The sequence below is a fragment of the Dysidea avara genome, chromosome 11 (genome assembly GCF_963678975.1).
Source record: "Dysidea avara chromosome 11, odDysAvar1.4, whole genome shotgun sequence".
Classification (NCBI taxonomy): domain Eukaryota; kingdom Metazoa; phylum Porifera; class Demospongiae; order Dictyoceratida; family Dysideidae; genus Dysidea; species Dysidea avara.
In genome coordinates, this window is record NC_089282.1 from 26,103,125 (window position 1) to 26,247,303 (window position 144,179).

Below are 144,179 nucleotides of genomic sequence, written 5' to 3' on the forward strand. Positions count from 1 at the left end.
CACAGGTTCCTAGTGGGATAGCACTTATATGTATAAGAGGTATTTTCAATGCAAAGACCAAGTGATAAGATTCATCTAGTAACCATAGCTATTTGAAATAAAGGCTACATTTTTGTGTGCATGCACTGTAAAAATTTAGTAGTGAATTGCTCTGCCACAATACTCACTGCTTTTTGCAGTGAACGTCACTACTTGGTGGTCAATGTAGTGACGTTCACTACAAAAGTAAAATAGCGAGTATTGTGGCAAAAATTAGTAGTGACGTTCACTACTCTTAGTAGTGATGTTCACTAGTTTGTTTTTACTGTGTGCCCCCCTCCCCCCAGGAAATTTTTGAAAATTAGGCTCTCTAAAGGTGAATTTGAGAGTGTTTTCAGCTGTTTTCAGTGGAAAATATTGGTATTTTATCAAGACACACGGCAGTGTGTCGTGCGGCCCAAGAAGCCGGCGCGCAACACCCGTGAGTATATTGACAGGAAGAAAGAAAACGCAATTTTCGCACCTCCGTAGCTCTGTGCTTCCCTGATGAAACAGGACGATTTTTGCTGTGGACATGTCCTCCAACTTCAGCACTCCACATTCCAAATTTGAGCGAAATCGCTTCAAGCGTTCCAGAGATATGCGACTTCAAAAATTGGCTTAGTTTCTTCGTTTTTATTTTCTTATTTATCTTCCTCTTGTCGCACACTTACAAAAACTGCTATAAAACGTGAACGCCATATCCGATTGCCTTGAAATTTGGCACACAGAAGGGGGGATATAAAGGCGCATCTCGGTACCAACTTTGGCTGGAATACGATAAACAGAAAGAGTTATGAGCGATTAATCACAAAATATAACACTAATATGTTGTCACGCCTACAGGGTAAACCGCTTATGGGAAGAAGCTGAAAATCGGTGGGTGAATAGGTTAACTATTGAACCTCAAACCTTGTGTGGTATGAAAGAAATCGAGCTAAAAACCAGGAAGATACAACGAAAAAACCAACAGTGTGTAACAATTACGCAATCGAGATTAGCTAATAAAAACGATTACTTGTCACGCCTACCAGAAAAACCGCTTGGGGTAATGCTTTGAAAATCACTGTACAGATGGAGTAATCATCTTAGAAAGGCTCTTCAATGGTGTAGAAGAATCAGACTTAAAGCCACGGAGTTATAACACGAAATCCAACTTGGTGTAGCAAGTACAATATCGAGATGCTCTAATAGAGCAGTCACCCTAATAGAGCAGTCACCCTGAAGAGAATTCAAGAGATCAACTAGAAACAAGTAACCTGTATAGAGATCAGCTACAAACAAGTCACCCTGTAGAGAGATCAGCTACAAACAATCCACCCTGTAGAAAGATCATCTAGAAGAAGTTACCTTGTAGGGAGTTCAACTACGGAAAGAGATAGTTCGCTAGAAGAAATCACCTTGTAGAATTCAGCTACAAAGAAACCACCATGTAAAGAGTTCAGCTGCAAACAAATCGCCCTGTAGAGAGATCAGCTAGAAGAAGTTACCTTGCAGAGAGTTCAGCTACAAAGAAACCATCATGTAGAGAGTTCAGCTGCAAACAAATCACCTGTAGAGAGTTCAGCTACAAACAAATCTCCCTGTAGAGAGATCAGCTAGAAGAAGTTTCCTCAGCTACAAACAAATCGCCCTGTAGAAAGATCAGCTAGAAGAAGTAACCTTGTAGAGAGTTCAGTTACAAAGAAACCACCATGTAGAGAGTTCAGCTACAAACTAGTGACCTTGTAGAGACATCAGCTAGTAGAAGTTACCTTGTAGAGAGTTCAGCTACAAACAATTCACCCTGTTCAGAGATCAGTTAGAAGAAGTTTTCTTGTAGAGAGTTCAGCTACAAACAAATCACCCTGTAGAAAGATCAGCTAGAAGTTACCTTGGTCCTTGAAGAGAGTTCAGTTACAAAGAAACCACCATGTAGAGAATTCAGCTACAAACTAGTGACCCTGTAGAGACATCAGCTAGAAGAAGTTATCTTGTAGAAAATTCAGCTACAAAGAAACCATTCTGTAAAGAGCTCAGCTATAAACAAATCACCTATACAGAATTCAGCTACAAACAAATCACCCTGTAGAGAGATCAGCTAGAAGAAGTTACCTTGTAGAAAATTCAACTACAAAGAAACCATTCTGTAAAGAGCTCAGCCATAGGCGGCGGAAAGGGGGGGCTTAGCCCCCCTCAGAATGATACCACGCCAAAGTTATCCTCCTTGGTGGGGCTGAAAACCGCGATAAAGTTCGAGATACTCTAATAGAGCAGTCACTCTAATAAAGCAGTCACAGTATTAGAGCAGTGTGTAGCGAGCTATGTAAGGATTTTAATGTAATTTATCAGCTATGAATGCGTAGCTGGTGAGGTGGGCAGCTACTGTCAGCTGGTTGCGACCTTTCTTTTTTTTTTTTTTGGTCTCACCATACCAAACCAGAGACTAAGTCTGGGTCAGCCCAGCCCCCCCCCCCCTCATATCAACTACTTCCTCCGCCCCTGAGCTCAGCTGCAAACAAATCACCTATACAGAATTCAGCTACAAACAAATCACCCTGTAGAGAGATCAGCTAGAAGAAGTTACGTTGTAGATAGTTCAGCTACAAACAAATCACCCTGTAGAAAGATCAGCTAGAAGAAGTCACCTTGTAGAGAGTTCAGCTACAAAGAAACCACCATGTAGAGAGTTCAGCTACAAAGAAACCATTCTGTAAAGAGCTCAGCTGCAAACAAATCACCTGTACAGAATTCAGCTACAAACAAATCACCCTGTAGAGAGATCAGCTAGAAGAAATTACCTTGTAGATAGTTCAGCTACAAACAATTCACCCTGTACAGAGCTTAGTTAGAAGAAGTTTCCTTGTAGAGAGTTCAGCTACAAGCAAATCACTCTGTAGAAAGATCAGCTAGAAGAAGTCAACTTGTAGAGAGTTCAGCTACAAAGAAACCACCATGTAGAGAGTTCAGCTGCAAACAAAAGAAAAATTCAGCCACAAACAAATTGCCCTGTAGAAAGATCAGTTAGAAGAAGTTACCTTGTAGAGAGTTCAGCTACAAAGAAACCATTCTGTAAAGAGCTCAGCTGCAAACAAATCACCTGTACAGAATTCAGCTACAAACAAATCACCCTGTAGAGAGATCAGCTAGAAGAAGTTACTTTGTAGATAGTTCAGCTACAAACAAATCACCCTGTAGATAGATCAGCTAGAAGAAATTAACTTGTAGATCGTTCAGCTACAAACAATTCACCCTGTAGAAAGAGCAGTTAGAAGAAGTCACCTTGTAGAGTGTTCAGTTACAAAGAAACTACCATGGAGAGTTCTGTAATAAATATATGTATTATATTATGATTTGTACATTTACTGATAAAATCAGAAATATTTAAAGTATTTAAAATCTGCTTCATCTTTTCTTCTTCCTGTGGTAAAGAAAAAAAGATAGGTTAAAAAGTCCCAAAGGCGGCCATAGGCCAGCTTTGGGGTATACAAATACAAAAAGAAGTGAAATCTAATCCAAAACAGCCAAGCTGTAAAAAGAGTGCGGCCCTCAAAAAGGCTATGGTGAAAAAAGATGTGAAATCCAAGGTGGTGGCCAAGAAATGGCTGTGATGGTAGGTTAATGGTAAAAATTTTAATAATGACAATTCAGGTGAATTTGGTGCCGCTTGGTCTTGGCACAAAATCTACCTGAATTGTCGTTATTAAAATTTTTACCATTAACCTACCATCACAGCCATTTCTTGGCCACCACCTTGGATTTCACATCTTTTTTCACCATAGCCTTTTTGGGGGCCGCACTCTTTTTTTACAGCTTGGCTGTTTTGGATTAGATATCATTTACTTTTCCATTGTATCAAGACTGATTGCAATATATGCACTGAGTATCATGCATAATAATTATTATGTTAATTTGTAACTACCAAGCATTATTACCTAACGGATCAGCTCCTCTTAGCCATGTTCTAGTCAGCTAAATCATGTGATATGGAAACAGGTATAGCTAAGTAGCAGTACTGTTGAACATAATGACACATTTAAAGATCAACATTAGTATGCATGCTCCTTAGCTTAGTGACACTTTGTTAGCCTTAAGCACCAAATAAAGTGTACAAGCAGAAGAAGGCAGTCAGTTAGCTAGTAGCTATTAGTCCACTATAGTAATCCTTAGCAAGGTGCATGAAGCTATACTCGCATTTATGATGATGAGCTGCTTTCTGAATTAATTTGCTGTTGTAATAGTTAGTCAACTTATTTCTAGATCTGCCAGGTTATGAAGACTGATCTAGCTAACTACAAATGCCAGCACCATAATCCACAAGTGGTGTGTTTATTTCCATAAAGAGCTCTATACCATGTACCCAAATTAATGACAATTCAACTATTGAAATAGTGTGGGCTCATGTTCATCTTGACAAGAACAATGACTTTATTGTTGGCTCCTTTCCTCCTCACTCAAGTGATACAATACTTGATGACTTGCAGTCTTCCATAGACACGATTAAGCAAAAGTATCCTCACACTCAAATCATTCTTGGAGGTGAATTTAATTGTCCAGGTATCGACTGGGAAAACAGTACACTAATAAATTCATATGTATTATGTCACTTTTGTGAAAAACTTATTGACTTATCGCACAACTACCAACTGTCTCAGTTAGTCACCTTCCCTACAAGAGCTCAAAATGTTTTAGACTTATGTTTTACTACTAATCCTAATTCTGTGATATGTGAACCACTTCCAGGCTTGAGTGACCATGACGCTGTTTTAGTATCCATCAAGATTCCTAAACGTGTAATTAAACAGCATCCCAGAACTGTTTACCTTTACAAGCTAGCTGACTGGGAAAAAATAAGAGAGGAATTATCAGACTTGTCACATGATTACTTTGAAATAAATCAAGCATCACCCCAAAGCTTAGATGAAAATTGGTCCTTCTTCTTACAAAATTTACAAGAAATAATAAACACTCATACTCCTACCAAGAAATTAAGTACAAGAATTCACCTTCCCTGGCTGTCTTCTGCTTTAAAACGACTCATACGTAAAAAGCAAAGAGTTTAGAAGAGCAAAGCGTTATTGTCGAGATAGTGATTGGAATGAATATAAATCATTACAAAAAGAGGTAGATCATAAACTAAAGTACCAACACAAATCCTACCTGACAAACCTAACTTCATCACCAGACAGTAACAAAAAGTCTTTATGGCACTACATCAAGTCACGAAAACAAGAAAACAATGGTATTAGTACATTAATAAATCCTATAAATGGTCATATCATAACCAATCCTGTGGAAAAAGCAGACACCCTCAATCAACACTTTCAGTCTGTCTTTACATAGTAACATTCCTGACAAAGGTCCATCCTTATTTCCATCTTTACCTACATTTGAGATTACCGAACAAGGAGTCTACAACTTGTTAAGTACCTGTGACACATCCAAATCCCCAGGACCTGACTCCTTACATCCATATGTACTGAAGGCCACAGCTGCTGAATTATCTCCCATTCTAACTCATATTTTCAAACAATCACTAGAATCTGGTGAAGTCCCATTACAGTGGAAGCATGCCTATGTCACCCCAATATTTAAAAAAGGTTCCAAAGCTCAACCAGGCAACTACCGTCCTATCTCACTCACCTCGGTAGTTTGTAAAACAATGGAGCATATCATCGTGAGTCAAATTATGAAGCATTTGGAGGACCACAATATCCTTTCAGACAACCAGTTTGGATTTAGATCAAAACATTCCTGTGAGACTCAACTACTCATTACTGTAAATGACATTGCAAAAGATATTGACAGGAACCTGCAAGTTGATGCTGCTATATTAGACTTTTCTAAAGCATTCGACAGAGTAGCTCATTCTAGATTTCTCTACAAATTGAATTACTATGGTATAAGAGGAACTGTCTTACAATGGCTAGAGTCCTTCCTTCATGGTCGTACCCAACAGGTTGTAGTAGAAGGCTCTAGATCTTCTACATGTCAAGTTACATCCGGTGGTTCTGTACTTGGTCATGTGTTGTTCCTGATTTACATTAACAATATTGTAACAAACATCAAGAGTGAAATTAGATTATTTGCTGACGACATTCTACTCTATAAAACTATAGCTACGCCCAATGATCACAGAATACTGCAAAATGACTTAGATTCCCTAACACAATGGGCTAGCAACTGGCTGATGGAATTTAACATTCCCAAATGTAATATTTTACAATTTACAACCCACCACAGTAAAAGCACTTTTGCATATAAAATGTCTAATATTCCATTGAATATTGTATCAGAGCACACCTATCTTGGTATCCGCCTCCATCATACACTATCGTGGGAACCTCATGTTAACTATATTTGTGGAAAGGCAAACCATCTTCTTGGATTTCTGAAAAGGAATTTATATAATGCCCCAATACAAATCAAAGAACACTTATACAAACAATTATTGTTATCTTCTATTGAATACTGCTCAGCCATCTGGGATCCTTATCACCAAACAACAGTTAGCAAATTAGAAATGATCCAACACCGAGCTGCAAGATTTGTTCTTAATAAACCATGGCACAGATCCAGTCAACAACACAGTATTACAAATATGCTTAATTACCTTCAATGGCCAATTTTAAAAAGTAGGAGAAGGAATGCTAGACTTATATTATTATTCAAGATCGTGAGAAACTTACTGGTGCTACCAAATCATTGTTTACCTCAGCCAACCCCTGTATCATATACTCATGCCAATAATCCCCTCAAATTTGCACAGCTGCAATCCAGAATTGATTTATACAAGTATTCTTTTCTGCCAAGAACAATTATTGATTGGAATAACTTGAAAGTTGACAACATTGACACAATTAACCTTGACACTTTTAAGAACATTATAGATAAGCTAAATAATTTGTGATTTGTAATGCACATTAGCGTGTTGCCCCTGGCGGGCTTTGCTAATTAAAAATAAAATAAAAGAATAGAACCAACTATACGCTTCCAGTGTATGTTCTATTAGAGTAGTTAGCTGACTGCTCTATTAGAGTATCTCGATCTTGTACACCTCCAATGCTGATCCGGGTCCTTTTTGCATAAACTTTAGCATAAATCCACTGATAATACCTTGGAAAGATGTTTATAAGGTGGTTTTATGAGTATTTGTATTATTGGTGATCATATAAGGCCACTCCAAATAAATTCTCTGTTTCCCGTCCACCGCCCGCATCTAGTTACTGCCAGCTCTAAATATTCCATTCTTCCGTATTCTTCCATTATTTTCCGGTTATTCTTGCATACTGATAGGCTCAGTAAAAGCCATCTTGAAACAGTGTCAGCTCACGTGTCAACAGTGCTGTCAAGTCAGCACAAACTTCACGTTTGTGTTGTTTTTGCAACTTACAAAGGAAGGAACAAGCTTAAGCATGCTTTTATGCAGCCTTTTTGGCTGTGTCAGGCATAATGGCTTGAAAAGCTAGCCAATCTTATAATGAAATAATGGAAATAGACCGCCCGCCCGCATGCAAATATGCCCTAGTCCAGGACGGGAAACAGAGAATTTATTTGGAGTGGCCTAATTATGTTAAGACAAAATTTCATTATAATACTCAGCATATTGATCAAGTAAAGCCTAAAAGTGAAGGGGGGGGGGGTTTCAGCCCCCAAAGCCCCTCCCCCCTGAGGTATTTACCTGATAACTCGCGTGCGAAGCGGGTGCTGGTCCAGAATCAATACGTAAACTCGTTTTCACACCCCAAGCAAGAGCTCGGGGTGTTTGATCAACTTTCGTCATAAAACGTATACTTCCTTTTAAATTGCAACCCACGTACGCACTGGAAATACCATGAACGGTAGCCGGTAGAGATGATGAGAGACACTGAGGCTGAGTAAGGTATATATTATCTATGGTTTTTCTAAGGCTAAAAAGGACACGGGTTGATTCCTTGCTCAGTTCGCCTTTAGCCTTTTCGTTTTCACAAGGAATCGATCCGTGACCTTTTTAACCGTATAAAAACAGCCTGGCTAGTCTCGTCCTCGCAGACCCATTTTCCGGGGTGGCGCTTATCGATTAGAGATTATAAGCGCCCCCTCCGAAAGGCGCTTATGGCTGCGCAGTACAGACTTTACAAAAGCAAGGCTTACCTCAAATCGTCACCTCTTGTGTAGTTATTAAACACCAATTATCACTCGCCAGAGTTGGCGATTTCTCGGACTAAAATGGTATGGGCATTTCACCAGACTCTTTCGGAGGGGGCGCTTATAATCTCTAATCGATAAGCGCCACCCCAGAGAATGGGTCTGCGAGGACGAGACTACAGCCTGGCAGTGTCTCATCAACTCTACCGGCTATCGTTCATGGCATTTCCAGTGCGTACGTGGCTTGAAATTTAAAAGGAAGTATACGTTTTATGACGAAAGTTTGTTTTTTTTATGACGAAAGCTGATTAAACACCCCGAGCTCTTGCTTGGGGTGTGAAAACGAGTTTACGTATTGATCCTGGACCAGACCCTTTTTCGGAGTAGGCGCTTATAATCTCTAATCGATAACCGCCGTGACGGCGGAGAAAAAGCGGTCTGGCCACGCGAGACTAATGACCGGGTTCTTCATCTTCTTGCCTGTAGACTTGTGGTCATGTTTGTCAGTTATTCGTGCATCCATGTGTATGCTGACCTACCAGGATTGCAAGCTAGTTAAAGTCCTCAAGCAACCGTACCCGAAACCTGTTGATCACTTCTTACAGTGCGGACATAGGCGGCGGAAATGGGGGGCTAGGGGACCAAATCCCCCCCTCGGTCTACTGAGGGGGGCTTAGCCCCCCTCAGAATGATACCAGGCCGAAGTTATCCTTCTTGGAGTGGGGCTGAAAACCGCGATAAAGATCGAAATACTCTAATAGAGCAGTCACTCTAATAAAGCAGTCACAGTATTAGAGCAGTGTGTAGCGAGCTATGTAAGGATTTTTATGTAGTTTATCAGCTATGAATGCGGAGCTGGTGAGGTGGGCAGCTATTGTCAACTGGTTGCGACCTTTCTTTTTTTTTGGTCCCACCATACCAAACCAGAGACTAAGTCTCAGCCCCCCCTCATATCAACTACTTCCTCCACCCCTGGGTGCAGACATGCATGGCATTAGGCGCGAGTCTCACTCTTTGCCAGTCTTTGGCTAGCAATCTCACGCCTAACCCTCTCTTTCAGCTTAGTTCTCACGCATGGTCTGCTTCATAATTGGCCCTGTGCTTATTTTTGTACTTTGAGCATGCAGCGACCAAAAATCCTGGAGCTGCACTTGAGTCTGGTCCACATTGCTGGTAGTGTTTGAGGTCTCACTCCTAAAATTGTTGAGAGGTTGGCATCTCTGCTTACAGACCAGATATTGTACATGTTGTTCACAATTCTGAAGCATCTTCTGTAGCTTTACTGGAACAGACTTGTCCTGAACATCACATTGAAGCAGCTAGATCTAGGAAGCAAAATAAGACAGAGTACTTACAGCTACTTGCAGAATTTGATTGTTCGAGGATTGATAACTAATACGAAATAGTTGAAATTAGTGTGCTAGGACACTATCAGTCCAGCAGTATTCAGAATTTCAAGAGTTTTGTTGATTTCAGTGAGTGGATAGCATAGTTAACAAATTTTCTATTAATTTTTTGCATGTACCTATAGGTTTAGGATTTTTTGTTTGCTTGTTAAGCCTTGTCGTGCCCACACAGATCTCTTTAAAGAGTCTGGCTGTGGTCACATGAAACCAAGGTCTCACCATATATTGTAACGTATTTACATGTTTCCTCATTTACTAATGATGGTTCTCTCTTTGTATAATACTTTTTACAGTATAGTTGATTATGTTTAGATCAGGTTTTTACCTTCTTACCAGTAACCTTATTAGTGCTATACAATTATCTGGATCTAGTCTGGGTGCGCCCACTCCTTCAAAAACCTTTTCAAATGTATGGGTGCCGCCACACTAGGTGCATGCTATTGTTGATTGATTGTGACAAATCCAAAATGTTGCTGTGTAGACAAAGACTGTACATGTAGAGCCATCTATTTATTGTTTTACTGCACATGCACATGCAGACAAAATTAATCAGCCACCGGCACAATTATATAATATCCCCCTCATTCACTCATGTGCTTTCTAGAATGCTCTTGTCCTATGCTATGGTTTGTGTCCTCTTATGGTACCATTGATCTGTGCTTATGGATCTCCAATTTGCAATTTCTGTGGATCACATGCTATCTTGCATTAGAGTATATACACATGCTCCAAAACAACTAAACGCAAGATTAGTTATCTGTTTAAATAAAATTTCAACAACAGCACAGCACGATTGTCAACCCATCCAAAATACATACCAGAACCAAGTATAATTCATCTAGTCACTTTTATTTCCATGCTTGTGGAATGCCTGGATTTGTCATTTTCTATTGATATTTTGAGAGAAAAACTTTTCAATATTATATTTTTTGGTCACTCTTTTTGATGAAATAAGTCACACTTATGTACAGGGGCGGATCCAGGGGGGGGGGGGGGGGGGGCTTTGGGGGCTGAAGCCCCCCCTTCATATTTAGGCTTTACTTGATCAATATGCTGAGTATTATAATGAAATTTTGTCTTAGCATAATTATATGATCACTAATAATACAAATACTCATAAAACCACCTTATAAACGTCTTTCCAAGGTATTACCAGTGGATTTATGCTAAAATTTATGCAACAAGGACACGAATCAGCATTGGAGGTTTACAAGATCGAGATACTCTAATAGAGCAGTCAGCTAACTACTCTAATAGAACATTCACTGGAAACATGCAGTTGGTTCTGTTATGGAATTTTTCCAAATCTGCCTGCACCTATACATGCAATGAAATGAATTGGTCTGTTTAAAGGGCTTCATTCATCTACTTGTGTATGACAATACTTAATTCAGGTTCACAATTTCCATTGAAAATGCTCTCAGATTCAATCTTGTATTGTTCAAATTTCAAAATTTTCCACTTTCAACATCATTATTTTAACATGCATCTATTCAGTGTTGTGCAATTGTGAGAGGGGTGCATCATGTACTTGGTTGTTTGTACCTACCCAAACTTTTCCATTAGCAAAATGCTTCAGAGAGCCATACCTATAATCTAAAGGCAGTATATAAAATATCTACAGGCAGAAAATATTATGAATTTTACGTGGAAATGTCTCCAAATTGCAGTGTTTTAGCATCTATTTTTCAAAATTTTCCTGGGGGGGCATGCCCCCAGACCCCCCTAGTTCCAGCATGCTTCGCATGCTGGGAAGTGTGCTTCGCTACCTCTACCCAAGAGAATAGTACCTTGAGTTAGCCCCCCCCTTTTATAAATCCTAGATCCGCCCCTGATGTATGTATCAGTCACATCTCAAAATAAATACCTACTGCACTATAATTTATGTTCTCTATGTCTACAATATAAAATAAAAATACAAAATAATTTAAATGGAAGAATCAAACTTCAATTTTTGAGCCAAACGTTCATGACGATGTTTACATAAACTTTCACAAAACTTATTAAAAACTACTTCACTATTACTCTTGATCACTTCAGTTATCACTATGGCAACCTTCTGAAAATCTGATGCATACCCAGTAGTGGTCAGTTTGCTATGTTCTTCTCTCTCAATGAACTCATTAAGGTCTATAGCAATCCCTGATATGACTGGCTCCAACTTGCAACATAAATCAAACTGATTCTCCCTCAGTGTCCTACTCCAATTAGCATCTGTTGCAAGAAAAACATTAGTTGATACTCACATAGTACCCAATTCAATAACAAGACCACCTTGTTAACAGTGGCCAGGGGTATTACATGCATTGTACACCACTTTAATTATTGCATAATATGTATTAGGAATTGAATTTCGTATGTGTCTTAATAATCTTAATACAGAAATTGGATTCACTACGTATATTATACATGCAGGGCTCAGTGTTTTATGTAAACTTCCAGAAAATGTACTTTGTTTTAAAAGAGCCTCTGTCAAGCATACAAAACAGTGCCATTTCACTAAGAAATCCAAGGGCTCTTACAAGATAAAGAATGCACTTTTAAAGTTTATGTAAATTTTAACAATGCACACAGCCATTATTAAAATTTTTTAGCATTAACATCATTGCAGCCATTTCTTGGCAGCCACTTTTGATTTCACAACTTTTTTCACCCAGGCTTTTAAGGCCGCACCATTTTTTCACAGCTTTGCTGTTTTTGTGTGGACTTCACTTCTTTTTGTACTTTATAAGGCCCCAAAACCAGCCTATAGCTGACTTTGAGGTTTGTTTTTACTCACATTTCTTCTTTTCCATGTAGATACAATGATGATTATTGAAGACAGACTTATAAATGTATTTCATTGCATGATTTAATTCAATATTTGATAATATTGTTGTAATACTCTAATAGAGTGCACATTTTTTTAGGACTTCTAATAGAATATACATAGAATGTTCTAGAACAATCTAGTACTTCTACTGGTAGATCTATGAAATTACAAATGTTTGATTATAAACAGATTTCAACTAGAAATTTCATTTATAAAGTAGAAATTAAGTGAGGGGATCAGCCAAGGTAGCAGTGGTTCAGTGGTTAAGGATGCAGGTGTTAGATATGGAAGTCCCTGGTTCGAACTCTGGTAAGTTTTTTTCGGCATTTTTTGCACACTTTTTTATCTCACAGTGACTGCTCTATTAGAGTATGTCGATCTCGTGATTTTACACTTGCTTGCTTTTTGCTTTATAACTTTGTTGCTGTAACTCTATTACTATTCAAACTATCAAAAGGCACTGCTATGATTATCAGCCTATCTACACACCTATTTTCAAGTTATTTCTATCTAATCAAAAACAGCCAAGCTGTAAAAAAGGTGCGGCCCCCAAAAAGGCCATGGTGAAAAAAGATGTGAAATCCAAGGTGGCGGCCAAGAAATGGCTGTGATGATAGGTTAATGGTTACATTTTAATAACAACAATTCAGGTGAATTTGGTGCCAAGACCAAGCGGCACAAAATTCACCTGAAATGTCGTTATTAAAATGTAACCATTAACCTACCATCACAGCCATTTCTTGGCCGCCACCTTGGATTTCACATCTTTTTTCACCATGGCCTTTTTGGGGGCCGCACCTTTTTTACAGCTTGGCTGTTTTTGATTAGATATCACTTCTTTTTGTATTTGTATACTGCAAAGCCGGCCTATGGCTGGCTTTGGGGCTTTTTTAACCCATGTGTTTTTTTCTTTACTACAGGAAGAAGAAAAGAACTAAAAGAAGAATTTTAGTACTTCAATTATTTTTGATTTTATTAGTAATTATACAAATTATATACGTATATTTATTACATGCCCATTATTCCCCACAGGATATTTTTTTTTGCAGCTGATCTCTCTACTGAGTGACGTGAAATGTAGCTGAACTATATACAGGATGGTTTCTTTGTAGCTGAACTCTCTACAAGGTAACCTCTTCTAGCTGGTCTCTCTACAGGGTATTTTGTTTCTAGCTGAACTCTCTACAGGTGATTTGTTTGCAGCTAAACTCTCTACATGGTGGTGTCTTTGTAGCCGAACTCTCTACATGATGGTTTCTTTGTAGCTGAACTCTCTATAAGGTGACTTCGTCTAGCTGAACTCTCTACAGGGTGATTTTTTTGTAGCTGAACTCTCTGCAGGGTGATTTGTTTGCAGCTGAACTCTCTACATGATGGTTTCTTTGTAGCTGAACTCTCTACAAGGTGACTTCGTCCAACTGATCTCTCTACGGGGTGATTTGTTTGCAGCTAAACTCTCTACATGATGGTTTCTTTGTAGCTGAACTCCCTACATGATGGTTTCTTTGTAGCTGAACTCTCTACAAGGTAACTTCTTCTCTACAGGGTGATTTGTTGTAGTTGAATTCTCTACAAGGTGGTTTGTATGAGGCTGAACTCTCTACATGGCGGTTTCTTTGTACCTGAACTCTCTACAAAGTGATTTGTTTGCAGCTGAACTCTCTACATGATGGTTTCTTTGTAACTGAACACTATACAAGGTGACTTCTTCTAGCTGATCTTTCTACAGGGTGAATTGTTGTAGCTGAACTATCTACAAGGTAACTTCTTCTAGCTGATCTCTATACAGGGTAATTTGTTTGTAGTTGAATTCTGTACAGGTGGTTTCTTTGTAGCTGAACTCTGTACATGATGGTTTCTTTGTAGCTGAACTTTTTACAAGGTGACTTCTTCTAGCTGAACTCTCTATGGGGTAATTTATTTGTAGCTGAACTCTCTATATGATGGTTTCTTTGTGACTGAACTCTCTACAAGGTAACTTCTTCTAGCTGATCTTTCTACTGGGTGATTTGTTTGCAGCTGAACTCTCTACATGGTGGTTTCTTTGTTGCTGAACTCTCTACAAGGTGAATTCTTCTACCTGATCTCTCTACAGGGTGATTTGTTTGTAACTGAACTCTGTACAAGTGCGTTTTTGTGGGTGATCTCACTGCAGGTTGATTTGTTTGTAGCTGAACTCACTAAAGGGTGATTTTGCTTGTAGCTGAACTCCTTGCATTGTATCTAGTTTCTAGCTGATCTCTCTACAGGGTGATTTGTTTGTAGCTGATCTCTCTACAAGTTGATTTGTATGTAGCTGATCTCTCTGCAGGTTGATTAATTTGCAGCCGATCTCTCTACAAGGTAATTTGTTTGTAGCTGAACTGTCTGTAAAGTGATTTATTTGTAGCTGATCTCTCTGTAGGTTGATTTGTTTTAGCTGAACTCTCTACAGGATGATTTACTTGTAGCTGAACTCCTTACATTGTGTCTAGTTTCTAGCTGATCTTTCTACAGGGTGATTTGTTTGTAGCTGATCTCTCTACAAGTTGATTTGTGTGTAGCTGATCTTTCTACTGGTTGATTTGTTTGTAGCCGATCTCTCTACAGGGTAATTTGTTTGTAGCTGAACTCCTTACATTGTGTCTAGTTTCTAGCTGATGTCTCTACAGGGTGATTTGTTTGTAGCTGAACTCTCTATAAGGTGATTTGTTTGCAGCTGAACTCTCTACATGGTGGTTTCTTTGTTGCTGAACTCTCTACAGGGTGTTTTGCTTGTAGCTACTCTCTACAGGGTGATTTGTTTCTAGCTTATCTCTCTACAGGTTGATTTGTGTGTAACTGATCTCTCTACAAGCTGATTTGTTTGTAGCTGAATTCTCTGCAAAGTGTTTTGTTTGTAGCTGACTTCTCTTCAGGGTGATTTGTTTCTAGCTGATCTCTCTACAGGGTGATTTTTTTTGTAGCTGACCTCTCTTCAGGGTGATTTGTTTCTAGCTGATATCTCTACAGGGTGATTTTTTGTAGCTGACCTCTCTTCAGGGTGATTTGTTTCTAGCTGATCGCTCTACAGGTTGGTTTGTTTGTAGCTGAACTCTCTACACGGTGATTTGCTTGTAGCTGAACTCCTTACATTGTGTCTAGTTTCTAGCTGATCTCTCTACAGGGTGATTTGTTTGTAGCTGATCTCTCTACAAGTTGAATTGTGTGTAGCTGATCTCTCTGCAGGTTAATTTGTTTGTAGCCGATCTCTCTACAAGGTAATTTATTTGTAGCTGAACTGTCTAAAAGGTGATTTGTTTATAGCTGATCTCTCTGCAGGTTGATTTGTTTTAGCTGAACTCTCTACAGGGTGATTTATTTGTAGCTGAACTCCTTACATTGTGTGTAGTTTCTAGCTGATCTCTCTACAGGGTGATTTGTTTGTAGTTGATCTCTCTACAAGTTGATTTGTGTGTAGCTGATCTCTCTGCAGGTTGATTTGTTTGTAGCCGATCTCTCTATAGGGTAATTTGTTTGTAGCTGAACTCTCTATAAGGTGATTTGTTTGTAGTTGATCTCTCTGCAGGTTGATTTGTTTTAGCTGAACTCTCTACAGGCTGATTTGTTTGTAGCCGATCTCTCTACAGGGTAATTTGTTTGTAGCTGAACTCTCTACATGGTGGTTTCTTTGTTGCTGAACTCTCTACAGGGTGTTTTGCTTGTAGCTGATCTCTCTACAGGGCAATTTGTTTGTAGCTGATCTCTCTACAGGGCAATTTGTTTGTAGCTGATCTCTCTACAGGGTGATTTTTTGTAGCTGACCTCTCTTCAGGGTGATTTGTTTCTAGCTGATCTCTCTACAGGGTGATTTTTTGTAGCTGACCTCTCTTCAGGGTGATTTGTTTCTAGCTGATTGCTCTACAGGTTGATTTGTTTGTAGATGAACTCTCTACAGGGTAATTTACTTGTAGCTGAACTCCTTACTTTGTGTCTAGTTTGTAGCTGATCTCTCTACAGGGTGATTTGTTTGTAGCTGAACTCCTTACATTGTGTGTAGTTTCTAGCTGATGTCTCTACAGGGTGATTTGTTTGTAGCTGATCTCTCTACAAGTTGATTTGTGTGTAGCTGATCTCTCTGCAGGTTGATTTGTTTGTAGCCGATCTCTCTACAGGTAATCTGTTTGTAGCTGAACTCTCTATAAGGTGATCTGTTTGTAGCTGATCTCTCTGCAGGTTGATTTGTTTTAGCTGAACTCTCTACAGGGTGATTGCTTGTAGCTGAACTCCTTACATTGTGTCTAGTTTCTAGCTGATGTCTCTACAGGGTGATTTTTTGTAGCTGAACTCTCTTCAGGGTGATTTGTTTCTAGCTGATCTCTCTACAGGTAGATTTGTGTTGATTTGTTGATTGCTGATCGCTCTAAAGGTTGATTTGCTGCAGCTGAACACCCTGCAAAGTGTTTTGTTTGTAGCTGATCACTCTAAAGGGTAATTTGTTTGTAGCTGAACTATCTCCACAGTGACTTGTGTATAGCTGAATTCTGTGTAACTGAATTCTCTAGAGAGTGACTTAATTGTAGCTGAATTCTCTACACAGTGCATGACTTGTTTATAGCTGAACTTTCTTCAGTGTGACTTGTAATGTTCTGAATCTCTATAGTGATATATTTGCTTAACTCTCCACATGGTGACTGTTTTCTTGCTGAACTGTCTATAAGATTAACTGTTTGCAGCTGAACTCCCTACAGAATAACTTGTGATGTAATAAAATTCTATAATGGAGTAAATAAATTAGCCGAATGCTCTATTAGGGTGACTGTTCTATTAGAGTATCTCGATCTCGCATTTGCTACACGGAGTTGGCTTTCGAATCATAACTCAGTGGTTTGTAATCCGATTCTTCTGTACTACTGCAAGGACTTTCTATGAAGATTAATCCAGCTATACACCGATTTTCAGCTCATTGCTCTAAGCGGTTTGCCTAGTAGGCGTGAAAACTAATACTTTTTTATTCATAAAAATCGATCGCGTAATTGTGACACAGGTTGGGTTTTGTGTCATATCTCCGTGGTCTTTATCTCGATTCCTTTCAAACCACCAAAAGGCACTCCTACGATGGTTACTCCATCTACATAGCAATTTTCAACTCATTCCATGAAGCGGTTTACCCTGTAGGCGTGACAACAAATCGATCTTGTTTTATGCGAATAATCGGTCATAACTCCTGAACCATTCATTGGATTTGTACCAAATTTGATGCTAGGATTCGCCTTTGGACTCCCTTTCTGTGTGCCAAATTTCAAGGCGATCGGAGTACGCGTTTGCTTGTTATAGCAATTTTTGCAAGTGTGCGAAAAGACGAAGAAGAAAAAAAAACGAAGAAAAAAAAACGAAACTTTGGCAGCTCGTATCTCGGAAATGGCTGGAGCGATTTCCTTGAAATTTGGAATGTAGACTCCCTTGGCTGGCGGGCAACTGTGTAGCAAATTTGGTTCCAATCAGATAAGTGATCACCGAGATACAAAGGTGTGAAAATGACGTTTTCGTTCTTCCTGTCAATATACTCACGGTGTGGCGCGCCGGCTTCTTGGGCCGCACGACACACTATCGTGTGTCTTGATATTCCTCAAATTCATAACAAACTTGGTACGTGAATCCACCATTACATGCTCTTCATTTGTGCCAAAGATCGTGGCAATCACGTTACATGTTTGCATTTTATAGCAATTTTTGCAAAGTGTGCGAAAAGAAATCGAAGCCCCCCCGTATGGCATAAGAAGAAAAAAACCAAGAAATTAAAACGAAACTTTGAACGCCCATATCTCGCAAATGGCTGTTGCAAATTTAATCAAATTTGCTGTGTAGCGTACCCTACCTGGGACAACAAAAATGGTGTGCTTTGGAGAAGGGGTCATGGAGCTATGCACATATGAAAAGGCTGTTTTCTTTCTTCCTGTTAATATACTCACGGTGTAGTCGCCAGCTTTCTTGGCCACACGACACACTACCGTGTGTCTTGATCTGAGTCCTAGAGAAGATTTGCTCATATTTTTATTGTGAAATAAGCACTCAAAAAATCATGTTTTTTTTGTAACATTTCCATTATGTTTAATGCATTCTACAATTAGGCTTGCACTAACACGTTGGTACAGTCAAATTTATAGAGCAGTACGTATGACATTTATTAATGAAAGCTTTAGTACTGTTTTGCATGGCTACATCTGTTTGCCATGATAATTTGTCATGTATGGCTTTTCTATTAGAGTATCTCATGCACTACAAACATTAAAAAAGTCTGAATGTATAAAATATGGCTTAAAATAAATTTATTAGTTTGTTGAAAACCTCAATAGTGACCGGTCACTACTGTACGATTGCATTAATAAGGTTTTCAGTAACAGTGCTAACTCATTAATGGAGCCACTTATTTTTGCTCCAATAGTTCACTGTAATACATATTATTATGTACAACTAACCACAAAGAGGAACACTCCCAAGTGTAGGTGCAGAACTGGAACCACCTAAAGGAAAATTCAGTACATGAATAATGCAGCTACTATGTAGAGTTCTGTGTTCAGATAAGGTTTAACGATTTCTGTAAAAAAAATAATCCTGAAAAGGCTTAGTAGGAAACTCCACAATTATGAAATATTTTTAATGTTGTTACCATTTCATACCAATCCATATGGTCACAAGTATCGCAGACCTATATAGCCAGAATGGCAGTTGGTCAAACCATTCAGAAATTTTGGCAGATTTTCAACAGGCATTATGTAAAGAGTAAGCCATAAGGCAGCAATTGCTTTCTGATCCGTTGGAGTCATAGAAAGGTACAAGGAACATGGTCAGGCCATTATCATCTGTGTTATGGATGAAAGGGTAGATACAAACATGGAGGGGTCTGAAGGCACCCCCATCAGAAAATTTTTTTTAGCTTTTTGACATTAATTCTGGAAACAAGTTTGAGTGAAACTACCAATGCAAGCTACTAGAGGAACCTATGTAGCTGACTGCTCTATTAGAGCATTATGAACCCGACCATAACCAGATTAGCTAGACCACTTTCAACAGTTCTATCCATATTCTCTACTACACAATCATGAACTTGCCAGCCTGGAGAGTTGTGGTAGCATGAGCATGCTATTAAACAAAGTTGAATTAATGTGCTGCATGTGTACAAACAACTTGTGTGATTGTTTTTGTATAATTAAAACTATTAGCAAGAGATGCCTGAAACTAGTTACTACCTGAAACATATATGAACTCACAAACTGGGTAGGGTAATCTTTAGTTTGGATTCAATAAAAGTTCCCCCCTTAAAATTTATTATTTACAGTTCTCCATGGGAAAATTTAAACCATTAATGAAGGCCATTTGTTGACATTAGCTACTGAACAATGTAATTATTGCTCATACGCAACAATGAAGTAATCACGGTGCATCTCTGCCCCCTATCAAGCATAAAGCAATTATGATAACTTACCAACTGTAGTACTCCCATAAGTATGGTGAACATCTACACTGACATGTTGAGCACCACCAACACCTGATGGTATCAAGGAGCCTGCAATACAACACAGAATGTATAAAAGAAGTATTTTAGAAGGCTTCCTATGACACAAAACACAGCTAGTTGCCCAATAATGAGGTGGTCTTACTGATGAGGTCATGAGTATTCACTTCCAATTTATTTTTTACAACTGATTTATTTGATATGGTTTCTACAGTACTGGACAGTTTTAATAGTACAGTAGATGACATCAACCCTTGTTATCTGTACCCTCGTTTATCCGAGATTGTAAATGACTATTCCAAGTATTTGAGTATAGGTTATGTTCTATTAGAGTATATCAACAGAGTTCCGTATATAAATGTATGTACTTCAGTTATCCAAACAATTCACTTATTTGAACACTGCCTGAGACACAGAGATAACCAAGGTTCTACTGTACCTAAAGAGTTAGTAGACTGTAAGTATGTATGTGTATGTAGCTGGTGCAAAGGACTGCTACGTCACTGTAAAGTGCTAATAATAATAATAATAAATAAATACACTCCCGTTCATACTAACTAAATGTATTTGTAGCTTTAAGTTTTATATATAATACATAAATAAAACAAACACCAGCCTCATGAAATAGGCTACTTATCAGTATACATTTCATGTAACAAGTTAAGGTACTACCACTAAGACTACAACATTACTAACACTTAGTATGACTGACCTGGTCTGTATCTCTTAGCTAGCATAGCACACAAGGATGCATTCATTTTCTTCTCAAGCAGTTGAATGACCTTCTTATTGCGACGATTTGGTGACATTTCCACGTCAATTATTTCATTGATTTCTCTTTTATCCACTGACACTGTCCTCCTAACTGCTTCTAAAAGTGTGTATGAGTCCACCACCCAACCTATAATGGATTACACAAATTGTATTATTTAACAAGATGTACTTTAAACTACAATACAGTGACCCCAGTGCTCTCAGGCAAGGCTAAAATTGCCCAGATAAGTGAAGCACACTCATACAATCCCAATAGAACATACACTATGCTAACAGCACATATGTACATGGTCAGTTTGTATCATAATATCATCACCAATACAATACAAACTTACCATTTATTATAGGCCTAACAGGTATGATGTATAGTTTAGTTAAGATCACAAACATGTCCAGGTGTGGGTACTTTCCTATAAAGAACATACGATAGACTCTGGTATTTGCTTATCAAACTATATCATTTGTGTAATTAACTATACTTGTTAAGCACATGTGCTTATAAATGACAGCTGGAAGCTTCTGCTGGAGATTGTTATTTGTGCCTGTTACCATACATTTTCCAAGCAATTTGAATACAACTAATTATTAAAATAATTATTTTGTTTAAGTTGAGGAAAATGGCAGCCACTAATATTACAGGCAGTGGTACTTGTTAGATACATGCCTGGTAAAAGCATTGATTGTACTGTGACATTCCTGGTTTTTTTTATGATTTTCTGCTTCCATTCTATGTAGCATCAGCTTACACCATGCAGTGATTTCCACCATATGAACACTGTAGACTATATGATTAAGTAGACATGGTCACATATTACCTGTTAAGTGCACATGGTATAACTTGGGACTAGTGCACTAGACACTTATACGTATGTATACATGAGTGACAACAACACAATTTGATGATTACGTTGCTTAACTTCATCCCAATGAGCTGGCTCAAAATCAACAATTTCTGTAAAAAGTATTTTTTAAATGATGACAAATATTCTGAACAAGTACGTACCTGGTAAAATTGTTTTGATAAATGTGGCACAGGTTTTCCTACCAACTGCCTCAGACTCCATCACTTCAAGTATGTGCTTCCAGGTTGGGTGTCGGCAATGCTTCAGATAATTTTGGAATACTGTTCTGCATAATTCAACCACTGGAGATTCGTTGTTAGTGGCTCTCATTTCCACTTCTAATCCAACTGCTATTGCACACCAATCCGGTGCTACCATGTCAACCACAAACTGGCATAACTGAAACTCCATCGGTTTCAGCTGTAACAACTCCTCTTGGATGACTAAAGCAACACCATTACAAGTGTCCACAATGTGTCAAATGAACTGGACAACTTTTATGTCTTCGAGGATTTAAAAACCTGAAGTGACGTCAATAATTACCGAGGTGCAGCTGAGGTGATTATTAACATCACCAATGGTTTTTTTTAACATCCTCGAAGACATGTATTACGAGTGTCTAAGTGTTTTAGACAATGGCATAGAAACAGTGAGTTAGTATGGAGAGTTCCCATTGTAAACACTGAGGGCATTTCAGTGAGCAAGATATGAGGTGGTGCAAGCCATGGAGCACGAATAGAGGTTTGTAAAGTCAATAAAAAGGCATTATAGATATGTGTGAATGGCAGCGAATGTGAATAGCCAGTGCCAGCATGGCTGTCTAGGTGCTTTAATATGAGGAAGGCCACAAACTGAAGTAATGGATTTTTTGATTAACCAGCTACCATGATGGTCTACTGAGCTAGCCACATAACGGTATACCTGAGTGTAATATTATAATCCTGTAACAATCGCTTCATTTCCTTTGGTGTTTACTGATGTGCTAAATACTAATTGTCCACAAGAGGCTAATTGCATAACTGTGGGCCACATTGTGCAACTATTGAGTCAGGTGTCTTACTGGTAAGACACCTGATACCAGGTTTCTTTGTAAATAAGAGACCTGCACACATCAAAGGAAACGCTGAATGCCAATACTTAAACTTTTTTCCTTATACTTGTAATATCTAGCTGCCTGTCATACAGCAGTACTGTATAATAGAATCAAGAAGGTTTGCACATTTTCATAAAAATATAATTGACCAGAAACCAGTCTCATAATACCTTCATGACACTTTGCAGTATTGTTGAGGTATGATCAAGCCCAAAAGTACCTTCACTGCAACCCAAAATGCTTCCAATAAGTTGCTACAAAATTTTAATATTTTTATTTAGTGAAATTTTCTGCTAACTGACTGACAAACTAATTTACTGATGCCTTCAGACTAGTGTAACTCAACAACAGCTAAGGTTGTGAGATTGATTTATTTCACTGCTAGATGTTGCTTCAGCCCAACAGTTGTCTTTTGGCATACATGTAACATACGCATCATGAGCTTACTTTGTCCAGGCGTCAATTTGTGGCAATGCATTATGGCTTCCATGAGGCTGTAGTTACTAGCTAATATGTTTATCATCGAAATTTTGTTTGTGCAACAAAGAAATTGCTAAAAGTGTTAATATTTTTACTTGTGCAACAAAGAAGTGTTCATATGTTTGCTTGTGTTCTATAAACCCTGTATTAAACTTACAGGCAGTTGATCTTTACTGTAGGGTATATGTGTACGTGGTGCCATAGGTTAAAATAGTTTCTGAACTCACTGTGAACAGCTTTCCTGTTATGCAGGGGCGGATTCAGGGAGGTTTAAAGTCCCTTTTGTTACTCGAGATACTCTAATAGAACAACCAAGATCGGGATATTTTAATAGAGCAGTCACAGTATTCTTCAGAGGAACATTACAGTGTAGCAAGCTACATACATAGTTACAAATAAGGAGATATAGTTGATGAGGAGCAGCTATTGTTAACAGGCAATGGTTTTTTTTCTTGTTTTTCGACTTACAGCTAGGCTGAAGTTGCAATTCCAGAGTGGATCCCCCCTTTTGAAAGAGTCTGGATCTGCCCGTTATGCTGTATGGGTGTTTCAACTTCAAACCACGAATAACGCTCAAACTTACATATCTTTATAGTCTTGACAGAGTCTTGAGTCTACTCTTTAATTTTGTTCGCGGACATTCCCTTTGACTTTGACTTAAAGGGATACACAATTTCTGATAGCCTACAACTGTTACACCACACTGTCATTATTTAATTGAAGCGGTTTGTTAGAGTTACACTTCCTTAACAATGAAATAGTGGTAATTAATACGTACATGAAATAATAAAATGTATTACTGTAATATCCAAAACAAAATTGAATAACACCATAGCTGTAATCAATACTAGCATTAAGTGCTTGTGCACCTGGTTAGTAAAATAGTTCAATAAGGCCACATAAATTTAATTATTATTTCTCATCCTCCTGCACTCGAAACAGCAATGCGAGAGGGTGGATTTTTATTTTATTTTTTACTAGCTAGATAGCTGAATTAGCTAGCTAAAATGACTCAGAATGTAGTGCCTTAGACTGCTCTAGTAAGGTACCAACTTTAAAAGGTGCTGGATGGCTGCACTAAGCCACCAGTGGTGGTAAGAAAAATGGCAGTGCGGGCGGGGATGAGAAACTAACAATTAAGTTTATGTGGCTAACAGCTTGTTAGTGTTAGTACAACAGCATTCAGACACTTGGAGAAACTTGGTACTGTTGTACGACTCTCAAATTGAAAGATACGTGCCCACGACAGACAATTTTCTTTATTGTAATGTTACATTTAGGATATTAGGATATTTGAATGTTCTATTAGAGTATATCAATATTTTACATGACTAATTCGTATAATTTCAGCATGATCTCATTCTGAGATGAGGGCTTTCTCTCAAACAACTAAGGGGAGGGTTTCAGCCTCCTAGCTTTTAGTCTATCACTTTCCACAGCCTATCCCTATGGTATCTATAATACAAACTATCAAGACACTGAGGAGTATATCTTACAATTTTCAGTCATACAGTGTACATAGTATCATACCATTATCTGATAGTTTCCTCACTACTTGATCTGAATGTCGCTGGTCATCCACTTGAGGATGACAAAGTGCAACTACTAAATCATGCCATGTACGTTGACCAGATTTCAACCATTCCTTCAACATCACTTCAAATCCTTGTTTACCCACTGGCAGTTGATCTATCACTTCTTGTGATAGTCCCAGTTTGTATGCTAGTAGTTGTAGCTTATCTTCACTAATCTGACTGATCACATGATCACTCAGTGCCTGCATGTGTGGTCTAGTATCTGTAATGTGTACACTAACAAGTTAACATGTGAGGGAGGGTGCTGGTAACCTAATGGATTGTGTTCCTCCACAGACAATTGTTCAAATCCTATTAAACAAGTATACATTAGTAATACATCAGAACAATACAGTACCATTTGTTCTACAAGAGCAGCTTGTACCAGTTCGGGATCCTTGAGAAGTGTTACCATCAAATGTATCAGGTTCTGTAAATGTGTACACACGTGTTAGATGATCAAAATTGTATGCATACTACAATTTTCCTATTGAGTGTGTATATTGAATGCACATATATAGTCACTAAAGAGATATCTAGCTTTGTACCATCAGAAAACATAATAATTGTGACCGGATTTGCAAAAAGGTATCTTTTTACACTTACCAGTAAATGATTAACTTGCTATTAGTATCAAAATGCAACCAGATATTGTAGCTACACTCATGGGAAATGTGATGAAATTATTTCTCATGATTAAAAGTTTCAAAGCTTCAAAGTTCAAAAAAGAAAAAAACTGGTCAAACTTTGAATTTGTGCACCCTTTTGCAAATCTGGTTACAATTATTGATAGTTTATTTATGACAGAGTCATTGTTATTCCCTTATCCTGACTAGTACAACAATCATGGACACTGGTAATATTATGTGTATATATGTATTACACACACACACACACACACAACATGTACGTACCAATTGTTAGAACACCCTTAATAACATTTTTAAGAGGTTTATGGGACGTGTCACTACCACTCTTGTCAGATTCTAGTGTAATAGTTGTACAAACATTTCAGCCATCACAAGCATACATTTTATACCTTGTAGTGGAGAAGTTAGTGGACGTCTCTCTCCATCATCATCATCCTCTCCTATCAGATCAAACACTCTAACTGCAAAATTTGATGGTATTGTTACCTTTAATTCTCTGGTATGATGGTCCAGTGTTTTTTTTGTAAATGAATGATATAATGATGGTTGGTAAAATGATCAATGCTGCCACTAATACTGCAGCCCCTGCATATAGAGCAGTAGTTAGTGCTGTTCCTAAACCACCTAGGAAGAAGATGATATTAACAGCAAAAACAGGTTGATGCTGTGCGACTTCTAGAAAATTCAGGCACCTTAAATATAAATTATGTATTTATTAGCTTTGCTTTTGGTTTGTAAGTTATAGTTAAAGCATTTCTGCACGTGTGTATGGATAATACAGTACAGGGGATGTGTCAAGATGCTAATACAGTACAAGATGAAGCTGAGTGGTGTATTTCCCTCAAGACACCCCCCAAGTGCTGTAATTTTCATGTCACGCAAGCATAGGAATTGGTTTAATAGTACCCAAGGTCATATTTCTCAACCAAATCACTTCAAATTTTGGTGCCCGTACACCCTTTTACCAGGAACTTTTTGTATTTTTAGACTTGCTTAGATTGCAAATTGTTTCTGGTGCATTCTCAGGTGCCTGAGAATGACATGCCCTAAGGATTTCTTTTTTGTATTTCAGATTGCTTTTGGTGCATTCTCAGATACCTATATATTTCCAGAAAGATTTTCGTATTTTAGATTGTTTCTGGTGCATTCTCAGGTACCCAAGAATGTGAGAATGTAATCTCCATAAATGAAACCTTGACAGACTACTTTTAGCACTAAAACTTTTGCCTATGTGGGTGTGGAAAGACAAACAAAACACACACATTTTTTGATGAAAACAATTTCAGGAAACCAGGCGCACACCTACAGCTGGCCTGTAGTCAGCTGAGGGCACACAACTGGTTTAATAAACATATAAGCGAGGAATACAAGATTGTGTTACCTTCAACCTTCAAATCAGCTGACATATTGACTGACACAATAGCATGATCAATCCCCATACCCCTCAGTATAGTTTGATTGTAATAAGAGTAACAGGAGTAAATCCCTTCATCACTCTCAGTGACATCTGAGATACTTAATGAATAAACAAAGTGTGTATCATTACCAGGCATTGTTTGATTGGTAAAAACAGCCTTAGTTGATATATTGGAGGGATCATCATTTCTCATCCAAGCAGCATGGGTGAAGTGTTCCAGTGATGAAGCAACAAACTTACAAGTAAACTTTACTCTGTCATGTTTGTGTAGTGTTCTGCTATCAGGGCCCTTCATGATAGTGGGCCTCTTGTAAACAGCTAAATAAATAGGATGAATTCAAAGGTACATGAAACTAGGTAACCACAACTTTACTACGAGAATAAAAACTCACTTAGGTAAGAAGTGTCAGAGGTGGGTTGTTCCAGTACCAACACAAGACAAGTTACAGCAGCTCCATTTAATGACATATTAGAATGGATCTTTAGTTCTGTAGTGAATTTACAACATGAATAATTGCCGTGAGGGCAATTCTGTTGTGGTTTAGTCACTTCAAAATCAGCTATGTCACTTTCATCATCAATAAAGGTAGCATTTCCATTGTGAGGTGTAACACTCCATATGACTGTATAATCTATTGGGTCATAATTCCCTCCAAATACACAACTAAACTCTACTACTTCTTCCTCCACTATACTCTTGTTGACACTTTTACTGACCAAAGGGACAGCATTCCCAGGAGGAAAACACTGAACATCTGTAACAATATTATCAAATACAACGGCATATGGTACTATGCTGCTAGTGGGCAGCATAAACACAACATGAACATCATTGTAGCCATCCTTGACCACCACTTTGATTTACAACCTTTAAAATTGAGGATTTTATCCTTCACAGCTTGGTTGATCTCTTCATATCACTTCCTTTTGCATTCTAAAGGTGACCCACAACCAGCTGTGAAGCTTGCTTTAAAAATATCAGGGGCGTAGCCAGGATTTTTTGAAGAGGGTTTGGATTAAAAGTGGAACGTCTTTAGGGGAAGGCCTGAGTGCTTCCCATAAACCATGTTTGAACGAAAATGATGCATACACAAAAATGTGCCCTTAGGCAGTAACATTAAAACGTGTTGTTTGTGCATCAAACTAGCTAAAACCTACACACTGCTGTATATGCAGCTGATAGAAACTATAACGGTAAAACTAACTAATCTTCTGACTTCTGGCAGACAGCAAACTAATTTCCTAGCACACAAAAGCCCTCTACACTCTGAGTCCCTTAGTTGGCAATACTTCTTTCCAGCTATACAATATCTAATCCAAAACAGCCAAGCTGTAAAAAAGAGTGCGGCTCTCAAAAAGGCTATGGTGAAAAAAGATGTGAAATCCAAGGTGGCGGCCAAGAAATGGCTGTGATGGTAGGTTAATGGTAAAAATTTTAATAACAACAATTCAGGTGAATTTTGTGCCAAGACCAAGTGGCACCAAAATTCACCTAAATTGTTGTTATTAAATTTTTTACCATTAACCTACCATCACAGCCATTTCTTGGCCGCCACCTTGGATTTCACTTTTTTTTTCACCATAGCCTTTTTGAGGGCCGCACTCTTTTTTTACAGCTTGGCTGTTTTGGATTAGATTTCACTCCTTTTTGCATTTGTATATCCCAAAGCCGGCCTATGGCCGGCTTTGGGGCTTTTTAAACCTATCTTTTTTTCTTTACCACAGGAAGAAGAAAAGATGAAGCAGATGTTAAATACTTTAAAACTTTCTAATTTTATCATTAAATGTACAAATTATATATATAATACAAATATTTATTACAGAACTCTACATGGTGGTTTCTTGTAACTGAACACTCTACAAGGTGACTTCTTCTAGCTGATTTCTCTACAGGGTGAATTGCTTGTAGCTGAACTATCTACAAGGTAACTTCTTCTAGCTGATCTCTCTACAGGGTGATTTGTTTGTAGCTGAATTCTATACAGGTGATTTGATTGCAGCTGAGCTCTTTACAGAACGGTTTCTTTGTAACTGAACTCTCTACAAGGTAACTTCTTCAAGCTGATCTCTCTACGGGGTGATTTGTTTACAGCTGAACACTCACTCTACAAGGTAACTTCTTCTAGCTGATGTCTCTACAGGGTCACTTGTTTGTAGTTGAACTCTCTACATGATGGTTTCTTTGTAGCTGAACTCTCTACAAGGTAACTTCTTCTAGATGATGTCTCTACAGGGTCACTAGTTTGTAGCCAAACTCTCTACATGGTGGTTTCTTCTTCTAACGTATCTTTCTACAGGATGATTTGTTAGTAGTTGAACTCTCTACAAGGTAACTTCTTGTAGCTGATCTCTAGATCTGTACAAGGTGAATTGTTTGTAGCTGAACTCTCTGTAAGATAACTTCTTATAGCTGATCTCTCTACAGGGTGATTTGTTTGTAGCTTATCTCTATACAGGTTACTTGTTTGTAGTTGATCTCTTGAATTCTCGTCAGGGTGACTGCTCTATTAGAGTATCTCAATCTCACAATTGCTACACCAAGTTGGCTTTCGTGTTATAACTCCGTGGCTTTAAGTCTGATTCTTCAACACCATCGAAGAGCCTTTCTAAGATGATTACTCCATCTGTACAGCGATTTTCAAAGCATTACCCCAAGCGGTTTTTCTGGTAGGCCTGGCAAGTAGTCGTTTTTTATTAGCCAAGCTTGATTGCATAATTGTTACACACTGTTGGTTTTTTCATTGTATCTTCCTGGTTTTTAGCTCGATTTCTTTCAAACCATGAAAGGTTTGAGGTTCAATAATTAACCTATTCACCCACCAATTTTCAGTTTCTTCCCATAAGCGGTTTACCTTGTAGGCGTGACAACATATTGGTGTTATTTTTCGTGAATAATTGCTAATAACTCTTTGCCTGTTTATCGTATTCCAGCCAAAGTTGGTACTGAGATGTGCCTTTATACCCCCCTTCTGTGTGCCAAATTCCAAGGCAATTGGACATGGCATTCAAGTATTATGGCAGTTTTTGTAAGTGTGCGAAAAGAGGAAGAAAAATAAGGGGGGGGGGGGGGGGGGGGGGAACGAAGAAACTAAGCCAATTTTTGAAGTCGCATATCTCGGGAATGCTTGAAGTGATTTTGCTCAAATTTGGTATGTGGAGCACTGAAGTAGCAGGCATGACCACAGCAAAAATTGTCTTGTTTCATCAAGGCAGCATAGAGCTACGGAGGTGCGAAAATTGCATTTATGTTCTTCCTGTCAATATACACACGAGTGTTGCGCGCCGGCTTCTTGGGCCACACGACACTACCATGTGTCTTGATTCTTGGCCGGTCCTCCTGTTGATGGTCAATAACTTCAGACTTGGCTTGTGCTCCAATGTGTTCGAGACATCACGTGCCCACAACATGTGAACAAACCATTCATCAGGTAAATATACATCAACAATTCACAGTTTGTGCTAACCTGAAACATGCATAACACGACTCAAGTTTTGCAGCTGCTGCCTTGTAACATGTCTCTCAAACAACCATTGAACAGTCCTTCGCCATTTCACCCGTGCCATTTCAACTATGCATCATGTGTGCAATTGATCATGCGATGCAATTGAGATAATTTACAATGGTTCAGTGATGTGACCGTCAAGAGTAGTACAGAGGAGCGCCAGTGGGCAAGTAGCTACCGGAGAGCTCCAGGGCTGTAAGATTTGGTGTGATTTTTATTTTTTTTTAATTCTCCCTCTGAAAGGGGGTTTGTCCAAACCATCTGAACCCCCCCTCCCTGCCTACGCCCTTGAATATTTACCTGTCTTACAGGCACAACAGCTAATTGGCAAATAGTGTGCTCTATAAAGGATGAGATTTGTCAAAGCCAGTATGATATTATAGAAAATATTACAGTATAAATACATACCATGGTATTGATTGTACTCTTAAAATACTGTAAGGTAATATCCTTTTGGAAAGTGTTGATGAAACATTTTAATGCAATTAGAAGGTTCTCTTTAACATTGGTAAAGGCAGGAAATAACAGGATGATGTTATGAATCAGCTGTCATCTAACTCTAGATGGTATGGTGGTATTTCTACGGTATGGTAATGGTGTCCCTAAAATACCTTCTTCTTCAATACATACTGGAATATCGCCCAGCTCATTCAACATTTTATATTTATACACTCTGATGTACTCCATTTGTTACAAATTAACAACCAGGTTCCCTTAAACTTGTCATAACTTAGACTTATCATAATAAGCTAGCTAAAGCGTCAAGCATTATGCAAACATAATAAGACAATTTTTGTACAATGATTGCATGCACCAAAACAGCAAAACATGAACACACTACACATTATAATTACATTTTATATTGAAACACATAATGTTACCTTTACTGCTTCTTGGATTTTTATTTACACTTAAGATTGAGATACTCTAATAGAGTATTCACTTACTCTAATACAGTAGTCAGGAAATGCTGATATACTCCAATAAAACAGTAACCACTTGGCTACGTTGCCTCATGATAGTCAACCAATGGACTATCTTTTTTGACTACAAATACAATTGGGGAGGCCCATGGACTGTTTGATGGAAATACAATCTTCTTATCCCTTTCAATTCTTCTAACAATTTTCTGATTACCTTTCGCTGAAAAGGTGGTGTCCATCTAATGCTCTGACGAATAGAGGTACTTGTGGTCTAAATATGGTATGTTACAGCATTTGTATGACCTAGGACACTGGTATAATGTGCATAATTCACCAACAAGGCATTAATTTGCTCCTGTTGGGAGTTACTCAGATCATCTTGGGGAGTTTTCAACAGCTTCTCAACCAAGCTCTGATAATGCTGTTCACCATTGCAGCCCTCATTTACTAGACACTGCCTCTGTATCATTCTCCAACAGCTCAACTTTGGCAATTTTAGTACCCTTGTAGATGATCTACAATGGTTCTGTTTTTAAGTTTAACACTCTCATTGGGATTCTTTTTTGCTGTGGGGTAACTATTGCCCTGGCTATCAGCACTTGAGGCTTCTTGAACAAGTGGTCTGGTTCCATTACAGATATTACATTGCACACGATCTCTACCTCACTTTCAGCTCCAATTGCAAAATTGTCCTCAACAGTTACATCAGCTACTTGCATAGCAATATGAAGTGGATCTAACGGTATAGTCTTCCTCCCTCTGGACAGTTTCCCACCTGCCTTAAGCCCCATCAGAGACAAATTAATGACAGCCAATCCCCTAACCTGCAATGGCCCATGCATATACCATCAACCCCCACTAGTTGTGTGGTTACAAGACTTGACTCGCCACATTCAACCACTTACATTTATGATCATCACTACACTCGATATATATACACTACTGAAATGTGCAATCCACTTACTGAAGTCCTCTTTGTCACTGAAATTGTCAGGGAAGATCAGTGGATATATTGACTCCTGTGTTATCATCCTTATTACGTGATTGACCATGCTGCATCTGAAAAAAGGAATAGCCAACAAAGGTTGAACAAAACATGACAGGTACTCAATCTTTACAGGTACCATTAAATGAGACATGACATGGTACCACGACGTTTAGCATAGGTGACTTGCAAAAACTTCCTGCATCAATGTTGCATACTTATATCTCTGAGTCTCGAACAGATCGAGTAACACCGACTATTCTGCCAACTACATAAGTGTGAGGTAGCTTGCAATTGTATTGTTGTGAAAGATTACATCAGTGATTATAGCAACAATGAGTAGACACACAATTCATAGTCAAAGAGGTCTATCTTATTACTACTTTTAAGTGTTAATTAATTATTGTTCTGTAGAGGCTGGTTACTGGTCAACATCTCTTTGTGAGAAAGTGCAAGCTTCCATGATCCTTAATATACAGTATTACTGTACTGTACTGTATGGCTAACAAGGGGTGTGCGATTTGTTGCATACAATTACGTGTAGGATCATACTTCTGGCAATATTCTTTCCTTTGATGATATACTGCAGTAGTTCACTAACAATGAATATACCACTTTCACACCTCACTTCAAAGGGAAGAGAAGGTGTATAAGTGGTATAATAGCACTGCTATCAGTGCTCAGGAATGCATTAATGAGAAACGGAGGTAGTATATACAAGTTATATCCCTCCTAAGGGGGATTATAACTTGTAAATACTACCTCCTATTCTCATTAATGCATTCCAAGCATTCTCAGAAATCATTTGATTTCTTTGATGAAACTGTGTGATCTCCTCTGCTTTAAGATAGCGACACTTCACAGGATTGATAGTGGGTTTTAATTTTGTTAAGTGAGCCAAAGGACTTGGGGAAGAAGATAGCTCATTGTTTACTGAATGAAGAAAGGTCACAGGTTAGTATATAAAGATCATGTTGCATTCAATATTCACGTGGCGATCTCCAGACACTGGGCGTAGCATAGTGCTTAATTGATTTGGCCATTAGTGTTAATAGTATTCACTACTTTAGTTTATTCATGGCTAGTAAAAGTAAGTACTTTAGTGCACTTGAATCGTCTTTATATTGCTGTTTTGACACCTGACGCGATGTCACACACACATAGTAACTGGATGTGGCGCTTAATTGGCTAGGGCATTATAGCGCTGTAAACACATTCACTGCTTTAGTTTATTCATGGCTAGTATAATAAGTACTTTATAGTGCACTTAAGCTTCATTATAGCTGTTCAGCTCGTATTTGTGCTTCCTGTGTTTAATTGCATACCCACAATCGAAGCGATCTGCATGCTCGTGACGATACTTATATTCGGCCTCTCAGCAGTGCCTTGTTGTTGCTCTTACGACATTATCCACAATCGGAATTCACATGGTCTCATATAAATACATTCGCAAAGCATTCCTACAGTTTCCATGCACACTTACAGGTGAGTCACCCAAGTGGAATATATTAGTTGTAACATGGGCACTTGTGATTTGCCTGAAATATACGCACGAGCACGAGGGCGCAGCCCGAGTGCGAGTGTGTATATTTCAGGCAAATCACAAGTGCCCATGTTACAACTATTACATGTAACACTTTCACACCTCAGATCAAAGGAGCCGCCCGGGCTACATTTCGTACGTAGCCCAGCTAGCCGGGCTATATACATATGAAATGTAGACCGGGCTACAACTGGGCAGTAATTATATAGACGTTGATGCCAAAATCGATTGTGGGGATCGATTAACACTCATGTGATTAGGATACACGACTTGGATTTCGCTACGAAAACCACTCAGACGGTGAGCGTTTTGTTATGCTCGCCATCCTACAAGTTGAAAAACATTGGGCTAAGGTGAAAACTAGTGCTATAGTTTATTCATCAATTGTTTCTGCACGTTTTCGAATATGGACATGCCCCCATCACAAAGCTACCACTCTGCATGGAGTAACCACTCTACAAGCATAGATCCTTTACACCCCCGGGATAGGAATCTCCGCATACTTGCTGTACTGACGTGCTGAACTATCCGCACCGTTAATTAATTGGTGTTGACTGGGAAGAGAAAAGTCTGATCCATTGTTATGTAGTGAATTTCGTGTTGTTTGATACAGTAATCTTGTCCTTTACTTCGAATAAGGCGGAAGGGTGATTGTGGATGCAAAAACAGTAACAAAACTCACTGACAGACCCAAGCGATTAAAACTTTGGCTAGCTGTAACTCTGAAACTGTTCACTCTTTGTGCGTCAAATTCAGTCCGTAAGTATAACTTGGGATAAGAAATCGAACCAGCGAAGTCATTAGTCCATATCTCCGTGTTCAAATCTTGCCGCTTGAATGGTGGCGACAAATTTTGGCTAGCTCTACCCGCCTGAAACAATGCCTTCTTAACTTACAGTTTGTTTTGTGTACTTATCCATCCTTTGTTAATCGAACTGAAGTAAACTCATCGCCCGTACTGTCCACTAAACAGAGAATTAATACGCTAAAGTCGAGTTACTGATGCATCAATTCATAGATCTCTTTGTAGAAAGGTGTCGATGGAGGTGCAGATGGAAGTGTTAAAAACAGAAGATTCCAATCCCGGGGTATAAAGGATCTATGCTACAAGCAAGCTTACCTGTCTAGGCCTTTAGTGAACTGCATAGTTTTCCCATAAACGAGTCAATAGCACTGATTAAAACATTAAACTCATGTAACGGAAATTCTCCGTTATATCTAGGATATGTCCGTTTATCATAACCGAACGTAACCAGAACGTACTAGCTGCGGACCCATAATCGAAAATTTTAGGTATGCATATATAATACATTCAGTGTCTACACTCGTATTGGCTTGGGCCATTGATCGACCTATGCAGGCTATCAGCCTAATAAGTGTTACATATTAGCTGTAACACGGGGCATTCGGGCTTTGTCTGACATGTATGCCCTCTGCCCATGTTACAACTATTACATATGCACGCCTAAACTGTCAATTACTGAAAAGTGAAGTGACCACTGTGCATTGTTTTCACCTATGTTAGTCCATAACATATGTACTGCGGTATGCTGAAAGGCACCTGTCAGACTGAAGTGACTGAAAACAAATCAAGTTCATAGCCTTAACTGTTATGAGTTATGGTACCACTCAAGTGCAACGCTGTCTCACACAAGTGTGAGCAATTAAAAAAAACTTGTTAATTAAAGGGCATAGTACCCGTTTCGCTCATGAGTATTCATCCAATTTTTTTGGGATAAATACTCACAAGCAAAACAGGTGGCATTCCCTAGTTTATAAACTAAATACTCGCTAATTGAAGAGCGGGTACCACACTCTTAATTAGCAAGTTTTCTTTAATTAAAAACTCAATTTATAAACTTGCTAATTAAAGGGCATGGCACCCATTTCACTTGCGAGTATTCATCCTATTGCCCTTTAATTAGCGAGTTTTGTAATTACTTGCACTCAGACGATGTTGCATTTGAGCAGTTTGGCATCAATCAGTCAGTCAGCAAAAGAAAATTCCACTGAATATAAATTTTATAGTAACTGCCATTTTAGGTGATACAAAAAATACTTTTGGGATGGTTAATTACATTTTTATTATTATTAAGGCTTTACAGCACACATGCTGAGGGTCTGTAGGACACCCGGACCTACAGCCTGCTAAAAGATGTTGTATACAGTGTGTTTGGAAAGGTAGTAGAAAGTATACCTAATCAATACTGCCAATCCACCATGAGGCTGGCTTCTGGTCAATACATTTTTTGTGAGAAAATGCAAGTCTTCATCATCCCTAATATACCAAGGGTTCCGGTGATAAAAAGTAGTGAAACAAGATATATGAATGATGACTTACAACATAGTCACATGGGAAGTCCTATATATACCAATGTAGGGATTTCCTACATTAGCTATGTTGTAATAGCTACCATCATTTATATGTATATCTTGTTTCACTACTTTTATTGCTGTACCTCTGCTGTAACCCTACTCCATTTTAAGTTTAATTTCACTAGCTTGTTAACTTTTTTGTTATAGTATGACATTTATAAATATGTAGCTTATTAGAATACATTGGTCTCCATTCTTCTAGATTAAGGGGCGTGGTTTCCATGTCTTGTTGTCTACAGCAAAACTGTATTGCAGCTAGACAATTAGTTGGGTGCTCACCATGCTCTGATATCTTAAGGGAATGGCAGCATGCCCTGATTACTTAAGGGTGTGGTTACAATGCAATCATTTTATACATAAGTGCAGCTACAAGTATCTACTCCCTCTGAGTAATGTAAGTAGTTTTGTGGCACTTCTCTAAGGAAAGTGTTGATACAGAAATTAATGCCTCAGTATTGTTTCCTGACCATGTAATTGAAGATAAAAGAAAAGGAAAAGTGCAGAGGGTAGACACTCATTGGAACCAGAAAAGATACACGCCACAGGAAAGTTTTTTATTGTGGCGAAAATGGAAGCTGTGCACTGCTTCATTGAGTTTCTAGCCTTGTGACCATGGTTGGTTGATTGGTTTGTCTGGCAGGCAGGCAGGCAGGCGGGCGGGCAACCAGGCAGGTCTACATCTCAGGTTTTGACAATGTTTTTAAAAATTGCCGTAATGTTTTCACTGGATTTGCAGCAAGATGCAACAGATCTTCCTTACAGGTGCTTTTCGTCGCATTTAATGTTTCTGTGATGGTTTTTAACCCTCTCACCGCCACATGGCGGTTTCGATGCCTGTAGCATCACATTCTAAATGCTCTGTAACCAGTCAAGCATTATAGTAGTCCCTGCACTTATTCTGTAGTAGGCACGCCCTTAAGTGAACGGGAACAGGGATAACCAACTCTCGTGCACTATTGCGCGGTTAGATGATGCAATCGCGTACTTTCGGAATGTCAATAACAAGCATTGTAGTCGATTTTTTGACATGATTATGGAACTACTAATAAAGAGAAACAATAAGGAGAGGGATTATATAGGTTGGAGTGGCGTATTGCTACTTTTGTACACCTCGAAACAGTGACCTCGTGCTTGTATGCGCATGTGCACTTGCTCAAATGCTGGAAAACCAGACTTAGAGATAATCGTTTCAACTGTAAACAGGTTAGTGATGTTATTATAAACAGTGCTAGCCAGTAAAGTAGTGAAATTTCACGTTTGATTTCAGATTTTCGAACTTTAAAGTTATATAATGGATTTGTGGTTGCTCTTCTGTACACAACAACTTCATAATCGAATTCCTTGTTCTACAGTGAGTAATTTTATATATAGTTTTATAGGAGTATATGGTACGGTGTGTAAGTTACAGCAGTTTAGAAACAGTAGATTGGAGCCTCTACAAATTTGGTGGTGAGGGGGTTAATTAATTAATGACAATATTCTGGCAGATGTCATTAATTGTAGGGAGGAACAGTACTATCACACTGGCTATGCATTATTGGCAGTAACATCACTTCATCCACTTCTTAACAGTCACCATTGTTTTCATTTGTTTCAAAGGCTTAACCCTCTCTGCAGCTTGGCTATATATGCCTAATTGATCATCAACAGCACTGCTTGTCATTTATGCAAAATTGTACACAGCTAAGAGATCTGCATTTTTCTAACATTGAACAAGTTATCCTAAATTCGTGTGGCAACTTATGGTATATCTAACAGACCATATCACATTAGATGATTTGCTTTCTGGCTACCCAAAATGTGAAATTGACTGTTCGAATAAAATGGCTAGCACGAACACTTGAGAAATTTTGCTGACCAGTTTCTAACTGCGTAACTGTGAAATATAGGAGCTGGAACTTTATCTACATACAAACATAATACGAAGTGAACACATGGGTGATCTTCAGTCTTTTGTATAGATCTCTGTCACATAACAATTACAAGCAAGGTCTGATAGTTTAGAATAGTTGCTTCACTGTCTGACATTTTAACAAAAGTAATATCAGGAGCGCATTGAACCCTACGTACAAGGGAAGTCAAAGGTTATTTTATTAAAATAAAGAGACACGGACATTATGACTAATGTATCCACAGGGGTATCCACTTCCATTGCAGACACACATTTATTTATTTACATACAAGGTCAAACTCCTTGCCTCACACTAAGGTGTTTGGCAATAACTACAGGCACTTCCCATACTATAAATTTGTAGGCACTTGGTGTTAAATGGCTATCAATCGAGCAGTTCCAAATGTAAATAATTGCTCTATTAGAGCAGCTGATTGCACTTGCAAGTGAAGTAAGTTGAATTTACAACAAAACCTGTGTCTGCAAAAAGCTGAATGGTTTTCAGAACCTGGTGGAATGCCCTAGAACTACACCTGGTAATTTGCCAACAAATGTTCTTCTTGGTAATTAGAACTAACATAAAAAAGCACTGCAAAATACTGTATAGTAGAAAATTTTGGCAAATTTGGTGAGTATGCACGGATTCACCAAAATTTTACTCGCCATTTTTCTAAACACTGAAAGTGTAATAGACGCTGTTCATCAGTGAGTGAATATTGTTACAGCGGTGAGTGGTTAGTCTTCCGCAAGTATCCCATTGAATACAGTATGGTTTTAGACTAATAAATCAAGCAGATGGACAATTCAGCTCGAGCGATTCAGCTTAGTGCCCATGCACATGCCTTGCCTCACTTGCCATGTGCGTTCCAGTCTTGATTACTGACTTAGCGAACTAGTGCATGTTGTTTTTATTACAGCTAGCTCTTGAGTTAGCTATTTGCATAAGAGCGCGTAGATTCGAATGAGAGGCATTGAACTGTAGTACTGCGTCCGTAGACATCGCAAAGCTTCGTTGCCAATGCTTTCAGATTAAAATTGCATGAGCAAAGTAATGTCATGCATTCGCCAAAACATTATTTGCCAATTTCTGTCAATGATCAATTCGCCAAAATTTTCTCCCCCAAAAATATTCCACTACATGGTAGCTGTCTTGAAATGTTCACCACTATACATTTCCATGGTACTTAGCAATAGTGTGATCACTTCACAGTTACGTTTAACAAACTAATAGCACCTCTGATACACTGACTGTATCAGTAGCTATATGAGCAACTATATTTACAGTTTCTCACACAAATACTTGTACACACTACCTTACCTCGTTTCTTTATATTAAGGTTAACACTGACATCAGAATCACCACAATCATTAGATCCACTAAACACATACTCTCCACCATCATCAGAATATGATGCATTACTAAAGGTTAGTGAGCTGTAATTTGTTGCTCCAATAGTATAATACTTGATCACATGATCATCAGGTAATGGAGCATGTGTCCTGTGCCAGTTACTAGTTATAGAATGATTATTAACCACTGTTAGATTAACAGATCCTTCTTCCATTATGATCTCTTCCTCATTGAAGTTCTCTCTATACAAATAAGGAACTGTACCTGTAACAAGAAATTCAGTTAGCTAATTATAGTACAGTAAAACAGATGTTGGTAAATGATGAAAACTAAACTTTAGTGAACTGAAGAGAGTTCACCAATTTGTCCACTGTTGCTACATGGGAATTATGCGAACCGTATTACGTACTTTTCATGCATACTAATATACCAAGCTCAAGTCATGTTAAAATTTCAGCAGTTATGTATGGTAACATCCTGTTAACAGGTAGCTCATAACAGGGAACTTGTCTTAGTGACCAAGGGGTCTGCAATGAGCAAAAAATTGACTACACGATTTACGGGATTTACAAAGGTTTAAGATTTACACAGAGATTTATAGTAAAGATTCACATGCTGAAAAACTTGTCAAAAACAACAAAATGAGTTTATCAAATTGTTAGCATACATACGTAGATAAGTGGAATTTACGGAAATTTGATTTAAGATTTATAGATTTTCTTCAATGGCTTATGAGATTTATGCTTTGTTGCTGATCCCTCATTAGTGATCACCTGTATAGAAAGGCCATCTCTCAAGTATAGAATAAGCAAAATACACTACAAACGAACATTTACCCACACTAATAAAGTAGTCACATTCTTTTAGAGTATCTTGCTACAATTTTATACTTGCCAGTAATTTCCTTTAGCAGATGTGATTTGTATACGTCAGAAGCCACTCCTAGGGAATACTAGATGAAGTGCTAGAAGAATAATATGAAACATAAAATGCATATTTTAGGTGAGACCCTATAGCAGTCACCTGCCTGGATATCTTGGCCCAAGGGTGACTGACTTAGACAGAATGTTACACGTTACTAGGAGAAACAAGTAAAGACAAACTGTGAAGTTAGCCTATAGTGATGTTAAGTGCTCGATGGTTAAAATAAAGCAAATGAATAAAATAATCATGAATTTATGAACACGACTCATATGACGTGATGAGGTATCTACCCATATCCTGTTATTGTTTGGTTGGCACCTAATTCCTAGAATTAGAATTGAAACCACAAGTGAAATGAAAGCCAATAACAATGTCATTCACTACTCAAACAACTGGTAATTACCACATTAAAGCAGCATACTCACAACTTGGTGAATATCAGATGATTAACACCAAAATCACATGATGCTACACATGAGTGTGTGATGATACACATGATTGTGTTGGTATCACATGTACACAGCGTATCAAATAAGATTCTCTACCATTACATCATTGCCAATGCAGACATTACTATTCAGTATATTAAAATATTTCAGATATATTTCATGGTTTACTGTAATGTGTGGATGAATATCTGGTAAAACTCTTTTCTAAAGCAGTTGGGTAGTTTTAGCTATAGCTATACCACAAAATTCCCCTCTACGGTTATGTAGTCAGACAACTGTCTCACTATTATCTCATTGTGGGTCACTCATATGAATATTGTGTGGTACACAAGGGAGATTCCCTAGATATTGATGGTTTAACCATTTTATCATGCAGAACAGGCTGAACAGCTACACTGGGAATGAAGTAATGTAAAGATCACGTTTTAAAGTGTAGCGTGCATGGTGGTATTGATTTTAAATTTCTATGAACCACATGCATAATCCTATATGCAGCCTAATAGCAAAATAATGAAGTGAGCATGTAGGTTAACCAAAGGAGATTGGTCACTTGTCATCAAACATCTCGTGATCTCATAGAAAAGTTCTGCTTATTCAACCCCGACACTTCAGTATCAATATAAAATATTCTAATGCATGAATTGATATTGATAATTTAGGGTTCTTTCAGCTGTCCAACACTTTGTGTGGCTTTTAGAATCAAGAAGTAAATGCTACACTATGCATACCTCTCATGAAGGTGACAAGGGACATCATAACAACGATGCTATTTTTTTCAGGCACCATGTTTTATTGTGTAATCATACGTATTAGTACTTCATTGGGCTATGACATGTGACCATGCAGATTAACTGAACAACAGAACCACTTACCTAAATTTATTTTTGACACATGTGCAAACTATGTGTACGCACCTGTCCTATCACGCAGGCACTGTAACATGGTCAATAAAGAGAACTGAATTTTTGCAAAAAGAGTTAAACTATTAATATTTGTTGTAGCTATACTGCCAGCAAAGGTTTGAGCAAAAATCAACTTAACACACAAGTGCACACTTCCCAGCTGGTTAATTTTATAAGTAATTTAGGTAAGCAGTTAACATCATAAAGAATTGAGGTAATAAAATAGAAGGCACTTACTCTAACAGAACACACAAGATAAACACACAGACAAATGAACAGTCACTCTTGAAATTGCTATCAAATGTGTAAACTCTGTATACTGTGAAGCAATATTAGGATGCTACGAACTTACTATGAGCAAAAAAAAATTTTATAAGCACCAGAAAGGTGTTTAAACAAAAACAGTTGTGCCACTGGTGGGATTGAACCTGCAGCCAACACTACAGTAACCGCAACAAGAGAAAAAGGCAGGAATTGAACTGTGGACCTTTGGGTTGAGAGTTCTCGCAGAGTTGTTTGTGGTTTTGACAGGAATGTAGCTTCTATACCAACACCTTCATACTGTGTAAATGATGAACAAAAGCATGTAGCAATTTGTAACAACAAACTTGGAGTTGCCAGATGATGAGTACTTGATTTTTTTAAAGTCCTGAGTTGATATGTGCTTTGGTTGCCAAGTTAGCAGTGTCATGAAGAATGTAATTCAGACAAACAGACAGACAGCTTTTCATATACAGATTGACAGGGCTATTATATACCCAGAGACGTTTGGTGGTCTGGGCAAAATACGAAGTTGAGATTCTATATTGTGCATGTGGGTGAAGTACAGGTACACTGAGTACAGTTTTAGGGTCCAGCGTCTATAAAAGCGCAATGCTTGAAATCTGTAATTAACTTGCAGTTGTTTTGCAAAAGTGTTAGATATACTGAATTACTGTAGTTACATTAATGAAATATTATGAATGTATCATAATACTAGCTATAGCTGTATCAAGTTTCCAGGGTTCCAGGAAATTCCTTGGATTTCTACACTACTTGGAAAATTGAGTCAACTTACAATCAGGGAATCACTTTATACCTAATCTTTAAGCAACGGTTTCTTACATGGTACCAACATTAATCTAGTTTAATCACACTGAACAATAATTACAGCATACGTAATTCATACACAAATACTGACTGCCATACGTATGTTTTGGTGTTAGAACTAATATTCCAAAAATTCTACCTAAGCTCAAACTAAAACAGACCACAGCCCCCTATAGTGAATAGCATTGTAGTCATTTATAGATTTGAGGTTCGTTTTGTCTTGTTATAGGGTGTTTTTTAAAATAGTTGTTTAAATACTGACTAAAGACGGGGCTAGAATAGGTAGTATAGGAACACAATTTTTTTGGCTGTGAATTTGATTCTCGTAAGAAAACATAATAAAGTATATGGACCACAGAAAAAAATAGGTGAGGATTTGGCCATTATATTCCAGTGACATGTATACATAATCCACACCAATTTTGGTTGGCCAGACCAACTTTTTGGTTGCTAATTAAACTGGTCCAAGTACCTGGGTTTCAATTTTTATTGATGTATATAGGGTACATGTATATGTTGAAATTACATCCATTGCAGTTATTATCTACATATTATCCTACTACAGTGTTCCCCTCACCATTACTCAGCATAGAGATGCTATTACCTCCTTTACGATCATCACTAAAGACTGTACAAGTATAGTTGACAACATGATCACTAGCAGTCACTAAGATATCACTACTAGTCCTGTTTAACTGGTCCACACTAGAGGTCCACTGGTAGGATGGGTGAGTGATAACATCATCAGCATGACATGTGAGCTGGACTGATTGATTATTACACAACAAATGTGAAGTGATGTTAGTTGTGATGGTCACTTTTATGTGACGGGAAGCTTGTGATGATGAGAGTGGCAATGCTATAGAAAAATGTTATAGTACAGTTCATAAGTGACCGTCATTACAGAAATGTAGTGATGGTTAATTATTATTACAGGTAAAGGAGGCCCAAGAAGCCTGCAAAGCCTGTTTTTACAAAAATTAACAATTAAATGCCAAGAACTGTGTAACTAACTACAATAATAATTATACAACAAAATCAATAACAGTCATAGCTACAACAAAGTAAGCAAGCTAGTTACCATCAAGGGAATTTAACTTGTTTAGTGTAGGTGCATTAATTTAACTAAATAATTAGGAGAGCCAAACTACTTGGTTGTAGTACCAGTTTTTGTTACTACAAACACACTACTTAAATGTGTAAGCACGATATATATTGACACCAACCAGCAAAGACTTCAACAAAATGTAGAAACAGAAACACAAAATTGCACTAAAGCAAGCCCCCCCCCCCCCCCCCCCCCCTCCCTGCAAGCTGGCTGCTATGTACCTATGCTCTAGTTGACCGTGCTAACCATACAACCTTATAAATGCAAGTCAAAAAGAAGACATGTGAAAATAAGCCAAAGGACAAAAGTTGAACCCGACCTTGACCCTAATGTCAAAGTTTGTCTGCATGTTATCTGTAAATTTTTCAGTAGTGAGTTCGATTGTGAGGTGAGCTAGGGTTGGCCCAGCTTTGCCTGGATGACCGCTTTGCTCCTTCTAATCCCAGCTCACTTCGAACTTACCAAAACTTACCTTCATACAACTAGTCTGTTTGATGCCTGAGTTGCTTGGTCAGTGTCAACAGTGGCACTGAGCACTTGGCACTTAGCTACTGACACCAACAATTGGTGTCAACAGCTTTTGGTGGTGCTTATTGACACTGATGATCGGTGTCAATAGCCAACAAAAAAAAAAAAAACGGTTGAGTACCTTGTTGGGTACTTGATCAATGTACTGACTGTTCCAGTTGTTAACAGCTCATACAGTAGGGGGTAAATAAAGCACCTATCAATTTAAGCCCCACTACCCCCCTCCCGGGCGTACATAATAGTGGTGGATTTGATTTGAATTGACGTTTAAAATTGTCCCATTAGTGGGGAATTTGACCATCCAAATTTTTGTTTACTGCTTGCTTGACTTTACAGGCTATCCACCTCCTGCAAGAATAACCTGTTTCCTTGGTGTACTGGGTAAGACACTGGATGGGAATTTGCATTTTGAAAAAGTCAAATCCCCACCTTTCCCCCACCGCTACCCAGGAGGGGGGAGGTGGGGGTAAGTGCATTAAACTTGTATCCCCTTGTTGTAGATTGATAAAAAGTAGCAGTACATATACATAGGTAAATGGCGAGACAATGATGGTAAGATTTTTGGTTTTATAATGTTCCTGCTATGAAGAGATTGAGAAGTACTAAAGCCTAGTGCCAAGACTGATATTCTGACTATTTCATACAGCCTTCCCCATAGCAGGAGCTTTACTGTCGGTTCAATAGCGAGCACGGCTTATTGAACCGACCTTCGGTTCAGTATCCACTGCCTTATAATTATGGTCTTAGTTACTGACAAGGTTACTGATGATAAATTAATGGAGTGACTTACCATCTAGGATGTGACATAACACAAGAAGAGTTAGCAGCTCGGTTGTCAACAGTTTCATGTTCGAAGTTTTGTTTGGTTCCGCTGCACATTTTCAGCCAAGGGTAGTCACTTCCATACCTTTTGTTCAGTGAAAATAATTCATAGATCGTATATTCTTCGCGTATGACTCGTGCTATGATCTTAGTCTCGCGTAGCCAGACCGCTTTTTTCCGTATATTGGGTGGGGAAAAAAGGGTCTGGTGCAACTCCAATAGCTGTTTACTTCTGAGCCGTCCCCACATTCCGGGGACGCTAATTGAATAACATTGGTCACAAAGGAGGTGCCATGACGTCAGTAAAACTATGAAGTATTCCTACACTCCTGCTCCGGTTGTGAGTCTTGTTACACGATGAGGATTAACTTTCAAGACGCTATAAAAGAGACATCGGAGCAAATTAAGATTCGTTTAAAGGATAAACAGATCTCTAGTTAACTTACTGATGTCATGGCACCTCCTTTGTGACCAATGTTATTCAATTAGCGTCCCGGGAATGTGGGGACGGCTCAGAAGTAAACAGCTATTGGAGTTGCACCAGACCCTTTTTTTCCCACCCAATATACGGAAAAAAGCGGTCTGGCCACGCGAGACTACTATGATCTATGGTCAAGTTGAAACACCAGTACTGGGATCAAGAGGGAGTGTCTATTTTACGGACCGTCGGACCGGAAGTTCCTGCTTAGCAAGCTTTTTTTTTTTTTTTTTTCCCGGGCTTGATGGACTGCCCTTGCCTACCACCCCCAGCACATAAATGGCCTGTGCTGGACAAACCGGGACTTTCTTAGTCTACGGCAAACTGAGACTCTGCCCGAATATTATTTTTTCTTTTTTTTTTTTTTTTCCCCGGGCTTGATGGACTGCCCTGCCTGAATCAGCTCCACAATTGGGGGAGTCTTAACATAGTGACCGATGGATGAGCGGGCTCCGCGGATGCATTGTATGGAGGACCGCAAGAGAGAAAAAGATAGACAGCACCTTAACCACCCCATGACAACAGAGTAATCATCACCCCACTTATTTGAAAGTTGATGAGCCAAGTGTTGATAAAAAACAGAAGCCTCATGAGCCAGACCACCAGAGGCAGACATTACCAGGGGGGTAAAAGAGGCGTGCTCCTCCTCACGAACTCTCTGAGCATACGCGCGTTTCTAAATGTTCTCGTGCCTCCGATAACAGGAGGCCAGTGATTAGGACGCATTAGAAGCAGCCAGAGGGTTGAACACCTGCACATCCACAAAACATCTTTCACTTCTTCCACCCCAAAAACCATTCATGGCGATGTCAAGACGGGCACCATCTTGGATATTGGCAGAAGCAGGGTAGTCCTGCTGTGAAACCGGCTGGAGCTCTGGTTCAACAGCTACCTGAGAGCATACTTCAGTCAACAGGGTAGCAGTTAGATCTCTGATCTCATTGTGTCGGATAGAAGGCAAGCCACCCTTGGGACAGGATAAAGCATGCTCCACTGAAAAGGAAGTCCCACATGCACAGTGAGCAGGAGTCTGCTGAGGAGACCACCCATAACGTAGTGCCACGGCATCATGAAACGCGGACTTATGTAGTGCAAAGCCATGTTCCTGTAGGGGCCGGGTGGTAAGCCAGTTGGAGGCCCCTTTGGCTGAGGCTAGATCTAAAGCGCGTTGAGAGGAGGGATCCAAGTGGGTACGCAAACTGGAAGATCTATCCGAATACTAGTTGGAAGATTTGGAATTGCGGATTGCGGACTTGCGAGATAGCTGTTCTGTTTTAACAATAGCCAAATTGGTACCCCGGTCCAGAATGAATTGTGAAAGAGGCTCAGTAATGTGACACGAGGCTGAATACTCCTCAGCTGCAATAAGATGTTGGGTTTATGATACCCAAACCACCATATCGAGGTGGAAGGGCAAATAATTTACGGATTGTATCATTTGGTGGAGAGCATCCCGTCAAAGTAGGGATAAGTACCAGCCAGATGTTGTCCTCAAGGGGTTGTAAAACCTCTGACATGTTTGGAGTAGTGCGACAAAGGTAGAGCACCCCACAAAGTGGGTCACTGCTGTTGACTCAGTTGACCCACTGACCCGAATAGTAATCCGGATCTGACCCGGTTTAATTAAAATAGAGGTGTGCCTCAAGAGCTAGATTAAAAGTCCACAAATTCCAAGTTCCATTAGCTAGACCTGCATTTTCTATACTATAGAAAGGATTGTCTGCAAGAAGCGAGTGCAAATGGCTACGTATTTTCAAGTAGGTGTGGCTCCACGTTAGTAGCTACAGCAATTAAGAATTTCCGGAAGTTAGGATACCTGCTGCAACATCTGCAGTGGGAACCCTTACAAGATAGACAAAATAGCTTCCATGCCATCACAATGTATAAAATAGTTAACTATTTAATTGACATCAATCCACCTGAAGGATGCTTACAGCTAACTAACAGTATTACCAGGGGTCATCCACTCCAATTCACACAGTTACAAGCCAATGTTGACTCTTATAAATATTCATTTTATCCTCATGCTATTAGACTCTAGAACAGCTTGCCAACTAATGCAGTAACAGTGGCATAACTAGAACTAGACTGACACCAGGGCCTAGTGCAATCGGTGGCTTAGCTAAGGCCAATGAAATTTGATTACCAGTTTCGCGTCATCGCCCGCATGCTTTTGATACACCCGCATGGAATTTCATTATTGGTATTTCAGATTGAAATACTCTAATAGAGCAGTCACTTTTACTCTAATGGAGCAATGAGCTATACTCAATGGAAAAATCACTTGTTATCATCAGTACGGATTAGTAACGTATTTTAGCTATTTAATGCAGGAGTAATCAATGTAGACTCACTTTTTTGGCAGAAATCTTCATGTTTGAGATGTGTGTTGTGCTTTTAGAAAATAATGAATAATAACCGCCCGCCCGCATCAAATTTTCAAAAATCTGAGCGAGAAACTGGTAATCAAGTTTCATTGGCCTAACCGAAAGATGATGGGGTGACACACCCCCACAGAACACTTAATTATAGTCATGACAATACAAAAAGGCTAATGATCCAATGATGGGCTAGCCAACGTATGGTGTAGTATTAGCTAATTATAACTTATCATAACCAAGTAGCTGTTTTATTACAAATTACTATCTATGTAAGTATAATGTAACCACCGCAGATTGAGCCTCATCTCGCTCTCATGTGTCTCAACTGTACTCCAATATCTATATTCGTCCATGATCAAGTAGAGCTATAGATCACTGGCAATATATTATGCGTTATAGCTATTTACGTTAGGCCAATGAAACTTGATTACCAGTTTCTCGCTCAGATTTTTGAAAATTTGATGCGGGCGGGCGGTTATTATTCATTATTTTCTAAAAGCACAACACACATCTCAAACATGAAGATTTCTGCCAAAAAAGTGAGTCTACATTGATTACTCCTGCATTAAATAGCTAAAATACGTTACTAATCCGTATAACAAGTGATTTTTCCATTGAGTATAGCTCATTGCTCCATTAGAGTAAAAGTGACTGCTCTATTAGAGTATTTCAATCTGAAATACCAATAATGAAATTCCATGCGGGTGTATCAAAAGCATGCGGGCGATGACGCGAAACTGGTAATCAAATTTCATTGGCCTAAGAAGCATTAAAGCTGTACAGTTTGTGGAATGCAGTAATGAGTTGTCAGCACACTTTGCAGTGCGACATCTAGAGTGTGCCACATCACATTTGTAGCATAAAGAATTCCTTTGATCTGAGGTGTGAAAGTGTTACATTTACTTTTGATTACTGGGTATAGTCAGCACAGCTGGTGTGCCCAGGAAAAAAAGGGAATCACAGTATTAGGTACAATTATATACTAACTAGTGTGGTGCTGGTTGTTTGTAAAACACACTAGCAATCGTAAGCTTTGGATAAATCATAAGATCAAACAGTTGAGAAGACATAAACAAAAGGCCTACAACAAGGCCAGACAAACGAATTTATCACTACACTGGACACAATTTAAATATCTTAAAAGACAAATGCAAAGAGAATGTCATAAGTCTTATAACAAGTATATGTCTGACATTATCCATGATTCATATGTAAATATATAGTAAAAAGAAAAAGTTATTTAGTTTCATAAAATCCCTACGGAAAGACTATTGTGGTGTACCCACTTTACAAAAAGATGGACTTTGGCATGATGACAACCAAGCTAAAGCTAGTATTCTAAACCAGTATTTTTCCTCAGTTTTTAGTAATGATGAACATCTCCAACCACCCCCGGATATGGGGCCTAGCCCCTATCCAGATATACCTAATATTGAGATCTGTTGTGAAGGAATCACTTGCTTACTTAATGATCTAGACCCATCAAAATCCCATGGTCCTGATGAGGTACCTGCTAGATTACTGAAATCCATGGCTGCTGAAATTTCTCCTAGCTTGAAGCTGATATTCTCTGCTTCCCTTCATCAAGGTGCCATCCCACAAATTTGGAAACAGACTATCATGACACCCTTATTTAAAAAAGGTGATAGATCTAACCCCTCAAATTATCGACCAATATCACTTACGTGTATATGCTGTAAAGTTCTGGAACATATTGTACATACAAACATCATGTCTCACTTCTCTGACCACAGTGTACTCTCTGAATCCCAATTTGGATTTCGTAAGAATTATTCAGCTGAATTACAATTAATAAAAACATCTCATGATTTTGCTTCTAGCTTAAACAACAAAGGCCAAACTGATGCTATATTACTAGATTTTAGCAAGGCTTTTGACCGAGTACCGCATCACTTACTGCTCACAAAGCTTCAACATTATGGTGTAAGTAGTAACAACTTGAACTGGATTACTGACTTTTTGGACAGCCGTACTCAGCGTGTGGTATGCGGTGGTGTCACCTTTAAACCTATACACGTAACTAGTGGCGTACCTCAGGAAAGTGTGTTGGGACCATTATTATTTTTAGCATATATTAATGATATCACCACCAATTTATCATCTTCCTGTCGTTTATTCGCTGATGACTGTATTTTGTACAGAAAGATTGATACACCGGATGATGCTAAAATACTTCAAGAAGACTTGAGAAAACTGGAAATATGGGAAGAGACCTGGGGGATGAAATTCAATATAGAGAAATGCATGATATTAACAATCACATTAAAACATAATCCTTACATTACGGGATACACCCTCCATGGCAAAAAACTGAATCCTGTTGTAAATGCTAAATACTTGGGTATCAATTTTGATAGCAAGCTTACATTCAACCATCATGTGGACACTGTTTGCCAAAAAGCTAATAACACTTTAGCATTCTTACGAAGAAATCTGAAACACTGTAACCAAAGAGTTAAGCTAGATGCCTACAAGATATTTGTTCTACCAATTTTAAACTATGCTGCGACAGTTTGGTCCCCACACATGCAATACTACATCAATAAACTAGAAGCTATTCAGAAGCGTGCTGCTCGTTTTATTGTGTCAAATTACCGCAGATTAAGTAGTATATCACATATCCTAAATTCACTAAAGTTAAAATCCATAGTGTACCACCATACAAGGCTTCATCTCTTGATGTTCTACAAGATTGTCAATCACCTAGTAGAGCTTCCTATCCCCAGTTATATTGTACATTCTACAAGATGTTTACGAGGAAACCAGGATAAATTCATCAAACCATCTGCTACTGTTGATGCATACAAATTTAGTTTTACCCAAGATCAATTACCCTATGGAATCAACTACCAATCAATGATATTTTTTCCCTAAATGATTTTGATAGTATTCTTCAATCAACACTGACACATTCAATGAAAAACAGTAATTAATAATCTAAAGACATTGTTTTTATACTCAAATTTGTGAGTTTTACAATTATAAATATATATATATATATATAAAGTGTGATATCAAGTTAGTTGTAAACTCATCATAGTTTGCATTGTCATCTCCATAATAAATACAGGCAGTTCATTCCATTCTTTGGTTGATCTTGAGTGAAATGATCGTTGATAAGATGTTGTTGATGGTGTGGGCAGGATAAAATGCTCATTGATATAGCAGAGGAATAACAATGGCACTAAGACCGAGCCTAAGACAGTCCCTTGAGGGATTCCAGATATCACATTACTAGTGCATGCCGGCCAGCATAATAAAAAGTATAATAGGCTGGAGTGCTATGGCAAACTGAGACTTAATTCCATATGAAAATAGATCAATACTTCCTAATAGAGCAGTCAGTGGAAACTGCAATAGAGCATTCAAATGGCTTCTTAGATCGATACTCTATAATAGAACAGTCACTTTATAGTGAAATACTCTAATAGAGCATTCACTGATTAAAATGTTCCAAGATAATTCTAACAAATTTTTCTAACTTAGGAACATAATAGGAAAACTGAAAGAACATAATGGGTGAAAAATTTGGGAAATTTCTGAAAACAGTTTGGGCAAAATATTTGACTCAGGTCTATTTTTGGCATAGTAATGTAGGATTGGTGACTTTTAGTCCAGTGTTATCATTTGTGTATGCTGAAGCTAGTTACATGGTCTCATGTACATGCAGCAAGTACAAGTACAATTCCACCAAAATTGTAATATTGACCTTTAACATGGGTCTATAGGTATCATGAAATAGGTCAGCAGTGTCTTTAGTCAGATGAAGAGAATATTTATTCATCAAGTGCATATCAAATTGCCTTACAAAATCATCCCAGCAAACCCATGGAGAAGAGACTCTCATGTTGCTTATTAAACTTAACCTATTATGTATTTTACTTGTCATACACAGTACAGCATTCACATTGATTAAAAGCAATCTCATGAATTAAAATATTCAACACATGTATACATGAAAAATATGTTTGTATGTTTGTGTTTAGTATGCACATAGTTCAGGATTTATTATAGTTTCTCAACTTCTCATAAAGTTCCAAATGACCTGCATGGCCATTAGCAATCTTTAAGCAGTCCATAAATTTAGCAAAATTATTATCATCTAGACGAACTAATTTGATCAATAAATATGACAGCTTGTCACTCGGAATCATTGAAGTTAAGTGAAGAGTTTCAAGATCAGTATCAGTCAAGAGTTCCCTACTAAACAGCGCAGGAGTAAGTGAAGTTCGATCCACAAGATTAAAAAAGTCTTGTGCATGGTGACGCAAAGGATCTAAGTACATATGAAATTAATACTTGTTTAAAGCATGATATTACTTACTGTCAAATCCACTAATATTTCTTACAGCAATTTCTATTTTCTCATTAGTGTGATCACGAGCACCTGCAATAGCTAAAATATGTGTACATATTATATATGTCAATTGCATTACATGCTGTAATGTTCAGTACAGAATATCTAAACGGCATACCTGTACTGAGATTATCAGTAAAGTAGTAATAATTGTGATTTATAACAGTAGTGCTAGGTTGAGAAACTGAATGTGATGTTGACATTTCATCATGAGATACAGTTGCTGTAATACATACGTACATGCTAGTACCACAGCTTATCATTCTATCTCACCTGATGAGTTATTTCGTGTTCTTTTATTTCCACAATACAGAATATGTAGGGTCTTGTACACTTCTTCTTCCTTTCCTTGTTCCTTGATCACTCGCACTAAGCACATTGTTCGGTGATCTGGCTTTGGCTGAGGATCGATGATCATTTCTATTTGTGATGGCTCCAATTTCAAATGACAGTGTACAGCCAGTCTGTCCATTACAATGACAACATCTATCAGCCAACCTGTTGTAAAATACAAGCACATACGTAGTACAATTCTGCTGTACAACACAGTGCCTTAATAAAATAAACAATGTCAAAAATGGCAGTGGATACAGCTTGGCTGTTTTTGCAAGGTTATATTAAACAGAGAAGAAACCAATTTAGCCGAACCTGACCCTAACTGAGGATTACTTGTTAAGCACAATGGTGTCTTTCACTATTTTCCAGCACAATTCTCACTTCAAACAGCCAGTATGTACAAATGTGCAGGAGTATCAGAGCTAAAGAAATATAAACCACTTGAGGTCTTTGAGCTATAAAAATACCATTCCATTTGATAACAAAAGCACTTTCCGACATAATATGTTTACCAATATTCATCAATCCTACTTGTTGTGTCTACTACAAACACAATTTAATGTACAAGTGAAATGTATACCTACCTACAGGAAAGTCACAAAACAAGGGCATACCTAGGGGGGGTTACAGGAAACCTCTTTGGATTTTACACACTACTTGGAACATTAATTTTAAGAATTAAAACTTTAGGTTTTTAGACTCTGGAATCTACCATGAACAGGACACACTTTAAACATTTATCTTAGTTAAGCAATAGTTTCTCACACAATAGCAACACTTATAGCATTGTTCTGAATAACAATTTTGGTGAAAAGATCGATATACTTTAATAAAGCAGTCAGGCAATATATACTCTAATATTACAGTCACTTAGTTGTAGTGGAAACCCCTTTTCAAAATTCCTGTATATGCCCCCTGCAAAACCAACACTCCAATATTTAGAAACATTTTAAAGATATACAAACATGATATGAAAGTTGCTTTTTGTCAGAAATATTTTCTTAATAAGGTGCTAAAAGTGGTGGGACTGACTTGTATATACACTGATGCTCATGCATATCTAATTATTTACCCATCATGTTAGTATCATCAAGTCGTGGAACTCTCTTGATTTTGTTTTGCAACAAAAGCAGCAGTAGTAGCATATTAACTTTAGGACCTAAAAGTAGAAAACATTCATGTAACCACTGTTCAAAAGAAAAACAGATATGTAGCTACATACAAGTGACTGTGAAGGGAAGGTAAGGCAGGTTATCAAATTGATAGTTTTTGATGGGAAACACAAATCTTTACTGTGCATATATACTCAGTGCTACTGTATAGGGGATTAGGTGCATAGCAAGAATGGACTGGCTGATACAATTTGCACACGCTCAGCATCCTGTATCTAGGGGAGTGGTTCCACAGGAAATAAAAATATATAGCTTCAACAATTTTAAGCAAATATTCATCTGAATGTTTTATTTGATTACATAACTACTGTATCTCCATCTCAAAAGTGGAAGGGTCAAGTAAAATAACAGTCCAAGAACTCTAGTTCCCGTAGTCCCTCTGTTTGCTATTATGCTATATGCATGTGATATTTGGTTTGTCACTCTTGAAAGCAATTAAACTTTTACACTTTGTATCCCCTATACCCTGTGAAGTGCTATTTATAAGTAATCATAGCTATATTATATTGACAAACTAGAGAATCAAATGTTGATTCTGTCTTTTAATTATACTGCTGATAGTACTGTACTTAATGATTTTATGAAATCATTCATACATTGCTCTGTGCTTTTTTCTCCAACATTTTGATTTATCTCATCATCATCTAAGATTTCTACAAAGTATCATCTAATGTCATATACATGTATATTAATACATAAAAACAAACTTGGCAAGTCTCCTTCCATCCTGGCAGCAAGAGTTAACAGCTCCTCATACCTCAGTGCATCAATTACTGCCTTCCATGTTGCATTACCCTTTTCCAAAAACTTCTCAAACATAAGTAGACATTTCTCACGGCATTGGTGTTGGTAATCTGTTTCAATAATTCTCAACTGTGTTGCTTCTACACCCAGTTCTAGTCCAATGCTATGAAAGTAAGGAGCAACTTCTTGGATTATTCTATTTAGAGCTCTCATTGATGGCTCGACAGATAACATTTCATTGTAGATCACTAACAAAACATAAAAATTTGTTTGACTCAGTTATGTACATCTCAAAGATAGCATACATAAATTATACAGTACATAGTTAGCTACTACTATTATGCATTCGCACCAGCGTTGAAACCAGGTCACTACTGCTGACCCGGATAGCAATCTGGGTTAGACCTGGAATTGACCCGGATTAATTAAAGCCGAGGCGTGTCATAACAGCTATGTTTTAGGTAATCTCAAGCAAGTGAGACTACGTTTTGAGCGTTCGATCCTATGGTTCAATTCATGTTGAGTAAATGAGTAGTTATGTGATAACTAAGCCGGTAAATTTATACATAGACTCTCTCAATAATCTACGGTTTGTGATTTAAAATCAGTCACTGGGTTTAGTTCCACGTAGCTATTGTGAGTTTACAGACAGCAATTGGGTGTGGCTTCGTGCATACCTAGTATTACAATTTCCCGATATATTAAAGTGGGTGTGGCTCACAAAAGTACTTATCCTGCTGCAAGACTAGACCACGTACAACTCGTACAATAATCGATTAGTGGGCGTGGCTCCACGTAAGCTTGCAGACAGCAACAGACACGGTTTTGTGCTACAGACTGCATTACTAATAAATGGGCGTGGCTGAGCATATGTTTGTAACACGATAAGTGGGCATGGCTCATGAAAGAGCAGCGCGACTAGTTAATAAGTTTCCATGCCGTCAAACTAACAATTTCGTTTCTCACGTGATCCAATCCGGATCAGACATGGATAATCTGTAAACCGGGTCGGACCCGGATGACCTGTGACCCGGTTGACCCGACCTGGTTTCAACGCTGATTCGCACACATTGCACTGACAAAAGTTACTACAGAAATTTAAGACCCAGAAACAATCTTATCATAATTCTGCATTCAAAGTTTCATAGACAAGACAATAAAGAAGCATGTAGAGGTATGTAGCATGGGTAACATTTTAAAACCTATGAAGGGTAATTCAAGGGAGTTTATTTCTTATAATCCGCTCGTAAACCAGCTGAGCAAGTTGATGTTGTGCTATACTTCCAAAAACCAGGTGCAATAGAGCTTTAAACAACATAGAAGTATCTTCTCAACTATTTCTTGTCTATTGTGTTTTCCCTGTAAATCCTCTTGACAAAGTCACAAGGCTTTCATTTGCACAATGCCCACTTTCAACTTGAAGGGATATACTATTTCTGGTAGTCTATGAGGCCTGCTCCATTGTTTCAGATTAGTTTAGCTTCACTTATTACATGGAAGCAATTTAACAGTTTTGCTGACATGGGTGTGCAAACATAGATAGATAGGTAGGTAGGTAGGTACACATGCACACTTTATGGGAAACAACTTGTGTGTGCCCACAGCTGGCCTTTGGCAGGCTGTGGGTGTGTACCTGATTTATTTATCTACCAACTTTAAACAGGCAGGTGTCCTACAGACCTTCAGCACTTGTGCTTACAACCTTAATAAAATTAAAATAATTATTGTTTCTCCTTGTAACAGCTGCTGTTCAATTGATATTGATAAGTCAGAGTTTTGTCAGTTGTAAGCCTTGTATAAAGTTATTGTAACTTTACAAGACTTTGTAGTAAGGTAGCACCCTGGTCATCCATTATTTACTTGAGCCAAGCTTTAATATGATAAATGCACTACAAAGTACTAAGATGTGTACATCAACATTTGCCCAAATTCGCTTACACATTACAATTTTGCAAACTGTACACTGTACTATTCAAAATATTCGAATACTAACTTTGATGTTGATTTTTAGCCCTACCACTTTGTACCTTGACTATCAGGACCGGAACATATATTGGAAACATGTCACATACTTAGGACACATCTCTACACAGTGGTGGTACCTTTCTCCTCTATTTTACGTTGCAAAACAGTAACAAATTGTCTTTCATCTAGTTCAAGGAGAAAATCCATAAGTTGTTTCCACGTACGATTGCCACTATCTAGCCATTGTCTAAACATATTAACATATCCATTTCCATCAAGAACCACATCACATTCATGCAAGCCAAACTTGGCTGCTAGTGGCATAGCTATGCGTGTCATTACATCAACTTTGCACACCACATGATCTCTGATTGCTTGTAAATGAGGTCTGTACTCTGTCATGAAATTAATATGCAATTACACACAAAGTAAACTGTTAATTAATTTACCTAGAAGATGTTGTTTTGGAATTGCAGCAGCTTGAGTCCTACTCCTTTCAGCACCTTTTGTGAAATAATAAACATAACAAAAGTTTGCTTAAACTTGGTGTGTGCCAGAACTGTGTGGAGTGAGTATAGTAGCCAGTTTGAAACAATACAGTAACTGTGAGCACCTTTGCAATACACTTTATACTCAACAACTGCAGAACTGCATAACTGGTCTCATAGGCAAGAATGCTACCCTTAAACATGTCTGAAAACAAAATGTACCAGTACTTTAATCCGACAAAGTATTCTTAAAACAACTAATACTTTTGTATACATGTGTTTTGCCATGAAAAGCTGATAATGAATTTGTTAAGATTAATTTTAATAGAATTTGTGACCTTTTGGGAAGGTAGGTTTACAAAGTTTGCAGAGAGTCGCTACACCTGTATTTCAAACCGACACCAATTAGCTTACCCAGAGTATAATATAAGGATAAATTATTGCTCAGACAAAATGGCCAATCAAATGTGAACTTGGTTGGACATTAGAAGAATTGTAGGGTCATAAGATGGAGGCATACTGTTCCCCGCAGTACGAAGCACAAGCCTTCTAGTGGGGTCTGGGGACATGCTCCCCCAGGAAATTTTTAAAAATAGAACACTCTGAGATTGAATCTGAGACTAAATTTGATGTACATATTTGTACAGATAATTAATTGCATTTGTCAATACATGTGTAAAAATTGTATTTAGTGTAATATTTTACAAATAAATAAAAGATGAAATCGAATATAGCTACTGTTTATTCTTCTAGCTAGGTACAGTATGTACATAGGTCATAATTCCATTGTTACAAAGAGCCAGATCTTGACTTACTGCTGGCACCATTTATAATTATTCACCTAGTTTTTTGCAAATTACACTTAACTACCACAAGTGGAGCACTTGTCCCGGTAGAGGCGGGCGAGCTTAGCTGGCTTCAACTTTTTATAGCAAGTTAACTTTCTTTGTCTTCTCTGACTTGGGAATCGCTGCTTGTGTTGTCCCTCTCATGTTGTAACTTGGTGCTTCTTCGTTGCTTCCATCACAACATAAAATTGCAAACCACAATTGGTAATTGAGGTAAGCACAAGGTGCAATGCTCTAGCTTACTCCTGCGCGTTGAGTCGATCCTTCAGTGGAACAAAGACTTTACGCAACAGTTGAATAGAGTTGATAAGGACAGATAACAATGGGACAATAATAACTATCAGTTATAAAGGCTAATAATAAAGAATTTTAGTTGCAAAAAATATGGTCGGCACAAATGGCCTACCAGTGGCTGCATTGGTCAGTCAATAGCCTACTTTGCTTGGAAAATAGCCGATGACCGACCGTTATATTGTACTCTGTTACCTTCCTGGAAGAGAAGCTACATGGCTTTCATTTCTCATGTATAGATACTTTTAGGATACAAAGATTGCTCATGTGGGTGTGGAAATATACAGATACAGATACAAACATACACAGACATTTTAGAGAAAATATTTTCAGTAAACCAGGTACACCCACAGCCAGCCTTCAGCCAGCTGTGGGCGCATGCATGGTTAAAAAAACTTGAAGCTTTAGCCGTTCGCATCTCACAAATGGATGGAGCAAATTTAATCAAATCTGCTAAGTGGCCTACCCTGCCTGGCAGACAGCTACAATGCAAAAACGGTGTGATTTGGAGAAGAAACCATGAAGATATGCAGGCATGAAAACCATGTTTTCTTTCTTCCTATCAATACATGGAGGATGTTACAGTACTACTGCAGGGTCTTCCCTAAAGAGCGGTATACTTTGTTCTTAATGTGGTAAACATATAGTTAACAAAATCACTTTGGTGTTGGTAACAAATTGACACTTACGACTCTAATTTATGTTTCTGGGAAAACTTTTGTAATCCATTTTAAAATATGTGACCGGATCTGTGAAAACCCGACACAATCGCGTAAGCCTAAATTTACAGTATAAAGCATTGAATACAATGGGTGAAACATTTGCGTATTATTGAAAAAGGTTAGTGAAGGAAGGGACTAACAATAAAAACCTGGATATCATCTCATTCGCCTACTCAAGAGGGGTTGGATAATCTTTGTTTCATTGCAGTAGATCCAAGGATACACAAGTTATAAGGGTTTGTTTACGTCATGTCGAAGCAATCGTACAAAATCAATTTTTCTTCATGAATTTCGCCTTTTTATGCAATGACAAAAGGCAACAGAAGGACAAACTTACCCGGTAGTGATTTCTCTGCTAATGGCGAACACAGTGTAAAAGGTTCAGCTTTGTAGGGCTGTAACTCTGAAAGTTATTGGCATATGAGACTGAAACTTTGCCAGAGGGTACACTTGGCTAAGTAGATTCTAAATATTCAATAAACAGGAATTCGAAAAATGCACGATTGTTTTGGGTTTTCACAGATCCGGTCACATATACTAAGCAATTTTTAAAAACTTCTGCCGAAGACCTTGGACCAGAAGCCCATAAGCACTGCTGCGGCGCTTATGGGCTTCTGCTTGGACATACCAATCAGAGTTGGGGCTAACGCGTTACAATTGTAACGCGTTACGTAATATATTACTTTTGAAGTAGCGAAGTAATAAAACGCGTTACATCCTTTGTAACTAGTAACTAGTAACTGATTACTAATGTCTGGAAAGAAACTACGTTACAATAGTAACTACGTTACTTCGTTAGTGAGTTACTCCGTTATGATATCGATGCGTTAATCAGTATTTGCGTTACACTAATAATGCATTACTGTAGCGCGTTACAATACAGTATAACCATTCAGTAACATACACAAATTTTGTTGAGCGATCAGCTTTTAAACCCGATTCTTATTAATGCACATCTTATTGTCTCGTGATCCAACTCGTGGCATACAGTTGCTGACTCAGCTCGTTCATGACTCAGCTCAATCAGGCGTGATTCAGCTCAATCAGGCGTGACTCAGCGATGGAGAATGATAGTGACTCTAATAGTGACTCTAGCAACCCTGGGATGATGGTGGAAGATAATTCTACACAGTTAGTACGAGATTTTGATAGTGCTAGTTCCACTGAAGTAGCGAAGGCTGGACCAAGAGTTGCTACATTTCATGGGTGGATGTACAAGCACTATTTTCACGTTGTTAGCGAAGATTCAAAGAATTTAAGGGTGCGTTGTATCTTATGTGGTGGTGGCAAGACACTTTCTTCTGCTAGAAACACAACTTCTAATTTCAAGAAACACTTGACTGCTATACATAAGAATGTTAAATTGGTTGCAAAAGAAGTAGACAAACCTGAAACTGAAAAGAGGCGGCAAAGAAGTGATACTGATGATAGTGAACCAAAGAGGCAGTGCACATTGCCAGATGTATTAGCCAGAAACTCCATCCCTGCACAGAAAATGCGAAGTTTGCTCTCTGAGTATATAATAGAGGATATGCAGCCTTTGTCAACTGTAGAGTCACCAAGTTTTCGTAAATTAATCAATAACATTTGCTCCACCCAAATTCCAGACAGAAAATCTTTCACCCTACATCTTGACAAAGTTTACGACTTGATGCTCAGTAAGATTAAGCAGATATTGGAAAAACTTGATGTTGTTTGCACTACTGTTGATGTGTGGACAGCTCATCACAGGAGCTATTTAGGGATGACTGTCCACTGGATAGATCCACAGATGTTAAAACGGCATAAAGCAGCCATAGCATGTACAAGGATGACAGGAAGACACACCTATGATGTTCTGGCATGCAAAATAGAACAAATCCATACAAGCTATAGCTTAGCTGGAAAAGTTTGTGCTACGATCACAGATAATGGATCCAACTTTGTTAAAGCTTTTACAGTGTTCTCAGATTCTGCTAATTGTACTACTGAAGAACGTGAAGACGTCGAGGAAGAAGGAGATGATGTGGCCTTTGAAAACGTTGATGAACTGCTATCAGTGGACCCAGAAGAAACTAACATTGATGATGATTTAACTCAAGTGCAGTATGACTTACCACCACACTATAGGTGTGCTGCACACACACTTAATCTGGTTGCCAGTAAAGATGTTGACAAATTCCTTTCATCTTCCACTACATCGAAGACTGTGTACCGCAACTCATTTGCTAAGAGTTCTGCCTTATGGAATAAGGCAAGTAGATCCACAGTAGCTTCAGATACTGTACAAGAAGTAACTAAGAGAAAGCTGATTGTGCCCACTGCCACAAGGTGGAACTCTTATTATGATGCAATAGTTAGAGTAACAGAGAATTCTTTAGTAGAATTAAATGAGCTCTGTACGAAATTGAAGTTGCGTTGTTTCAGTGAGCGAGAGTTTAAGTTTCTGAAGGAGTATTGTGTTGTTTTAAAACCTCTTTCAAGAGGTTTAGACATTTTGCAAGGAGAAGACAACTGTTTTTTTGGTACTGTCTTGCCAACCTTAGAAGCTATTATCAAGAAAGTGGTGGCTCTTCGACCTGATCTTTCATCAATGACCATTGGGCTTGCTGGTGCAGTAGAAGATGCCATCAGAGATCGTTTCCAGAAGGTTTTCCAAAATGATAATGCCATCATAGCAGCCATAACTTTGCCAAAGTTTAAGCTCAAGTGGGTGGAATCACAAAGCAAAAAGGATCTGTATAAGCAAATGCTCATCCAAGAAATGCGATCACATGCTACAGATGAAGTTGTGGTTGTGCAAAAATCACAGGATCAGCCAACTAAAAAGAATAAAGATGATTTCTATGACTTTAAATCAGATGAGGAATCAGAGTCACAGAGCAATGTGGAAATTGAAGCAAATGATTATTTAAATAATGCAAAGACTATTGAGAGTCTCCACAGATATCCTGTAGTAAAAAGGCTTTTCCTTTTGTACAATACGGCATTGCCTTCCAGTGCCCCAGTTGAACGACTATTCAGTCTAGGTGGATTAGTGTTAACACCAAAACGGAACCGATTGATTGATGACAGATTTGAAAAATTACTTCTCATGAGATACAACAAGGACTTTTTACATATTTAGTTTTATGTGGACAGTGCTTGTACATATGTAATTTAATTGTATTATTGTCTCACATGATTACATTGCAAATTTATTATCACTTAATTCACTTTATGTTTACTGTCTTGAAATGATATTGCTAGTAAGAAGTAACTAGTAACGTAACTACTAGTTACTTGGTAAAAAGTAACTGTAAATGTAACTGAGTTACATGAGATGAAAGTAACTAGTAACTAGTAACTGATTACTTTTTTGAAGTAACGACCCCAACTCTGATACCAATTAACAATATCTCAGGCATCTCAGGAAGATCTCAGGATACCCAACCTAACCCTTAAGATCTCAGATGTCTATGATCAAATAATTGATGTTTGGATACTTGACTCTACCACATTTACTTATATTAAAATTGACACTACAGACTATGCTATTGCGATAGCAATCATTAGCAGTTTACCTGACAGTGGTCCATCAGGTTCAACATTTTCATTGTTCTCTCCTATAACAAATGCTATAAAATCAGCAAATTCTAAATATTTCTATACCAGAAATGGTTCTTGCACCTTGTCCATCAGCCCCAATCCTCTGTAGCCATTACCATAATTATACACTATTACAACTAATCACTGACCACTTCATCATTAGAGTTGGGGAGTATGTCAACTTTCAATGTCTTTGTATTAGCTGCACCATAACTTGTTGGATGTTGTATCTGAGCTATGAATGTTACAACATAGTACATTGTACTGCACAGCACAAACTACAGTATATAAAACATACTGGTGGGTTGGACCAAAAGAGGATCTGTTTCACTTGATTCATGAGCTAATAGTAATACAACACAAAAAGTGGTCATGTATATAACATTAAGTGTTAGCATAGCATTACCCATAACATTCAGTGGTTGTTGGACATGACTAAGATGTGGAATGGAATTTAAAATGGACTTGCAAACAGACCAGCTCATACAAGCATAAAACATGGATTTTCTAAAGTACAGCATCCCAAAAACTATGCTACGTAAGGACAAAAAACGTCTCGCTCATGAACATGATTTATGAAGCGTGATCGAGCTACCATCAAACCCTGCACTTAACGCAAGTGATAAGCAAACTTGTCACCGTGATCATTATGGCATTAGCTAGTGCTATAAGTATATGTTAAAGCATAGCCGCGAGTGCTATATGAAAAATAAAGCACGAGACGCGTGGCCGAGATACTAATAAAGCATGAGGCGAAGCCAAGTGCTTTATTAGCATCGAGACCAAGCGCCAAGTGCTTTATTTTTCATATAGTATGAGCAAGGCTATGCTTTAAATGATTTATGGAACTTTCTAGTCGTGTAGCTTCACCATACACTAGGACTCGTAATTAACACGTATTGCAAGAACTATTAGCAGCCTGAATGTACACAAACTAGTTTAACAAAGTAACTCACACGTGGTTCACCATAGTTTGGCATGGTAGACGTTCATCACGTATTTTGGCACGTTTTGCTTGCAACCTACAATCGATTCTAATGTGAGTCACATGGTGAAATATTTCCGTGATATCTCCAGGACTTGTCTGTTTACATTAACAAACGTAACAGCAACGTTACCTTCTCCCACCCATCATCGAAGCATTTAAGTATGTCTATAAAAGCAATCCAGTGGTAGAACTCGTATTGGCTGGGGTGATTGATCACTCAGCGCAGCGAGGCTATCAGCCTTCACCAGTTTGGGTGATCAGTCGTACTGGCATCAGGCTATTAGCCTGCACTAGAGCATGTGGGCAACTGTGCTTTATTGTCCACAAAGAGTGCTTTATTGCAAAGAGTGCTTTATTGCAAAGAGTGCTTTATTGCAAAGAGTGCTTTATTGAATGAATAAAGCACAGTGGTTGATGAAGCACTGTTGGCCGGCTGAGAGTGTACTTTATGAAATTTAAAGTGCACTTTTTCCTTTGATCTTGCCCACGCAAAGTTCTATAATCAAGGTTAAAATCATCCTATATAAATATATAATAAGCAGAACAACATAAATTCTAATGTAGCAGCCAGCCTTTGCCAGATGGTGAACTACAATGTGGGATGACTTTAAAACCTGCCCATTACTACCCATGATCTGTTAAATTGAGAAGCAGTTATGAAATTAATTGCAGCATTAACCTGAACACAATCCAAGTAACAAAGTACATTAATATACATATTATAATACATATTACATTTAATAATTACATTGAGTACTTGGTTAATTAGTTTACCTAGAAGATCTTGTTTCGCATTAGCAGGTTGAGAAGCCCTGTTCCTTTCAGCTCCTTTGTGAAATGCAACAGTAACGATATTAACAAATAATTGGACAAGATCTTAAACCTGGTGTGTGCCAGCCAGATGACAATTATGGGGTGTATTACTATCCACGATGTTCTGTTTGCATGTGTGTGTGCACACAGGAGTGAGTTACAAACTGCATATGTGAGAGAAATGAATGCTGCATACATACAGTAGATACCGCATTAAGCAATAAGACAGGTATGGTCTAGACTGAATCTACAAGCCACTTTGAAACAACAATGGGTGTCACTGTGTGGTTACCATCTACATAAATACATTGTATTTTATAGCTGCAGTATATAGCTGTCCTCATAGGCTGCCAGGAAAAGTGTTGGCCTAAAACTTGTCTGAAAATAAACAGCACCTTTAGTACTTTGGCGAGAGAATATACAATCAACAAAGTACTTTTCTACAGGCGTTTTGCTGTGGAAAAGTGTATAATTATAATAATGAATTTGTTGATCATAAATCAATAAACAAATTATCAAATATTATCCTTGTAAGATAGTTAAGCCTGTTAGTGTAGGTAATCCAAGTCTTCAGATCCAAACCACTAAATGGATAAACCCACGGTGATTGAAATTTTAAGGTAAATAAGATCAAACACTGTTTCTGTACAAGCCAGTTCAACCACACAAACTGGAGAACAACAACCTAATCAATTATTATTATTTATAAACCAAATTCCATGTAACTATTCTATTAGAGCATACACCTGTTCTAATAGAATGCACAAAATCCATCATTTCTAATAATTGACTTTTAATCAATTGACATTTGACTCCAATGTACCCAATTTTATGTCAATATTGCAATACAAACTGATTTCATTATTGATAATACTGTGTGATCATTCTGTAGCTGATTCATAGGCAGTTTACCTGGTAGTGGCCCATCACGTTCATAATTTCCGTTAAGTATTTCTATAACAAAATGCTATAAACATACAGCAAATGTGAAATAGAATGTACCAGCATTGGCTCTTGCACTTTGTCTATCAGCCGCAATCCTCTGTAACCATTACCATAATGATACACAATTAGACAACAAATCACTGACTGCTGCATGATTAGGTTTGGGGTCATTTGATGTCCTCGGAGGCTGTGTAGCTGCACCATAACTTGCTGGATGTTGTACCTGAGCTGTCATGTTACATCATAGTACATTGTACTGCCTCAAACTATATAAAACATACTGGTGGGTTCCAAAAGAGGGACTGTTTCACTTGATTCAAGAGCTAATGATAATAAAACAAAAAAAATAATGCTACGAACATATTAAGCATGATGGGTTTTTTAGCATATACTGTAACAATGCCAACACTACTACTGTTTTAAAACATATTTTACATGTCAGATGACACGAATGTTCGAACATTTTATTAGTGAATGTTCAAAGGTAAATTCAATATTTGTCCCAGCCCTACTAAAAACTGAGTTAGATTAAGTGAAGCTGCTATACTTAAAAGTACAAAGATTTCATGTGTGACACCCCATACACTATACCTTTAATGAGAAGTGTTACAGAATTGGTTATAACTCAGGGAGTGTGTATGTTTTTGCAAAACTAAGTCAGTTGGGTGTGACTTGCTGTGTTCTGTTTTCTCTAGAGAAGCCGATCGTTAGTAGTGCAGCAGCTACATATCTTACTATTACGTAAAAGCAAGCTTGCTAATGTGATGGAAATGGAGCTTATATATGATGTGTTGTTTAGCTTCTAACATTTTGACTGTGGCTGGCTGGCATTCAGACCAAAAATGGGGTTGGGTGTTTCTAGGTTTTTTAGATTTCTTGCTAGACTTGACATCAGATACACTAAAACTCTACTGTAAAGGCATTTAACATTATGGCAGCATTTTAAGGATACCAAATTTGTTTTGGGGGATACCTACTATACAGTACCATATGATAGGAAATTGAAAAGTTGATGAATCCATACTTGATCAGCGTTGATGAATTAACTATAGATTTGATAGATCTAAACACATACTTTAGGGCACTCAAGGATGTTTGATGAATTAAAATTGACAAATTCATCAAATTCATAAATTTTCTGTCATCAAATTTGCTGTCATATGGTACTACCACTCTATAATATGCAAATTTATCATTACTCTTTTGCATATAAAACATCCATATACTTGGCCCCAAATGCGTATGTAGTGACTGAGTTGTTGGTTTAGTTACCACTCTACAGTTTACAGAACCAATCAAAACTTACAAGAAGAGTTTATGTCTTTACCAGTAGGTTCAGTACAAGACTGTGATAATATAGGTACAGACTGGTCACCTGTGTATACAAGTAGTGTATGTACGGATGTATCAGATATAATACTTATAAACACACCTTGCTCTGGAGAAGTCATAGGCCTCACAATAGGACCTATAAAGGTACACACTACACACTAACTGCAACAAACTGTACTATATTGTACCTGGGACAATTCGTTTCCTACAATATCTTCGATACACAAGAAAAACTATTAGTAGAATAATTATAATAATTATTATTATTAATCCTGTAAATGCACTTCCAATGGAGATCCCTAAGATAGCAAGTGTTCCTAATCCTCCTAGAGAAATAAGAGAATTCATGTAACACACTAACATTATTAATCCTGCTACTATACATAATATGGCTGATTGCATAGCAGTGTTAGGCTATGAAAATAGTAATGTCAAGGCTAATAGCACATCTCTGTTTCTAAACTCTCTGCATATCTCTATAACTAAACTCTGTGCATATTACTACTGGCTCATCATGTGTACATGTATAGCAGAGTACAAGTAATTTTAAGTTCTATTGAAATCATAGACAATAAAAGTAAGGATTTCTATTCTAACTAAATATTTCCTTCTACTTGTTTGTTTACTTTATTTATAAATTATAACTGGTCAACTAGCGCATGCTGCATTAAACGATGTTTCGTCTAAATGTGCACCCTAACTATCAAAGTGAAGTGGCTATGTTTTCAGCTATGTTCAGCCTGTTACACAGCATTGCAAACAAAGAACATTACATGAAAGGACTCGGCAATCAATGGTTGAGTCATTATATATACACAAAATACAGGCAATTTCTGTTTCAAAAGTAAGAAAGCCATCACATGCTATCACAAATCAACACCTTGCACATAACCTTTAAGAGCATCTGGTGGCCATGGTAATCCTTGTAGAGTCCTGCCATTTTAGTGTTGCTGTATCATGAGTACTCAAAAAGGGGTGAAGGGTGGGCAAGAGATAAGACTACAAAATGGACAAGGATAGTACGTAACTGAAGGCACCAGACCACAAAACATCAAGTCAGAGGCAGGAAATAGGCTAAAATCTCACAAAACAGGCATAGATCACAGATTCAGCTTCCCGCTTATCTGTCCAGAGTGTTTCCATCCAGAGCATTTGAAAACTCTATAGCATGTCCCTGGTGTTCACAACCAGTACAGATGTCTGGCGTGGTTATATAGCCGGCAAAAAAACAACAACAACAACAACATGTCCAAAGCAGACCCAACAAGTTGAAGGTGAGTTTGATGTGGAAATTGATAGTCTGATAGTGCAGCAACTTCATGCTGGTGTTATCTCAGTCTTGGCTCTTACACCCATATGGTTGATTTTGCTAAATCCAGTCACATACATATATAGTACCACCATACTGTGTGGCATTTAATAGCTATTGGCAAAAATACTTTGGTGAGTTGCCACGTTTGTCAAATGTACATATAATTTACATTAGCTAACGACAGCTAGAAATATATCTACTGTAGGTGGAAATTAACTTTGGCAAATTAAATGACAATTTGCCAACTTTGCCAATAATTTGTGCTGCCAAAACATAGCTTTCTAACATAATTCTGTCTTTACTGAAATGTTTATATGGAAGTTATGTATTTTTGTCTACCATGGAATCAAACTACTGCATACCAAAAATTAGTATCAAGTAGCAATTTGATTCAGCACTGCCAAGATATCGTGAAGGAAAAGTGAGGATGGTTTTTGGGTTGGATGTGTACTGTCATCAGCTTCCCTTGACTACACACACACACGACACAGTATTACTTCTGTAGATACAAACAACACCTCACTTATCCAAACTGAATGTTCTATTAGAGTGTACAGTAGGACCCAAACTTTGATTAAACTGAACAGTAGAAGTGACTGTTCTATTAGAGTATTTCAGTCTTATAAACAGTAAGTGCATGTTCTATTAGAGTATTTGAACATAGCTCTCTACAGTACACAAATGAATGGACTTAACTAATTCACTTTTGGTGATTGAACTGGCACACAGTATACAGATAATGGAGGCTCCACTGTATTTTGTCATTAGTGTACATTCTATTAGAATACACGACTGTTCTATTAGAGTAGTTGAACAAAACTCTGTATATAAATCAATAGGCTTCAGTTATCCAAGCAATTTCACTTATTTGAACACTATTGGCAAACAAAGGCGTTTGGATAACTGAGGATCTACTGTACGAGTATACTGGTGAAAATATTCTCTTAAATGTAGTACTCATATGCTGATAATGTGACAGTGTTTATAAAGCATGACAACCACCTTACACATTTTGACTACAACAACTATGGCATTACACAAGTACCTTCAACTTTCAAATCAGCTGACTTATGCTCAGACTCGATAGCATGATCAATCCCCATACTACTCAGTATAGTTTGATTGTAATAAGAATAACAGGAGTAAGTGCCTTCATCACTCTCAGTAATGTCTTCTATGATTAATGAATATATAAATGAACTGTCATTACCAGGTGATGTCTGAAGTGTAATATTAGCCTTATTTGGTAATCTAGTTGGACTACCATTTTTCCACCAAGCAGCATTGGTAAAATACTTCAGTGACGATGCAACAATGTTACAGACAAACTGTACTTTTTCATGTTTATGTAGTGTTTTGCTATCAGGTCCCTTCATGAGAGTGGGCCTCTTGTAAACAGCTAAAAAATAAAAAAAATAGATTGTAAACATAGTCTACACATAGAAGACAAGCTTACTTAGGTAAGAAGTGCTATCACTTGGTTGTTCCAATACAATTGCAAGGCATTTTACCTCAGCTTTATTTAATGACATAATAGAATAGATCTTAAGTGTAGTGATGAATCTACAACACGAATAATTGCTACTAGGGCAATCCTGTTGTGGTTTAGTCACTTCAAAGCCAGCTATGTTACTTTCATCATCAATATAGGTAGCATTTCCATTGTGAGGTGTAACACTCCATATGACTGTATCATCTATTGGGTCATAATTCCCTCTAAATATACAACTAAGCTTTACCACTTCTTCCTCCACTATACTCTTGTTGACAGTTTTACTGATCAGTGGAACAGCAGTCCCAGGAGGGAAACACTGAACATCTGTAACAAAATAAGTGTTTATTCAAGAAGAAAGTACGTATGCACTACTTATTTTTAGCAAACCCACAAGTATACGTGTTACTGTGCATACCAATCTCATATTTTTGTAAGGTAGAAACTACATGCACACACACTTATACCACACTACACACACACACACACACTACACACACTACACACACACTACACACTACACACACACACTACACACACACTACACACACACACTACACACACACACACACACTACAAACACACACACTACACACACACACTACACACACACACACACTACACACACACACACTACACGCACACACTACACACACACACTACACACACACTACACACACACACACACACTACACACACACACACTACACATACACACACACTACACACACACACACACTACACACACACCACACACACACCACACACACACCACACACACACTACACACACACACACACTACACTACACACACACACACACACACACTACACTACACTACACACACACTACAGACCACACACACACACACTACACTACACTACACACACACACACACACTACACTACACACATACACACACTACACACACACACTACACACACACACTACACACACACTACACACACACACTACACACACTACACACCACACACACACTACACATACACATTACCTGGTTTCTTTATATTAAGATTAACACTGACATCAGAATCACCACAATCATTAGATCCACCAAACACATACTCTCCACCATCATTAGAATATGATGCATTACTAAAGGTCAGTGAGCTGTAGTTTGTTCCTCCAATAGTATAGTACTTGATCACATGACCATCAGGTAATGGAGCATGTGTCCTATGCCAGTGACTAGTTATAGAATGATTATTAATTACTGTTAGATTAACAGATCCTCCTTCCATTATGATCTCCTCCTCATTGAAGTTCTCTCTATACAAGTATGGAACTGTACCTATAGAGTGTGTTCATTGTGTTGCAGTAAAATATTTCTGCTAGGTATACATACTACTGTAGTCTTACATACCCAGACTGTTCTTTCTTTTGTGTGGGGATGAGAAAAACAGGGTCTGGTACACTAGTGTTTTTAAGAATTCTGTTCACAGTTTGGATGAATATTGATTGCAGCTGATTAGCAAAGCTCTAAACTTCTTTGAACTGAAACGTCACACGTGGTGTTCATTAGAACGATATTCAGCATTCGAGCTACCTGAGCTTTGTGTTTTGAAGGTATTTATTTAGATCACAGAATATAACACATTGATGAGCTACGTGTGTGACACTTTTTAACAGGCCTAAGAAGTTTAGGACTTCATCAATCAGCAGCAATCAACATTTGCCCTGGGGGTGGCTTGAACAGAATTTTATGTAAATGTACTAGATCCTAAGCACAATCAGTGGTCTGGCTATATGCAAGACTAATACACACTGCACAGACACCAGACATATGTAAATTGTGTACCAAAAGTGCTCTGAAATACCAATTTCTGGAAAGCAAAGTTTTGGTACATCCTCTGATATTGTTTAGTTTATGCTAAATGTTAAAAATAGTATCTGTTTTATTATTTATGTGATATTTAATTCATGTCATGCTATACAGAAATCAATTAATTAATTAATGCTTTATGCTCAGAACAAAATATGTAGGTCAATTTGGTAAGTTGTATTTTATAAAACTTTTCAGAATCATTGAGACACTGTGAGATATGCATATTATACACTGTATATAGCCAACTTATATAACACACATTGAGGTAGGAAAATGTTGGTCATCTACAGTGTGTACTATAAGTGCTACTGTACTGTATGTTTAACATCACTGCAGGTATTTCTTGATGGCTAGTACCTAGTGAACATCTAGTGTTTTACTAAGCAATCAAGAGATAGTTACACTGCCTATGTTAACATTCCAATTTTTGTTGTGGCATCATTACATAAAGGAAAGTAAAGGAAAGTAATGTAGGAAGAAACAGATTTGTACACCATTTGGAAGTGTAACTTCCTAAATGTACTGTACGTATTATTAAATCTCGTATCTCTTTTAATAGTTGGTCTAGCAGAGCTGTCATACTATAGTATTCAGACAAGACAAAATATAGCTACAAGAACATGACAAAAGATAGCTACGTCTATACTAGTTAAAGCACCTCCATGAGTTCAATATGGGAAAATAGCACAAGGGTATGGGCGAGAGACTAATACAGTATGAGGTGAAGCCAAGTGCTGTATTCGGTTCAAGACCACACCAGAGTGCTATTTTTCTCATATCAAACTCACGGTGGTGCTTTAACTGGTTTAAAGTGTTTCTGGTCATCTTTGTTAGGAGTGTTCAATTGTAGACTAGAACTGTATCGGTTTTCAGCCACCTATGGCAAACAATCGGTAAATGTCTATACAATAGTAAAGCTTGGTCAGACAGCATTGTTCTAGCTACTTCTAACAATTTAAAATGGTACACACGTGATCAACAGTGCTGTATTTTCCTTTCAGCGCTGTATGGAAGTAATAGCACTCTTATTTGTTTGATCTTTGCCCACGCAAGTGGTTTAAAAGAATATACAGTACTACAAATATTAGATAATGTATAAACCATAGTAGACCTTTTAGATACTTCATTACATCAACAGTAAATAATTTACTCTTGATTACATGTTAGACAGACTGGTAGTTATAGGTGACAGTTGTGCTAACATCCATGCTTGTTTATTGATGTTCTTTCCACACCACTATATACACTTTAGTTTACAACTGGCAGCTAGTAGCAAACTATTTATTATTACACAAGATTATTACAACTGTGTTGTTGAATTAGTACAAGTAGAAGGAATTGTCAGTCTGAACAGGGATAATAGCTATAAAAAGTAGAGAAACAAGAGAGGTCACCTACACCTGTAGATATACTAGTGGACATTTAATCCTTACATCTTCTACTTGTTTGTTCTTTTTATAACATAATTATGACTAACAAACTCTCACATACCGCATCAAAAGGAGGAATGACATCAGGCATGCCATTAAATTAATTTCGCATCTGAATGCATGCCCCAACGATCAATTATTGCTGAAGCGAAGTGCCATTACACTTCACTTTCAGCTTATGTTCAACCCGTTACACAGTGTTACAAACTACATAAACGACCTCATCAATCCACTCACAATAGAAAACTTAGACGATTCTCAATACATAGGAAGCCATCATGCTGTGCTAACATGAATTGACACCTTTCACTGTCAGCTAAGATGAATGGGACACAAAGGAGGACACAGGTAAGTCCATGAAACATGTGTTGTATGTACTACAATATGCCACTGAAGCAACATCTAACACTAAAAAAATCAGGCCCATAGCCTTCGAGTTACCCTTGTCTTAAGGCATCAGGAGTTAGTTTGTCAGTAGAACATTATGCTAAATAAGCAAGTTAATGTTGTGCTACTTCTAAAAACCAGGTGCCATGCAGCTAGCTAACTCATTTGGAATTAACCGACTACGTATTACTATTTTACTATGTTGTGCAACAATTCTTGGATTTTGTAATTCATGAAATTTACATAATTCTTCAATTACGTTGCTATGCACTGCTAAGGAAGCGCTTGTTAAATAAACCACTTTTAACAACATACTATGTACAAAAGTAGACTATAGCGTTTTCCCCACAAATTCTTTCAACAAAGCCTCAAAGCTGCTCTTCATTTTTGTTTGCTTACGTAGGGGATACGCTCCTTTTCAACTCAAAAGGATCGGCCATTCCTGGTAGTCTACAAGGCCTGCACCATTGTTTTTTAGCTATTAAACACTTGTAAAACCTGAAGGGAAGGTAATTCACAAAGTCTGAGAAGAGTTGCTACACCCATATTTCAGACTGTCAAAAAGAAACCACCTCAAAGCAAAGTTTACCTGTGTGGAAGTTTAGTGCAGACTTCTCCATTTCACTTCTTACGTAATAGCTGCTTTTACCATTTAACAATTTTGCTCATGTGAGTGCATATGGACAAACATACTAACATAGGTAGATAAGTAGATAGGCGCATGCACGCACACACACACACAGAGCTACAAAAACAATTTCAGTACACCAGACGTACACCCACAGCCAGCCTTTGGTCAGCTGTGGACACGTGCCTGGTTTTAAAAAAATAGCAACTTATCGGAAGTGTTTTTTGGCCATGCTGTAGACACTTTTGGGCTTGTATATACACTGCCAAGGTGTCATGAAGGTATTGTGAGGCTGGTTTTGGGATGATGCTTTGGCCAGAAAACTCCAAACATTCATGATCAGTACTGTCATACTGTAGGATTATGGTCTTGTTCAAGTTGTTCACCTTTAGGCTTGTTTGCCTCTCAGCTCATTTACCTATCACTTTGTCCACCCTTCAATAGAGTTTTGTTCTTGTTCACATCTAGATTTGTTCGTCTACAGTAGCTGTACCATTACAGGCTAGACAAACTGCCCATACCACCCCACAAGGGAGTGGCCATGTCACACTACAATGCCCATCAGACACACATGCTCACACAACATTATAGCGTTCCCTCACCATTACTCAGTATAGAGATGCTATTATCTCCTTTACCATCATTTTCACTAGTAACAGTACAAGTGTAGTTGACAACATGATCACTAGCAGCCACTAAGATATCACTACTAGTCCAGTTTAACTGGTCCATACTAGAGGTCCACTGGTAGGATGGGTGAGTGACATCATCAGCATGACATGTGAGGAGTACTGACTGATTAGTACACAACAATTGTGAGGTGATGTTAGTTACGATGGTCACTTTAATGCGACCATCTGATGCTGCATCCAACCCAACATCTAAGAAAAGTATTACAAACAGTGAATACTTTCATATGAAAGTATACTACAACCATAGATTTATAAATCTATGCTACAACACTGTGGCTATGCACTATCACCACTTGTTGTTTTTACCTGCTTTACTTGTCAGCCACATGGGACTAAAGGCACACCACTTGCTTTTCACTATATAAAGGAGTGGATTCTAGTGAGGTTTCAGTGTGCTATCCAAATTAGTCTTGTAGGGGGGATCTCGTTCTTTTTTTACTGACTCACAGATAAGGATAAAAGGGGGTGGCTACTGGTTAAGCGAATATATTCCCTATTTTATTAACTACACTAACAAACGCTTACCTTCTAGACACAATATGATAAGCGCCAGCAGCCACCTCATTACGTGATCAAGACTCCATAGCTGAAGACACACCGTATGAAATTTCTCTTTTTGATCACATGATTACAAAATTAGCACGTGAGACAGCAAAGTATGTGAGGATTACCTCAAAGATGACGGAGAGTCGTGAAGGATATACAGTGGTGAGTTGAAGTATGGGTTGTATATAGGTGATATGGTGTGTTAAACTAGATGTTTATAGCGCCGAATTATCGGCAGATTTTGTTAATGTGTTGTCTACGGTGTTCGCTTTTGTTTCGAAATGACCGTAATTTGTCTTTAGTGTTGAATACTGTGACGAGCCTGTTGTAAGTTACAATTGTTATTCGTGTGGTCGTACAGGTTCCTACTAGTGAACCGACAGAAGCAACAACTGCCGCCCCAGTAATGACAACAATGGAGCCTCCATCGTATCAAGGTGGGGGTGGTCACTGAGTATTTAAATTTATGATAAATGTTATTGTCAGATCCTATCCCGCCCAAATACGCTGAACCAATAAAGTTACCATCTTATGAACAAGCAGAGAGAACTAAGGTATGGCAGGATAGGTGGTTTACAATGTGTGTATGGGTTGTGTGTATTTGAGGAATTTCTTTGTTGACGCATATTCCCCTAATGTGTATGGTATCTATGTGTTGTTGGTAACTATCCACCATCTTGTTATCACAGAACGGTGAACAGTTTGAAGATGTGATGAGGCAACCCTTAACCAGTCAACCTGAGAGTGAGTCACTATAAGTATATAATATGTCAGTATGGCTGCATGTGTCTGAGGTATATGTAATTGTACATCTTAATCTTCGTGGAGTGTGGATTAATTTAGATGTACTACGATTGTTTATTCTCTCTTATAAGGTGATGATGATGATGAACTGAGTGAAGCTATAATTGGGACCAACTGTGATTTTATGGTGATGTTTATTAGTAAGTGATTTTGGTGTTTGTAAGTGTGCGTAACACGTGTTTGTGCGTGCGCGCCCATGTGTCCATTTGAAATAGTGTACACACAATGTCACACATTTGAAATCAGTCCATGGTCACATTTGTGTTAGTGTACACACATTTACAGTGGAGCTGCTTTAATAGGAAGGCTTTTGAGTCAAAGGGGAAAAGCTTGAAACAGTAGTCAAATAAAGTGATGTTGTGTCACTATAGCTAGCAAAGTAGAAAAAGGTTGCCATCTGTATATAAATGCTTCCTCTGTGAAACCAGCTAGTAGTTTATAGTTAACGCAGTAACCAAGTTGGATGTAAGGTTGCCAGTTTAAACAGATTCCATTGTAGTTTAGTGTTGAAGTATTACAGAAACATTATTGTTATCCATACCCTACAGTAGTAAGGACAGATAACTTAGTGCAGTGAACAAAACATCAAGTAAACTGTCTGCATACAATGTCAAGAGTATCTGACCCCTGGCCTTATGTATGTATGCCTGGTGGGATAGTAACTGTGACGTAAATATTGGAGTCATTTTGTAATGTACTATATACCAAAGTATCAATTTTATACATTAGTTTGTGTATGTTTCAGCAAGTGCTTTTTCTTCACAGTTTCATTCTTGTTTGGTCTAATGGGTTACTTGATCAGTTTGTGTATATCAACCACACTGGCTGGTTACTATGGAGCAATGGCTGGACTGGGTCTGTCCTGTATTAAGATTGGTGCCTTATATGCAGTGAGTTGCCATGGTAATCTGTCACCGCTGTGTGTTATGTGTTGTTTCCCACAGTTATACAAAGGTGATGCTTATTATCAGAATCAGATGGACCCTCGTTACATGGAGCTACTTGCCACTCTGATTACTTTAGTTGGTGGGTGTAGTCTGTGTGTGTGTGTGTGTGTGTGTGTGTGTGTGTGTGTGTGTGTGTGTGTGTGTGTGTGTGTGTGTGTGTGTGTGTGTGTGTGTGTGTGTGTGTGTGTGTGTGTGTGTGTGTGTGTGTGTGTGTGTGTGTGTGTGTGTGTGTAGTGAGTGCTTGCCTTTGTGATGGGTTCCACATGTACGCACTGATTAAAGGGCGTAACAGCCATTTTGTTAGCAAGTCATTATCCTTAACTAGACTCGCTAGCGAAATGGCTGCCGCCCCCTTTAATTAGTGACTTTTTAATTGTGTGCAATCGCGAAAAACGACAGGCAGTACCGTAAGATGTAGTAACATCTTAGATTGGCCTACCACCTATAGGATGCACTATTTAATTAGAATATGTGCAGACAGCAGGCAGATAGGCTAATTATTCCATTACCAGGGATTGTCCTTCCACCTATTATCCTAGCAATGCATGTCTTACCTATACTAGGACTACCCTCTTGGTATAGGACAAACCCTCATATATTACATGCTCAAAAATATTTCACATGGGCCAATATAATGGTTACTGTAAAAAAAAAATGCATTTGATTGATATGTGAACTTTACAGTATTTGTATTTCACGATGCCATGAATCTCTTGAAGTTATAAAATCAGACTTCAAAAACAACCTGTAGTCACCAGTTTGTGGCAATCTCTGCATATACAATCATCCTTGCTACTATAGCAGGGATTTTGAAAGTATCAACCTCCATTATCAGTTTGTCCTGTCCTCTGGTTTATAGTAGTGGTTGAATGGCAGATAGTTTGTGTTATACCATCAGCACATCTTCTGTTTACTGACATATGAACTAACTCTATACTGCTAACTACAGCCATTCATTATTGTTATTAAAATGCTACATTACAGCCTTTTACATGTATTAGACAATACAATTATTTTAGTTCCACTAGGGAGATCAGGATTATTTCACAATTTTGGCATAGCTTTTTTGGCTAAACTTTTGTGCAATTTGTGTGCACTAATTTATTAGACCACAGCAAGGTGAAATACTCGAATTTCGTTGGCTACTTATAGGTATCTAAATCCTGTAGATCCCTTTCTCTGAGGCGATGCAAAACACAATGCCTGTAACATTGGCAACGCATGGGCATTTAATTGTTCTCATGAATGCTACATTTCTTGTGTTACAAGCAGCTGGGAAGGAGCTGTGGGCCCGCAGGGGCGCTACTACAGGGCCTGAGAGTTTCTAAATTCTGTGTTTTCATGTCTAACTATTATGTAGACACTAGGTTGGTCCCATATTATACAAGTTCCACTAACACTTTCCAAAGTCTATTGTAAAAGTTTCGAGTAGTTTTGTTACTTAATTCCCATGATTACAATTGTGTAATAAATTATGTTGTCTAATATGTTGTCGCTGTAGGTGTGTACCTGTTTGTTTATGGGATAGTCCGTTTCAAGAATGTCAAGTCCAGTCTAGTGGAGAACAGGCCACAAGATGGAGAGGCTTAAACTGCCGGAGAACTAACAGTTCATTTTCAATCCTGATACTAATTAATATACCCTCGAGGGATCATGTAATGTTGTATATGTTTTTTGATTCATTTCAATGTACTGTACCCAGTGTAATATTATGATCATTGGTTAGTGTATTGTGTTATCTTGCATGTTAGCCAATATGCCAAGTACTAAAGGCAAGTGTCACTTGTCGATGGTCCCATTTGTAGTGTACACATTAGGCCCCTGAAATCAGGGCACCTGGATGATTGTCCATGGTACTATGTGTTCTAACGAGTTTACATACTGCCTGATGTTTACACTATACAATTGCTAGAGTTGCCAAATGGTTGTCCCAAGGGAATTCCCTCACTAACCACAAACATTATTACACCACTTATACATCATCATTAATGAAATCGTCAATTGAAATGTCATTAAACAAGTGGTCAGTGTTTTGATCTGCCTCCTCATGAAGTAAATCATTCTGATTATTAGTGTGCATCAAGTCATGTTGACTTTGATCTAACTCATCATGAGATGCAAGTGGCTCTTCAGACTCTTGATCATGATGAGTCAAAGAGGTTTTTTGATTATCTGTTTGTTGAGTCAATGACTTACTCCCATCTGTCAAAGTACACTGATCTTGACCATGCTCGTCATGAGATACAAGTGACTCACTATTCGGTGCAACTTGATCATGAGTCAAAGAATCACCTTGAATATCACTCATTGGTTGGGTCAGTACCTTGTCTTGATCTAAATGTACATGATTTGAATCATCATTGTGATCATCAACACGTACAGAGTCAATCAAAGAATCTTGATTATCAAAATGATGGTCTGAAGCATGATTACCACATGCAGTCCCATCATGATGACTCTGAGCCTGATCATCACATGTGTCATGAGTCAAAGGACTACCTTGATGACCCTGATCACCCAGCACTGGATCATCAGCATTTGTAATGTGGGAGCTATCTTGATGACTTTGATCCTCATCAAGTGACGGAATACAATCATCAACACCTGTATCACTGACTTGGCTTGTGTTCATGTCACCGACAGTCCTAGGCCTCTGATTGGTTGGATTAGTTGCTCCATTGATGTCCACCATTGGTAGGTCATCCATCATGTCCTCAGGCCATTCATCTACCTGATCATCTAGTAGGGGATTCCCCTGATCATTAACATCAACAAATTGCATCAAGTCATCAGGGAGATCAGAGTCCCTATTAGCTGCAGTGTTCTCTTCTGTTTGATGAGCACCTGTGGACGGACAGACATTTCACTGTATAACGTATACATCATTTAGGGGAAGAAATAGGTTGCTTTAGTAAATAGATTTTATTAGAAACTGAACACAAAATCTTTGTCAAAAGACTAGGTTGTACAAAAGGACCCTACCATGATTTATCTACCACCAATAAACTATTTAAGTACAATACACACACATTGTTTCATTGCACTGTAGAGGCTCATACCTGTGCTAGCCCCTGTGCTCACATGATCTACTCCAGTGCTCACATGATCTACTCCAGTGCTCACATGATCCTCATCATCTACCACCTCCTCTCCAACAGGGGTGATGCCACTTCTGAACTGATGAAGGAGTGACTGAGAGACAGGAAAGTTCTTACTAAACATCACGGTTATACAGTGGACATTAGGCTATTATAAACGTTAAGCAGTATTTCAACACTGGTATATGTACTATTAGAATACAACTGTAGAATGATTGGACTATTGAACAGATCTTCTCCCAAACTATTAATGGGATTTTTACTGTGTCCAATGCTGTCGATAATTCAACACAAATACTAACAGTGTTATGCAAATTCTGTAAACATAGTTTCTGTGAAAATTAAATCCACCAAAATTTTATGTTGATTGATTAGATACACATTGAAAGAGGTGAGGGAAGCATTATCAATTTGTTGCATATATGGCTACCATACATAAAGATATTGGTGAGGTGCTTACTTGCATCAAAGAAGTGCACTGTAGCTATACTGCTCTGCAGCTCAACAGCAGTGGGTCACTTAGCTACCATGCACTGTCTCAATGACATGTGGTGGCTAGTGAAGTTACTGGTGCCAACGCAAGTAAGCACGAGAGCTTGTGAGTCACTGCTCATGAAAATAAAGCCATCACAGTGAAAACCTGACTGGGGATCTACTGCACTGGCAAATCAGCCCATTGTAACATGTTAACTGTAACTACCACAACACTATAAGCACATAATATATGATGGTACCATTATGTTCTGTATACTGCATATCTAGACTACAGTCACCCAAACACACAAGTAGGGATGACTATAAGGAACAGTAATAAAAAGCGTAGAGAAGTCACAAATATAAGGGACCAATCAATGCTTGTGTGGCCAGACCATTTCCCATCATGGGCTCCTTACAGTTGACTACTGATCAAGTTCACCAAAAATTGAACTCGCATTTTTAATGGAAGCCCTTAAAAATACTCTGGCCAGGTGACACGTTTTGTAACCCAGAAGAGAGTTGATAAAGGAGGGTTTGGTGAGTTTTGTAGGTGAGGAGTCTATAAGTACCGCAAGGTACATGTGGACTCCTTGAAAGGCAAAGTTTTGGGAAGAACAATGACTTGAGAATCACACTACGTAGTTTTGTGTCACCATGGTCTAACATTGCTTGTGTTACCAGTTCCGTTGATTTGCGCGAACACAATCACTCATGGTGTTATGAATTGTGGCTGCTAGTTGAAGGATGTACATGATTGCTAGATGTGTCATACCCCACCTAATATGCAGGCCACACCACAAGCAACACTCTGCACACACCTTAACTTCCTTCTTGGCTCCTAATTTCTCAGTTCGCTCTACAATATCATCAAAAGCAAGTTTGGGAAACATTCTGTTGGCCCACTCCTCATAATTCATCATCAGTAGCTTCAGATCTGATTTCTGTAAATACCACCAAATATTTAGATATTCACACAACCTAGTCCAACCTCATGACCCTTCCCCTTAAACTTGATGTTAGCGAAGTCATTCATTATCGCCTGTAGTCCTCTGGGTGATGTTATTCTACACAATATTCACTGTGTAATACATTGACACTACCCGGCCATGCAGCTAACTTTCCCTCGTTATAAATCAACATTGGCTTTCTCTTCTTGTTAGATGGCCCTGTCATGGACTGGTCGTTCCTACTCGTATCAGCAGCTTCATCTGCGAACAAGTTAGTTTGTTGCGTGAAACTCAGGTCGCCATGCATGTCCCCGCCATTGTCTAGGGCAGTACCGCCACCTGATGGGCTGTTCAATATTGCTAGTGGAGGCGGGAGGGCGGGAACATCGTCCAAGTCTTCATCCTCGTAATCAGCAAATAACGGTTCGTGACCTCCATCGATGTCGCTGAAATCGTCCGACATGTTTTGGCGCCACAAAATTGAAACCCGCTAAGATGACGTCATGAAGTGATGATGATTAATTGATGCGCACCACGTCAAGAGGCGATGGCTTACTTTTTGTCGGAGTCAACCGACAAGTTTTGCTACGTTCATTCGTGCGAGTTGGACACGCCATTACAGATTAAAATGTACGTTATAATTCTAAATAATGCACTGTTTTGCTCTAATTAAAGCTCATCGTGTCGTATACCAACCATTTAACACACAATAACAATATTTGTTATGGGAAGGTCAGGTTTTCGTTTGGTGTCAAATGTCTAGTCTTCCTCGGGCCAGGGAAGAACAGCGTTGCTGACTGACTTAAGGCTGTTATTATAAATAATAACTTAAGGCTAAATTTAAGAATCATTGTATAGGAAGTTCCAGGTCTCAGTTGCTGTGGCTCCTATGGCACATACTTAAACAACATGTTGGGGAGGATTAAGTTACTACCTAGCCTGGGATATTTCAACAGTAATACAATTTAAGGCCACTCCTAGAAAATTCATTGTTTCCCATTCCCCGCCCGCATGCAGATTCTCTTCCCACATGGTCATCCATTATTGCTGTCAATTGAACATTTTATTCATTATTTATCCTGTGATTGCATAGCAGTAACTAGTTTAGCATTCAGAAAGCTCATTTAGCTAGCTTTTCAGTGTTCAGGTTCTTAGTTCAAATGTTTCTACTTTATTCTTACCTGTAAGTTAGTTATGAATTTTGAAAATTAGTGGAAATATCTATAATGAATAATGAATAATGAACCACCCTCATGTATTTTTGAGGTCAATGAAATGGGAAGCAAGGAATTTTCTTGGAGTGGCCTAATAACTCAACTTGTATTAGATTTGTTGTAACTTTTTTTTCTTTTGATTACCTAAGCTGTATTTTCCAGAATCTTTCTCACACAGTCCATAGTAGTCGGATAACACTTAGTTGTGACATGTTCAGTATGTTGTAGAGCTGGGAAATATTTCAATATATTGGCAATATCGCGATATTGAACTACACAATATATCATATCAAGGTAATTATAGAGCCACAATAATATTGTCCAGACAATATAATCGCCTATATCGCCTGGCTAGTGGTTGTGTTTGTTGCACTTGCTATATACCTACAAGGAAAGGCAATTCGATTATGGGCAAATTCCAGCTGTTGTCTGGCACCATTTAACATTCTGTGATATAATATGATGCCATAATGTGTTGTGTAATGTTACTAGTCTCACTGCTTGACAAATTTATTTATAGTCAACATTTAATCATATCGTGAATATAAAATATAAGCTTGTCAATATATCAAATAGCATTATTTTCAGTATTGCCCAGGACTAGTATGTTGTGTTGTGTTTGTAGTGGGACGTTGGAAGGTGAGAGAGAACAAAAAAGTATCAAGGCCCTCCTGAGTAATCCAGAGTTGAAGTTCTCAGGTCTTTATCAGAGGTGAGTGGTTACCTGTATTGTAACCACGAGATGCTGCAACTCTTTTAAAGTTAATTTGTGGTTGTCCCCTTCCGCCCACATGCTTGATCATGCAAAGGTTATCTGGTGACTTTGGTACACTTTTCTTGGCCTAGTGGAATATTGTTACAAACATGGTTCTTGTGTTCATTCATGTTTGCTTTCAAATCACAATAAATATTCCAGCCTCTTAAATGTCTAAAACTCACTGGCTGTCAAATGCTAATTAAAACTTGATGCACAAAAACCTTAAAATTTGACTTTGAGCAATAATCGATGGCAAAGAAGACCTTTAGATGTATACTTTATTAATGTGCACTTCCTTCCTGGGCCAGGCAGTTGGACTAACATTACTAGATAACCTTTGTGTGATCAGCTGAGGACAAGAGATATCCAGGATCCACAAATCTGCACATAACAATCTTATTTAGAATGTGTACTACAATGTGAATACTTTAACTACGCGGTATTAGTGTTGCGTATCATGTAAATGTAAACTAGTTTCTCCTGTAACATTTTCCAGGACATATTGCTTTGGTGTGCGAGCTCGTAAGTGCCACAAAGAAGTGTTTAAGTAAAAAAAAAGCTGACTTATCGAACTCCATCCTGAGTTGCAGCATTTTATTTGCTCCTAGTTGTAGTAGAGATTTGATTGAATTTCATATTGTTTTCTAGTGGATGTTCTGACTTATATGTTAAGTGTCAAGTGTTCTCAGCTGGGAAGCCGATCAGTTTACCAGTACAAACATCTTATAAATCATTCACTACTCGATGGAAGTAAGTGTGCTCATTGGTTATACCAGTAACTATGACAACTGTATTTGATATAGTTGGAACGAGTGGGTCACCCTGCCCATCCAGTATAAAGATTTACCAAGAGATGCTATGGTCAGTTTGGGATCTGTTAATGTGGATATCTATAATCAAGACACTTAGTTAAGCAAAAGTACTTATAACTGATCTAGAAAATCAGGACACCTTGATAGGGACACTATTGAGTATTACTCTGAAAGTATCCTTATTTGATTGATTCCACTATACCTTATTACATCATTATATTATAATGTCATTACAGTTGGCAATGACCGTGTACGACGTGTATGGACCTCGTAAAGCTATCCCTGTGGGCGGAACTGTTGTCAGTGTGTTTGGCAAACATGGGTAAGTGTTAAAACAGGATGGTGTATTTTTAATATGATGCATCCTTGGATATTTGAACACCAAAAGTAACTTTTGAATTAGAGCATTTATTGGAGTAAAAGTGTTGAATAGAGTTCTGTGTCACAATGAACTTCACTTATCTATGTTTTCATCCACTGTATTCAAATAATTTAAATGTGTGCTGTGTAAAAATGTTGTGCAGAAGTGATATGTACATATATAAAATATATGAGGTGTATTGAAATGAATACCACTGTACTTAACTATTGCTGGTTCATTGTTAACTATTTCAAGGGATAGATGAATGTACCAGAAGTTGTTATCCACTAAATCTCGAATGATTGGGTCAGAAAACTGATATTCAACTGTTAGGCAACCAGACATTAAGATATCAATGCAATATCAACGTTTGTTTGAGCCCTAGTAACAATGCCCCCTTGTGTGCATGTACATGTGTTTGTGTGTAGTGTATGTGTGTCACTGCATTCCCCTGTATGTGTCACACTGTTGTACTGCAGGTGTGTGCGACGTGGTATCCATGACTTAAAGTTATGGCCTGGAGTGGTAGCCGATGGTAACATCAAAACAATCACTCCAGGTAAACCAGATGGCAAGTCAATCACTGAAATGAACCGCCTTACTAAGGTAACAACCTCTACTACTCTAATAGAGCATTCAGGTTTCTTACAGTTAGCTAAAAAACATAACAAAGGACGACTGAGTAAAATTGACTGGCTAGATCGACTAGCATTCCGGGAAATTGAGCTAATCAACGAAGTGAGTATTCAAATAATGATGTAATAAATAGCCTATCAAATGCCTTGTATTTATGTGGTCATGTAGAAGGAGAAATCCTCATCAAACTCCATGTACCTGATGATTGAGTTTCCACGGTTTTATGCCGATGAGATTGACTACTCTGTGGTACATTTCGAAGAGGTGTGTTACCAGTAGCAACGATATACCGTACAGCGTAATAATTTGACGGGGGGGGATTTTGACGAATTCACTCATTGTCAAATATTTACGAGGAAAATTTTGGCGAATGTGCTGACTTCAGTATTCTAATTAACCAGTCACGTGAGCTTTGACGAGGAAAAATCCCCCCCCCCCCCCCCCCCCCGTTAAATTATTACGCTGTACGGTAGTCTGTATTGATCACCTGAGCCCTTAATAACTCTTGTTACAAACCACCTGCCTATACAATATTGTAATAGTCCTGTGATGCCATTCAAGTATCAGATATTTTCACCATTTAGCAGGATTTCTTCGTGCATCATGGGCTGGTTATTTTGTCTGAACGAAACTTTCGTATATTTGCTAGCTAGAAAATGTTTCATTTGTGGTGGTTATGTTATGTATCGAATATATACTGGTTATGTAGTGTAAATAACTAGAGCCCATGTACTTCATTTAATGCCCAACTACACACTATAGGATGGTGACATAGAGGTGAAAGAACAGCCTCCATCAGAGCTAGTGATGGTCAGTGACCCTGAGTGGAATATGGTGAGTGTATGTGCGTGTGTGTGTGACTGTGTGTGTGTGTATTTGCGTGCACGTGTATGTGAGTAGGTGGGACTTCAGGTACCCGCACCTTCACCAGTGAGACATGGTACAGTCTCCTGTGGGTTACTAGTCCTGCCCCAGGAGGATTTACCTGTGCTGACTACTAGCACCTCAGTGCTGGTATCCAGTACAAATGATTTGCAACTGCAATGTTTTTGTCATGCCTATGCCAGAGTAAACCACTTATATAAACAAGTGTAATTAAAAATTAAGTATGGTACCAGCGATAAAATGTGGTGAAACAAGAGATGATGGTAGCTATGAGGGAAAATCCCTACTTGGCGTTATTAGCCTTTTTAGAGCATAGCTATAAAATGCACATGTGGTTGTGACTGCTGTATTAGAGTATCTTGATCATTACTCAGTAGGTTGAGCTATGGGGCATGGTACAATACCTTGTTTTCTACAGAGCTAGGGACATGACATCAGTACTGATTATTAGAAGTGTGGTCTGTGGTGGCTTGTTCTGATTGTTTAAGGTGTTGTGATGTAAAATAGTGGCCGTGTGCTGCCTCTAGCCTTGTGACTGTGGTCAGGCAGCAGTTAGGTAGAGTTTTGATGATTTCTATATCTGGCGTAGCTTGTGTTTTGTTGTTTTTAATGCTGTATTTGATGGAGTTCTTAAGACTATTCCATAAAGGTGATTTATGTATGGTATTTCTATGATAGCTTTTAGACATGATATTTTCAGTGGTATGCATCACTTTGGGGAGTCCTACTGCCATACTGTTTGATAAGTTGAAAATTGGGTCTGTAGATGGGGTTAACTACGAAACTATCAAGTTACGTATTATAACAGCATGATCAAAATACTCTAATAGAACAGTCACCTAAACGAAAAGATCTGTTAGTATTTGCTGATGATTCACAAGCTGTACTCTGTTCCTCTTTGCTGTTGCAGGATAATTTAGTTGAAGCCAAACATCACAAACTGACACACAGTCTCAGGCACGGCCTACTGGCACAAGAGCTGATCCCTAATGCATCAACCAAGAAGAATCTCACTGTGAGCACATGTGTCTTCTGTTAGAGTATATTGTGATGTACCATACACCTGTAACAGTGTACTTGTATGTAACAGTTGTATATGTATTGTATTGCAATACAGTGGTATTGGTGATTAGCAGCTGATGCTGGTAATATTGCATGTATTATGACACTGGGACAAAAATTTGAGGAAACAAATAACGCAAAGTTTGTTCTAATTTTACTAATTGTGAACATTGAATCGTTGTTAGTGTTGGTCATTGTATGTGAGTTGAATATCAGTTAACTGGATGGTCAGCAACAGTGCATTGCTAGTAGTACCATCATCTAGAAAGCTACAAGCCAGTGACACTTTTAAACTAGACCATCTCCATCATAATGTTATCCCAATGATAAGGCCTGTGAATACAGTGAGTAAAATTACTGTATCAGTCAAATGCTCTACTGATTGTGGGTAAAGAAAGTCTTAGACCAGCTGGTGGTGAACTACCATACCAGTCTAGACATGTACCAAAGGAGTTGCTTCCTCTTCATTATATTTTAACATTGTTGACTTCTTGCCAGAAAGAGTTATCATAAATGCTATCTCGCTGTAATCATGTGAGAAGGCTACATACTGACAATTAGGTTATAGTCTGTTAGGTAGGTTTTAAATGTATTGATCATATTTCTGTGATTCCACAATCAAAAAACACCAATACATTAATAGTACGTATATCATAGTTGAATATGAGTAGTAGTAGTAGTACACATGTCACTGTGTCTCACCTGTACAGGACATAATCAGTTACCCACCCACACAAGTTCTCACACATGATGAGAAGACACTGATCTGGAGCTTTAGGTATTACCTTACTAAGGATAATAAAGTGAGTGGGTGGGGAGAGGGTGGGGCTGGTGTGTTATGTAGAGTGTGCAGGCACTACCCAAGTTCCTGCAATGCGTGGACTGGGGCTCCAGCCAAGAAGTGGATGAAGTGAGTGTAGTGTGTGCATACAGTGTGTGTGTGTTGTTGTTTCACCCAGTTTCCAATACAGATCCCATTAATGCACTATTCCTTAGTGTGTATAGCTAGTATCCATAGTAACATTGTTTTGTTCCCCCTTAGGCCTTGTCCCTGATGGAGAAATGGCAACCAATGGATTCACAAGGAGCACTAGAACTACTAACCCCTCGGGTCACCCACCCCATGGTCAAGAAATATGCCATCTGTCAACTACAACAAGCTGATAATGAGGTAATGTACTGTAACCATATTTGTAATTAAGAATTCCATGAATATTTTCAGGAATTACTACTGTATTTATTGCAATTGGTACAAGCGTTACGTTATGATATTGAAGAAGAAATTGGCCCACAATTGTCAACTCAGGAAGACTTCCATTCTGGCTTCTTTGTGGAAGAGAACTTTGAGCAAGGTACGTACAGTGTAGGGCTGCATAGTACAGGCACTTTGAATATATTTGAATGTTCCTTTTGCTCCTTATTACATGTATATATGCATGAGTGAACCACTGTGCAAACATGCAAGTCATTTTTTCTCCTGTTTAAGTGATCCAGCCATAAGGTGATAATTATTTTCCTTGGCTTCACTGTCACCATGTATGCCTTCTTTCACCATTTCTAAGCAAGGTAAATGTAGGGCTTTTCATTCACAGATTTTCGTGCAGCACTAATCATATCAACACTATCAAAAGCAAACTTTGGATAGCCAATTATGCTCAACAATCCAGCATTAGTGATACAGGCTTCTTCAGCAGGACTGAAGAGGTTTGCCAACCATCATGGTGCCTTATCAGTAGAGTCTTAATTCAACCACTTGCACAATGTGGAGCCAAACCTGGTACCCAGTACTCCTAGTGATGCTGATTGCCACAACTCCAGACGTAATCTAAGCCCCTCCCCGATGGCGGTGGTCACTCAACTAAATGTATAATCTGTCTCTGGCACAGTTGTCAGGTAATAGCCTTTTAAATGATGCTGTAAAGTGTCTACTTCAGTCATAAAACTCACACTTCCAAAAAGGGACTAGCTGGTGTGCTGAAAGAAAAGGGACTGATATTCCATTTGAGGTGTCACCTCTGATATACGTAGCAAAACATCTTATACATGTAGTCACACTGTATCTTATTAAATACATTCAGATCTGCATTACTTCCACCATGATCAGCGCCTTATGATCTGTTGTATACTTAGAGGAGCTTGTCATGATAGGCCACCTCTGATATACGTAGCAAAACATCTTATCATACAGTACGATAGTAACTGTATAGACAAAGGAGTAGGCGTGGCTCATGAAATAAAAAACAGCCTCAATTTTCCCTGACGACAATGAGGCAGTATTGGTTAGGTAAAACTAAGCCCAAACAAGCTTTCAGATCGACCTGAAATGCTTTCAACAAGTTGCTACGGAATTTAAAAATTTTTTTATTTGACGGAATTTTCTACTGACTGACTGAGTAAGTAAGTAAGTGAGTAACCGACTGACGGATTGACTGATGCCTTCAGACAAGCGTAACTCGATAACGGCTAAGGCTACGGGCTTGATTTTTTCACTGTTTGACGTCGCTTCAGCCCAACAGGTGCCTTTTGGCATACCGCAGTACATACAATACATTCTTCATGGACTTACCAGTGTCCTCCTTTGTGTCCCATTCATTTTTGCTGACAGGAAAAGGTGTCGATTTGGCGCAAGCACATGATGGCTCCCCTTCAAAACGGAAATTGTCCATATTTTTCATAGTGGCTATTTTAATTGCAGAAGTGCTTTTCAAACAGTTCTTGATTCGTATTGCTGTGTAACGGCTTGAACATAGCCGACAGCGAAGCGTAATGGATACTTCACTTTTCAGACGATAATTAGGGCACGGCACCATTTCTTTTGGTATGTGTAGATTGTAGAGGTGCTTCCAGAAAAGTTCTTGATTCAAAATACTGTATAACATAACTGACAACCAAGCGTAATGGATACTTCACTTTTCAGACGATAATTGATATAGCTGGGGATGCGCAGCCCCATTTCAGATGCGGTATGCGTGGGTTCACCAGTCATAATAAAATTATTTACAAAAAAAGTTTACAAACAAGTACACGAAAAAATTTGGAATTTTCAACTAGAGTAGGGACCATAGCACATCAATAAAAAATACTGAAACAAGTTGGAGTAGTCCATGATATTAAATCACAGTAAGACAATAAGAAGTGTTATATCCCTACTGTGCATTTCCGTTATGGTATCTTGAGCACAGTAGAGATATAACACTTCTTATTGTTTTACTGTGATTTAATATCATGGACTATTCCAACTTGTTTCAGTACTTTTTATTGATGTGCTATGGTCCCTACTCTAGTTGAAAATTCCAAATTTTTTCGTGTACTTATACTTGTAGTCACACTGTGTCTTATTAAATACATTCAGATCATTACTTCCATCCATGATCAGCACCTTATGATCTGTTGTATACTTAGAGGAGATTGTCATGATAGGCCACCTCTTCCACATTATACAATTAACTGTAGAGTACAAATCCAACTATAATCAACTGCTTTATAACTAAACTACTTATGTAATTATCTGGTGTTCTGCACACTGCTGTTACACATGTGTAGCCTCAAGGAAGACATTGATAGAGCAGCAGCTAGCAGAGGCAGCCAGGGAGGAGGGAGATGATGAAGTGGTTGATGATCGGTTGGTGGAACAGGATGCTAATAGTAGCAGTGACGAGGATGAAGCTTTACTAGTGAACTCCGCCGTTGGTAATTATTATACTCAGATGAGCATCGAGGCATCTGTGATGTCATTGGATACTTCTGCTAGTAGTACGATGGCAACATCACTGGATGATGCTGAGGTGTGTGTCTACGTATTTGTATGTATGTATGTATGTACAGCAAGTGTCTATGTACATGTATGTCCATGACTCTGTCTGTATGTGTTAGTGTTGCACCGATGTGCATTTTTTCACTTTTACCAATACCATTTATTTGCCTACTCCTGTAACCGATATGCCGATATTTACCGATATTCTTCAATTCTTAAGAACAGTGGAGGAGGAGCAGAAAATCACCTAAAGTTTATGTGTATAAACTGCATTTGTAATGATAATGTAATCAATGTAAATAATTGCTTGGGTGGCCGACTTTTACAATGTTTTCTACAGTTTTGGCACTAACTCCTTTCATGGGAATGGAAGCCAAGTAGTTATAAAACATCTAAGCCAGCTTATTAAACAGTGTTTTTAGTGGGACTCCAGACCCTTTGTGATGACGGATTAACTAATCGTGTGGGCAGCCGATAAATATACACAGCCTACTATAGCCTTGCAACCATACTTGTGCAAACAAACAAGCCAAAAAAGTTCCAGCAAACCACTTACTGCTACATCCACCACCTTCTTTACTTTCACCTGTTCATTGCCATCATTAACGATTGATTGTGGGTTTCGGTTAATCGGTGAATTATTTCCGCTTCGTAGCCGATACCGATACTTGTAAAATTAGCTAATATTGGCTGTTACTGATAATTCAATATCTGTATTTCTATGTCTGTCTGTCTGTGTGTATGTTTATACTTCTTGTTTGTCTGTGTATATGTTACATAATTTTTGTCTGTCTGTTTGTGTGTACAGTACATGCAGTCCTGTTCATCCATCTGTGTGTATGCTGCTAGATCCACTTTTGTACATCTGTATTGTATCAATTTTTCCACTCAGTACTCCACACTAGCCAAGTTCCTCACAGCCAGAGCTTGCCGTAGTACCAAACTAGCTAGCTACTTCTACTGGTGAGTGTAGTCATGGTAACAACAGTATCATGTGACCACACTACAGGTACCTGTCAGTGGAATGTCACGAGGACAAAAACCCAACAATGAAGGAACGTTTTACTCTGATTAGGAGGACTTTCCTGTCTGACTTGTGTCATGTAAGATTTAAAAATGGCGGGGAAAATGGTTGGACTTGCTGTGGTTATTGTTGTGTTACAGAGTGATCGTCCCAAGTGGCGTAAGAGATACCAGATGCTTCGTCACCAAGGCAACCTCATAATCCTACTACAGCAATTAGTCAACACAGTGTCCCAACTGAAGGAAGATCGATCCAAGAGGGTAGGTCTCACCAGAATGGGTTAAGTGCAAAACACAGCAAACCTTCTTTGATCTAACACCTCTGTAATCTGACACTGTTTACTGCACCAATAAGATATCAGCATGATAATCCCATCCTCACTAATGAAACACCTTTTGGGCACCAGTGAGTATTGGATTATATATAGGGGTTTCACTGTAATGCTCATTTCAACTGAACTGCGTGCTACATCTACTGAGCTGTGAGCCCCAGTGTTTGTATTGCCACTACTATGTATGCTAAAGTGGTGCCTGTCAGATGTCCTACCTCCCCTGCTGACACACCAGTCTCACATGACCAGATCACTCCTCCTTGCATTGGTCAGTGTTGAGACAACAAGGAGGAGGTGTGGTGTGGTCATGTGAGACCAGTGTTATACTTGGTCAAATGTGATTGTGGGTTTTTGTTTACAGATAGAACATTTGAACCATTTGTTAGCTACGAAGGATGAGTACAAGAAGTTCACCCAGCCAATCAGATTACCTCTTGACATGTCTAAGAAGGTGGTTGGCATATCACAAGGTTACCATAGTAACTAGTGTTGACTGTATGTTTAAAATGCATTTCTACTGATAATTAGAGAAGGCTCACATCTATAAGAGTGCTCTAATGCCATTGAGAGTATCATTTCGTACCACTGAGGAGACTGACTTTGCTGTAAGTGTAATGTGTGTGTTGTGTGCGTGCTTGCGTGTGTGTGTATGGGGGAAATAGAGACTAGAAGAGCTTTTCTGTGGAGTATTGAGTCTACTGATATTTTTCTCCTAACGACATTGCACTCTTTGAAGAGGAAAACAGAACTTGAGTATTTGTAAATTTTACCCCTAGAATATTGTTTGCTATACCGGAATAAACTGGTAAGCATAGTTTGTTGGAGTCAAACACAAGTCCCAACTCTGTATCCTGTTGCACTCGAGACTTACAGTATGATCGATTGAACAAGTGCCTGTAATTTTTCCATAAAGCACTGTGCAAGTTGATTGTTTTGTTCTTCTTGTTGTCTATCGCAATAACTCTGAAAGCGCTTACCAGGCAAGGCTGTAACTTTTAACGGCCCAATGGTTTATCCTTCTAGACAACTAAAAGGTTATATAAAACAAAGTTTGAGGAAAATACTAACAGGTTGAGTTTTGGCTTAGTAGGTCACATATTCACAGATTTTTTGTTGCTTCTGATATTTCTTATTAGTTGACCGGCTCTACCCAGTAATTTAGTTAGTTATTGTGTACCGTAAAGATATAACTCTGAATGGTGATGTCATTGTGCCAGTCATGTTGTAAACATTGATGTGGTTTCCATATTTTGTATTCTAATTTTGTGGCCTTGCTAAAACCTGTGACTAAAATAGCTTTGTTGAGCTGCTTGAGCAGGCAGCAAAGGTGTAACTAAACATGCATATACTAGGGTGTGTCTTGTATATGTATTGTTCTAACAACCAAAAAGGTTCTAAATCACCATATTTCATTGATACCATAACATGTGTAGGCTACAGTACAAGAAAAGAAATGTGCCTCAAGGTAGAAATGAAACCAAAACAACACAATGTAATGTAACTCTGTAGGGGTTGGCTTTTAGGGACCTGTGGAATATACTTTTAAGGCTCCCTATTATTCTCTTAACAATTCTGTTGTTTTTGTTTTTCACTTATTATTCCCACCCAGAGTTATTCCTGAAATACAACAAATTACACCTGTCTTCTTGTACAATTGTAAAGGCCGTTACTAGCAAGCATAGAAGTAGAGGGTGTACATATCTTAACACATTGAGGTACTGCAGCAAAGCAGTCAGGGGGTTGATGCTTTATTCCAGTTTTATGCTAGCAGTAGAGATGGGATGATATATCAATACATAAGAGAGTGATACAGATATCGATACAAATTTTAATACATCGATACATCGTGTATCACATTATATCAACTTGAACATTACAATATACAGTAACTGTGTTGGGCGTGGAGTTGTCAGATATTCAATTGTAAATGTCAATTTACAACCAAATTATTCAGTTAGTATATTGCCACAGAGTTAGAGAAGATATTTTATCTGTCTTTTAAAATATATGTATGCACTGCTTTGTAGTATCATTGTATCTTGTTGTTTTTTTGGGCAATGTATCAATACGCTCAATTCCTGTATCATCCCATCTCTAGCAGTGTTTGGGAGGTGTCTCCAAGAGGAATTTATAATATACTGCAAGTAAAATTTTAATGGAAAATTGCTGGGATTATTCCTGGTGTTTTTTACCACTTATTGGGCATTTTTGGTGGTCCCTTATTGGTTTCTACCAATATTACTCAACCTTACAGAACTGTCATACTGTACACACAGTAATAGTCTACATCTTTTCCATGCTCCCTCAAAGCAGTAACACGGAAAACACTCCTTCCTGTGATTACAGTTGTACAGGACATGTGACACTGTTTCCTATCCCTGTTAGGAGTACTATATCTACAGGTTGTATGTGTATACAATTGTGTTGGCTCATCAGGTGATCCTGAAGAGTGGGGATGACCCTCGTCAAGACCAGTTGATCCTACAGTTGATCTTGTTGATGGATCGGTTATTACGACGAGAAAATCTTGACCTCAAGTTGATCCCATTTAAGGTGTTGGCATGTTCAAGCACTTTTGGTGAGTAATGGTAGTGGGTATAATGTGTGTTGTGCAAGGTTTTTAAGTCATAGCACGTCGATAAAAAGTACTGAAAAAGCTGGAGTAGTGCACGATATTAAATCACAGTAAAACAATAAGAAGTGTTATATCCCTACTGTACATTTCCATTATGGTATCTTGAGCACAGTAGGGATATAAGTATATGTTAAAGCATAGCCGCGAGTGCTATATGAAAAATAAAGTGCTTTATTAGCATCGAGGCCAAGCGCCGAGTACTTTATTTTTCATATAGCACGAGCAAGGCTATGCTTTAAATGATTTATGGAACTTTCTAGTCGTATAGCTTCACCATACACTATGACTCGTAATTAACAAGCGTTGCACGAACTATTAGCAGCCTGAACGCACACAAACTAGTTTAACAAAGTAACTCACCCGTATTTCACCATAGTTTGGCATAGTAGACGTTCATCGCATCTTTTGGCAGGTTTTGCTCGCAACCCACAATCGATTCTATTGTGAGTCACATGGTGAAGTATTTCCGTGATATCTCCAGGACTTGTCCGTTTACATTAACAAACGTAACAGCAACGTTACCTTCTCCCACCCATCATCGAAGCATTTAGGTATGTCTATAAAACCAATCCAGTGGTGAAACTCATATTGGCTGGGGTGATTGATTACTCAGCGCGGCGAGGCTATCAGCCTTCATCGGCTTGGGTGATTAGTTGTACTGGCGCGAGCCCCGTAGGCTATTAGCCTACACTAAGGCACGTGGGCAACTGTGCTTTATTGCCCACAAAGAGTGCTTTATTGCACCGCAAAGAGTGCTTTATTGAACGAATAAAGCACTCTTTGCGGTGCAATAAAGCACTGTTTGTGGTCGATGAAGCAGTTGGCCGGCCGAGTGTACTTTATGAAATTTAAAGTACACTTTTTCCTTTGATCTCGCCCACGCAAAGTTCTATAACACTTCTTATTGTTTTACTGTGATTTAATATCATGGACTACTCCAACTTGTTTCAGTACTTTTTATTGATGTGCTATGGTCCCTACTCTAGTTGAAAATTACAATTTTTTTGTGTGCTTATATGCTACAACTACACAACTGCTACTATGCTATGTACAGGGGATTACCAAGGGTAGAAGGGATTGTCATCATCATCATCATTACTGTATTGAGGTGCCCAATACCTCAAGATAATCCTAGCACTGTTCAGCCACAGTGCAACGTTGGAAAACCCTATTTTGTTCCTACCTGTATAAAAGTTGTATTTTCCAATTATTACCGTATTAACAGCAGCAACTACTATAATTTTTATCAAGGAAATCCATATGGTTAATGGCTACTATCTGAGGGCCGCTACTACGTATGAGCTTGTATGGTAGTAACCCACAGCATTTATCCGGAATGTCTAATCTTGTTTATTCATCAATTCAATACTACCAAGAAAAATTACCGTATAAACTAAATATTTCAAGGGAAAAATTTTCACTGATTTTGCAGTTTAGGGGGTTATCAGTGAAAATTTTAGCCTTGAAATATTTTAGACTTCCAAATAGTCTAATGCAAATCCGCGAAAATTTTATTTTTAGCAACATTGCTCAACCTCAAAATGTTTACCCCTCAAAATATTTAGGCTACTATGGTATATTCATTCTTCAAGAATGCTTTCTGCTGGCTTACAACAATTCCTTTGTCTGGTTTCTACTTCACACATGTCTTATCAACACTTGCATCAGTATATTCAGATGCAAGCTGCAGCTCTTATGATAATAATTCTAGGCTGTGGAGTGGCTAATATTTGGGGGTGACTATTATACGAGCCGCAGCTATGGCAACTTGTCATAAGGCCAATGAAACTTGATTACCAGTTTCTCGCTCAGATTTTTGAAAATTTATGCGGGCGGGCGGTTATTATTCATTATTTTCCAAAAGCACAACACACATCCAAAACATGAAGATTTCTGCCAAAAAACAGTGAGATCTACACTGATTATTCTCTTGCATTAAATAGCTAAAGTACGTTACTATCCATTTAAGAATATTCAGCTATTTCTGTGACACCTAAACAAGTGATTTTTCCATTAGAGTATAGCTGATTGCTCTATTAGAGTAAAAGTGACTGCTCTATTAGACTATTTCAATTTGAAATACTAATACTGAAATTCCATGTGGGTATATCAAAAGTATGTGGGCGATGATGCGAAACTGCTAATCAAGTTTCATTGGCCTAATGTGATGTTACAGCTGATACAGTAGAGTTGTTCTAATTTCTTGTTTTTCCAGGTCTTCATGAGTGCATTGAGTCTACAACAGTATTTCATGTCTTGTCTAAGTATCGTAACATTCAGGTGAGTCTAATGTAGGAACCTGTTAATGTGTACACTTGAGGACACCTACATAATCCAGACACTTAGTTGAGGTCCCATATCCATTAGTACATAAACTGACCTGACACTATAGGATGGTTCTAAGGTGTCCGTATTACACAGGTTGTACTATATAAATTGGCCACGTATTAACATATTGCTCCAACCACTAGACATACTTGAGACAGTGTGCTCCAGCTAAAGATGCTCCATATGGCATCAGACCAGATGTGATGGAAAATTATTTAAAGAGCTGTGGTGAGTTGGTGTACTCTTATTAGAGTAGTCTGGATTACCTGATCCTCCAGCTGGTTATTGTGTTATCACCTACCTACTCAGTGTCGGTGACAGACACTTTGATAATCTCCTGCTCACTCCGAATGGTAACTTGTTCCATATTGACTTTGGCTATATCTTGGGGAGAGATCCGAAGCCGTTCCCTCCACCGATGAAGCTCAGCAAAGAAATGGTACCAGTTTGTGTAACTGTATAGCAGAGTTTGTGTGAGCGATTAATATATTTGTGAAGAAGGTTCAAGCAGCCAAAATACGGAAGTGATTTGTAAAATGAATAAAATTTTCTCCGTTTAGATTGTTTCACTAAAGTACTGTTGACACCAAAAAATATTGGAACTTTAATAATGTAGTAGTTAAACAAATCCCACCCATGGCACTATGAAGGTATTGTGAGGCTGGTTTCTGGTAAATATGAAAAAGTGCAAACATGTGCAATATTGTGCGTTGTGTGACAGGGTATTGGCTAGGCCGAAAGTGCATGACCTGAAATGCTTCCAACAGCTTGTTTACAAAATATTGAATTTTTAGAATTTTCTGACTGACTGACTGACTGATACCTTCAAACAATAACAGCTAAGGCTGCAAGTTTGATTCTGTCAATTAGGCATTGCTTTAGCCTTAAAAACGCCTTTTGGTGAACCACAGTATGTACAATGCACACATCATGGACTTACCTTTGTCCTTGTTGTGTGTACTTCTCTTTTTGTTGACAGTACAAATAGTGTTCCGCCGATAATTGGATTGGTATCGTATCGGAGCCAGTATTGAACTTTTGGTATCAATCAGTATGGTATTTTAGGTATTCCGATACCGATTAATAACAACTTGTGCCAATCATCATAATCAGAACTATCATCATATATGTTATGCTAGCAAAACGTGAGGTATAACAGGCCGGAAATAGTGTTGAGCATTATTCTAGCATAAAAGGTGCAGGGATTGCTTTGTTAAACATTGAGCATGAAAAGGATCAAAATACTCTAATAGAACAGTCACTGCACATATTCTAATAGAACAGTCACTGTACATATTCTAATAGAACAGTCATACATAGCTAACTTGAGAGATGTGTAAATTGTATGGCAATTATGGTATCTGCATTGGTGAAAATTTACAGCTAAGTATCGGTATTGGATCAGTAGGTATTTTTCTGTATCGGTGGAACCCTGTTACAAAGTGTCATTTTGCAGTAGCATGAAATGGTTTTCCCTGTAATTGCAGAGGCACTCCTTGTTCTTGCACAGTGGAACCTTGATTATCCGAACAACCAAACACTTGATTATCTGAACACCAAATCGACTACTCAATTAGAGTATTTTGTCAACAAGTGTATGCTTTATTAGAGTAGTTGAGCAAGCTCTGTATGTAAATGTATGGATGTTCGATTTTACGTACTGTTCGATTATATGAACACCCTTTCTCCCAATTAGTTCAGATAATTGAGGTTCCACTGTACTGTTTCTTTTATAATGCAAACATAAAGGGCACTTCACTTTTTAGTGATTGATGGTTGGGAGGGGAACACAATCAAAGAAACAATAAGATAATAGAAATAAAAAAATAGTGAAACAAGGGAGGTTGCCTATACGTAGTGGAGCCATGATCGCTAATCAAACTTATGTAATTCTTACTTGTATCTCATGGTAAATGCTGCTGCTACACTTCTCTATTTAATCTCTTGATCTTATTAAGCAGGTGGTTACATTAGACAGGTTGATTTTTGCACATGACATGCTCAGGTAATCTCAACGTTGTTAAGTAGATGGCAAGTCACTTTGTACAAAAATGACATATTGGAGGGTTTTGAGTTGGTTGGTTTAGACAGGTGATCTTATATAAGAGCAGGTAAACTAGTGTACCTATTATACAGGTTGAAGCAATGGGAGGCACAGCCAGTCAGGAATACACCAAGTTCAGGGAATATTGTTATAATGCTTTCCTTATCCTAAGGAGGTATGATGTCGTCACTGCTCACATGACTGCTCACATGATCCCACAGATCAGCGAACCTCATACTAAACCTATTCTCTTTGATGTTAGATGCTAATGTGCCTGATATTGCCCTCGAGCCTGATAAAACAATTCAGAAGGTTCGTGACAGGTTTTGTCTCAACCTGTCTGAGGAGCAAGCAGTACAGAACCTTCAGCAACTGATGGAGGAGAGTATATCAGCTTTGTTCCCCCAAATGGTGGAACAGATACACAGATGGGCACAGGTGTGTGCGTGTGCGTGCACGTGAATGTGTGTGATGTAGTGTTAGTACAATTATTGTGGTTGACCATGTTGTATTGTGTTGTGTTTTCTCCTACAGTACTGGAGGAAATGACCAGATGAACAAGTCAGTAAATTATCAACAACTTTTCTCCAGCAATTTTTAATCATAATAAATTGTGTAATATATTACAACAGTTGATTTGTGATGACTACAGTCAATAATAGTGTACGTGTCATGGTGTGTACAGTATGTCATGGTGTGTGTTACAGTGTATGTTGTGAAGTACATTTGTAGGAATGGGGAGGGGGGGACACTGCTGCTCCTACAGAGTTAGCTATGCAAGGTGCAGTAACAAAATTTTGAAGTTTGTAATCCCAAATTCCTGAGGGTACTACTTAGTTCCCTGGGTCTATCAGGTGCTTATGAAGGGGCCAAGGAGCACACAAGTTTTATCATGATTTAAATCAAAATTATGAATTTTATAATAATGGTTTACGTAATGTGTAAAGTATTTCATAGTATATATCCTCCACTCCCCATGACAACAGCCAGCCCACCACATTTACATATATTGTTTTGCTCTATCATGCCTGATATTCCAGACAACAATGTTACTACTAACTTTTAGTGGATTCAAATAATTAACACTTTAGTCAAAATACAGAAAAAATTGTATACAGTGGACCCTCACGATCAGTTATCTGAACCCCAATGTGTCTTAGGCAATGGTAAAAGTGTTCAGATAAGTGAATAACTGAAGCCCATACATTTACATACAGAGCTATGTTGAAATACTCTAATAGAACATATACTTGTATTCAAAATACCCTAATAGAACAGCCATTTCGGATAACTGAGGGTCTACTGTAAATATCTAGAGACATAAGGTTGACTACTGTAAGCTAAGGTACAAAATCAACAAAGAAACAATAGCAAGCGTGGGCATGTAACATACCATTAAATTAGGCTGGTTTACAGGTGATGTTTTTTTGGCAGGAAAAGCCCAAACTTTTGTAAACATGGCTCCCCACAAGATTTAGTATTAACCATGTAAACATAATTCCTGCATGGGAGCTGTAATGCTTGATAGCAAGTTAAAAGTTAATTTTTTTCTCTTAAGCTTCCCACATCAACATCTGCAAAGCCACCAGAATTTATCAAAAAAAGTTACATGTTCTCACTCCACAAAATTATGTCACCGAACCAGTGTGGGATTGAAGAGTTCCAAGATGAGTAGATCATTTTACTAGAGTGCCCTGGGCAGAATACAGGAACACTCTAACTCTGTTTGGTTAAAACCAAAGCTGCATGCATGTTGCTCTTAATTTGATTGACATTAGGCCAGGCAAACTTAATTAATTGTTTCTCATCCCTGCCTGCATCCCTTTTTACCCTAATTTCATTATTGCTATCATCCATCACATGCACATGTTTTTTGATGCTAAGAAGGATGGCAATCACAGCACAGCAAATGTCACTTGTACCTAAAAACATAAGTACCGGGTCTTTACCTAACCTTTATAGTAACAGACAGCTTGATTTGTAGCATTTTCTTTAATAATGGATAATGAAAAAATAATGATTCCTTCCTGCATGGAAATCCGAATGGATGAGAAACAAGTATTCAAGTTTGCCTGGCCTTATAAAGCATCATAGTAGATAGTTGTATTGATTTGGGTTGGTCCCTTGGATGTATCAGACTTTGCTAGCTACCGATCTGTAGGCACCAGCCTATTATGCTGGTATAATTTTGAGCATAATAGGTGCCTGAAAGCATCAAGCATAATGCTAGCATAATAGGCAGAATAATTGTCATACTGTAAGCAAAAATGCATTCCACAGAAAAAGGTTGACTTACAATAACAGAACAGTCGATGCCACTGATATGGCATTAAGTAATTATTTGACATGACTTATTATAATTTACAATGTAGCCAAATTCTTAATGCACAATGAGTACATTTCAGTTGCTTATAAGCCAAAGTTATCATTATCCATTAGAAAGTAACAAAACATGGGAACTGTGGCAAAATGCTTGAGCATAATTTTTTTAGCACTACAGCATAGCATAATAGGCAAAATTAATAGCATAATAGGCTGGTGCCTACCGATCTGTCTTCCAGTAAACAACCAGTCATAGGGACATTCATGAGGCTGTTTTGTTTTTGCAAGGAAGCTATCAATTATACTTAGTTGGGGGAAGAGCTATATAGTGAGGTATTGTACTGGATCAGAGCACAGTTGTCATTTGCTGTACACACTACATAATGTCATCCACACTATGTGTGTGATAATAACTAGTTATTGTTGTATTGTGTTGTGCGTATGTATGTAATGCAGGCAGTGGCGATTCTAGACCTGACCTACAGGGGGGGCAAGGTAGGGAACACCATGACTATTGTTGTATGGCTGTAATGTAAAGTAGAGCTTCAGGGGGGGTCTGGGGTGCAACCCTCAGAAGCTACAGGATTTTTGCAATTTGAAGGCTCCTAAAATAACGATGCCAATCTATACTACAACTTCCCCCAAGAATTTTTAGAAGTTATTTTTCAGCAGGGGGGGCATACAGTGTGGCAGCATATTGTATAGACATAATCAAACCAAACATGCCTCAAGAGGGACTCAAATTACCTTCCATAGGAAATATACTTTACTGACTACCTGACTAATACCTTCAGCCAAGCAATGACTAATAATGCTGTAGGCTTGATTTCCTGTTCGACATTGAGACAAAAATCATACATGACTTAATTCCTTAGTAACTAGATTGATTGCAGAAACGCTTCTCTGGGCACTGTTCTTTGTTTATATCACTGTTTAAAGGGCAGAACACAGCTGAAGAAAATGAAACAGAATGGCCCTCTGCTTTTAGTAATAGTTCAGCAAAGGCAAATTTAGAAGGGTTCGTGGGGTACTTAAGTAGCCCCATTATGTGCATGCTAGCAAAACAGATAGTACCAGCTACAGTACCAGCTTCAGTACCAGCTACAGTACCAGTTACAGTACCAGTTACAGTACCAGCTACAGTACCAGCTACAGTACCAGCTTCAGTACCAGCTACAGTAGCAGTTCAATTGCATCTTATGCATACATGGGAAATGAAAAGATGGAAGGAGCTAATCTCTAAGAATAACAAGACGAGTAAAAATTATATTTCAGAGGTAAAACCACTAAGCTAAAAATTGAAATACTCTAATAGAACAGTCAACTATTCTAATAGAACATCCATCAGTAAAACTATACAGACAAAGACCAGTGTGTATGTTTATATTTCTTCTTGCCCTGTACACTGCTATGTCACCATTGTGCCAAACATCCTGCCGTTACCAAGTGCTTAAAAATTATAATTCTAAAATAATTATACTGTATCAATTTTTCTGAGAATATTTTCTGGTTAAAGATATCTTCTGGTTAAAGTATAGTGGCAAATATAAGTTATAGCTACAAACTTGATACTTGGGGTTCATTAAGTGCCTCCTTTTGCAATTAATTATGCTGTTCTTTATAAAGATAAATGACTAAGTACACTGTCACCTTTAATTCCAATTTTTCAAAGGAGATGCTTTATAATATAAACATATATAGTATGAATGAGATATTCCAAGCCATAAATAATTGCCCTGAAAATAAATTGCAAAATTCTTTGAAAACAGTTGCTACATAGGTTCAGTAATATTGCTGATCATGGTTTCATCTTTTAGTGTTGTTAGTAGTAGTATCAAATAGAATTAAATATATATCAATACAGCTTCTGAAGGTTGTACTCCTCGACTCCTTGAACTTCAACTTTGAACTTAAGCCATACTGCAGCATTTACGCTGTGACCTTCACAAGACACCTAGTTACGACTGCTAGAAAATACTGATTTCACTTGTAGTGGCTCACAATTCTTTTGCTTATTGCCAAATTTAATCTCAGAAAGCAAAATTTTTCTGTGAAGGGCATGCCCCTAAACTTCTTAGATAAATTGTGTTCCCCATGTTGAGTGCAGTTCACACTAGCTATAGCTCCTGCCACATTTGTTAAATTAGTCCCACTCTAGCTTAGCACCCTTCCCCTTCCCTTATGAAATCCTAGATCCACCTTTGAGTTAGGGCACACATTCAGATGTAATCCTATAATGGATGTATAAAAGATTTATTACTTGCATAAAAACATTGAACCTCAAGGAGAAAACCACTAAATTTTCTCTCTAAAGTTTCTATCTGCATACAAAGTTTTAAAGGTTTGGAGCTAAGAATTGACGAAATTTTCCACTTCAAATTTTTTTACATAATATACGGTGTGTCACTTTCTTAAGCATCAGCTGCTGTAGGAAGCTCATGGGGTGGGGCTCATGGGAGTATGTGTCTGGTCATCTTTCACTACATCACAAAGTCTGCAGGAGTTGTCTTGAACTGCTGGAACTGGTTATGTAGCAAAATGACACAACAGTGTGTAACTTCTCTCTGTGTAATATGTGTAGCAGCTACGTACTAAGGGATACTTTGAGACCTTAACTAAAAGTGTCTGCATCATGTGTCTTCCAAGTATATTTCATTAGCTTATTTCACTGCTAAGTGAACTCCTGTTCAATATTTAGTTCATAACACTATTCTACTGTTGGCTTTTTTATGGTGGAACATACACCGTTTACTGTAGAGGTTAACTATACAGGATTCATAGAGAAGAGTTAGCCATGAGCACAGCTCAGTATTTGAAATTCAGCATACCTTTAACAATTGAAGTGATCGAGATAAAAATAAATCTTTGTGGCTCCCCCTACCTCTCACTCTCCCTTCCCCAAAAAGAAAATTTATTTAGTCTGTTGAGATTGACCTTGTGAATAATGAATAGTCAATGAGTGAGCAGTGGTAATTCCTGCACTGACAAAAAGGGCATGCATATTAAGTGTAAAGTGAAATTTCAAATTCTAGACAACTGTAAGATTGCTATGTTAAAATTTACAATCACTAAAAATACAACCAGCAAAGTCAATCTATGTATGTTGCAACTGATTTCAAGACTTTCTGAGAATTATTTCACCATGCAGGGAACATGTTTCCTCTTTTTAGAAAAGCTAGGTTAGAGACTTCTGGTCTAGAGCATCTCCTTTAAAGGAACTTAGATGGGGGTGTACGTACTTTGGTAGTTATTTATGTTGAAAAAGGATTCAACACACAGTGATCATATTATACTATCATAATTATGTGGCTGACTGTTTAATTAGAGTCACCGACCGCTCTCTTGAAAAGTGGAGGGGATCTAGTCCAATAGTTCCCCCTTCCCTCTGCTTGTTACACCATGCTCATACCACACTACAGCATACAGTGCAATATCAATCTCATCTAAAAAGATTGACCAGATATATACACACCTGTCTGGTGCCATCACAGTGACCTTACAACCTTCAATAACTTCTAGGACATCGCTTCAGGCTATAAATTGCATTTCTAGCACAAAAAGTTTATTTGGGCTCTGTACAGGCTTTTAGTCTTATTGTGTATCTCTTGTTAGGACAGCATTACATTGGACATAAATGTGACAGTGTGACATAATCAAATTACACATTCAAATGTTAGAAGAGTATATGTAGTACTGTATAATAGCTGCTTTACTTTATTTCTCTTACCCTACAATTTCAAGTTTTCAGATGAGCTGGCAAAAAGATGTTTAGCATTCTCCAACTGTAGGAACCTTTGTCCCTGACTGTTATTACTCTCTCCTTGCCTAGGACTGGAGCTCCTCTCCTCAACAAGGACAACATCACTACTTGCTGTTGCTCTGTCAGCTCAAACTTCTTTGACTAACATATAACATTACATATCTACTGATGACATCACAAATGGGTGGGGCACACTTTGCAGTAATGGCAGTACAGTAAACATGACCAAGCACTTCTTTGGACTATGCCACCTTCAGTGATGATCTTGTGGTGAAATAATGAACACATCTCTTGTTGATATTGTGTGCTCCACCAGATGCAGTAGAGGATAGCACATGTACATATCTTTGAAGGACGAGATTAAGGAAGGGTAATTAATATTACTACCACTCCCCCAACTCACTTGCAGACTTGTGATGTAGTTAAAGACATAATTATACTCCCACAAGTTAATATAAGTTTGAGCTTCCTACAGTAGCTGATGATTGCTACATGACAAGAAACTGACAAGATGCTTACTACATGGTAAGAAAGCGACATACACCAATATACACTTTACACACTGTATATTATTTAAAATGGAATGTTTTGTCAATCATCAGCTACAAACTTAATATATATACTTGATGCTAGAAACTGTAAAAATGTTGTAGTTTCTCTATTGAGGCTTATAATGTTTTTTATGCAAGTACTAAATCTCTCATGTATCCTTGAAGTACAAGGTTTTCATAAAGCTAATTTTGCATCTGAATGTGTGCCCCATTTATTACTAAAAGTGGAGTTGCCATTCTGCATGTTTCATTTTCTTCAGCTGTGTTTTACCCTTTACACAGTGATACAAATGAAGAACAGTATGAGAATCAGTCCCTGCAATCAATCTAGTAGGAATCTTTGTCTCAGGCCTAAGCAGCAACATTGAACAGTGAAAAATCATCATAGTCAATTTGCTTGGCTCAAGGTATCAGTCAGTTAGTCAGAAAATTCAGTGAAGTAAAGTTATAATCATTTGGAGTCGCTCTTAGGGCACATTTGGGACTTTAACTTTGATTATGCCTATACAGCATAACTGACCAACACTTGTGAAAGCTGTTTTGTTGCGTGATATTTGGGGTACCATTTGAAGTCTCTATTAAACTCTAGTATCTCTACTGAAGCTTCCATAGATGATACCATGATTTACACATTCAGTCAAGTAAGAATAACACGAAGCCATAATATATCATAAAATATAATTATTATAGCACAGAAAAGATTCTAAACCATACACAACTTCCTTGTTTATCTATAGCCTCATTGTCACATTGTTAAGTAAACGTTTTACACAGGATAGAACGCAAATATTAATGTTTAGCAAGGTCATTGCATGTTTAGCAGTAAACTGTGGACAATGTAAGCAAAGTATCACATGATCACCAGCTGCAGAAATTTAAATGCCCAACTCTTTAGTACTTGATAGCAAAAGTGTCGGCATTCCAGTATAAGTAATTACTTGCAGATATTCAGATTATGTATGCCCATTAAATTTACAGTGACTGAGTGTTACACATGTACATACAGGTGAACTGCAGCACTAAATCTAATGTTACAATGGTGTGGTGTGTATGCACTACAGGCCTACAGTGGAAATGATAAACTTAATAGACGCACCATACATTACAATACAAAAGTACAACAATCTGTATTTGAATAACTAGCTAGTCTGAAGCAAACTTTTTTACATCATGCAAAAATAAGGAGCATATTCATCATGGCGCATTATTGTTCCATCTTGTGGTTCAAAGAGGATAAGCTCTCCAAATGGATCAACTGTGTAGTTGTAGGCATGGAGTCCTTGGGCATTTCTTCCATACATTATCCCACAAAGGCTTCCCCTATTGTCTGGCTTAGTTTGATCATGGGAATACTTAGAAACAGCATCCTTCATGCAGACTGCAAAATCATCACAGTCAAACTTTTGATTTTTGTAATCATAGTCACCCAGTTTTGTTGAATCCCAGATGGTCTTTAGAAGATAATAGTCCAGTGTTCCATATGAAGGATCTGCCTTGAATATGTGGATGTTGAGACTGGGGTAAGCATTTTCCACAATTCTTCCAACTTCATGATTTGTGAAATAATCTACTCCAACCTTCCAGTGGGATCCAACGGCATTATTGTTATCAGTAAGATAGACAGCATCTCCCCTGTCATTATATCTAGGATTGCCAAAAAGGTATCGCTTGTTATTTGATGTATTTTGACACTGAAGTGTATAGCTGCCATCAGCCTGTAAATTTGGCTCCCACTTAGAACCAGATCCTGCACCGGAATCTTTGAGGAAGACTGATACATTTTGGTTAGCATTTGGACTTGAATCAAGATAACGGCGATTACTGGATGTAGACTCACTAACAAATTGGTATAGGCCACCACCCAGTTTTTCGACTGCCCAGTGTGTACCAGAGTGATTGGTGTAGTCCGTGGATTGCCTTAGAAACACTTGATCTTTCCTATTATCTAGAGAAGGTGAAGAGTCTAGATAGCGATTTGTGGAACTATCATCCATACACATGAAAACCAAGGTCTTTCCTGACTCAAAGGGGTCCCCTGCCATGACCAGTCACTGTTGTTGACCAATGCACTTGTAAGCTGTGAATGTATTCGAGATTAGCACTCTTTTATATGAAGGAGCAACTGTAGGGGTTGCAAGAATTACATTGTGTGACATTATAAAGATATCACTTAATTAATATTGGAATTTATACATAATAACCATAGCATGTGAGTTTTGGAGATATGTACAACAATCTGTCAGCAGATATTATGTTATAATCTCATAGACTATGACGTTGAGGTGAAACCATAACCAGCTAGTTGGTAATGAGCTGCTAGTATATAATAGTGTTCCAAACCTGCACAACTCACATAGTAACAGATAAACCATCAATCATCATAATTTGTATATATATAATAACTACATATAGTAAATAGAGTTGAGCATACACTCTTAAAAACAACATCAGGTGTTCACAACCACCATGTATGGTCCTAACCCACCATGTGTAGTCCTAACCCACGGGTGTGGTCCTAACCCACCATGTGTGGTCCTAACCCACGGGTGTGGTCCTAACCCACCATGTGTGGTCCTAACCCACCATGTGTGGTCCTAACCCACCATGTGTGGTCCTAACCCCCATGTGTGGTCCTAACCCACCATGTGTGGTCCTAACCCCCATGTGTGGTCCTAACCCACCATGTGTGGTCCTAACCCACCATGTGTGGTCCTAACCCACCATGTGTGGTCCTAACCCACCATGTGTGGTCCTAACCCCCATGTGTGGTCCTAACCCCCATGTGTGGTCCTAACCCACCATGTGTGGTCCTAACCCACCATGTGTGGTCCTAACCCACCATGTGTGGTCCTAACCCACCATGTCAATTATACATAAATGTAACATTGCATGGGGTAATTAGATGGACGCTTAAGTTCAATTATGTTTGTACGTATAAGCATGCATCTGAAACATATATGCATCAATTAACGTAATGGTCTAAATTAATGGGTGCGAAAATGATTTCTTTAATTGCCTGTTTATAAATTCCTACACAACCATCATATTAAGACATTGATGGGTCACTAAGTGAGGTGAGTGGGTGCAGTAATCACCTGATATAATATATTCCCATGAACTGTTATGCAGTGACATTGATTAAACACCTAGCTGGCTTAAAAATTTTTAATCCAGATTATTTTGGCACCGCATAGCTAGCTACAGTGCTATTGATGATAGGAATTGTAACTGTTCATATTCAATCCAGGACTTGTATTGATACTTTTTGCAGTAACGACTAACTGAGCAAAAACCTGCCATATTTGCAAATTGAAAATACATAGCAACACAAGCTATAGAACACGTGCATGATACAGAAATAAAATTATGCCTAAAGCCCTAAACACTTCAGTACACAGTGAAAGTGAAAAGAACTCAAATTGTTCAAACCATCATAATAATTTTATTTGCTTGCAAAAAATAATTGCTTATGAAAAATACATACAAATATCTTTATTCTTTTTCCGTACGCTAAAGGCACATGAATTAGGTACATGACGTAGAAATGGAGGTTCAGCACTAGCTCTGTTATGATTCCCTTGTCTGAATTGTCTAGCTGCTTGTTACATACTATAGGGCAATATCTTAATTGGTATAAGTTCATATAAGCACTTTCCAAGTCACATCTTTAAGTTGTAGACTGTTATGAGGGTTATATGAAGTATTTGCAATTTTTAGCAGATGTACAAATCAATTTACTGTCTATATATATAACAGGGAAAATTTATGAGAGGAGGCGGCTATGGCTGCCCTTTCCTTTCCAAAGCTTATTTGAACTAATACACCTATCAGTGTCAAGCCCCCCAGGCATAGGTGGGGATTTATGTGTGTCCCTGGCTGAAATTTGGTACCCCACACATACAACACGTGATATGAGAGATTCTAAGCTTCTGTCAAATACATGGATCAAGACATGGATACTACTATAGTAAATTTCCCATGTGATGGGTACTTCTAATGTGGAGCATTTCCCAAGGGGTAGGTCTTTCGTACAATATTCCCTAGTAGGGATGCATGGGGTTGGGTAGGTGTTTGTATTGGTACATATACCTGTCTGTCCAGTGCATGGAATTAATTACTAAATTACAGTGACCTTTTTTCTTAACATATAACTATGTCAACCACAGCTCTCCTTGTACCTGCCAAAGGCCCACATGTAACAATTGATTGTGGGTTTTGGTTTTCTATGTTGTTCACTGTCATGGCTAAACAGAAGAGGTGATTATTGTGGAGGTCTGCTATCTGCCTAGTCTAATTAGTGGCAGGTATAAAATAATTTTTTAGTAGTGTGTTACTATATAGACAGTGTATTTTGTCTTTAATAGCTAGTTACTAATTATAATTGTTGGCCATTTATATGTTTTTAATGTTTAAATGTCCATATTATTTTAAACTTCACTTGTATAGGAATGCCTCATGAACTTCCTGTTTTCACCATCTTTTCCAGCTGTCTGAGTTATCCAATATTGTGTCAGAGACCTCAACCTGTATAGTGCACTAGAAGTGAGACCTGTGGTTAAAATAAGTGAGATTTGCTTGAAGTCTCGTCTTAGTAGAAAAATTCCTGTAAAAATTGCAAAATTCACAACTTTCTATGGCTATTTTCAGTTATACTTCTCCATTTTTAGCCATTAGAGCACTGTTTAGTACTTTTCCAAAAGGTTTGAGAGTGAAATTAACTTACATAAGAACTTAATTTTCCAGAAATTGCAATGCGTGAGATGGAAAACCATGCGTGAGACAACAATCTAATGAGTGTGTCTCACGCGTAATGCGTGAGAGTTGAGGTGTCTGATTGTGTAGTATTGCCAAAGTGTGTCTCTTGTAACAGGGTGTGAAATCTGAGGTGAACTCTAGTGGCACAGTTCATGCAGACAAGTTTTGCTGTTGTAATATCGGTCAGTGTAGAGAACAATGCAGTACATAGAAACCGGCGGAGTTAATTGCTCTATATAGTTTTGATTATCAAACAAGCAATGTGTGAGTGCACGTGGTAATTGGTTTGTATATCCGATATATAATGTGTACTTTGCAGTACAAAGACTGAAGTATTTGCTGTTTATTAATTGGTAAAGTCTGCTTGGGGGCATAACATGATGGCGATGAAACTGTACAGTATGTATTGTGCAGGTAAATGGTATGTAGCTTTACAGTTCTTTTAAAAATCACATCCCACAGTCGCAACTTTACGATGGCTATAATATTATATATACTGTATAGTCTAAATATTTCGAAGGGCAAATATTTCAGGGTTGAACAATGTTACCTAATTTAATTCTTTTGCATTCTAAAATGTGTTAGACTATAATGTGGTCAAGGATAAAATCTTTGCTGTTAGCTAACCCCCAAAACTTCAAAATTTGAAAATTTTCTTTCTCGAAATATTTAGACATGTCTATAATGAAGGGCAAGTGATGTAGCATGTTGGGTAGACTTCAAAAATGTTGAGGAATTTCTAGTTGCATTCCAATGATGCTGTAGCATGGCAAAGAATGCTACTAATGGGAAGTTGTATCCCACCTTGGTAGCTGTACGTAAACAATGGATGAATTAATCATGAGTACTGCTTATACTGGAAACCTTAGTTCATTTTACAATTAGGTTTTGCTGCGTGTGTTGTACTTGTGTGTATTAGAGCAAGTGTCAGTATTCAAAGCTTTGTTATTCTCATGTTGGGTTGGGGTTGTTGTTGTACTGTAGCTATTAAGACAGGCTGTCACACAACTTAGAGGCCCCCAAAATTTTACCAAGTAAGTGACTGGCCCAAAACATTCTTCAATCTCTCCATTGTCCCATTTTCCTGGACATTCACAACAGTTTTTAATTAATACTTTCTCATCCTTGTTGAATTCTCGTAACTGTGAGATGGGGGTATCATGATACTGCTTTTGCTGTCTTTGTTTGCTTTCTGCTAAATTAGTGAGTGTTTAGTCCTTGGTGAACGTTTTAAAAACAATGATGCAGGCGTCTCTCCAGCCACTGTGTATGGTGTATTCCTGTAGGCAAACAAAAAGTTTGCTAATTGGTTCAACATCGGCTCAACAGATTTCCCTTTTTTGTAACACTTGTTTCTCCAGGTTTCTCTTTAAGATTTTCACGGATTGTTCTGCAGCACCATTTGCTGCTGGATGGTACTAATGTCTGTACTTAAAATAAGTTTCTGAACACTAAAGCAGTGAACTGGAGACCATTGTCGCTTACCATTTCTTTTGGCAGTCCATATAATATGCAAAAGTTGGTCGCAATACTTCACATGTCTTTTCTGCTGTAGTACTTCACATTTTGATAACTTCAAACCACTTTGAGTGACTGTCAATGAAGACTAGGAAAGTGTTGTTTCCTTTTTGGGCAAAGTCAATGTAAAGACGCTGCCATATACGGGATGGTCACAATGGCAGATCCAGGTTGGGGCATTTGGGACAAATGCCCCCCCTCACTTTGTGGAGGAGCCATACCTCTGATTAAAATACTAAACTTTATGCCAGGCCAAGATCAATTTATAAAACTCATGAAAATATGCACATTTTACTTACATTTATTATGAATTCACCTGAAACTAAAGCTCAAACTACGTAGCCATGAAATTGTCACCCAGCACCTTTGTGCATACTAAGCACCTCTAAAATAATTATTGTGTTGCTGTTGTTTAAGGCATTCAGAGCCTTTTAAACAGCTTTAAAGACTTTACAACCATCTGCAAAGGCCAAAATGGTAAAAATTAACATTGAGATACTACTAAGAGGTGTATTATTTGCTGCTTCAAAAATGCAGCAACTAACTAGAGGATCTGGCTCTCCCTAACCACCTAGAGCTTGCCTGTTTGTGCCCCTCTCCCTTGCCAGGTCCTGGATCCACCCCTCCATGTATGCAGTGGAGTTGCTGGTGGAGAGTTTGGGACTACTGCACACACTTACATGATTTTCTGTGGTTTCAATCACTTTGTCTAACTGTGACCGCCATAAGTAAGATCTGGCTAGAGCTTTCATTCTACATATGCCTGGGTGTTCTCATTTAACAACCTCTACCAGAATTTCTGGGGAATCACCACACGTAAACCCCATAAAATGCAGCCTTGTTCTATGGTAAGCTCATTTCTCCTCCAGTAAAAGGGTTAGTGGTTTATATTCTGTATAAGGCATAAATTCCCAACCATAAAGGTACTGGTAAAATTTGTGTACACCAAATATTATGCTCAAAGCTTCACACTCTATCTGTGTGTAATTTTTTCCTGCTGCATGTGCTTAAGGCTCGTGATACAAAAGCAACTGGTCTTTCTACACCATCATTGTCCAACTGTGACATAACTTACTGGCATCAAAAAGAAATGACCATAGCATTGGTATCTGTCCTACAGTGCAGGACTTAGTAGTACCTGTTATGCAGGCCATACATGTGATAATACCATTTCTGACATTTAGCTTACTGACGACACAAAGAAATATAATGTAGCATCAGAATACCTGCTCTATAGCACTAGTACCTGCCCTACAGTGTAGAAGTTTATTGAGTATGTTTTGGATAACAAAAGTTAGCTTAGTATATATTGCCAATGCCATGTTAATCTTTTTAATGTATTAATTACCATATCCCTGTTCCCTTTGCAGCTGACCTATGCTACTTACAAATGCTGCAGCACAAGTTGCTGTCATGCAGACCTTCAGTGCTGATCACTGTAAAGCATTAATAATAAATACACTTAATTATAGGCGGGGAAAAATGATGTAAGTGTTTTGACAGAAACACTGAAGTAATGCATTGCATGAAAAGTTACACATGTAGTGAGAGAAAAGGTAGCATGAAAAAAGCAAATATAACAGAAAAATATGTAACTAAAAAAATTGGAAAAACGTTTGCTTCTTTTAATGATATTGTACCGAAGATCGTTGAAGTTATGGCTGATTCATTCACCAAGTGATCACAACATTTGATTAAATCTGATAAAATTGAGTGATGGAGTAGTGCATTATGTTGAACGTCCAAGACTTTATAGGCCACTATATTACTGCTGCTTTAGTGCATCTCATGTGGGAGGGAGGTTTCGGCATTGACTACAGGAAACCCTCAAAATTAAAACAGGAACTGAACATTTGGTTTTAGCTGCACGATTGCCATGCTACAATATACTGTACAACACAATCATTTGTAGTAACATAAAACTGCACTGACCCTGGAAGGGGACAACAAGGGTTTTATTAAAAGACCAAGATACTCTTATAGAGCAGTCACATACCATGTACGTTTGAGAAGGAACTACATGTGGATAGTAAATTGTTGAATTTTATTTGAATGAATAATATTTATAGACCAGATATTGTAATATTGTAAATGTGGGAGATGCAAACCTGAGTGTGCATGACTAGTCCTCAGTATTTTAGAAGATAGACTACCTGTATCACTTATATATATGGACCACTAGATATATTTCTCCCAAGGCTTATGACTGATTCATTGCATTGACTCATACAGTTTTGAACAATACAAAATTTGGTTATTGAGGCTGTAACCCCAGACCCCCCCCCCCCCCTCCTCCAGCATCACTATACTGTTATAACTCTCTTTTTGAAGAATCTTGGCTATGCCCCTCTTTTTGTCTTGGCTATACCCCTAACTGCGATCATGTAAAACATGACCATGTCAAATAGGTCACAACAAAAGCTAAGGTATAGTTATTATGGCTGCAAGGCATTATTAAACTAGCAAAATGACCCTCAGTACACCTTACTGCTAAACTAACGTCACAATGTGGTCATTAACACATCACTATGTGTCTGTGTGTGTTCTAACCCATTAACTCTTATTAGCTTAAATACGTTAGTTTTGAGTGTGGTCAGTAGATAAACAATGACTTCAAATAAACATTGAGAAATTTTAGGCATTAGCTACTTGTGTGAGACACATTATTACACTAATTAATTGTGTCATTGAAATTTTACTATTTATATAATCAATCTAACTCGTAAACTAATTTAGTAAATTGTATTAATTCTTTTGGTCATAATATGTTGAGAATTTTTACATTAATTGTGTGAGACAGATAATCGTTACACTATAAGTAATAGAACATTGTTATACCAAATTTGGGTACAGGATTAATATTCTATGGAAGCTTTATCATGGCTTACAGGTGAATTTCAGCAACTTTACATACTTACACATTAAAATTGATATATTGCTAATAACAGCTATGGGTATAGGCTTGCACTATATATACACACCTGGACCTGACATGACCAGCTTGACAGACACACATGCACATATAGCAACATGCCTATGTTGAATAACCTATTTTATACAAGATATTAAAGTTTAAGCTAAGTGAGAGAATGGTGGATAGGCCATAGACAATAGCAGACACTCAAGTCAGAGACTTGGTACACATTGTGCTAAGCATCCATGGTGCATCCGATCAACAGCAGGTGTTGCCATTATAGCTACATGATTGTGTTACTTTGTCCAGGCTGGCACCATGCATGTACACACACACACACACACACACACACACACACACACACACACACACACACACACACACACACACACAAGCTCAGCACATCATGGGTACTGATCTCAAGCTGTGTGTCCAGCTGATTTTAAAAACTCATACGTACATCAATTAGCTAAATTATATAATTAATGGTGAGATAAATAGGTGCCTCTTCATACATTCCTGACATGATGATCAACACATATTTATCAATGAGTGTAGATGGTCAACATGAAAAGCAATAACAAGTAGAAGAGCCTATAGCTAAGTGAGGGTTAATTGAGGTAGTGGCTTGTTTTTAACTATCATTTAGTTGCTATGAAATATGTATATTTTTAAAGCCTGGGGACAGGGTAATTGGTAATAGTGGACACAGAAACCAGCAAATTTTAAAACTGAAAGAAACAAATGAAACTGAAAATTGATTGAACAGTGTTTCAGATATGTAGACTGATTGTCCACCTTTTAAGATAACTACTTCATTGTAATCAGGGAGGGAGGTTTCTGAGAGTTTTAGGAAACCCTCAAATTTCTATATAAGCTTACAACAGGAACCGAACACCATTTTTTAGTTTAGTCGCACAATTGCCGAATTAGTGAATAGCTAATACCTGAACATACTGTACAATACAACCACTTGTTGTAACATAGAAATTGTATTCATCTCACAGTGAAGGATATACTGAGGGGACAATAGCCCTCTTGAGAGCTCCTTATAGAGCAGGCAAAAATGCTTCAATTGAGCAGTCAAGTTCACTCTAATAGATCGCTCAGATAAATATCCATGTATGAGAAGAAACTGTGTTGTTGAAATGATGTGGATTGTGAAGTTTTGAAGAACTGTGAGAGATGTAAACCTGAGTGTGCATGAGCTTATACTACTAGTCAGCCTATAGTCTTAGTCATGGGGATAATATATAGACCTCCTCTACTTATAGCACTTGTTGTTTATAAACTCATGAATTTTGTTTCCGAGGGGTTACTGATTCACTATCACATTGATTTATACATGGAATATAGCAATCTGTTTGGGATTCTCTTTTTGAAGAATCTTGGCTATACCCCTAATTGCGATCATGTAAAACATGACCATGTCAAATAGGTCACAACAAAAGCTAAGGTATAGCAATTATGCCTGCAAGGCATTATTAAACTGACCAAATGACCATCAGCACATCTTACTGCTAAACTAATGCCACAATGTGATCATCAACACTCACTATGTGTCTGTGTGTGTTCTAACCCATTAGCCAATATAACTATAATTAGTTAAATATGTTAATTGTGAGGGGTTAATAGACAATGGGTTCAAGAAAATAAATAAACACTGACAATATTTTGGCATTAGCTACTTGTGTGAGACACATATTACACTAATTAATTGTGTCATTGAAATTTTACTATTTAAATAATTACTTCATAATATCAATCCAACTCGTAAAACTAATTTAGTAAATTGTATTAACTCTGTGTGGAGGCACAACAAAATAAACATTGCAAGAATTTTTACATTAATTATGTGAGACAGATTATCGTTAAAATAATTGAACATGGTTATACCAAATTTGGGGACAGGGTTAATATTCTACAGAGCTATATTGTACCTTACAGGGGAAATTTCAGCAGCTTTACATACTTATATATTAAAACTGATATTTTGCTAATAACAGCTAAGGACAATTGGGTAAAGGCTAGAGCAATGTGAGCAAAACTTCTCCTAAAACAGCTCAGCAACTGGAAATAACCAAGCATTGAACCTTCAGATTACCAGGCTTACACTGCTACTTGGCTGTGATGTCTCTACACCCCTGGACCAGCTTGACAGATGAGGGTGTCTTTCTGCTAGTGTAGCTACACACTTGCACATACACCACACAAAAGAAACATCCCTATGCTAAATAACCTATTTTACAAGATACTGAAATTTTAAGCTAGGTAAGAGGACATGGAGTGAATATGAAGTCCATAGATAATAGCAGGCACTCAAGTCAGAGTCTTGGTAAACCTTGTGCTAAGCATCCATGGTGTATGCATGATGTAACTCTCCACTCAACAGCAGGTGTTGCCATTAGCCACATTATATAGAAGTGATGTGTTACCTTGTCCATTGTGAAGAGGCTGGCACACACACGCATGCACGCACTCACTCTCACACACACACACACACACACAAGCTCAGCACATCATGGGTACTGATCTCAGGCTATGTGTCCAGCTGATTTTAAAAACTCATATCATACATACATCAATTAACTAAATTATATAATTAATGATGAGACAGGTGGGTGCCTCTTCATACATTCCTCACATGATCAACACATGTTTATCTAATGAGTGTTATATATATAGCAATCAACTGTAACACTCATCATAGCCAAACAGTTCTTACATGTAGAATATTAAGTAGTTATCCAAATAGATAGATGGTCAACAATAATAATGAAAAACAATGACAAGCAGAAGAGCCTATAGCTATGTGAGGGTTAATTGAAGTATACATATTTTAGTGGCTTGTTTTTAACTATCATTTAGTTGCTAGCAAATATGTATATTTTTACAGCCTGGGGACAGGGTAATTGGTAATAGTGGACACAGAAACCAACAAATTTTAAAAATGAAACTGAAAATTGATTGAACAGTGTTTCAGATATGTAGACTGATTGTCCACCTTTTTAGATAACTACTTCATTGTAATCAGGGAGGGAGGTTTCCGAGAGTTTTAGGAAACCCTCAAATTTCTAAGCTTAATACAGGAACCGAACATCATTTTTTAGTTTAGCCGCACAATTGCCGAATTAGTGAGTAGCTAATACCTGAACATACTGTACAACACAACCACTTGTTGTAACATAGAAATTGTATTCATCTCACAGTGAAGGATATACTGAGGGGACAATAGCCCTCTTGAGAGCTCCTTATAGAGCAGGCAAAAATGCTTCAATTGAGCAGTCAAGTTCACTCTAATAGATCGCTCAGATAAATATCCATGTATGAGAAGAAACTGTGTTGTTGAAATGATGTGGATTGTGAAGTTTTGAAGAACTGTGAGAGATGTAAACCTGAGTGTGCATGAGCTTATACTACTAGTCAGCCTCTTAGTCATGGGGATAATATATAGACCTCCTCTACTTATAGCACTTGTTGTTTATAAACTCATGAATTTTGTTTCCGATTGATTTATACATGGAATATAGCAATCTGTTTGGAATTCTCTTTTTGAAGAATCTTGGCTATATCCCTAATTGCGATCATGTAAAACATGACCATGTCAAATAGGTCACAACAAAAGCTAAGGTATAACAATTATGCCTGCAAGGCATTATTAAACTGACAAAATGACCATCAGCACATCTTACTGCTAAACTAATGCCACAATGTGATCATCAACACTCACTATGTGTCTGTGTGTGTTCTAACCCATTAGCCAATATAACTATAATTAGTTAAATATGTTAATTGTGAGGGGTTAGTAGGCAATGGGTTCAAGAAAATAAATAAACACTGACAATATTTTGGCATTAGCTACTTGTGTGAGACACATATTACACTAATTAAGCATGTCATTGAAATTTTACTGTTTAAATAATTACTTCATATCAATCCAACTAGTAAAACTAATTTAGTAAATTGTATTAACTCTGTGTGGTCATAATGTTCAAAATGAATTCAACAAAATAAACATTGCGAGAGTTTTTTACATCAATTGTGTAAGAGATTATCGTTGCAATAATTGAACATTGTTATACCAAATTTGGGGACAAGATTAAACAAAATGATATTCTACAGAGCTATATCGTGCCTTACCGGTGAAATTTCAGCAGCTTTATATACTTATATATTAAAACTGATATTTTGCTAATAACAGCTAAGAACAATTATGTAAAGGCTAGAGCAATGTAAGTAAAGTTTCTCCTAAAACAGCAACTGGAGAGTTACAGGCTATAGGAGAGAGACAGAGAGTTAAGAAAGAGAGAGAGAGTTACAGGCTCACCTTCAGATTGCCAGACTTACACTGCTACTTGGCTGTGATGTCTCTACACCCCTGGACCAGCTTGACAGATGATGTCTTTCTGCTAGTATAGCTACACACTTGCACATACACCACACAAAAGAAACATCCCTATGCTAAATAACCTATTTTACAAGATACTGAAATTTTAAGCTAGGTAAGAGGACATGGAGTGAATATGAAGGCCATAGATAATAGCAGGCACTCAAGTCAGAGTCTTGGTAAACCTTGTGCTAAGCATCCATGGTGTATGCATGATGTAACTCTCCACTCAACAGCATGCAGGTGTTGCCATTAGCCACATTATATAGAAGTGATGTGTTACCTTGTCCATTGTGAAGAGGCTGGCACACACTACACACACTGACAACACAAGCTCATTATTTGTGTATCATGGGTACTGATTTCAGGAAAGTTGTGTGTACAGCTGGTTTTAAAAACTCATATCATACATACATCAATTAACTAAATTATATAATTAATGATGAGACAGGTGGGTGCCTCTTCATACATTCCTCACATGATCAACACATGTTTATCTAATGAGTGCTATATATAGCAATCAACTGTAACACATGTCATAGCCATACAGTTCTTACATGTAGAATATTAAGTAGTTATCCAAATAGATAGATGGTCAACAATAATGAAAAAAACAATGACAAGCAGAAGAGCCTATATAGCTAAGTGAGAGTTATACATATTTAGTGGCTTGTTTTTACTAAAAATAGCTATCATTTGGTTGCTAGGAAAATTGTACAGCCTGGGGACAGAAACAGTAGACACTGAAACCCAAATTAAAAGCTGAAATAAACATGAAATAAAACTGAAAATTGATTGTAATATTTTAGATACGTAAGTTAATTGCCGATAACTCATTATAGTCAGGGTCATATAGGGAGGTAGGGAGGGAGATTTCCAAGGGTTTACAAATTTCTAAGTTTACTGAAAGTCAGGAACCGAACACCATTTAGTTTAGTTGTACAATTGTACAATTTCCTAACTAACTAGCGAGTATAGTATCACACTGTACAACACAACCACTTGTTGTAACATAGAAATTGTACTCATCTCACAGTGAACGATATACTGAAGGGACAATAGCCCTCTTGAGAGCTCCTTATAGAGCAGGCAAAAATGCGTCAATTGAGCAGTCAAGTTCACTCTAATAGATCACTCAGATAAATATCCATGTATTTTATTAATATGAGAAGGAACTGTGTTGTTGGAAATGATGTGGATTGTGTAATTTTGATATTGTAACATCAGAAATGTGAGAGATGCAAACCCGAGTTTGCATGAGCTTCTAGTACTAGTCAGTCTAGTTTACTTATATCACATGGCAGGGTTTACATTCAAGATGCATTCTTAATTGTATAACAAATTTATTGTTTATAAAATCATGACTTTTGTCTCCCAGGGGTTATTTGATTGATATATACATGAAATATAGCAATCTCTTAATTTAATTCTGAACCATTAAAATATTTTTTAAGTCTCTTGGTGGCTGAGGCTGCCCCCCCCCCCACCAGCATCACTGCTGTTGAAAATCCCTCTTTGAAAAATCTTGGTTACACATCATGTCAAATAAAAGCTAATGTATTATGTGGCTGCTTTAGAATCGTAGATTATTAAACTGACAAAATGACACCTTGCTGCTAAACTAATGCCACAATGTGATCATCATGTTTATGTGTGTTCTAACCCATTAGCCAATACATGCTCAATTAGCTCTAAATATGTCATGATCAGTTCTGAGTGTGGTTAATAGATATAAGTGAGTTCAAGAAAATAAACACTGACATATTTTAGCTACTTGTGTGAGATACATGTTACACTAATTAATTGTGTCATTGCAATTTTACTATTTATATAATTACTTCATATCAGCCAACTCGTAAAACTAATTTAGTAAATTGTATTAACTCTGTGTGGAGGCACAACAAAATAAACATTGAGAGAATTTTTGAGTTAACCGTAAGAGATGCAGATTATGCTAAATGAATTAAGCATTTTAACACCATTATCATATTTGGTAGTGGCTGTCAATGGTGTGATCATCATGCCACTGTCTGCAATTCTGTCAATGAGGCCAGTGGAACAGGTGCCTTTCACATTAGGAAAGCAATGCCTGGATGGATGTACACAAACACAATTAATAAGCTGGGAAGTGTACATATTATTAATCTGTAAAACAGACTGATATAAAAATCAAATTTATATCAATGTAGCTACATTTAGGTGCTTTATATGCCATTTCATAGCTTAATTGTAATCTATCAGTTAGTACAGTAGAATTAAATGGAGGTTATGAAAGTTTGTGTATTCCTGCCAAATGTATGTAAAGACTAGTCTCACATTACCTGCCTCACGGCCTTCGTGGAGCTTTGGCAGTATTAGTTGGGTACAATCAAGTGCCTCAAAAGGAACTCCCATGTGTTTCCATACTATAATATGTTTCTTATTTAATAAATACAAATACTTTCAGTTGTCAGCTAGGACAGTATTTAAATTCAAATATATACAAATATACTTTCCAAAGTAATGTAAATACTTTACTACTAGTGCTACTACGTTGTAAAGCAACATGCTAGCTCTATGCATGTACAGGGGGTGTACCATGTATGTGTACTGTACGCTATTGGTTTCATTTAATCAACATCAGTTCTTCAAATCTTTTATCCAATATCCTGCATCTCTGAGATTAAAATGTTTTCCTTGCAATACTGAAAAGTCTTTCAATAAATTAAACCAGCACAAAGTTTGGGTGCTAGCTTATACAGCCAGCTTTTCAATCTATATTTTTGAAGTGATGTTGACAAGCTATGCATAACTTATCTCATACTCCTTATGATTATTTGATTTCATAATCTTATTTTGGTAAAAGTATTTGTAAATAGATTAGGAAAATACAAATACATCCAGTTTCCAAACTACAACTATAATCACTCAAAATTTGTATTTAAAATATAAATGCAATTAAAATTAAATACAAATACTCATGTGTTTGATTCCAAGTCTGCTTCAGACTAGCATAACTCAACATGTTCATGCTCATGGAGTTGTTTTTACTCTCAAAGGTTTTGCCTTATATGTTGTATCATGATTGAATTGAACATCTTTTAGCAAGCACCGTGTCTATGGTGACTCCCTCTCTTTTTTAAACCGGCACACTTCACCTTGCTACATACACCTGTACATATACATTACATGAGGTGTTGTAACTTTGGTTCAAGCATGTATATAATATCCAAAACAACCCATTAATTTCAAGTTTAATTGTTTTCATGCCATATGTAATTGTGTGGCTTACTTCTTGTGTATAAAAGACAGCTGTTATCCATTTCAAGCTATTAAGTGGAGATATACATCATGGCAGGAGACCCTTTTGAGTCAGGAAAGACCATAGTCTTCCGATCAGTCAATACCGGTACATCAAACAGGTTTCTGGACTCTTCACCTTCTCATGATGATAGGGGAAATCAAGTGTTTCTAAGGTCATCTTCAGACTACTCTAGTCACCCTGGTACACACTGGGCTGTTGAAAAAGTTGGTGGTGGCATTTACCGATTTATTAGTGAGTCTACTTCCAGTAATCGCCGCTATCTTGATTCAAGTCCAACAGCTGAGCATTACGTATCTGTTTTCCTCAAAGATTCCAGTGCAGGATCTGGTTCTCGATGGGACCCAAGGTCACAGGCTGATGGCAGCTATACACTTCAATGCCAAAACACATCAAGTGAACGGCGATATCTAAATGGCAACCCAAGTTATCCTACTAATGATAGATCAAAGGCCATATACCTGCTTGAAGACAACACTAAAGATCGATCCCATTGGAAGGTTGGGGTGGACTATTTCACTTCAGCTGAAGTTAAAAAGATTGTGGAAGATGCTTATCCTCACACCACAGTCAATTACTATGATGGGGATACAATATATGGCACATTATTCTACGAGCAATTAAAGGATATCTGGGATAATTCAGGCTTGCGCAATTATGCATGGAAGCAGCACAAATATGACGATGATGATTTTGCATTTTCCTATAAGGCTGAGGTATCTAGGTATTCCTACAATCAGTCAAGACCTACCGATAAAGGAAGCCTCTGTGGTGTAATGTGGGGAAGGAACAATACTGGAGACCATGCATACAACTTCTCAATTAACCCATATGGTGAACTACTTCTCATTGAACCACAATTTGGGACATTAATTCCTCATGACAGATATCATCCTTACTTCTGTTGCGTGTAATTTTTGCTGCTCAATTTCATGCAGTTTATATTTGTATGCTTTTAGTGAATATTTCTTTGGTTACTCTTTAACATTTAATCATCATTTCATTTATTGATTTGTACATTACCACTATAGTCATGTACTAAGTCATTTTTGCAGATACAACATTTTTTGTTGCAAAGTTGTTTGTTGGCTTGCATAGTTACATGTTAAATACTGTTTGTTTGAATATTTTAGTTGTATTGAACTCACTAACTGCTTGTCAATGAGCTTGTCATTAAATATTAGATCTAATACAATGCAGTAAGGTCAGTCTCTGTTCCACTATGTGTGTCAAAACACTCCATTGGATGACTGTTATCTTCTTATGCCTAGCAATATACGTAGCTTTAAAATAAAATTACTTATGAGAATGTTTTAGCTATACATATGTCATGATCAGGGAATGACAACATATTATATTGTTTACTACCATTCAGCATGTGAAGGGTGCCCAAGTTAAGTGCTGCAGGGGTCTTGGGTTTGAGGATGGGACTTCTCTTTCTGGTAATTACACAAACCTTGAGTAAAAAATGTTGGGTAATGTTTAGGCCCTTCTATTTGTCATTGCTTAAACTTAACCTTCCAAAAATTTTGGTGGAAGGAAGAGCCAGAATAATATAGCTAATTATTATACATTTGAATTGACTTCACTTACAATCTTTAACAAGCAGGTCAGAGTCACTATGATGACAAAGGGTAGTCACTTCCATACCACAGTTGATACACTTGCGACCAGGATCAAGAATTTTGATTATCAAATTTTGCCTTGATTGCTTTATTTCATCTATATAAGAACATGATCAACCGTAAAAGTCTAAAGTTAGCATTCAAAGGTGCTTGATCGCCACTTTTAGGGATGTCTTGATTGCTTCATTCAGTGACAAAAGTCTCTTGATCGCTTGGTTGAATCTTGATCCTGGTCGTAAGTTTTGCAACTGACAGACAGATATTTTGAAGTGACTACCCCTAGCATCATTCACAACTTAGAAAGTAATTTTATTTATTTATTATCAATTTTTGTCAAACAGACAGCAGTTACACAAAAGGCAAAAGGCATAAGCCTGTACAGGGTGCTACACAGTGGGCACAGGAATGGGTGAACTAGCTATAACCTTCAGCATATTGATCTGACAAACACCCAAATAGCACATCCGCCCACACGTACCTGAAAGAAGATGGACACTCTAGGAAACAGAGGGATATATATACTCGTACCATAGACACTCAACTTGCACAGAACAATATACAGGTGGTACAGAGGTTCTTGTGCGACAACAATAACAAACAAAATCAAGTGCACAAGATTTCGACCAATCATATCGATTCATTTTTGAACTTCAAACTACAATTACTGCACGTGATTACATTTGTTGATGCACAAGAACTATTAAAAACTCCAAACTAAAAGCACCACGCCCCTGCCACATCTGCAAGTTCCACTATTAGCTTGACAACTTGATAATGGTTGGTAGATTAATAAAAGGGTGTGGCTGGGTAACTTATTCTTCAAGGACACTGTGTTGTTCTCTTCAGTTTAAATGGCTGCTTCTAATCAAACACTGTAGCAGTTTAGAAATCCTGACAAAGGTACAGTTGTGAATTTAAATGTAGCAGGGAACATGAAGTATTTGTCAACAGTGTCCACCACTTGAACACTGCTGGAGCTCCAGCAACATGTCATGCCACAATAATTATGCTGCAGACTGGGGGAGATAGGAGGTCTGACTGATGCTAAACTGAGGGTAATAGAAGCTGGGAACCAACCAACCTGAAATGGTGTTGTAACAGAATGTTCTCGGAGTGGTCGAGGGTGGACACCACTGCTTCATGGAAGAAATTGTTTGCTGCCATTGAGTCACCGGCAGTGTCTGGTGGTCCAGTTAGAGGTAACTATATAGTTTGTACATGTATTGTGTGTTGTTACAATATGTACAGTAACTATTGCTAGTAGCTAGTTATGACATGTTTTGTTTGGTTAGGTCAAGTGGAGCCCAAACTCAACACGGACAAGTTGACTATCACTGATCCAGTCAAAGGTGAAGTGTACTGTAGTGTACTCCACATTAGCTGCTGTTTATCCTGTAGAAGTCTCCATCCTATCCCAGAGGGTGGCCATGATTAATGCACATGTACAAGACAGTGTTGATGAAGACACATGGCCACCAGAGCAATCGAAGGATTATACACCACTAGTTCTCATCGAGCATCAAAGGCAGAACAAGATAAGGAAATGGCCAAGCTAACCCACATTGATTCAATAGCTAGTGGTCAGTTAGCTCCCAAATACCATCATAAGCTAGACAGCCATGAGACACCTCAATACCAGCACTGTAACTAAACAAGTTGCAGAAATCCTATCCCCATTGGAGGAAGGTGGAAGATTTGTATTAATTGAAGGTGGCCCTGGAATAGGCAAATCTGTTTTACTGAAACACATTGCATGTCAATGGGGAAAAAAATTTATATTAAAAATGTTTAAAATAGTGTCACTAGTTCGTCTGCATGATCCCAACATTCAGAGCATCACATCAATCAGTGATCTTCTCAAACCATTCTGCAAAAGGGTAACCAAGCTCTCACTTAAGGCCCTTAACAATAACAAACTGGTATTTACGTCTGAACACATTTAAGCAGCTTGTCCAGACATGGTAGCTACCCCTGAGGGGACTAATGCCTTTGGGCTATTATAAGCTGTGCAACATTTAGCCTTACAGAAAAAACAACTTCCTCCACTTCACTATTCAGGAATATCTAGCAGCTATAACTGACCTTCGACCAGATGAAGAGCTTTGTCTCCTTCACAAGCGATTCTGGAGCGATCTTCATGTGAACTGACATGTTCTTTATTTACATCACACTCATGAAGGGACAACAATCATCTTTTAAACAATTCCCATCTGGTAGAGATGATAAGATTGCCATTTCCAGCAAATTCCTTCGCGATCAGTTAAAATGTCTTCACTTGTATCAATGCTTTAAGGAGGCAGGAGATGACAGAATGTGTAAATATATCGAAGAGGCAGTGATCTTCAATAAGAGAAAAAATAGATCTTCAAGGCGATGGCCACTTATCAGCTACTGGTCTTGAGTGTGTGTCACTCTTCCTCACCTCTTCCCACAAGCAGTGGGTGGAGCTCAGCTTGTATAGCTGCCTTCATATTATCCACACAAGTACTTCAAGAACTGTGATGTCATCATTACCCAGTTGTGAACAATGGCCTCACCAGCTCATCCTCCTAGTGATGTTATCTTCAAGTAGAACAGTTGTTGATTAGTGGTAACCACACAATTGGTGAGAGTAGAGAGCTCTACACCATGTTGACCCATCCCTCCTCTATGCTAACAAAACTGTACATGTACCACAATACCTTAATATCCTCTACTGCAGTGAAGGATACTAACAAGTTGAAGGAGCTCAACATTAGCTACAATGCCAGGTTCACTCATGACAGTTGCTCAGAGATGGAGTAGAGCAGAATGGCTCACACACTAGCCAGCTGCTGCAATTTAGCAACACTACACTAACTCTAGCCATAGCTAAACTGGTCAGTTAGCTACACAGCTAGGAGGTCAGCCATTTTAATACTTACTAGCATCTGACTCTGGATATTAAGGGTTTACAAGAAAATCCTACAATTTAGCATTTTTGCTAATTCTCAAGTTTGGCTTACAGAAGTCCATATATTTAGAGTATGCGGGAATATACATCCTAAACCCTAGCTCAAGGGTGTAGGCAGGGGGGTTGGATGAACCCCCCTTTTCAGAGGTAGAAATTTTTAAAATGAAAAATCATACCAAACTCACAGCCTTGGAGCTCTCCGGTAGCTACTTGCACTCTGCATTAGTAAATCCTGTATTCATCAATGAACCAAGTAATGCATCACGTGATCAACCTCTCATGAGATGGAGACGTATAATGGAAGTGGTGGAAGGGGAACACCCAGGCATTCCCCCCCAAGACATATTTGAATCTGAACCCCCTTCCAGATAATCCTGGCTATGCCCCTGTAACTCTAAACATACTCTCCATCTCTGAGTTTACACTACACAATTTATCACTCACTTTATAGCTGCTCCAGCTACAGGTTGACAACAAGACCAACCAACAACATAATAGTCTACCTAATAGCTACACTAACTAGTTAAGAAGTAAGTAAACTAACTGATTATTAAACTACACTAACTAACTAGCTAGCTAGATAACAAACTAGTTGTTTTGTATTCAGCTATTACCAAACTACTAGCTATGCCGGGAACTAATAGAACTAGTCTAGAGAGATATATGGCTCCTCTAGTTAGCTGCACAGTAGTATAATGAGTGGTGTGGGCTAGTCAATAACAAGCCCTTTCACTAAAAGCTCACAGAATTCCTACAAAATAGACTCAGTTGAAGGCCTTATTTATAGCAAAAGCTTTGTATTTTGTTGTAGCACTTTCCCACTCTGCTAAATGTGGAAAAAGTCTTCGAAAAAGCAGGCCATACTATTAACTAACAGTATAATGTGTATTTATTATCAACTTTGCCAGTTAGGCACTGGAGGGTGAACTCATAAGGCAGAGCCAGCACGAGGTTCCAAAAGCATTCAGGTATTTGCTTTATTAACTTAGTTTAATTTAGCTCAAAGTTTTGACCTTGTTACTGACTAGCTACACTACAACAAGCTATTCTAACAACTTCAACTTGTTCACAACCTTTTCATTTCCTAACAATGAACAGAACAAGCTGGAAACTATCTCGCCTTTTCAGAGTAAAGTGTTACTTGCGCTAAATTTGATCAACACAATTTGTGGTTGATGAGGAGCAGTTGCTGTACTTCAAACTCTCAAATGCCATACTTTGTTTGATCAGGGCATGTCAAATGATGTGTTGTGTTATTCACTGCCCCAAGGCTTTTTAAGTAAGACAATCCTTTCGATGAAACAAAGACTGAATATTTGGTGAACATTCTATTAGAGTGTTTCATAGGTATGTATTAACAATGTTATGAACCACTATTAATGCATCCCCTTATATCTATGATTGTATTATTAATTGTAATAAATAGAGCTAACATCACACTAAATACCACAGATAAACTTGTTTACATACTAGTTTGGTTAGTTGGCTACAGCCTACAAACATTGTCACATGTCTGGCTACCCTCTAAATATGGGATGAAACATGCCCACAGGGAGGCCATAATTCCCAGATGGTATGTCGGCATTAGAAAAATAGGGGTGCAGGAAGATAGTTAATTTATGGGTGCCCTACTACTAATAAGATCAACCTTTAATCATCAAAGAATTTGTAGTCACATTAAAATGGTCCTGAGAGATGGAATCAGCTACTCTATTTAGAATATAAATATTAACTGATAAACAGTTAAATGCCTACTTATAATAATGTTACTCTTGACTGTTTTATTAGGGTAGCTATATGACTGCTCTATTAGAGTATCTTGATGAGACTTGTATTCTATTATTTTAAAGCACTTGTACTGCACCTTTGTTTAAGCCTGTGGACTATGGCTGAAGTCAAATCAAAGTAGATGGTAAGTTAGAAAAGGAAGGATGAGTGATTTTGATTCTGGTTAGAAATATTTATGGGCGCCCAAGCACCCATGCTTCCTACACCCCTGGGTATCAAAAAACTGATATGACTTGAATATCTCAGTTTAATAACAATACTGGTATTTCGCCCAGCTCCAATGTACAGCCAACTACTCTTTCAACGTGATAACAGGGGGCTACCAGTAAAAGTGGATCTTATACCATAATAGATAAGTGACATACTGTAGTTCTTGTCATACACATTTGCGCAAAAAGGAGGGGCTAGGGGACTGGCTCTGTGTCCTCAAAATAAGATTGCCGAAATAAGGCTGAAACTGCAATATACCCTCATAGAACATTCAAATACCCTAATAGAGCAGTCAACTGCTTCATAAAAACATGTTTGTAAAAACAAAAAACTTTCAGGTGTTTGTGGATTGTATTCCTCACCACTGTACGACTATGTTTTGTACTGCTCTGTGTACATTTTACCACTACAGTTACTATAATAACTTTCTGCTTCATCACTGCCGATTTACATGTATTACATCTTGTTTTATTTAAACGCATTAAAAATTGAGGCCCATCCACTATACGTACATGTACCACATCTTTGATAAGGACATTCAGATTACATAAAATCTGCATGTGGTTTCAGTATATAATTGGTGAGGGAATTTAAAGAACAAGTTTGAGGAAAAATTAGGAATTTAAGTTCAATTAGGGATCATTAAAAAAGTAAGGAAACAAGGGAGGTTGCCTACACCTGCTGATATACTAGTGGACAATTAATCCCTATTTCAGTCTATATCCAAGACCAAGACTGAATGTAAATGTTCACTAGTCAGTATATCTGTCTGCAGGTGTATGTGACCTACCTTGTTTCCCTACTTTTATTTCCTATGATCCCTAATCAAACTTAAAATTCCTAAATTTTTCTTAAACTTGTTTGTTTACTTTGTAACATCATTATGACTGGTGAACCCACGCATACCACATCAAAAGAAAGAATGGTGTCAGAATTTATTTTTTTTGTCTGAATGCGCATCCAAGCTATCAAATACTGCTTCGAAAGTGCAGTGGCTACTACACTTCGTTTTCAGTGCCACAGATGAAATACAGTAGAATAAGTGCCTCTGCAACAATCCAGTCACCACGAAAATACGAAGATCCGCGTGCCTCCAACTATCAATTACTGCTTTGAAAGTGCAGCAACCATAATGCTTCGCTTTCAGCTATTCTCCGCCCATTTTACAGCATTACAAACAAAGAACAGTGTTAGAATTGCCTCTGCTATCAATACAGTCACCACGGAAAATACGGACAATTGCTTACAAACGTACTGTAGGGAAGCCATGCATCGCACTACCATAAATCAACACCTTGGGCTGTCAGCAAAAAGAAATGGGACACAAATAGGACAAAGGTAAGACCATGATGCGTACATCGTACATACTGTGGTATGCCAAAAGGCACATCTCAGGACGAAGCGACGTCGAACAGTGAAAAAATCAAGCTCATAGCCTTAGCCGTTATCGACTTACACTCACTTGAAGGCATCAGGCAGGAAGTTAGTCAGTAGAAAATTTTATTGAATATTTTTTTTTTAATTTGTAACAATTTATTGGAAGCCTTTAGGACTGTACTGAAGGCACTTTTGGGCTTGGTTATACCTAACCAATACTGCCAAGGTGCCAGGATGGTGTTGTGAAGCTGGTTTTTGTGTGAATTTTTTGGCCAGAAAAAACCCAAATGTCCATGATCCTTAATATACAGTACTACCATACTGTATGATAACACATGCATACATACACACACATACACATACACACACACACACGCACACACAAAACACTACACGTACCCACACCACACACACTGACTCACACCTGCTCAGTCTGCTCCATCTGTAAATGGCAGGGTTCTGGATCTGAAGAAATGGACAAGTACAGGCACAAATTCAACACTAATGCTGGTGACGAGTAAACTCTGCTACTCCCATGACTGAATAAAAAGACATAACCACAGAGTCATCCATTATTGTTGTCCAACATGATTTTCAGCCTTGATGGCATTTTTTTCACCTGGCCAGGGACACTAACAAGGGAGGTCATCTACACTGCAGCTACATACATATACTACAATAATTGACACTTAAATCCTACTTCATCCTGTCAATAGCAGCTAAAGTAGATTAATGTCAACTAGTATAGCTGCAGGTGTAAATGACTCCCTTTGATTCATTGCTTTCCTCTGCTATCCCAAATGTAAAATTTCTAATATTCCTTACACTTGTTTTTTTTTCAGCAACATAATTCACTACCATCACATACTGCATTAAAAGCAAGAATAATGCTAGACACATTAATCATGCAACTGAGCACTGGCCCAATTATCTATGAATGAAATGTGAAGTCACCATTCCAAATCCTTTTCAGCTATGTTCCACCCGGTATACACAGCATTACAAATGAAGAATAGTATACGAGTACAATAAATGCAATAAATCTAGTCACACTACTGAAAATAAAGTACTAAGCCATGCTGAGAGTTAACACCAATCAACACCAAAGAAATGAGACACAAAGGAGGACAAAGGTAGATCCATAATGCATGTATTGTTGTTGCTGTGGTCAGCAAAAAAGGATGTCTCAGGCCAAAGTGACATTGAACAGTGAAGAAGTCAAGTATCCATAGTCTAGTTATTCTTGGCTGGAGGCATCAGTCAGTCAGGCAATCAACCTGTTGAAAGGGTTTGGGATTGGTCTGAAAACATTTATGAGCTTGGATATGCCTAGAACAGTGAGACTGTTTTTAAGTTGATATTCTGGGACAAGGGAGTCCGAACCTCCACGATCCCTACCATACAGTAGTACTGTTTGATAGGAACTTTGAACCTAGCCAGGTCAAGTACAACAACTGCCAAGGGAGTGGATAGACACTTAGCTAACACCAAACTTGATATAATGTTTAGTACGGTGAAATATCAAGCACCACTGGCACCTTCTGTTTTGTATCATTATTATCAGGTGTTGAAAATGACACAAACTAGTGTAGCAGGTAATTGTAGAATTTTTTTTTTAAACTGAGAAATAGAGAAAGACACAAGAGTCAAACAAGTCAGTATGTTAAAGACTACAGTGGAGCTTGTCACACATTTCAAACCCTAACACTTGAAATCTCTATACTTGGACTCAATGAATATGGTAGAGACTATTATAAGTATATAGCTGCTGAGAATGTTGTATAGCAGTTTAATTTATAGACACGGCAGAGGCAGCTACGTAGCTACATGTATTATTCTTAACAAGAACATGCATGGGGCATAGCAGCAATTTCAGCATACTCTTCATAATATATGTATCACTATCAATGGTATATGTACCATATCCATTCGGTCCGCATATTATAGAGATCTGTGGGCTTTAATGTTTTTGACAAGCTCCACTGTAGTCCTACATGCTGACTTGTTTTTGCTTTCATACACCAAAGCATTTAAGCAGTTGCAAATAATTTACCTTACAATATTTCATTGATAGAGGTTTAACTGTTGCTGATTTTTAGTTTGCGTAGATTTTGGGACATTTCTGATAAAAAATCATCCACAGACCGCATAACTCATGAAAGGTACATTGGAGCATTTGAACTTTGTACTCATACAAAATTTCTTTAATAAAGTCTTGATAAAGCTCTGGATTAATTCTGGTGAGTTATTTATGGTTAAGCATTGCTCCACACAGCCAAAATACAACATTAATCTCACAGTCGCTCCATATTTCACCACAAACTTAGGCTTCATTTTGACAAATGATAGTTATGTTATCAGCACCCATTATAGCCCGTTAGAAATCCTTAACAATAGGTTAAAACGGTCTAGCAGCAAGTCCCTAACATGTAAAAACATATATACGTAAGAATTATCAGAATTCTCCATAGAAAATGAATTGCAGATGATTGTAATCTTATATTGTCAAAATGACGAGCGGACACTTTGCATACTGACCTTCATTTGGTATCATCCTGTTCACAAAGAGCTGCTCTTTCTCAAGGTAGTTGTCATGGTAACATGTATTTTGAATGAAAAGATATGTGAGTATTAAGTGTCAATATCATAGAAACAATTCAATTTTATACTGAAGAAATCAATGTGCCTGGAGAAAATCTCTGCAAGCTTCATGTTTCAGCACTCTCTATGTCCTATATTTTTAAATTAGGCCACTTATTGTTAATTTTATGTTTCTGATCCCCTGCCCACATTGCTAAGTGTCACCGCCTAAATTAATTGTGGTCATTATTGTGACTTCATGGAAGTTTCCATTATTATTTTATCATCTCAATGCCTAATGATCATAGGGAGTAAAGCTAACTTGCTTATATACATAGCTAGGAATAGAAGGATAGGCTAAAGACTCACCTTGAAGGAGGCTTTAACCCTTTTGATCCACTTCTTAAGATAACAGGGTAGTGATTGATTCAGAATGGAATACTCTAAGGCCACTCCAAGAAGATTCATTGTTTTACATTTCCCACTTGCATGTAGACTAGATTCTCTTCCACACGGTTTTATTCATTATGTTGTCAACTGAACATTTTGATATTTATTTACCACATGATTGTCTTGCAGTTGCACCTTGGTACTATTTTAGCAATTAGGATATAAACCATTTGAGCTTTTACCATATTCATACTCTAAGTTTAATGTTATACTGTATTCTTACCTCTTATAGCTGCCGTGTAGGTTATGAATTTTTGAAAATTAGTAGCAACAATGAACCTACTGATAGAAGCTATATAGAATTCCCTACATGATGGAGTTTATAGAGATATTGTTTAGTCCTCCAGACTATTTTCTCCAGGATGCGCTACCATAGATATTCATCGCTAAAATATTTTGAATAAAACAGTCAACTAGGTGCATGTAATCAATAATGATGAAGTCTGATAAAGAAATGAAGTCTGAAGTGTTATTCCACTATCTTTTACTGTATCATAATGATAGTTGCTGAGTGGGATGGAGATACTCTAATAGAGCATTCAGTTACCTCTTTAATATTAAAATAGTTAGGTGCATGTAAAATAATAAATACTGAATCCGCGCTGGTTCAGGTTACTTCCTGATCTGAAACATAATATTAACAATAAATTGCCTCACTTTCACACTGGTTAGTATAGTATCTATGGTATGTGCAGCTGGAATGCAATTAATAACCGTGCACAGCCTTCGGGGAAATTATAACACTAGGATTTCCTAAGGGGGGCGCTAAGCTAGGGGAATCTATAGGGGGGTTAAAATATGTGGCAACTGGTTGATACAACTAGTAGTGCAGTGTGAGAAGCACACTCAACACGAGGAGCATGCTTTATCTAGGGCATCTGGGGGTATGCCCACACAAGTAAACTTTGCAAATTTAACTTTCTGAGATCGAATTTGGCAATGATATTGACTGAACCTTATTGAATAAGCACTTTAACTAAATGAAATCATAGTAAGGTAAATGGAGCTAACTTCGTGACTGGTGTAACTCCATGAATTTCTACTTTGATGGGCTGTAACTCCTAAACCACTACACTAAATAACGTAATATTTTGTGTTGAAGATACACCAGGCCATGGTTATTACTTGTACCAAAGTGTAAGTTTCTATCTACTCTGATTTTTACGATAGCTTAGTTTGATTAAAGTATTGTAATGCGATTTTGCTTGAAAAGTTTTGTAAATTTCAACTTTTATGGGCCATAACTGCTAAACCACTAAGGCCACATAAACTTAACTATTAGTTTCTTATCCTCCTGTACTCAAAATAGCAGTGCGGGAGGGTGGATTTTTACTAACTAGATAGCTGAATTAGCTAGCTAAAATGACTCAAAATGCAATTTTCTTACACTGCTCTAGCAAGGTACCAACTATAAAAGGTGCTGATTGGCCTCCCTTAGCCACTAGAGGTGCAAAAAATCCTTGATGAGGTAAGGAATATGGTGATGCAGGCGGGGATGAGAAACTATTAATTAAATTTATGTGGCCTACACGAGATAGTTTAATATTTTTGTCAAAGATACACCAGGCTATGATGATTACTTGTATCAAAGTGATAGTTTCTAGCTACTCTGGTTTTCACGCCAGCTCAGTTTGATTGAGTAGCGTAGTGCGCATTGAAATTTCCTTGAAGTTTGAAACCGCCCAAGATAGTTGTTTTCTAACATTACAGCAAGACTGGTGGTGTTGCTGGCTTATTGTCAGTAATTCACGAAGTTACTCCATACGCACTTTTTACACAGCCAGATGCTTTGTGCCATATCTCTGTAATAGCTAAATCGAATCACTCATAATTTGGTGTACATAGACTACATAAATGTATGTTGCTTGTAACCAAATTTGGTTGCAATCAGTTTTGTTGATCATAAGTTATGAATGCAAATGCTAAGTATTCACAGAGTTACCTCATTTACCTTATAACTAGCTTTCATATAAAGAGCACAACATAAATGCTGCAGCATATGGTTTCAAAGTTTGAAGTTCAAGGGGTCTATATGTCTTTGTTTTTAGTGACGGATGTTCTATTAGAGTAGTTGACTGTTGTATTGGAGTATTTCGATGTTTAACACTTTTTAGTACTTTTACCCTTTGATCTAGAGGAGATTAGCTCACTCTTTCCATGTTTTCATTGTTTTAGATGCAATTGTACCTGTACTGTAGCTTCCACTATCTTCTAGCTAGCACACAATTTTGGAGGGGGTGCTTCAGCCCTCCTAAATCCGCCCTTGTTATAAGTATTCATGATCACCATCAGTATCCCAATGAAATATGTACGAGGGACGAAACTGACTCACATGTAGACTATGTCAATACAGGGTGAGCCCATTCTGTTCGGCACCTTTCCTTTCGAGTTTCCTTCACTGCATGTGTGTGGCTTTCTTCTTTCTGTTGTAGACTCTCTGTATACTCCGACCACCAATGGCACCAATTCTGATTTCGATTACATTTAGGAAGGCTCTGTCTCCATGTCAACATGTAATCAGCATAATGCATTCCATACCCAAGTTCCATAACGCACTTAAATTTAGTGCCAATTTAAATCTCACTGAAATAAGGAAAGATTTCTAAATCTTGCGGGTAAATGACATGAATGGTTATGGGCACCCAGTGATATCGCAGCTTCGACACATGGATCAGATTAACCTAGCACAATTCAGAACAGCAGAATATGGTATGTCTAAAACATCTCACTACTACTTCACTGTCACAATAGCTATCTATGCTGTCACGTACGTCATGTATGCTCGCGTATATTAGCTATTTATTTATTTATTTATTAGGCTGTTGATATTTAGCAGGTCATTGCAATTTAAAAAAAAACTTATAGGTGACACTTCCCAACAAACCATCGGCTAAATAAATATTTGCACCATGACCAGTGACCGGCTAAATATCCACTTCGTATTTATTAAGGTTTTACAGCACAAGTAGGACACCTGTTCATACAGCCTGTTTAAAGTTGTTATAAAATGTTTGAAAAGGTGGGGAAAGGTGTATAGGTCAAGTGACATCATCATATTAAGTCAGTAACTCAGTATAGCTATATCGGTAGCTGTTATACTGTTTTGTGTGATGTTTTATATTTCTGCTTTTGTTTGTTTTTGTGTATTTTGTATTTAGTGTAGTTTTGTAAATTTCTTTGTCTCTTTGTTGTCTTTGTAATGTTATATTTTTGGGCTGACACCTTGTACAGACTTTGCCTTTTGTGTATACCTTCCCTCGTGGTAAAATTGATAATAATAATAATAATAGCTAGTTACTGACTTGCTATACATGATATACTATCAATTTCCTTGTTTCAGCCATCATCTCAGCAACTAAAATCTACACTGTCTAGCTGCCAGCTAACTATAGTTTTCAAATAACAGACTAGCTAGATGTTAGTAAGCTTTTCACAAGGCTGCGCCGGGCCACTCATTGTTAAATTTATGCTTCAGATCAGGAAAGTTAACCTAGACCAGTGCAGGTGGGCGGCTCATACAGTCTTACGGCCACTTGACTATTTGGCTAAATGTTCTATTAGCTAGAGTATAGAATTAATGTCTCCCTGAACATTGAAGTTGGTCTTCAGCCCATCTAGCCTGCCAAGAGTTGTTGCGACCCACTTATAAGTCGTGGTCTGGTAAAAGTTGTTGTGGCTTTGGATTTCCAGGAAAAGTGCATAATGAGTTTGCGGAGATTTGTTAAGTTTTCACTCCAGCTGCACTGATTTGTTATAAATTTGGATAGTTTCTACTGTGTTGACATTTTATAGCTACTCACATACATATCTTTTCACTCAAAATATGAATTTCAGACTAGTAACGCATGGCGAAGTTTTAACTATAAATTACTCCTCAGAACTAATACAAAGTTTAAAAAGATTATATTAAAGAAACTATATATGTGTACTAAAGTTTCAATGCTCCAAAGCACCTGTCATGAATACACTATACACATGCAGCATAGACAGTCTGTGATGATTCATTTAGGTAGAAATGCCTACAAAAATGAAAAACAGCAACAGTAAAGCCTTTAATCAATGAAATACAGCATGTTAAAATATTTACAGCTGTGATTTTAATTGTACTAATCACCTGCAGCTGACCTCAGATTTCTGTTTTTGAGCCAAACTTCTTCATGTGACGGGAAAAGTATCAAATGTTCTGTTGCAAAAACCTTTTCTTAGCAGAATTAGTCACCACAACATAAGTATGTTATGTGTACTATTACGTACCTATTATCTCACTTTGTAGTTCCAATATATAGTCCATCTTTCAGCACTATTCCTTCAAAAAGAATTTTAAAATTTTTCCTAACATAGGGCGCATACATTTTTGCCCTCAAAAAATGGTGTCTTATCATGTACACATGATTTTATAGAGTGCCATGTCCTAGATCGCAACACGTCTATTCCTAGCTAATTAATTTATTAGCTAGCTACTCCTATACTAGTCTCGCATGACCCTGCGAGCAAGACTACTCCTGCGCAATCCTTAAACATTGAGGTGATGGAATAATGATGAAAACTTGCATGAAGTCATATAATAACTAGTGTAAGGAAAATAATTAATTTTACATTTGACTTGAATAGGGATCATACTGCAATGAAACAATTAAGGGAGGCCATATTCACCTGCAGCTACTCATAGCTACTAGTTGACATTTAATTCCTACTTCAGTTAAATGCAGCCTGTCAATTGTATAGTTGTGACTGAAGTAGGGATAATGTCAACTAGTGGCTATAGCTAAGAGTTTATAATGAATGGGGGTAAAATCTTGGTATAGATGCAGGTGTAGATGATTTCCCATACTACGTATGTTCCACCCATTATACAGCATTAAATATGATGCAATTAATCAACCCATTCACTACAGAAATGAAAGCACTATGAAGTGAAGATACTCTCTTGGTATTATAACATGCAGTGGAGCTCATAGCTTGTGTCTCATATAATTAAAGGTACTTTAGTAACAGATTTTTGTGTAAACATGGAGACAGATCATAGTTGATAGCTAGTTAGCTATGTAACTCTTGCAGATGGTCTTTTCATTCCTTAGACAATTGACCATAGTGATTTACTATTTGGGTAGTTATCCTGGGTAGGGATAGTGACATCATCACTTGTTGGAGTACAACTAATACATTTATTTACACCACATCTTTTACCACATACAAATTGAATCTAGCAGCATGAGGTTTTCAACACATAATAGAATCACTATAACAGTTGAAGTGAGTGATATCCACACAAAAACAGCCAAGCTGTAAAAAAATGGTGCGGCCTTAAAAAGCCTGGGTGAAAAAAGTTGTGAAATCAAAGGTGGCAGCCAAGAAATGGCTGCAATGGTGTTAATGCTAAAAAAATTTTAATAATGGCCGTGTGCATTGTTAAAATTTATTAACATTAACATCATTGCAGCCATTTCTTGGCCACCACCTTTGATTTCACAACTTTTTTCACCCAGGCTTTTTAAGGCTGCACCATTTTTTCACAGCTTGGCTGTTTTTGTGTGGATATACTGCTAATCTTCATGCAGAACTACATGTTGCAAGTTAAGTTCATAACCATACACTACATGTTCGACTTGCTTGCTTTGCAAAATGTGATAGCTGGTAATCAAGGGGCTGTACAATTATATGGCATAGTTTTGATTGCCTATTATCTATCGTTGACTTATTGACCATACCCAATTGTTTGATCGTGCTCCTTTCGTTAGCCTTCTAGCATTTCCAAAGCCAAATGGTCACCCACCAAGTCTTTTGTTTATCCTTGCATTCCTTGGAGTACTTATGGAGTCTTACTAAGTATACTGTACTGGCAGGTGCTTGCACAATAAATCACAAGGAATTCTCATATTTTAGATTCAAATTATTTTGTTTTGACTGTACAATTGAACTTCTCCAAGAGTCAACCGTGAGTTCTATGAACAATTTACTAGAAAATAAGTTGGGGTGTATAATCGTCATGTAGATGTGCATAGCCAATAATTTATTGTAATAATTATTAAGTAATGTACAGAACTCAGCAAACAAGTGTATACAAGTAGGTTGTGTGTGCAAAATCCTTGAAGTTTTGTAATGTTGTATATACAGTTAATTATGGTGACTGGTATTTTGTTCCACAAATTTAATTGCATAAATGAGTTGACTCTTGTAAATGGTTGCTTGAATTTAATTGAGTGACCTCTGGTAGGTAAATTATTCCTAATGAATGTCACAAAGACTATGAAAACTAACTATAAGGTAATGTCGCTGTGTTTTTCAGATTTTGTTTATGCCCATATGTAGTAGTGCATTTCAAGAGAGCTAATAAGCACGTGTTACGGTATCCCTTGTGCTCTGACTTGCACTCCAACGTGCACTCTGACTTGCACTAACCCTATAACCAGGATACTATTCCTTACAGGTACCGCCACTATTGGTACTATGACAAGACGAAAAGATGGAGAATGTTTTCACATTAAGAGATGGAGCTGCAAGGCTTGCATAACAAAGTTACTGGCAAAGGTGGAAGAAGCAACATTATGCAAAGGCCTACTTTATTCCACTGACTGGCCGGACTAAGGCACATCAACAAAAAGTACTGAAACAAGCTGGAGTAGTGCACGATATTAATCACAGTAGAACAATATATCCCTACTGTGCATTTCCATTATGGTATCTTGAGCATAGTAGGGATATAACTGAACACTTCTTATTGTTTTACTGTGATTTAATATTGTGCACACTATTCCAGCTAGTTTCAGTACTTTTTATCGATGTGCTATTGTCCCTACTCTAGTTGAACCTAAATGTACTATGCTGGGGCTACTTGATGGCTATTTTGTTTTCACCCACACATAATTACGTTTCATTTCCAGCTTTTGAACCAAAATTCTTTGAACCAAAATTTCCAGCAATGTGAAAGATTTAGTATTGTCTTTATGACAAGCTAGTTTAAAGATGCAAAGGCAGCTTCATTTGTGGAAAAACCTACCCTTGCATCTTTGCACTAGCTCTTCACAAAGACAATACCAAATCTTTCACATTGCTAGAAACTTTAAAAAATGCTGGGATAAATGCATAAAATTGTCTAGAATCTAGACAGCTTTCTTGGATGGCTACTCTAACTATACTGGCCACCAAACTCACATTCCTCTTGAAAGCATAAGTTTTGTTGCAATACTGCAACATAGGCTTTTTTCGAAATTGCCTCAATATTTTAGAAAAAGCATTTAGCACCACAAAATAATAATAATCTATATCAATGTTTGAGCCACAAGTGTCAATAGCTCATTAGACAGAGATGGGGTTACACGTTACATAATATATATTACAGTTTACGAGTCTGAATAATATAACGCGTTACTTCTCAAAATGCAGTAATATAGCTTAAGTTACTTTTGGAAACTATTAACTTGTTACTAGTAGCGAAAAAAGTTGTATTATTATGTAATGAGTAGCTAGAAACGAAAAGTAACGAGTAACTCTACCACAACGTAATGCTTACTATGGGTAACGATGAACAAGTAACGCACTATAAATGGCTTTTACTGTCACTTACTTCATCACCTTAATCCATCAACCTTTCATCTATAATGGTACTGCGTGTATGTGTGACTGATGTGCATCACGTGACTACATGCAACTACAAGCCAAAGAATTGGACTTACTGTGCAGTGCATAAGCAACTTAAGAGAAGCCAAAGGGAGCACTGCTTTCCTAACCCCTATACTCTTAACATGCAGTAAGCCAGAGAGTGGGGGATAGGGTAGCTTTGGAAATGAAATTACACAGTCAAGTTTGGATAATACGGCAGATACAGATGCCATTCTGGTGTATGGGGTCATACTCTATAAGAATATTTTAGATTATAGAAGGTCTGTTATAGCATTTTAGACTGCTCTTACTGTGTTTTTACAGATACATTATTAGCTACAGCTTATTAATGGAGATATTATATACAATTTTTTCTGTTAGTGGTTGACTGCTCTATTAGAGTATTTAGATTTTTTGATGCAAGCAATGACCAATAATAATGGGGGAATGGCATTCTTTCTAAAAATGGTTTAAATGCTTCAACAAACCCAAAAAATTGCTGCTTTTATCCACTTCATAATGATATCTTCAAAATTTGAGGCTAAGCTACCCTGCCATAAAAGCAAGAGCTATTGAGTTGTGCACATATAGCATTTAAAGAAGAGAGAAATTTGCAATGCCACATTATCCATCATAAACTCATGCTTACCTGGTGGAAATTTGTATAAGGAACAGGTCCTGACAAATTGTTTGAACACCATCATCCAATTGGAAGTATCTCAAATTTGTAGTGCCACCAAAGCTACTTATATCTACAAGTCAATATACCCTCCCATGTGGGAGAGTATAATTGCAATCGAATGCCCTTGACTATAAATTACTGAAATGAAAAGTGCAATGGATGTTCCACTTCTTTTCTGGCTGTGTTCCAGCATTAGCTATAAACAAAGAACAATACGAGAAGCACTGCTGCAATCAATCTAGTCACACTACAGAAAATAAAACAATGAAGCCATTCTGTGGATTATCTACTAGAAATCAACACCATAGCTTTGTGTTAGTTGAGAAAGAAATGGGACACAAAGGAGGTCCATGCTGCATGCATTGTAACTACTGTAGTTGGCAAAGGCACATCTCAAACCAAAGCAATGCAGTGGCATAGCCAAACCCGGGCAAGCCAGGGCATTGCCCTGGCATCAGACTATTTTGCCCCACCATCAGCCACCCAGAACCCTGGGCAATTAAAGACGTGGGCTGGATTAAAGTTAACTATACTCCATTAACAAGGTAGATAGCATAACTTACTAACTGTCACCAATGTCTTTCTTTCCGACTATATTGCCGATGGACAGAAATGGGATTATCCAAAGGATTTTCCCTTAGAGTAACTCGACTGTGTACAAATAATAGGAGGCAATAAATATAAGCAAGATCATGTGATTACAAAAAAAAATGCGCAGCATTGTGACAAGGAGTGAAGAACAAGGATTATCATTAACTCTTCCAGTATAGTGGGATGGACAGTTAACAGTTGGATTAACTTGTGTAACTATTGGTGCAGTCAAAACTCGAATCAGAGAATAGAGGCGAGATATTTGAGGCAGTAGCACCCGCCTAGCCATGTAGATACTACTAAGTGATAGTTCAAATGGTATGGAATGCTTATTCAGTCAGCAACTGTTTTCTTTTTTCATTTCTAGGCACTAGCAGAGCACAATCATCACGTGATACAACACCATAAGCGCCTCATGCTTTAATTAAAGCTTCTTTCAAGTCTGATATTAGGACGGAGATGTGTATATGGAATAAGGCCAATAGCTAGCGTTCACCTAGATTAAAGTTAAAGTACATTAGTCATGCATACAGTAGTGTAGGTAAAGTATACATAGTGATGCATACACGTTTTTAAAATGCTGTATTGATGTCCATATGAAGATGGGCATGTGTATGTGTTGCATGGTTGAAGGGCTTGCCCGCCCAGTGCCCTGGCATAGCAAAAAGTCTGGCTACGCCACTGAAGCAATGCCAAACAAAATGAAGTCTGTAACCTTATCCATAGTCGGGTTTGGCTGAAGGCATCACTCAATTAGTTAGTCATTAGAAAAACTCAGTGAAATGTAAAAGATTAAATTGCATAAATTTGTTGGATTTTCAGCAACCCCAGGAAGGGTTTGACCGTGTCGCTCTGAAAACATCTAAGACTTGGTTATGCCTATCCAATACTGCCAAGCTGTCATGAAGGAGAAGTGAGGCTGATTTTAGATGACATTTTTGGGTAATGAAGCTACTATACAGTACTATCATACTGTGTATATGATGGCCAAATTTAGATGGTGAGACATACTTATGTAGCAAACCTGAAACATATAATCAACATTAAGTGGCCTAAGTATAACAGGCAGAAGAAACAAAGCACTTTTAAAGAAATTAAGTAAATGATTGGTAACACCAAGAGTTAATAATATGGGAACACTTTTAGAGGAGCTGAATCTACAAAAGTGTTTCCCAGTAAATAAATAATGGCTTGATTGTTATACAGTGGAACCTGTTAATCAGGACACTTGAAAATAATGACATCTGCATAATATTATATTGTAGTCTGACACTTGATAATGGTCACAAAGTATCCCTTAAGTTTCCCTGGTCACAAAGTATCCCCTGGTCACAAAGTATCCCAGGCAGAAGAAACCAGTACATGTTTTCATTTACTGTACTGATTGTTACCGTAATTAGCTTTTTTTCGTTGTAAAATAATTTTCGTATGCAAAATTTGTACAAAAATTTCTTGCGCAAAAATTTTTATACAGGATCGACCTACTCTAATAGAGCAGTCATTCACGTAAATCATACAAAAATATTTTTATCACAAAAAACTTTAGCACGAAAATAAAGCAGATTATGGTATGTCAGAGTGGCTGACTGCTCTATTAGAGCATCTCAATTTTTAACTTATTGATAATGCAGTACAGGAAAGTAGGTTTTACTCCTATAGGCATTTGCCTTTTGTAATTACCTTACCCTTATGGTTAAACAAATAAAATAAAATAAATTAGTACTCAAGCAACTGACGGGAAAAATGTATTAATAAATGTGTTGGTCTTTTGTATATGTTGGACCTTTATTCAATCAAGGGGGGCTGTGGTATATTTTGACATCCATTTTTCTCTGATTATTATTCCAAATACAGCTACCAGTATTCCACAACTGAAGGATCTTCACAGTCACATCATTCC

The 144,179-nt window shown here is 37.8% G+C and overlaps 7 protein-coding genes and 1 long non-coding RNA gene across 10 annotated transcripts in view; 4 read left to right on the plus strand and 4 right to left on the minus strand.

Annotated features, from left to right (window-relative positions):
- Positions 1 to 11,373: 11,373 nt before the first annotated feature.
- LOC136238542 (uncharacterized) lies at positions 11,374 to 45,209 on the minus strand. Its single transcript, XM_066029089.1, has 18 exons — positions 45,009 to 45,209; positions 43,160 to 43,441; positions 39,186 to 39,482; positions 27,039 to 27,401; positions 26,611 to 26,964; positions 25,716 to 25,853; positions 25,619 to 25,669; positions 25,494 to 25,565; positions 24,938 to 25,009; positions 24,853 to 24,891; positions 24,536 to 24,802; positions 21,594 to 21,875; positions 21,498 to 21,542; positions 20,926 to 21,000; positions 20,529 to 20,717; positions 19,787 to 19,867; positions 18,780 to 18,824; positions 11,374 to 11,744 (listed from the first exon to the last, which is right to left on the minus strand). Exons 1-18 carry the CDS (start codon positions 45,064 to 45,066, stop codon positions 11,458 to 11,460), a joined length of 2,997 nt encoding a protein of 998 aa, XP_065885161.1. The 5' UTR covers positions 45,067 to 45,209; the 3' UTR covers positions 11,374 to 11,457.
- A 6,613-nt stretch (positions 45,210 to 51,822) lies between these two features.
- On the minus strand, positions 51,823 to 74,886 carry LOC136238546 (uncharacterized). 2 transcript variants are annotated; one of them, XM_066029096.1, is made up of 26 exons: positions 74,801 to 74,886; positions 74,186 to 74,464; positions 70,308 to 70,604; positions 69,257 to 69,619; positions 68,846 to 69,199; positions 66,677 to 66,814; positions 66,589 to 66,624; positions 66,463 to 66,531; positions 65,438 to 65,479; positions 65,302 to 65,384; positions 65,214 to 65,253; positions 65,124 to 65,165; positions 64,173 to 64,226; positions 62,709 to 62,753; positions 62,560 to 62,645; positions 62,474 to 62,513; positions 62,386 to 62,427; positions 56,944 to 56,997; positions 56,632 to 56,889; positions 54,493 to 54,777; positions 54,382 to 54,438; positions 53,686 to 53,772; positions 52,551 to 52,775; positions 52,396 to 52,500; positions 52,245 to 52,316; positions 51,823 to 52,196 (listed from the first exon to the last, which is right to left on the minus strand). In XM_066029096.1, the coding sequence occupies exons 1-26, from the start codon at positions 74,838 to 74,840 to the stop codon at positions 51,919 to 51,921; spliced, it is 3,471 nt and encodes a 1,156-aa protein (XP_065885168.1). In that variant the 5' UTR covers positions 74,841 to 74,886; the 3' UTR covers positions 51,823 to 51,918. The 2 variants fall into 2 exon arrangements, with proteins under 2 accessions (XP_065885168.1, XP_065885167.1); XM_066029095.1 differs by having other exon boundaries at positions 56,944 to 57,000.
- On the plus strand, positions 59,904 to 61,949 carry LOC136237800 (zinc finger BED domain-containing protein 4-like). Its single transcript, XM_066028008.1, has one exon. The coding sequence runs from the start codon at positions 59,904 to 59,906 to the stop codon at positions 61,947 to 61,949; it is 2,046 nt and encodes a 681-aa protein (XP_065884080.1).
- Positions 74,833 to 78,302, plus strand: LOC136238549 (NEDD4 family-interacting protein 2-like). The gene is made up of 8 exons (XM_066029099.1): positions 74,833 to 74,983; positions 75,183 to 75,258; positions 75,308 to 75,375; positions 75,511 to 75,565; positions 75,697 to 75,765; positions 76,391 to 76,515; positions 76,570 to 76,651; positions 78,074 to 78,302. Exons 1-8 carry the CDS (start codon positions 74,900 to 74,902, stop codon positions 78,160 to 78,162), a joined length of 648 nt encoding a protein of 215 aa, XP_065885171.1. The 5' UTR covers positions 74,833 to 74,899; the 3' UTR covers positions 78,163 to 78,302.
- A 238-nt stretch (positions 78,303 to 78,540) lies between these two features.
- LOC136238548 (uncharacterized) lies at positions 78,541 to 81,610 on the minus strand. The gene is made up of 5 exons (XM_066029098.1): positions 81,265 to 81,610; positions 81,136 to 81,211; positions 80,966 to 81,088; positions 79,632 to 79,764; positions 78,541 to 79,416 (listed from the first exon to the last, which is right to left on the minus strand). Exons 1-5 carry the CDS (start codon positions 81,555 to 81,557, stop codon positions 78,545 to 78,547), a joined length of 1,497 nt encoding a protein of 498 aa, XP_065885170.1. The 5' UTR covers positions 81,558 to 81,610; the 3' UTR covers positions 78,541 to 78,544.
- On the plus strand, positions 81,563 to 99,662 carry LOC136238547 (phosphatidylinositol 3-kinase catalytic subunit type 3-like). The gene is made up of 27 exons (XM_066029097.1): positions 81,563 to 81,724; positions 82,934 to 83,020; positions 83,714 to 83,815; positions 83,869 to 83,926; positions 84,114 to 84,199; positions 84,718 to 84,844; positions 84,890 to 84,976; positions 85,043 to 85,138; positions 85,637 to 85,708; positions 86,670 to 86,774; positions 87,532 to 87,624; positions 87,675 to 87,731; positions 87,864 to 87,992; positions 88,044 to 88,173; positions 90,365 to 90,606; positions 91,468 to 91,538; positions 91,585 to 91,678; positions 91,740 to 91,859; positions 92,292 to 92,400; positions 92,459 to 92,535; positions 94,367 to 94,508; positions 96,781 to 96,845; positions 97,037 to 97,121; positions 97,172 to 97,332; positions 99,030 to 99,112; positions 99,159 to 99,375; positions 99,472 to 99,662. The coding sequence occupies exons 1-27, from the start codon at positions 81,642 to 81,644 to the stop codon at positions 99,484 to 99,486; spliced, it is 2,793 nt and encodes a 930-aa protein (XP_065885169.1). The 5' UTR covers positions 81,563 to 81,641; the 3' UTR covers positions 99,487 to 99,662.
- A 6,855-nt stretch (positions 99,663 to 106,517) lies between these two features.
- On the minus strand, positions 106,518 to 108,017 carry LOC136238813 (uncharacterized). Its single transcript, XR_010693203.1, has 2 exons — positions 107,924 to 108,017; positions 106,518 to 107,692 (listed from the first exon to the last, which is right to left on the minus strand). It is a non-coding gene; the product is annotated as an uncharacterized lncRNA (long non-coding RNA).
- Positions 108,018 to 136,007: 27,990 nt separating this feature from the next.
- Positions 136,008 to 144,179, plus strand: part of LOC136238107 (protein NLRC5-like) — a 10,905-nt gene continuing 2,733 nt past the window's right edge. Inside the window, exons 1-3 of one of the 2 annotated variants that reach the window (XM_066028438.1) lie at positions 136,012 to 136,116; positions 139,291 to 139,342; positions 144,134 to 144,179. The exon at positions 144,134 to 144,179 is cut by the window's right edge and continues 215 nt beyond it. The gene's annotated coding sequence lies outside the window, so the exon portion shown is untranslated. Of the gene's footprint in view, positions 136,117 to 139,290; positions 139,343 to 144,133 lie in introns of both variants that reach the window. The other variant, XM_066028437.1, reaches the window with a different exon arrangement.

Bases quoted from the DNA above. Each gene is read 5' to 3' on its own strand.
- LOC136238549 (XM_066029099.1), top strand. From the start codon at position 74,900: ATGATTACAAAATTAGCACGTGAGACAGCAAAGTATGTGAGGATTACC. The intron at 74,984-75,182 runs GTGAGTTGAAGT...GTGGTCGTACAG, and splicing joins GTCGTGAAGGATATACAGTG to GTTCCTACTAGTGAACCGAC. The intron at 75,766-76,390 runs GTAAGTGATTTT...TTTTCTTCACAG, and splicing joins TTTTATGGTGATGTTTATTA to TTTCATTCTTGTTTGGTCTA.
- LOC136238547 (XM_066029097.1), top strand. From the start codon at position 81,642: ATGGCTTACTTTTTGTCGGAGTCAACCGACAAGTTTTGCTACGTTCAT. The intron at 86,775-87,531 runs GTGAGCACATGT...TCACCTGTACAG, and splicing joins CAACCAAGAAGAATCTCACT to GACATAATCAGTTACCCACC. The intron at 94,509-96,780 runs GTGAGTAATGGT...TTGTTTTTCCAG, and splicing joins GGCATGTTCAAGCACTTTTG to GTCTTCATGAGTGCATTGAG.
- LOC136238546 (XM_066029095.1), bottom strand. From the start codon at position 74,840: ATGAGGTGGCTGCTGGCGCTTATCATATTGTGTCTAGAAG. The intron at 70,605-74,185 runs GTGAGGGAACGC...CACACTCTATAG, and splicing joins CATCTCTATACTGAGTAATG to GTACAGTTCCATACTTGTAT. The intron at 65,480-66,462 runs GTAAGTTTTGAT...TATTATCATTAG, and splicing joins TAAAGACATAAACTCTTCTT to CTCTTGAATCAAGTGAAACA.
- LOC136238548 (XM_066029098.1), bottom strand. From the start codon at position 81,557: ATGTCGGACGATTTCAGCGACATCGATGGAGGTCACGAACCGTTATTT. The intron at 79,765-80,965 runs GTGTGTGCAGAG...CCTGTCTCTCAG, and splicing joins GAGCCAAGAAGGAAGTTAAG to TCACTCCTTCATCAGTTCAG. The intron at 79,417-79,631 runs GTATGAGCCTCT...GTCCGTCCACAG, and splicing joins GAGCACAGGGGCTAGCACAG to GTGCTCATCAAACAGAAGAG.
- LOC136238542 (XM_066029089.1), bottom strand. From the start codon at position 45,066: ATGAAACTGTTGACAACCGAGCTGCTAACTCTTCTTGTGTTATGTCAC. The intron at 27,402-39,185 runs GTAAGGTAGTGT...ATATTGTTACAG, and splicing joins CCTTAATATAAAGAAACGAG to ATGTTCAGTGTTTTCCTCCT. The intron at 26,965-27,038 runs GTGAGTTTTTAT...CTATTTATTTAG, and splicing joins CTCTGACACTTCTTACCTAA to CTGTTTACAAGAGGCCCACT.
- LOC136237800 (XM_066028008.1), top strand. From the start codon at position 59,904: ATGGAGAATGATAGTGACTCTAATAGTGACTCTAGCAACCCTGGGATG.